The sequence below is a fragment of the Hemitrygon akajei genome, chromosome 1 (genome assembly GCF_048418815.1).
Source record: "Hemitrygon akajei chromosome 1, sHemAka1.3, whole genome shotgun sequence".
Lineage (NCBI taxonomy): Eukaryota > Metazoa > Chordata > Chondrichthyes > Myliobatiformes > Dasyatidae > Hemitrygon > Hemitrygon akajei.
In genome coordinates, this window is record NC_133124.1 from 134845428 (window position 1) to 134967323 (window position 121896).

The 121896-nt window shown below is 44.2% G+C and overlaps 1 protein-coding gene across 1 annotated transcript; it reads left to right on the top strand.

Moving 5' to 3' along the window:
- Positions 1-40235: 40235 nt before the first annotated feature.
- LOC140730902 (frizzled-6-like) lies at positions 40236-121067 on the top strand. The gene is made up of 7 exons (XM_073051935.1): positions 40236-40663; positions 41770-42178; positions 88660-88856; positions 91080-92097; positions 101746-101894; positions 102966-103376; positions 112210-121067. Exons 2-7 carry the CDS (start codon positions 41948-41950, stop codon positions 112379-112381), a joined length of 2178 nt encoding a protein of 725 aa, XP_072908036.1. The 5' UTR covers positions 40236-40663; positions 41770-41947; the 3' UTR covers positions 112382-121067.
- Positions 121068-121896: the final 829 nt, after the last annotated feature.

Below are 121896 nucleotides of genomic sequence, written 5' to 3' on the forward strand. Positions count from 1 at the left end.
GAACCCGGGGGACCTGTCTGACTGAACCCCGGGGACCTGACTGACTGAACCCGGGGACCTGACTGACTGAACCGGGGGACCTGCCTGACTGAACCCGGGGGACCTGCCTGACTGAACCCGGGGACCTGCCTGACTGAACCCCGGGGACCTGACTGAACCCCGGGGACCTGCCTGACTGAACCCGGGGGACCTGACTGACTGAACCCCGGGGACCTGACTGACTGAACCCGGGGGACCTGCCTGACTGAACCCCAGGGACCTGACTGAACCCCGGGGACCTGCCTGACTGAACCCGGGGGACCTGACTGACTGAACCCCGGGGACCTGCCTGACTGAACCCGGGGGACCTGCCTGACTGAACCCCGGGGACCTGACTGAACCCCGGGGACCTGCCTGACTGAACCCGGGGACCTGACTGACTGAACCCTGGGGACCTGCCTGACTGAACCCCGGGGACCTGCCTGACTGAACCCCGGGGACCTGTCAGCCTGAACCCGGGGACCTGCCTGACTGAACCCCGGGGACCTGACTGACTGAACCCGGGGGACCTGTCTGACTGAACCCCGGGGACCTGACTGACTGAACCCGGGGACCTGACTGACTGAACCGGGGGACCTGCCTGACTGAACCCGGGGGACCTGCCTGACTGAACCCGGGGACCTGTCTGACTGAACCCCGAGGACCTGCCTGACTGAACCCCGGGGACCTGACTGACTGAACCCCGGGGACCTGCCTGACTGAACCCGGGGGACCTGCCTGACTGAATCCCGGGGACCTGCCTGACTGAACCCCGGGGACCTGTCAGCCTGAACCCGGGGACCTGCCTGACTGAACCCCGGGGACCTCCCTGACTGAACCCCGGGGACCTGACTGACTGAACCCGGGGGACCTGTCTGACTGAACCCGGGGGACCTGACTGACTGAACCGGGGGACCTGCCTGACTGAACCCGGGGGACCTGCCTGACTGAACCCGGGGACCTGTCTGACTGAACCCCGAGGACCTGCCTGACTGAACCCCGGGGACCTGACTGACTGAACCCGGGGACCTGCCTGACTGAACCCCGAGGACCTGCCTGACTGAACCCGGGGGACCTGCCTGACTGAACCCGGGGACCTGACTGAACCCCGGGGACCTGACTGACTGAACCCCGGGGACCTGCCTGACTGAACCCCGAGGACCTGACTGAACCCCGAGGACCTGACTGACTGAACCCCGGGGACCTGACTGAACCCCGGGGACCTGACTGAACCCCGGGGGACCTGCCTGACTGAACCCCGGGGACCTGCCTGCCTGGACCACGGGAGCCTGCCTGCCTGCCTGAACCCCGGGAGCTCGCTCCACTCTGCCTGCCTGAACTCTATCTACCTGAACCCCAGCTGTACCCTAAAGTGCCATGGCATCCCCATCCTGCCCTCCCCCAGTACTTCAGTGTCTGCGTCCTGCGTTTGGGTCCATCCAGCCCCCCTTGACAGAATGACCACCCCACGCATGGACCCAGCGGCACAGGCACTGGAGGCTAGTTCCCGTTACCCTGTGGTCCTCTCTGTTCTGAATATTCCCCCCCCACCCCCTCGTACCATCCCTGGCCCTCCAGCCCCGCTTTGGTTGCCAGGAGGCTCCCTTTGGGGGGGGGGGGGGGGGGTACTGTCAGGGTCCGGTCCGGAACCGTGTTCCGGGTTTTGATCCGGTCCGAGGGCTCCGGACTCTGGGTCTTGCAGTTGTCCCTCCCGTCACCCGTGATCTAGTTAGGACCCTCCTGGCTCAAGGAGGCACACCTGTGACTGTTTATAACAGTCATACCTGTTTATAAGGGACCTTGGGATTGGGACCAGGCAGGTGGTTGTTTTGTTCTGTTTCCTGTTTCTCTGCCGGCTCCAAACTCTTCTCTGCATTCTGTTATCCTGCCCGGGCTCAGATCTACTCCTCATCATGCTTCTCTGCCCCGTACCAGTACTGCCAGGTTGGTCCGCTCCCACCTTTCTTCCCATGCGCTGGTCCCGCTTCTCCGTTCGGTTTTGTTTTTCGCGCGGTTGCGCTGTTTGCCGGCCGTTTCCGAATTTCCCGTTGTCATGGCTGTTGTGTTGGTCAACCTGGACCTATGCCCGTTCCTACCCCTTGCCCCTGTCGGGTATGTTTGGCTGACCCGCCGTGGCCTGGCGGGGGTTCTGCCCATTCCTATCACTTGCCTCCATCGGGCGGATCCGGCCGACCCGCCGTGGCCCGGCGGGGGTTCTGCCTCCTCCTTCTCTTCCGCCCAAACCCTGGGATAGTGCCCCACACCTGCCTAGGGATCCGCATCATGCCCAGGCCTCCGGTGTTTCCACCTGGGAGGCGCCCCTACCCGGGATACATGCGGCCCACCCAGGGAGGGCTCTCTGCTAGCCTATCGCCACCTAAACCTGTCTACCTGCCTGCCTGAACCTCGAGGACGTGTCTACCTGCCTGCCTGAACCCCGGGAGCCCACTCCGCTCTGCCTGCCTGAACCCCGGGAGCCCGCTCCGCTCTGCCTGCCTGAACCCCGGGAGCCCGCTCCGCTCTGCCGGCCTGAACCCCGGGAGCCCGCTCCGCTCTGCTGGCCTGAACCCCGGGAGCCCGCTCCGCTCTGCTGGCCTGAACCCCGGGAGCCCGCTCCGCTCTGCTGGCCTGAACCCCGGGAGCCCGCTCCGCTCTGCCGGCCTGAACCCCAGGAGCCTGCTCCGACACTCTATCTACCTGAACCCCAGCTCTACCCTTAAATGCCATGGCATCCCCATCCTGTCCTCCCCCTAGTACTTCAGTGTCTGCATCCTGCGTTTGGTTCCATCCAGCCCCCCTTGACATTTTAAAGTGGAAAAACCTTTGCACTGGGGCAGTTCCACTCTCTCAATCTCAGAAACCCTATTCCAGTGGTATGAGTGACTGTCACATCTGGAGACCTCCTTGGTTGCAGGAGATGGCCACAGCATCTTCTGTACCTCACCAAGCCCTTTGCTCTCCACGGAGCACTGCAGAACAGACTTACTGGCCATTGGGTCTTACTGGCGATCTCATTCACCCAGTCCACCAAAACTGACTTTGCTGCTCGGATAGGAATATCCCTAACTCACCGGCATTTGAGGCAAACCCTCTACCCTCACCTAGTTTAGCTTGCCAGTCAAAACAGTGTAACAGTGTACAGTTGCATGCAACCAGCTACTTTAACCACAGGTAAAAGCTGTTTAAATATTAAGATCACTGTAAAATTCTTACAATGTCAAAATCTGGGTAAAAATCCTTGCTTTTTAAATTTCTGTAGCCTTGTTCTAGAGGGAATAAAAATAACCCAGACGTTCATTATACCGGTGCATTAATTCTTCTGTAATTCTCCTCACACAGCAAGTTTGCTGTTTAACCATCAGTCCTGCAGTAGTAAATGCAACCATTTTTCCTAAATGTCTCACTGAAAAGCTGATTTGGCAAGTATTACAGCCCACCCATACTCATGGTCTCAGTTTTGCAAAATGACAACTGATTTCATGACGTATGCCAGTGATTTTAAACCGGATTCTGATTCTGATTCAGGTCACAGTTGCTGTTTGTTACTGCCTGCCAACTGTGTGGCCTCATCTCCACAATGAACTCACCACTCAGAAAGATCCTTGTAACTTGGATTTGATTTGTTTTAAAATGAAACATTAAAATCTTTTCTCAATGTAGCATCTCAATTGTAAATTAATGAAATAAGTCAAATAAACTTCTGTTAGGCTTCCAGCCGTGTACAAGTATCGATTATAACTGACGTTTCAATGACAAACTCTGCCATCTTCATCAGGGATGATACCTGGGTATGTCTAGTCCTGTGGTATTTATACCCCCATAGTCCATCCATCCTGATTGGTTAGTCTTCATCCAATCAGGTTTACTCTCTCCCATCTTGTTTACAATCGAATTCAGTTTCTATTTAGAGCAAGATCTTCGTCTTTATTAAAATTCTTTCCCCCTAATTTTATTTCAATGGCATCCTTTATCAGGCGGTCCCAAAAGCCATTGGCACAGCACAGTAGTTTTGTGCCATTGAAGTCAATCCTAGGGCCATTGTGAATACAATGTTCTGCTACCACCAATTTCTCCAGGTTACTCAAATGGATACACCTCCTGTGCTCCTTGATGCAGGATTACACTGTGCGTCCAATCTGGCTGATATACTCTGCTCCACATTCACAGGGAATCCTGCAAATGCCAGGAACAAAATGTTTTCTAAAGCAGGGGTTCCCTACCTGGAGCCCACAGATCCCTTACTTAATGGTGTTGTTCTCTGGCATAAAGGTTGAGAGCCCCTGTTCTAAAGCATTATTAGTCTGCCAGAGTCAAACTTAAAGTGAATTTATTGTCAATGTGTGTGTATGTTATATATATCACCATATACTACTTCCAGTTTCATTTTCTTGCAGGCTTTCACAGGAAAATAATGAAATGCAATAGAGCTGCAAGAAATACAACAGGTGCAGTAAAACAAAGAATTTGGTTCAGGTTATTTTGTTAGAGCTTTAAAACACATATTCATTGTGTTTGCTGCAAGGAACTTATGGTAATATGCAAAGTCCTTTGTCACATTGTGAAAATTCAAATAGAACTTCCAACACAGAATAATTCATCTCACACAACAGGTCACAGAGTTATAGTCATTCACAGGAAAGCAGGCCACCATATCCATACCAACCAGCAGGTACCTGTACTACAACTTGACAATTCAAGTATTCATCCAGTAACTGTATATCCGCCGTATCATCAACTCAGGCAGTATGTTCCAGATTGCAAGCACCTGCTAGGCACAGCAATTTTTCCTCAGATCCCACAACCCCTTTTACTCCTCATCTTAAATCTATGCCCTCTGGTTTTGGATGCCAGCTTTATGGGGAAAGGTTTCTTACTATTTACCCTCTTTATGACTCTCACATTTGTGTATACCTAAATTAGGTCTAACCCCTCCCCCCCCCCCCCCCGCTCCAGTCCCCAAGCCTCCTCTGCTCCCTCTGGGCTGCACTGGTTCTATGTTCAATGGAGAGCTTCAATAATCGGGAGAACTGGCTTGTGGAAAAGATCTCAGGGCCTTTCGGGACTTTTCAGCAGGCTTCAATCATAATAGTCTATTAGGCACTTGGCAAAGAAGTGAGGCATGAGCGGTTATTGTATGAGTGGGCCCCCATTGAGTGGTCAGGCTTTGCAGAAGAGGCTTACACGAGAAGGGGCAAAGGCTCTAATTAAGTTGCTGGTAAGCTTTCTTTTCTTTGTTTGTCTATTAGAACATTGCCAGTGCAGTGAAAGTGGGTCCAGGGCTAGTGGTATGTTCTTTATGTGATATGTGGGAACTCTGGGAGACATTTTGTCTCCCAGATAACTACATGTGCATGAGGATGCAGTTCTTTAGAAAGCATGTTAGGAACTGAAGCTGCAGCTGGATGACCTTTGGCTTATACAGGAGAATAAGGAGATGGTCAGCCCAAAGTTGCAGAAGGCAGGTACCAGGGTGACTGTGGGGAGAGTGAAAGGAAATAGGCTGCCAATGCAGAGTAGCCCTGTGGCAGTTCTCCTCAATAGTAAGTATATTGCTGAATAGGCCAGCCTAACAAGGAAACGGGTCTCGGGCAAGGAGCCTGGCTCTGTGGCTCAGAAGGTTGTGGGGGGGGGGGGGGGAGAAGGGGTAGAAGAAGAGCGCAGTAGTGATAAGGGATAGTTTGAGGAGCAGACAAAAGACTCTGTGGATGTGAAATAGACACACTGGTGGTATGTTGCCTCCCAGATTCCAGGATCAGGGATGTATCAGATCAGGTTACATCAAGGAGGAGAGTGAACAGTCAGAAGTTGAGGCACATATTGGCACCAACAACATAGATAGGAAAAGGAAGGAAGTCCTGAAGAGAGAATATAGGGAGTTAGACAGAGAGCTGAAAAGCAGGACCTTCTGGGCAGTAATCTCTGGACTGCTGCCTGCGCCACATGCCAGTGAGGGTAAGGATGGGATGATTTGGCAGATGAATGCATGACTGAAGAATTGGTGCAGGGAACAGAGTTTCAGATTTCTGGTTCATTGGGATCTTTTCGGGGAAGGTATGACCTATACAAAAAGGACTCATTACATGTGAACCTGAGGGGAATTAATGTCCTTGCAGGCAGGTTTGTGAGAGCTGTTAGGGAGGGCTTAAACTAATTTGGCAGGGGGATAGGAACTGGAATGATAGGGATGAGGTTGGGACAGTAGGTATACAAGTAGATGCAGTATGTAGTGAGATTGTGAGGATGGACAAGCAGATGACAGGGCAAAATTGCAGTCAGTGGGATGCGTTGAAATGTAACATGGGGGCAAAATCAGAAAGGGTGACGAATACAGAACTGAAGATGTTACATCTGAATGCACACAGTATATGGAATAAGACAGGTGATCTTGTAGCACAGTTAGAGGTTGGCAAGTATGACCTTGTGGGCATCACTGAGTCATGGATGAAAGAAGATCATATTTGGGAGTTGGGAGCTTTACATCCAAAGATATACATTATAGCAAAAGGACAGGCAGGTAGCCGAACAGGGTGGGGTGGCTCTGCTGTAAAAATTGAAGTGAAATCATGAGAAAGAGGATCAGAAGATAGTTCCAGTGTGGGCGGTTCTAAGCCTGGCTGCAAAAGGAGAAGGATTGGGCATTGGGCATGGGGCTAGCAATCCCATCCTGAAAAATCCCAGGGCTACAAAAACACCAACAGAAGCTCCCAAGACCTTATCCATGGGAGAGGAAGGATATGGGCTATACCTGGGGATAACATGGGAGACTGGCCCAGGAGTGAGTACTCTAGTGAGCTGTTGTCAGTGGCCTATGTCCCAGTAGGGCAATGGGCTGAAGAAGAAGATGAAGAAGGATTGGAGGATGTAGAATCCTTGTGAGGAAGAAAATACAAGTGTCAAAAGACACTGATGGGAGTTATACAAGCTTCCTGACAGTAGCCAGGATGTGTGGTACAAATTACAAGGGGAGATAAAAGAGTATGTAAAAAGGAGAATGTTAATGAGAGTCATGGGGGATTTGAATATGCAGGTAGAATGTTGGTGCTAGATTCCAAGAAAGGGAATTTATAGAATGCTTATGAGAAGACTTTTCAGAGCAGCTTGTGGATAATCCCGCTAAGGAAAAGGCAATTCCCAATTGAGCATTGTGTAATGAACAGATTTGAATAGGGATCTTAAGGTAAAGGAACATTTAGGAGAGCTTTGACCAGCGGCCAATCCAGACATCGGAAAACTGGAGAGGAGGGGACTTCAATCAGGTCCACTGCCTGAGGATAATTGGCAGGAGTGGGTCACGGCAGCGTAATAGAGCTTTGACCAGTGGCCAGTTGGCGTTTGAGATTGATTAGTAAGAGCATTTTAAAGGAAGGCATGAGCAAGCACAGCGGCCATCTTCTGAGTGGACATAATCAGAGTAGTGATCTTAAGGCTTCAGCTCTTCAAGGCTTCACACAGAGAAAGCAAAAAAAGAAAAGCTCAAGATTTTTCCTTCTCTTCTTTATTTCTGCTCAGCTAGGACAACAGAGATGTCAGGCAGGATAGTTCAATGCTCCTTTTACAGGATGTGGGAAAGAAGGGAGACATCCAGTATCCCTGACCACTTCTGCTGTGAGAACTACATCCAGCTGCAGCTTCTAACAAACCATGTTAAGGAGTTGGAGCTGGAACTGGATGAAATTCAGATGATTTAAAAGGCTGAAGTGGTGATAGATAAACCATATAGAGAGGTAGTTACACACAAGATAGAGGGCACAGGAAACCGGGTGAGAGGAAGGGGAAAAGAGTTAAGAAGCCAGTGCAGAGTACCTCTGTGGCCATCTCCCTCAACAACAGGTGTATCACTTTGGATACTGTCAGCAGGGGATGACCTAACATTGGAAAATCACAGTGATCGTGTCTCTGGCACTGAGTCTTGCTCTGTGACACAGAAGGGAAGAGGGAAGAAGAGGTGCACTGTGGTGATAGGGGATTTGCTAGTTAGGGAACAGATTGGAGGTTCCATGGGTGAGAATGAGATTCCCGGATAGTATATTGCCTCCTGGGAGCCAGGGTCCAAGAGAATAATTTTACAGTGGTTGAAGAAAAGCATGGGGTGGGGAGGGATATCAGAAATTCATTTTTCTTCAGAGAATTGTGAGTGTGTGGAATGCTCTGTATGCTCTGTGTGTGGCAGTAGAGGCAGATACATTAGGGATATTTAAGAAACTCTTAGAAAAGTACATGGATGATAGAAAAGTAGAGGGTTCTGTAGGAGGGAAGGGTTAGATTGATCTGGACTATGTTATAGGGTCAGCACAAGATCGTGGGCCGAAGTGCTTGTGCTGTACTGCGTTTAATATTTTATGTTCTAATTCCATTTTATTTTCTCCTCATGCCCATCAACCCTGCTCTCCTCGCCAGTTCTGCTACTCATCCACACTCTAGAGGTAACTTGCAGTGTCCTGTTAATTGCCAACCATCAGCTACACATCTTTTGGACATGGCTGGAAGCCCATGCAGTCACAGGGAGAACATGTTAACTCGACGGAGATAGCACTGGAGATCAGGGTTGAGCACAGGTTACTGGAGCTGTGCCTCTATGCCATCCACATTAATGGGCAGACAGTATGTGATAGAATAGACTGCAGGAAGATAAACCGGACAAAGGGACTGATGGGAAAGCTCTGAGTGTTGGCTTAACATCAGTGTGAGCTGTAGTCATATGGAATATGTAACATCCTGCCAGTCTCACTGCTATAGTCATTCTGTACGGTGGGGCAGCCAGCTGGTGGAAATCAAGGTACCATCCTGCTGGCCTTTCTGGCTTGGGCTACCAGGAGTCCCTAAGACTATGAGACATAGGAGCAGAATTAGGCCATTCAGCCCATTGAGTCTGCTCCATCATTCCAGCATGGCTGATCCTGGATCCCACTCAACAAGCCAGCATGGCTTGGATGGTGGGGTCCTTGATGATGGGTGCTGCTTTTTTTGTGACAGCGCTCCTTGCAGGTCTGTTCAATGGTAGGGAGGACTTTTCCTGTAATGGACTGGGCAGTATCCATCACCTTTTGTAGTGTGGATAGCTGGCCACAAGTCAGTATGCATATAAATAAATACAAGTGAAATGGGCCAAAAATGCATATACAGTTGTTGTGACTTACTCAAACCAAGATATCAACAGCCTACTGTTCTGAGCAACAAAATGATTAACCTCTTCATATTCATCCAACATATAGAAGCTGCATTGTAAATGCTACCCAATGTTTAATAAAGGATCATAGATTAAACAAGTATGGTCTAACTCTGGAGAATACCAGTGCGTCATTTAACCTACATTGCAGTGAAGCAACAGACCAGCCACAGGTCCTTCCCAAGACCATGTTCATGAGAACTACCTTCCTGCAAGTTACAGTCATTAATATTCACACAAATAAGATTAGTGAGAGTTGGTTGTAATTATTAATTATTATTCCTGATTAAATCATCCAAGTGAATCCCTCAGGGGGCTACATCATCAGTCACAGGCTGCTTTCGAATTATTCATATCAAGCTCATTCAAGCCTGGCCAAAGATGCATTTATACAAAGCTTTTGTTAACAGATTTTAAATATTAAATGAATATTAAATCAAATATTAAAGACTGAAATTAAATTTAAGTTATTACATCAATGTTGTCGATTAGTTATTGTTCTCAAGATAAGTGTGAAAGATTGGGCCAGCAGGCTTGTGTTGACCTAAGGCATTTGTTTAGCTTTATTACATTTTCACTTTAGTAATCCGTTTGTAATTATTTTCTAGTTAAAGTTAAGGTTGTTGAAAGTAAATTCGTTGCCTGTGATGTAACGCGGCATGCGATGATGTCACACCCGGTTTCGCCGCATCTTGTGGGAAAATACCGGTTTGGAGAAATGGGAAGGAGGGGGCTTGTGTGTGCAGGATCAGCGCGAGAAAAGTTTTCATTCTACACACTAAGAAACATCATAGAAGCAATGCCATAAGTTAATAAGATAATCGATATGTTGAAGTAAAAATGTTAACATTGATTCTGTTAAAAGTAATGACGGTTGATAAAGTTTATTTTCTTGTGCTATTGAAAGAGTTGCTGGATAGTTTGTGTGAAGTGTATTTAAAGCCAGTTGATGGCGTAGGTAGATTCTAACTGTATGTTGTACTATAATGTAATATAGTTTGTTGTAGTTTTACTTTTACAAGTATTTGTGATGTAAATGTGATGCCAAGAAGAAAACAAATACTGTATATATTTTGTATTGTTTTATCAACAGTTTTCATCATCATGTGGAAGAGTGAACAGTAAACTGTTAATCTTACTGTGATCGTGCCCTCATTGACTGTGGTTTACCTCGGTGTTTAGTTCAAAGTTCCTACACCTGTATGAGAACACTACAGTGAAAAGGCGGCATTACCAGGTGTTTCGACAAGTGGTACGATGGCCACGTGATCAAGTGTCAAATCATTGCCATCCAGCACCAGGAGCAGTAGGGCATCAGCAAATAAGGCTGCCCTGCAAGAGCTAAAGCAGAAACCGCCAAGGTGCGAGTGTCGTACGCCGAACAGGAAGCAAAATTGAAAATGGAAAAGGCTGCCAGAGAAGCCAAAAACCAAAGGGAAAAGGCTGCCAGAGAAAGGGAAGAGGCTGCCAGAGAAGCTGAAAACCAGTTGGAAAGGGTAAGGATAGAAGCAGAGTTAGAAGTGCTGATGCTACACTGAGAAGCCAAAGCTGCCAGGGTGGAAGCAGAAATATTAGAAAGTGCTGAAGGAATGCACGTTCTAGATGAAGTAAAATCTACTTCAGAAAGGACCAGATTGGAACGCACTAGCAAATACGTCCAATCTCAAATGGACCTGAAGATTCGTTCTTCCTCTCCATACTTATTTGCTAATGTCCCATTTCATGAGGAGTCAAAGAGAAGCCCAATTGCATTGCATCCATCTGAGGAAGACAATTCACGCTTGCAACTTTGAGATGAAATCGAGAATGAAAGGGCTGACGACAAATACTTCTCAACACCAAACTTACCAGATTTGGCGAGAGAGGAGGCAAAGGCTGAATTCAGAACAGCAAATCTCATAACGAACGTACACCCTCAGTCATGTATCCGCCGACATATTCCGCCAGCCAGTGTGCCACTTGCAGTTGAACCCATGGCACAGTATTTAGCACGACAAGATCTCATCACTTCAGGACTATACCAGTTTGACGATAAGCCTGAACATTACCGTGCATGGTACTCCTCATTCGCCAACGCTACCGGCGGAGTCCAGCTCGAAGCAACCCAAGAGTTGGATCTTTTGACAAAATGGCTGGGAAAAGAATCATGTGAACAGGTGAGACGCATACGTTCAGTGTACACCAACAACCCCAAGCTAGCCTTACGCAAAGCATGGTAGAGACTTCGGGAGTGCTATGCGGCCCCTGAAATTATTGAAACTGCACTATTTCGATGGCTGGAAAATTTTCCTAGGGTGACAGCCAAGGACCACACTAAATTAAGAGAACTCAGAGATTTCCTCATGGAGATTGTAGGCACTAAAGAAGATGGCTATTTAACTGGCCTATTGTATCTAGATACTTCATACAGAATTAGACCAATTGTGGACAAACTTCCATTTGGGATGCAGGAAAGGTGGGTGTCTGTTGGCTCAGAGTACAAAGAAGAGAACGATGGTCGATTTCCTCCCTTTAAGTATTTCACTAGGTTTGTGTGCAAGGAGGCGAAGAAGTGAAATGACCCTAGCTTCATGAGTCAAGGTAGCAGTACAATTTACACCAAGCCAGTCAAATCCACTTTGAACAATTTTAACATCAATAAACCTGTCGCAGTGTGTAAAACTGAAGTCTCTACAACTAACAATGACCCTAGCAAGAATTGTCCATTGCACAACAAACCCCACCCCCTCAAAAAATGCAGAACGTTTAGAAAAAAATCCTTTGACGAGAGAATGGCCCTTCTCAAGGAGAAAAAAATATGTTTTAAATGCTGTTCCTCTACCTCTCACCTTGCTAGAGAGTGTACGATCCCTGTGAAGTGCTCGGAATGTAATAGCACTAATCACGATGGGGCCATGCATCCCGGCCCGTTACCGCAAACCGACAAAGCTCCTTCACCCTCACAAGGGGACGGCGGGGAGGGAGAGGATCAGACCAGAGTTCTTCGACTTGTTCAACATAGAGAGTAATCAGTTCCCATACTACCTTAGAACTTACTTAGGCAACGTAGAAACATATGGCAGGAAAGCAGAAGGCTTCCAGCTCGAGTTGCTGGATGGTAAAGTTGTTATCTGTCTCCCTCCACTCTTAGAGTGCAATGAAATTTCGAATAACCACACTGAGATCCCGACTCCAAGCGTAGTACAACACCAGCCGCATCTCCACCACATCGCCAAGCACATCCCAGAACTGGATCCAAAAGCAGAAATACTCCTGCTACTCGGAAGAGATGTTCTCCAGGTGCACAAGGTTAGGCAGCAGGTCAATGGACCACACGACGCCCCCTTTGCACAACGCCTGGATCTGGGCTGGGTGGTGATAGGAGAGGTGTGTCTTGGCAATGTACACAAACTGACAGATTATATTGAGAAATATACCTGACATAATCACTATATATACCTGAAATTTAACCACTATGTACTGGCTATTTACTATACTATGTAATCACTTCTATGTACTGAATATTACTATGTATTAGTTTACTAGACACATTTTGCTATGTATTGTTTTAACTAGATACCTTGTATTCTCTTAGCTACATACTTAAAGAACACCTGTTTAGCTAGCAGCACTAATTAGCTGAAATGTACTCCATATATTATACTCAGCCTTTGTTTATTAAGAGATAACGGTGGCGGACAGGATGGTATGAGCAGAAGATGTAACGTGAGGGAGGTTAAGGAGGCTGACTGAGAAACAACTGTGGCCAGGAATGAGGCCCAAGATGTGAACCGGAAAGAAATACTGGTGGCGCAATGAGACCTAGGCAAGAGCGATTGATTAGTTAATGTATAGATGATATGCAACTAAAAATTGATTGGGTATGCTGATAAAACCGAAATGTAACTGAGATAAGAAATTACTATAAAGAATGCTGTACACCGGAGCTCGGTGGGCTTTCGGTGACAAGTTCATTGATTGCCTCAGCCTTTGTTTGCAAATAAAGGTTTAAACTTCTTGAAAGAGTCTGCGTCTCCTGGTCATTTCAAGTAACCACGACAAAATTGTCGTCACGAACAGGATCAGAAAGAGACCCGCGAAAAGGATTCGGCGGGTTGAGGCCGCTTCCCGGTCTCTCGGGAGCCCTCACAGAGCTAACAGAATTACGGGTGCACCCAGGAAAAAGGTAAGCGCTTTTTGCGACAACTTGGACTAAAATTCTGTTGGTTTTGGGGGTCTCGGGGACTCAGAAGTGTGTAGCAACTGCCGAAGGGTCTCTCCGATCCAAAGAATCTGGCAGAATTGAGTGTTTGACGGGAGGCTCAGAAGATTGATCGAGAACACTGCAGTGGGGGTAAGTACGAATAAGGTAATAAGAAGTTGAGTAAAGAAAATTCCACGTGGTGTTGGTAAGTCCCTGTGGATACCGCTTTGCACGAAACGAAGGGCTGAATGGGCAGGGAAAGTGAAGAGAAAGTTCTGTGAGTACTGCCCTAGGTTGAGGGCTGCTCGGACAGAACGGAATAGAAGGTAAGAAGAATTTGATAAATTGCTTGAACACTGGTAGAATAAACTGTAGGGCCAGGCGTAGAGATAGGATCAGGGAAGTATTTGAATTGTGAGACTTTTTAAAGAAATAATACCTAAGAGAAGAAGAAAATAATATGGCGGAAGAAAAAGGAACAACAGTAGACATACTGTGCAAGAAATTTCAGGTAAGTAGAGGTGAGATCACTGCAATTTCAGAGAAATGGGAAAAAAGAACCAAAAACCTGCTCACGAAATGGCCAAAAGAAGGGACATTCGATGTAAGCTTGTGTGAAGAGATGGAAGCACTAATTAAAAATCATAAACCAAACGATAAGTCCAAGACAAGGGAGGAAAGGAGAGAGCAGGAGATGGAAGTATTGAAACTTTTTAGGATGGAGGGAGAGAGATTGAGAAAGACAGGCAGGATATGGATAATAAACGAAAAAGGCACAAGGGAACAGGGAAAACAGTCGGGTGGGGGAGAGGAAAAGCCTAACAGGTATCCGGCTTCAGCTCCATACCCAGATCTGAAAGAAGTAGAAAGACCCCCTCCCTATTATGAGCAGGGAACACCCAAGCAGTGCCCCATTATATCAGGAACAGTAATCCTGCAGGGGGAAGTAGAGGTCTGGGACCCTGAGGAGGAAAGAAGGAAATATGAGAGGGTGAGAGAGGTGCTGAGGAACGAGATAGAGGGAGAAAAGATGAGGCTGGAACAGGAAAGAAGAGAGATGGTAAGAGAAGTGGAAAGGCTACAGCAGCTGAGAGAGAAGAGGGATTATGAGGAGTATCAGTTATACTGTAGAGATGGACAGACTAGAAGAGAACAGGAATCGTCTAGACGGCAAGAACGGAGAGAGTTGAGAGGAAGTTGGAGGAAGGTAGGAGACAAGAGTTTGGAGGAAGCACGAGAGAGAACAGAGAGGTAGATATTGGAGATGGAAGAGGGGACTAGAGGAAAGAAGGAGCAAGGGAGAAGGTATACCCCAAGGAGGTATGAGTGGCAGCCAGTAGAAATAGGGTCAGCAATAGATGAAGAATCAGGTGAGGAAGGAAGCTTGATTACATGGAACGGAGAGAAGGAAATGCTGCCACTGCTGGTAAAAGGATCAGGACAAGTACAGTATATCCCTTGGGGATCCCAGGACCTGGAAGGGCTGAAAAATACTCTGCCTAGTCTGCACAAGGGGGCAGGAAAGTGGATTAGAGCCTTCGAGGAGGAAACAATGGGACGATTGTTGGCTATGGGAGATTTGAAGGCACTGCTGATCAGGTTGATGGGAACTTCCAAGCTAAAAGAACTGATGGAAATGGCTGGCTTACAGAATGTGGACAGCCCACAGACTGATGGGACCAATTTTGATCCAGTGAGGCAGAGGGTATGGCAGGCCCTCAGGAAGCTTTATCCACCCAGAGTAGACCCCAAAGCCTTAAAGGGGGATCCACTGGGAGACACTGAAAACCCAGCAGCCTATGTAGAAAACCAGTTGAAAAGGTGGAGACTGGAGACTGAGCAAGAGGTGGAAAATAGCTTGTTTCTGAACTCACTGTTCCGACAAAGCATTCTGGACTCAATGCCTCCGCAAGTCAAAACTAAATTGGAGGAAGTGGTTGGGCTGTCGTCGCTGACCCCACAGGCATTCAGCGATCACGTAGTCCACGCGGTGGAGAAATATCAGAGAGACAAACGAAAGCTGGCTGAGCAGCAAGAAGAGGTGCAGCAAAAGCTATTGCAAATGCAGCTCAAAGAACTGAAAAAGAAGGAAAAAGAGAAAAGCAAAAAGATGCTGCCAGCTACCACCAGTGTGAGTACAGCCATTAAAGTGAATGAAGCACTGCTAGATGGAGGAACCGGTCATTCTGTCAGTCAGGGGCCAGAAAACCCCATGCCAATAATGAATGTCTTCGGCGGAGCATTTCCACAGATGCCCTATTGGGGACAGAGTAGATTTAAGCAACAGCCCAGACAGGACTGGAACTCCCAAGGAGGGGGACAGAGGAGTTATGGGCAGAGAGGATTAGTGAGGAGACAGGGGGAAAGAGAGATAGAAAGATTGTGCTGGGGATGCAGTCAGCCTGGACACATGAAGAAAGACTGCCCATTTAAACCATGGCCCGTCTCGTATCAGCAGGAGCCGATGGCAAGGGAGCCACAGTTTGGCTACATGCCGGCTCCTGGGGGTCCGAGCGGACCTGTAAATCCCTATGCAAGGTATTAGGGGTGGCCCGAGAACTCGAGTGGGAAGGGACATTACCCGATGATAATGAGGGAGGCAGAGGAGGAACCTATGGTTCAGGTTATGTTAGAAGGGCAACTGACACCAGTGATGGTAGATACTGGAGCCACGTACACTTGTGTACAGCCACAGTATGCCCTTCACCTTCCCATGTCAGGAAGGTTTATTAAGACGGTAGGGTTCTCGGGGAAAACACAGTTGACACAGTGCACGGCTCCAGTGCATTTGAGAATGGGAAATAAAGGAATTGTTTTGCCAGTACTAGTATCTAAAGGAACTCCAATTAATTTGTTAGGCAGAGATGCCTTATTGAAACTGGAATTAAAATTAGAATGCACCAGAAATGGGCTGAGTGTGGAAAGAGCAGGGGCTCAATTGATAGTGCGAGAAGATAAGAGAGCCAATGCTTTTTGGATAGGGGACATAGAAGATCAGATCTGGGATACCTGGGAAAAGTGGAAACAGGGTGTGCAGGCCATATTACCTGAGGCTGTAGCGCCCAAATCTGAGTTACATTGTGCTGTAATTTTCGATGAGATTCAGAATAAGGAGGTAGAGAGGAGATGGAACATGAGGACAGATATTCAACAACACCTGAAAGGGGAAGCCATAGTAATTGGGAAGCAGGGGGCGGCCCTGCAAGTCAGGTAGAATACCTTTTTGAAGGAATGGTACAGGATACCGGAAGCTGTACCCCACATATCCCTGCTGGTAAATGAGGGATACCAGTCTAAAGACCTAGGACCCCTAGTAAAGCAGGTAAGCACCGTAACGGTTTGGAGAAAGGTTATGCCTGAGGTATGAATATCTGGAGACAACAACTACATTAAGATAGGGGTAAACATAGATGTGACAGGAACTATGAAGGAGGTCGAAGTAACTCCTCAGCCACACATGCCGTTGTTGGGGCAGGCAGAGGGCCAGCAGAAAGATAAAAGATTGGACAAGTTGCCATCTATTCTGTGGTCGCAACATGACATGGACGTGGGGAAAATAAAAACAGCCAGTCCGGTGGAGGTACGGTTAAAGAAAGGAGCAGTTCCACCTAGGAGACCACAATATCCTTTAAGACCGGAAGCAGAGGAAGGTATAGCGCCGACAATACAGGGACTGTTAGAGGCAGGAGTACTTAAGAGGGTAAACAGCCCCTGCAATACTCCGCTGTTGCCTGTCCCAGAAGCGGACAAGTCTAAGTGGAGACTGGTGCATGACTTACGAGAAGTGAATGAAGTAGTGGAGGATTTGGCAGCAGTGGTCCTGAATCCACACACACTGCTGACTAATATCCCGCCAGAAGCGAGCTACTTTTCAGTGATTGATTTGTGTTCGGCTTTCTTCAGCATTCCCCTAGCCGAACAGTGTCAGTATTTGTTTGCATTTACATACAGAGGCAACCAGTACACCTACACTAGAATGCCACAAGGATTTAAGCATTGGCCACATGTTTTTAACCAAGTATTGAAGGAAGATTTGGATGGCATTCCGCTGGAAAGTACACTGATACAGTATGTGGATGATTTGTTGATTTGCTCTGAAAGTGAGGAGCAGTGTGAACAGGGTACTATGACACTTTTAGAGAAACTGGTGTATGGAGGACATAAAGTATCTAAGAAAAAACTGCAGTTTTGCAAGCAGCAGGTGGAATACTTAGGGAGGATGGTATCTAGAGGTGTGAAGGCAATAGTGCTGAGTCAGATTGAGGCGATAACTAAAGCTGCAAAGCCCCAAACAGTAGGGCAGATGATGACGTTTCTGGGAATGACAGGATATAGCTCAGACTGGATTGGAGAATATGCTGAGATTGTAGCACCACCAAGGAAGATAATGAAGGAAGCAGGCCATACCAATTTGAGAACTAGCCTGCAGTGGAAAGAGGAGGCGGAGATAGCTTTCAACACTATTAAACAGGAATTGCAGTCAGCCCCGGCATTAGCTTTGCCTGACTATGAAAAGGCTTTCCATCTGTATGTATCTAATCAATGGGAAGGCTATGCCGCAGCAGTGCTGACACAAGAAACAGGTACAGGGAAAGCGAAGCAGCCGATAGCGTACTACAGTGCAAAACTGGACGAGGTGGCCCAGGGGTATCCACCTTGTTATCAGGGATTGGCAGCGCTGTACTATGCGTATGAGAAGGCATCATCTGTAACTATGGGTTATCCTGTGATTCTGTACACACACCACAAGGTAGCAGAATTGCTGGATAGAGGGAAATTTGTGCTAACACCAGCGAGGATAGCAGCGTATCAGATGCTGTTGACATTTCCGGATGTAACCATACAAAGATGTACCACCAGCAACGTAGCTGATTATGTCCCTTTGAGCTGCGAAGGAGAACCCCATGATTGTGTAGGGAAAACGATGACATTTGCCAAGCTCAGAGCAGATTTACGGTCAGAGCCACTAGAGGATTCGGATAAAAAGGTTTTGTTTGTAGATGGTTCTTGCCATAGGGATTATGATGGAAATCATGCAGGATTCTCAATAGTACAGCAGGACCAGTCAAGCTTCAAGACCATCAGAGTGGAAGCTTGTCCACAACCATGCTCCACTCATTTAGCAGAACTCAAGGCTTTGACAGCAGCATGTGAGATGATGGAAGGTGAGAAAGTAGACATTTACACTGATTCGGCATATGCCCATGGGGTGTGTCATCTGTTTGGGGCAGTGTGGAAACAGAGAGATTTCAGGAAAAGTAATGGAGACCCCATACAGCATTGTCAGCAAATTTCAGACTTAATAAAAGCACTTATGAAACCCCAAGCACTGGCTATAGTGAAATGCCAGGCACATAAGAAAGGGAATGATGTGATAACCAAAGGAAATCAAGCTGCAGACGAAGCGGCCAGGAAAGCATCTGGGTGTACATCAGCTGTTATTGCACCCCAGGTAAGCCTAGAGCCGGAACCCATGATAGAGGACCTGGTTGAAATGCAAGGTAGGGCAACGTTGGCAGAGCAAACAATGTGGAGGCGACGGGGGCCAAGCAGAACTCAGAAGGCCTGTGGAGCATGGAGGATGGTTTGTGGGTAGCACCTACTCCTTTGTTGACTATCCTAATCTCAGAAGCACATGGAGTGGACCATTGTGCAAGGGGGGAAGTAATAAGGAAAATAAAAAAGGATGGTTTCTGGTCACCTTACTTACAGGCTTCGGTAGACTATGTTTTAGCACAATGCGAGGTTTGTGCACAGAATAATGTTCGAAGGGGGATTGCAACCCCAATAGGTCACATACCCGTGCCTGAAGGACCATTTCAACATCTGGTGATCGACTACATAGATATGATAAAGACGGTAAGAGGGAAAGGATACATTCTGGTGGTAATTGACAGGTTCAGCAGGTGGGTAGAGGCAGTGCCCTCGAAGGATCAAGGGGCAGGAACAGTGGTAAAGTTCCTGACAAATGAAGTGATCCCTAGATTTGGAATACCTATGGAGATTAGTTCGGACAACGGTTCGGCCTTCATCCAAAAGGTGGTCAAATTGGTATTACAGGTACTGAAAATAGAGCAAAGGTTTGGATGTGTGTACCACCCACAGTCACAGGGCATGGTGGAAAGAATCAATTGCACTCTGAAGGCCAAGCTGAACAAAATTTGTGCAGAGACTAGACTGAATTGGGTTGATGCATTACCGTTAGCACTAATGAGTTACCGTATGCAGGCTAATCGAGTAACATGCTTGACACCACATGAAATGCTAACTGGGAGGCCCATGCCAATGCCCCAATGGAGAGGACCATATAGGGGACCCAGTTTAGAGCAATTGGAACTTGAACTAAGACAATACATGTGGCAACTAACTATGATACATAAGTCTATCTATACGCAGGAAAAACAGAAAGAGCCGGAGACCGTCCGAAGGGAAGGACCAATCCGACCAGGAGATCAGGTCTATGTGTGAGCGTTTCGAAGGAAGTGGAACGAACCAAGAAGGGAAGGGCCTTTCACGGTAATCAAGGCATCACCCACTGCGGTTCAGGTGGAAGGGCGTTCCACTTGGTATCATCTCAACCACTGCACTAAGGCAGTTCCGCAGGTACAGTCAGAGGCGGAACCAGAGGTAAGTGGTGAGGAGGAGCAGATTGCAGAGGCCAGCCAGGAGGAACAGGAAGCTGACACTGCAGCACAGGAATTCGACCTGGTGGTAAGGGAAGTCTTTGGTAATTCTGATGACTCTGAGAATGAAATTGTGGATAGTAGTACTCCTTCAGATAGTGGGGACGGTTTGGGTACAACCAGTTCTGCCCCACAGGATGACACACCCACCTACTCTAGCGCAGATTTAGAAACCATCAACGTGGAGGATATGGCATGGGAATGATATAACCCTGGGAAGCTCAGGAGCACGCAGTAAGATAAGTAACACACACACCTTTTTGCCACAACAAGAGAACACATGGTACCAATGGGCAATGTATACAGCAAGCACGATGGAAAGACAGAATTGCTACCTGTGCTCAAGGGCAAACCCTGCGCAGCATGTAGTCCCCTACCTGTGCTCAAGGGCAAACCCTGCGCAGCATGTAGTCCCCATGCCTTATAATTCTTCCACTTGTGCGCAGTGGCGAAGGGAGCACATGGAGCGATGTGAGCAATGATGCCCGCGTGCATTTGAGGCTAGGGTTTGTCACCTAGGGACTTGTGTTACCACGGATCCCTGTTATCGAAACTGTCTGAACAATGCGCCAATGTGCCCCTATTGGTGTATGTTATATCAGGCTTCCTCGCAGTTTGATCAAAGCAAGCTTGCCTCTGAATGCAATTACAGCAGACCATGGGCTATAAATAAAAGATGCCAGACACCTACACTGCAACAGCTTATAATGCAGGACCATCTGAGTTATGAATGTTTCATGTGGGTGGGCACTCACCCGGTTGGCCACTTCCAAGGCAACTGCACTCAGACATGGGATGTAACCCCAAGTAAAAGACACTTAATGGGTACCTCTCCTCCTGAGGGTGCATTGGACACTCAGACCATCCCATTAGCAGACACCTGGTGGCTGTGTGGACAGGAGAGAGGTCTGAGATCTACACTCCCCCTCGACTGGGCAGGAACATGCACGCGTGTCATGCTGCTTCAGGAAGTTATAATGTTCCCTGAATTACAGTCCAACGCTAACTTCCCTGAGCAGCGGACACTGCTACAGCAGAAGAGAAAATATGACCCGGACCCAACAATCCGGATTGACAGTATAGGACAGCCGAGAGGTATACCTAACGAATTCAAGGCACGGAATGAGATTGCTGCGGGCTGGGAAGCACTCATACCTGTGATAGGGGTAATGGATAAATTATATATACTACAATCAACAGAGATTCATCAACTACACCGATGATGCACTGGAGGCCTTAGGGCAACAGCTGGATGCAACTAGCAGGATGGCGTGGCAAAACAGACAGGTACTGGATTGGCTTTTGGCAGAAAAAAGGGGTGTGTGTGTAATGTTTGGAGAACAATGCTGCACTTTCATACCGAACAATACTAGCCCAGAAGGGTCTTTCACCAGAGCAATGAATAAATTAAAGAATCTGTGGACGGAGGTCAAACAGAATGAAGGATTTGGGCATCAGTGGTTTGACTGGTTAGAAAGCAAACTAGGAGGATGGGGTGCCCGGCTGAGTAAATTGGCAATGACTACAGGCATTGTGCTGATAAGTTGTGCACTTATTCTGTGCTGTTTTCTTCCATGTCTCAAGACTTTGATAGTGCGTGCGACAGCAAAACGATTCCCGATGCTCCTGGAAATTGTTGAATCTGACCCCAGACAAGGAGAAAAACCAATGATGTACTGCTACAGTCTGCACAACGCATCAAATGGACTGGAGGGTGTTACTGATGTGGACACTAGTCTGTAAAGATGTCTGAGTCTTTTTCCCTGTCTCAGCTATGGAGGGACAGTTTTTGGCTCAGCACCCTAGGGTAACAGAGAGAGGTCATTTTAAGCTCCGAGTACGGAAATTGTAGTTGACCCAGATTTGGGATTAAATACTGGACTTTATTTTGGCTTTGGTGCACGGCCTCTGAGTGTTCTCTTTCTGTGTGAGACCCTGTGGGTCTCAAAGGGGGGATTATATTGAGAAATATACCTGACATAATCACTATATATACCTGGAATATAACCACTATGTACTGGCTATTTACTATACTATGTAATCACTTCTATGTACTGAATATTACTATGTATTAGTTTACTAGACACATTTTGCTATGTATTGTTTTAACTAGATACCTTGTATTCTCTTAGCTACATACTTAAAGAACACCTGTTTAGCTAGCGGCACTAATTAGCTGAAATGTACTCCATATATTATACTCAGCCTTTGTTTATTAAGAGATAACGGTGGTGGACAGGATGGTATGAGCAGAAGATGTAACGTGAGGGAGGTTAAGGAGGCTGACTGAGAAACAACCGTGGCCAGGAATGAGGCCCAAGATGTGAACCGGAAAGAAATACTGGTGGCGCACCGAGAGCTAGGCAAGAGCGATTGATTAGTTAATGTATAGATGATATGCAACTAAAAATTGATTGGGTATGCTGATAAAACCGAAATGTAACTGAGATAAGAAATTACTATAAAGAATGCTGTACACCGGAGCTCGGGGGGCTTTCGGTGACAAGTTCATTGATTGCCTCAGCCTTTGTTTGCAAATAAAGGTTTAAACTTCTTGAGGAATTGTCTGTGTCTCCTGGTCATTTCAAGTAACCACGACATTAACACACTCAAGACCCAAGACCAATGTGCTAGAGAGTGGCCGCCATTCAATTTTTCAACCCTGCACAAGTTTCATGTGTATCAAGGAAGCACGACAAGGCTTCAACAAGTGTAGTAAAGTAACCAAGAAGACACTGGGACAGTCAGTCTTCACATCAAACTGTCAGGCAGTAATGGAGGCCTTTCCACATGATGACTGTGCTCCGGCAATCAAGGACCTAGATCTAGATGGAGAAACCATACCCACTCAAAGGAGTTTGGGTCTCCTTTGGGAGATTACGACTGACACATTCACGTTCCCCGTGCCGACCGTGATCAAGCCATTCACCCACCGTGGAGTTCTCTCCACTGTCAACAGTGTTTTCGATCCCTTGGATCTACTGGCACCAGTTACAATCCAGGGAAGAGCCCTTCTCAGGGAACTTACCTCTGAGCTCTCTGACTGGGATACTCCCCTACCAGAAGACAAACTAAGCAAATGGGAGGTCTGGAGAGATTCACTTCAAGATCTAAGACAGCTTCATATCCCACGTAGGTACACTGCGACCTCACTCACCGAGGCTGCGCACAGAGAATTGTGCATGTTTTCGGATGTGTCTACCAAGGCCATGGGTGCTGTGGCTTACTTGAAAGTAGTCGGGAAGGATGGTCGAGTTGAAGTAGGATTTGTAACTGGTAAGGCGAAGCTCACTCCTCAGTCCGAGCCGACAATTCCAAGGCTTGAACTGTGTGCAGCTGTCCTGGCCGTGAAAATGGCGGATCTTCTCCAGGACGAGCTAGACCTGGAGCTGGATGACACCAAGTTCTACACGGATAGCAAAGTAGTGCTTGGTTATATTTATAATGAATCAAAACGTTTCTACGTGTATGTTCGTAATAGAGTTCAACATATCCGCCTGTCATCAAAGCCTGAACAATGTCATTATGTACGTACTGAGGATAACCCTGCAGACCACGCATTGAGATCCTTACCTGCATCCCGCCTGGCTCAGACATCCTGGTTCACCGGACTCCACTTCCTGTATCAGCCACCAATGGAAAAACTCAAATGAGCGAGACATTTGAGCTGATCGAACCCGAAAGAGACTTGGAAATTCGGCCGCAAATACAAACAGGAGTCACCTACCTCGAAGAATCAATACGAACCACCGAACGCTTTCAGCAGTTCTCCACTTTGAATTCCTTAGTGAGAGGACTTGCGTTTTTCATTCACATGGCCAGATCCCACAAACACTCATCCCGAAATAGTAAATGCAAGGGATGGCACAAATGTGACTTATCTCGCACTGCAGATGAATTGGCCCAGGCAAAGGACGTCATCCTTAAAGCAACTCAAAGAGCAGCTTTTGCAAGGGAGTTTTCGGCTCTCCAAGCTAATAAACCAATACCAAAGGACAGCCCTTTGAGGAAACTCAACCCGATCCTGAAGAACGATTTCAATTGCATTGGAGGCCAGTTAATACACTCTCGCCTTTCAGATGCAGAAAAGAGCCCAATAATCCTGCCCAAAGACAGCCATGTGTCCTTACTGCTCACGCACCATCACCATGAACAGGTAAGGCATCAGGGCTGTCACCTGACGGAAGGAGCAATCAGGAGAGCGGGACTGTGGATCTTGGGAGGCAAAACACTGATCAATTCAGTACTCCACAGATGTGTAACCTGCCGGAAACAGCGAGGGAAGCTCGAAGCTCAATGTATGGTGGACCTCCCACCAGAACACCTCAATGCCTGCCCTCCATTTACATATGTGGGGCTCGATGTATTTGGTCCCTGGACTATCATCACTAGACATACCAGAGGAGGACAAGCAGAGAGCAAATGGTGGGCCATCATGTTCAGCTCTATGAGTTTGAGAGCGGTACACATTGAAGTCATCAAATCTTTGGATACATCCAGCTGCATTAACACTCTCAGGCACTTCTTTGCACTAAGAAGGCCCTGCAAAACAGTTAAGGTCTGATTGTGGCACGAATTTTGTTGGTGCATCCAAGGAGCTCAAGATGGACAAAACAGTGCAAAGGTACCTCAGTGAGCAGGGATGCAACTGGGAATTCAACACACCACACGCCTCTCACATGGGAGGCTCATGGGAGTGGATGATTGGTATCACCAGAAGGATCCTTGATTCAATGTTTCTGCAGCAACGCACCCGACTGACCCACGAGGTACTGTGCACGCTGATGGCAGACGTCACAGCCATTATAAATGTACGACCACTCCTACCTGTGTCTTCTGACCCGGAAAACCCCTTCATACTCTCGCCATCAATGCTCCTTACGCAGAAGGCAGAAGCTCCCCCTCCACCTAGGGACTTCTCAGACAAGGACTTGTACACAAAGCAATGGAGACAGGTTCAGGCTCTTGCAAATCAGTTCTGGTCCCGTTGGAGAAATGAATATCTACCTTTGTTGCAACATAGACAAAAGTGGACAGAACCTCGCAGGAATCTTCAAGTTGGAGATTTTGTCCTGTTCAGGGACAAGCAGATCGCCTGCAACTGCTGGCCAATGGCCAGACTCACTGCCATATTCCCTAGTAGGGATGGACATGTCAGAAAGGTTGAGTTGAAAACTTCTGACCAAGGTAATGTGAAAACTTACCAAAGGCCAGTTGCAGAAGTCGTTCTACTTCTACCTAAGTACTGATTTAGAGACTAAAGTTTTGTATCAGGTTCATAGTGACATAGTCAGGCGGGGAGTGTGTTGCCCTTAAGGCATTTGTTTAGTTTATTACATTTTCGCTTTAGTAATTCATTTGTAATTATTTTCTAGTTAAAGTTAAGGTTGTTGAAAGTAAATTTGTTGTCTGTGATGTAACACGGCATGCAATGACGTTACACCTGGTTTTGCCGCGTCTTGTGGGAAAATACCGGTTTGGAGAAACGGGAAGGAGGGGGCTTGTGTGTGCAGGATCAGCGCGAGAAAAGTTTTCATTCTACGCACTAAGAAACATCATAGAAGCAACACCGTAAGTTCATAAGATAATGGATATGTTGAAGTAAAAATGTTAATGCTGATTCTGTTAAAAGTAATGACGGTTGATAAAGTTTATTTTCTTGTGCTATTGAAAGCGTTACTGGATAGTTTGTGTGAAGTGTATTTAAAGCTAGTTGATGGCGTAGGTAGATTCTGACTGTATGTTGTACTATAATGTAATATAGTTTGTTGTAGTTTTACTTTTACAAGTATTTATGATGTAAATGTGATGCCAAGGAAACAAATACTGTATATATTTTGTATTGTTTTATCAACAGTTTTCACTATACGTTAATGTGGAAGAGTGAACAGTAAACTGTTAATCTTACTGTGATCATGCCCTCATTGACTACGGTTTACCTCGGTGTTTAGTTCAGAGTTCCTACACCTGTACGAGAACACTACAAGGCTAGTGAGGACGAGGGCTGGTGGCCCCTCCTCCGTCAGCAGGTTCCAGGATTGGTTCCACGTGAGCAGGAGGCACAAAGGCCAGTGACCCTCTAGGTACACAAGTTGGTGAGATGAGAGTTTAAGACCTACTGTTCGGGGTCTCGTCATTGAGGCCTGGTGTGGCAGGCTGTGCCTTACCAACTTGATTGAGTTTTTTGACAAGGTGACAAATACCCAGAGCCTGGACTGACTCCTTACTGCACTATTGTCTTGTTTATTATTTATTGTAATGTCTGTACTGTTTTATGCACTTTATGCAGTCCTGGGTAGGTCTGTAGTCTAATGTAGTTTTTTTCTGTGTTGATTTTTACGTAGTTCAGTCTAGTTTTTGTACTGTGTCATGTAACACCATGGTCCTGAAAAAACATATCATTTTTACTATGTACTGTACCAGCAGTTATGGTCGAAATGACAATAAAAGTGACTTGACTTGACTTGACTTGAAAAGAGATTGATGAGGATAGGGCAGTGGAAGTTGTCAACATGGATTTCAGTAAGGCATTTGACAAAGTCCCTCATGGGAGACTAATTCAGAAGATTAAGACGCGGCAAATTGGCTGTTTGGATTCAGAACTGGCTTGCACAGGGAAGGCAATGGGTAGTGATTGAAGGGGTTTATTCAAACTGGAGCTCTGAAATTAGAGTGCAAGCAGCTGTGCTGGGATCTCTGCTGTTTGTGATGTATCAAAATGACCTGGATGAAAATGTAGATGAGTGGGTTACTAAGTTCGTCAATGATACCAAGATTGGTGGAGATGTGGATAGTGTGGAAGACTGGCAAAGAACACAGCACGATATAGGTCAGTTGTAGATATGGGCAGACAAATGGCAGATGGAGTTTAACCCAGATAAACGTAAGGCATTTATGTTGGGCAAATGCAAGGGATGTTGAAGTCAGTGTTGCTGAGCAGAGAGATCTTGAGATCCAAATTCAGAGCTTCTTGAAAGTGGCTACACAGATCAATTGGGTGGTTAAGAGGGTTAGTGGAATGCTTGCTTTTATTAGTTGAAGCATTGAGTTCAAAAGTCAATGTTGCAATTTTATAAAACTCTGGTTAGGCCACATCTGGAGTATTGCGTACAGTTCTGGCCACCTCATTATAAGAAGGATGTTGAGGCTTTGGAGAGGGTGCAAATAAGGTTTACCAGGATGCTGCCTGGTTTAGAGAGCATGTGTTATTATGAGCGGCTGGGTTAACTTGGGTTGTTTTCTCTGGAGCGCCGGAGGCTGAGGGGAGATCTGTTAGAATTTTACATGATTATGAGAGGCATAGATAGAATGGACAGGGAGTATCTGTTTCCCCGAGTTGAAATGTCTAATACCAGAGGGCATTCATTGAAGGTGAGAGGGGCTAGGTTCACAGGGGATGTGAGGGAGAAGCCGTTTAACTCAGAGAGTCGTGGATGCCTGGAATGCACTGCCTGGTGTGGTGGTAGAGGCAAATACATTGGTGGCTTTTAAGGGACATTTGTATAAGCACATGGACGTGAGGAAGATGGAGGGATATGGACATGGTGTAGGTAGGAGCGATTAGTGTTTGGGAGTTTCTGATTTGTTTTTTTAGCTGGTTTGGCACAACTCTGTGGGCCAGATAGCCTGTCCCTGGGCTGTACTGTTCTATGTTCTATATCTTGTCACCATCAGCGAGTTCTAGGGTTGATGTCGAAGTTTGAAGCCAGAAGATCAATCAGAAATCTGGAAATTGGGTCTGGTGGCCAAATCCCTGAGTTTGCAAGTTGTGGTGAACTACATATACCTGTCTGGACATGCCCCCCGTGCTGACTGCTCCTGTGGCTCCTCCCACAGACCCCGGTATAAAGGCGATGGGAGGCACAGCCCCTTCCTCAGTCTCCAGGATGCAGTGTGGTGGTCAATTGCTGCTTGTTCTTTCTTCCAGCCAATAAAAGCCTACCTTAAGTCATGTCTCCGAGAGTTATTGATGGTGCATCACAAGTCCACTGGGGAAGCCACAGCCTAATGTCTGTGAATCTACAAGATCATTGAAGGCCAGAGAGTGCCTGTCCTGGGTTTGAAATACTGTGCATGTGTGTGGGTTGGTGTGTTGTAGAGAGGAATGGGACTTGTTTCGCTGTTGTTATCTTCGATTCTGTTATGTTCTGTGTTGTTCTGCCGAGCGTTGTGGGCATTCTATGTTGCCAGAAGAACTTATTCCTCTAGCAAGGCACTGCAAAGAAGTTGCAGCAAGACAAGGGTTAAAACGTATAAAAGGGTTAAAAGGGAACTGAGCACAGACACCTTATACAGCCCCTTCTATGTGTGCAAGGCAACAGTCAAGATGATAAGTTGACAGAGACAGTGTGCAAACATGGTGCAGTCACCCAGTCGAACTCTCCTTCGTACAACCTTTATGTTTGAACCCTGGCAACCTGGGAACCAAGGTCACCAGACACATCAAGGAAAGATAAGGATGCAAATGAAGGATTTTAGAGCTACTCTCACTATTGGGACAGTTTCTCAAGTATTATTGGCCTTTAACATAGATTTAATTGGTTATTAACACATAATATGAATTATGTAATATGTAAATGATAAGATTCAAAATTGCACAAAGTTTCTATTGGATCATTATCTGTATCCAGCCAGTCAATTTCTCTCTAAAAACAGTATTTCTTTGTTCAAACTTCAGAGCAGTTTGGTAGCAGGTGTCATGCTGCCCAAGTGCACAAAGTGTGATTAGGAATAAGGCAATCACACTAGTTTCAAAAGAACGGTCACCATCATGGGAATCTGCAGCTTGCCAGCTGTGTTTTCTGAAAGAAAGGCTGTGGTGGAAGGGGATATAGAAGAAAATAAAGTTAATAATGTAAAAGAAAAGCCAATAAGTGCTGTAAAATGGGATTATCAATGGTCTCTCGCACAGAAGCACACGTCACTAACAAAATGGTAATGGTGCTGAGCCAGACTCTTCTATGGTCTTTGCCACCTCCAGGATTTAGTCAGGCAAATCTGGCAATTTGTCAACCATTTCTGTTGCCATTGGCACCAGGTTTCTTGTGCCTGTGTCTGAAGAGTGCAGTGTAGTTTCACCTGACCCTTAAAGTCGATCATAACAGTGTCTAACATTATAGTATTAGATACAGTGGTACTACAGTATGTGCCTTTCTTCATCACTATTCTTTGCCGATTCATCTTGCTACATCTTTCACCCCTCCACGTGCTCCCCTTGTGCTGGTGTTTGAGGTTGTAATGGTATGGAGCCATCTCTCAGAAAATCTTGCGATAAATGTCACAGTAGAGGCGAGAACTAAATTGTATGCCTGGTGCTTTTGGGGAAATGTAGCAGTGCACGTACAAATTGAGGTGATTTATCATGAATTTCAAAGAAGGATTGATCAATAGAGGATGGAACATGAGTCTCACAGGCAGGGTTGTGGTACTCCACTTAGAATTTACAGTCTTCCTTCTATCGCAATATATTTGCTTTGTGCTTTTAAAAATAAACTAATATTGCCATGGTCACATGTAAAAATATTTAGCTGTGCTTTAGTTTATTCACTTTCTTTAAGAGAAAAAAAAGACACTTGGTGACTTTACCACTTGATACCCCTATATCGACCTAACCTTTTAAGTCCTGCCATTGTAATTGTTTGCTATTGAAACAGACCCCAGGTCTGCCGAAAATAGGAAGCACTATTTTCTAATCCCATTGTACTCTTGAGAACCAAATGCTCGTCTAAAATCAACAAGATATTTAGAAGCTCCTGTGGCCTGGCCTCAGTTTGGAGTTGTGTGTGGGGGGGGGGGGGGGCACTGCGCCTTTGAGCAGTACATTTCTCTCCTCAGTCATTCTGAGGTATTGAGCATATGAGGGCTTGTGAGTCGCCTCCCTCTGATCTGCTGATTCCTTGTTCTGAAAGAAAGGGGGAAAACATAAGACCATTAGGCCATGCCACATAGGAGCAGAATTAGGTCATGGGGCCCATTGATTCTGCTCCGCCATTCCATCATGGAATCCCTCTCAACCCCAGGCTCCTGCCTTCTCCCCGTACCCTTTGATGCCCTTACTAATCAAGAACCTATCAATCTCCACTTTAAATATACCCAATGACCAGGCCTCTGCAGCAGCCTGTGGCAATGAGTTCCACAGACTCACCACCCTATGACTAAATAAATTCCTCCTCATCTCTCTATTCTGAGGCTGTGTCCTCAGGTCCTAGAATATTCCCTCTATGGAAAACATCCTCTTCACTGGTCATTGACAAGCTAGATCCTTCATTTAGTGTCTAGATCTATGCAATGTATGGAATAGTGCAAGAAGAAGAGGTGTATATGGTGGTGGGACGGGAATCTGTGTGGGTGAATGAGTCGGATAACTATACTGGGATGTAGGTATATGGAGTGTAGGTGTAATTTAGTGGTGATTATAGATTTATTTATTTTACTTGTTTTATTTAGAGATTCAAAGTGGAATAGATATTTCTAGCTCTTCAAGTTGCGCCACCAGTAACCCCTGATTTAATCTTAGCCTAATCATAGAACAATGACCAATTCACCAACTAACCATTACCTATTAGGTCTACATTCAATTGTGATGCAAAACCAATATGGAAATGGAATTAGATTATGTGTGCTTTAATATTGTGAAAGAATGATACTTTTCAAAAATTTTTCAATGATAAATAATCTGCAGATGTAGATGTAGATAGGGGGTTTAATGGCTATTCTAAGAAACCAATGTCTCTGCTGGTGACCACATGGGTGATTGGTTATCTTGTACACTCAATGAAATTAAGCGATGTAATTAAGCAAAGTTAAGCAGTCAACAAAGGGTATGACACTCCACAGTCCCCAGCTCGAAACTGCCGCGAGCAATGCGTGAATACATAACTAAACCCTTTACTTTTACCATGTTACCACCCGTGCAACTCGTTACCATAATAAATACACAACGAAGAATACAATGCAGATAGAAAGCTGATGCATGGCTCCTGGAGCTACTGATAGGTTGAAATCAAAGTTGAGTGAGCTACTTTAAGAAAGTTAAAATGCATAGTGTAAAATGCTCTTCCGTCAGAATTACAGAATTGAAAGGAATTGAAATTGTATGATCTATGTCCTTAACTCAGGGATAGAATATTGGAAAATGGGCAACAAGCAATCTGCTGGAGGAATTCAGATGGTGTTGCCTCATCTGTGGGGGGGGGGGGGGGGGGTTGTGGCGAAATTGTTAATCATCCAGGCTGAAACCAGCATCGGGATCTCTTGTATATTCAGTAAATCAAGTGACTTTTTAAAAGTACTAATCAGCCTACCACTGTGTTGCAAAGAGAACAGATTTGAATGTCAGATGGGCAAAATCAGCCCGCTTTGAGACATCAGCATTGGGCCAGTGGACTCCAGGATGTCCACACATACATCACTATATTGAGCTCTGTCAGCAGGTTAAATGAGATCTTGGGCTGTGTTGGTTACTGGAATGGCCAGGTTATTTTGTGAGGGAAATTAAACCCCTCAGATGCAATTACAATTTCCACTGTGTATCTCCAACCAACTCCAATTTAATCTGACACAAGTTTCTGAAGACCCAGATTTATCTGTACTAAAAGCTGGCCACTCTTTCTGGTTTGGTAGATTCAGTGTGACGGGACTAAGGTCTCAGTTGTGTCCATTTCAATGCGAGGAGTATTGTAGGTGAGGCAGATGAGGTTGGAGCATAGATCAGCACAAGAAATTATGACACTTTGTAGCTGCCAGTGGGACTCGGTTGCAGGAGGGGCAGAGCTGGCCGCTCTCAGTGTCAGGGTTCCATAGTTTTAGACATGATAGAGGGGGAGGATTGGCATTACTCATCAGGGAAATGTCACAGCAGTGCTCAGAAAGGACAGACCGGAGGGCTTACCTACTGAAGCTATATGGGTGAAACAGAGGAAAAAGAAAGTAGTTACCACATTAATGGGATTATATTATAGAACACCCCTCCCCCTCCGAATAGTTACTGAGATTTAGAGGAGCAAATTTGTAGACAGATACATATGGTTGTGATAGTAGATGATTTTAACTTTCCACATATAGACTGGGACTCACATACTGTAAAAGAACAAGATGGCAGAGTTTGTCAAATGTGTTCAGGAAAGTTTCATAAGGATATTCCAATGAGATAGAGCACATTACTGGATCTCCAATTCCAGAAAGAGTCAGGGCAGGTGACAACTTGGTAAGTAGGAGACCTACAGAAGCGATATATTGAGAGTACAGGGCAGACAAGCCCAATAGGTGGACCGCAGGCCAGGTCTGAAGAGACCGCGAGAAGCAAATGTCTGGACCGTGCTGACCCATTGGCACTTACGTGAACGCACCTGTAAATAAAGCGTGAACTGTTCTAATTTATTTCAACCTCATCCCACACCGTACACTTGACCTACACCCCTGTAGAGCGCGCAACATTCACGGGAGAAAGTTGCACTTTCCACGTCTGTGGGAGCATTGTGAGAAGAACGAAATGCGGGAGAATCCAGTGATGAAGGATGTTGTGACAAGCTTGGCAGAAAACTTCAGGGCACGATTTGAAAGCTCCCCTAAACTCTCAGGTGACATCCTCCTCTTCCTGAGACAGCCGTTCTCCGTTTCGGCTGACGGCTAGTGGACTGCAGAGGCCAAAAGGCTGGTGCCTTCCATAGATGAGACAACCCTTCAGATGGAGATCTTGGAAATGGGAACATCTGATTTGCTCAAAGCACAACACAAGTATGTTGGGGTGAGTGACTTTTGGATCAACATAGTTCGCAAAGCTCAATTCAAAAACACGAGAGCTATTACAATGCTCCTACTCACACTGTTCCCCGCCACGTACATTTGTGAGTCATCGTTTTCTTTAATGAACTCCATCAAGAACCAGGACAGAAACAGACTCTCCAATGCACATCTTAGCCAGTGCCTCAGGATTGCCACAACAGAATACAGGCCCGTCAACAGGATTGCCTCATCCCGTCGCTGTTACTTCTCTCACTGACTGGTGAGTGAATCAATTTATTTTTGCCCATTTGTCAATCTTCTTGCGGTATAATAATATTACAACAATAATAATACTGATAATTTCACTTATAGCTACACTTCATACTTCAAATGCTACATAGCTTAATTAAAAAGAACAAATATATTAAATGAGAAAACGGAAACAGTGGAAAAAGCAGTTCTACTAAAACTCTTTCTGGAAGAGAAGTGGTAAAGACTACCATGTTTTGTGTGTGTGTGTGTGTGTGTGTGTGTGTGTGTGTGTGTGTGTGTGTGTGTGTGTGTGTGTGTGTGTGTGTGTGTGTGTGTGTGTGTGTGTGTGTGTGTGTGTGTGTGTGTGTGTGTGTGTGTGTGTGTGTGTGTGTGTGTGTGTGTGTGTGTGTTTTAAGTCCCAGATGAGTTCTCGATGTGACAGCTGACAGTTGTGATAGCTAGAGTCATAATTGAATAGTTGGTTTTGGACTTATTTTGTTTCAAGAATGCATTTTTTTTTCAACACAGGCTTTGAGGATCCCAGGCCTAAATTATTACTACTACCACTACTACTTCTACTACTACTACTAATAATAATAATAATAATAATAATGGTAAAGCAGCAACAACAACATCTGCCCATAAAACAACTTACTGGCACAATGAAACAAAAAACCCTGGACGTTTTGGCCCTTGGCTTGGCATGCTTGACATAATTTGGCCCTTGTGGAAAACTAATTAGGGAACCCTGGTATAGGGTTTATATGAGCAAACATGAGGAAATCTGCAGATGCTGGAAATTCAAACAACAGCACACACAAAAGCACTGTAAAACTATGCCCCCTCGTGTTAGCCATTTCAGCCCTGGGAAAAAGCCTCTGGCTATCCACACGATCAATGCCTATACTAGGGTATAGTAGGGCACTGAGGAGTCAAGTCAAGTCACTTTTTATTGTCATTTCATCCATAACTGCTGGTACAGTACACAGTAAAACGAGACAAAGTTTTTCAGGACCATGGAACATGAAATAGTACAAAAACTACACTGAACTACGTAAAAACAATACAGAAAAAAAAACTACGCTAGACTACAGACCTACCCAGGACTGCATAAAGTGCACAAAACAGTGCAGTCATTACAATAAATAATAAGCAAGACAATAGGCACAGTAGAGGGCAGTAAGTTGGTGTCAGTCCAGGCTCTGGGTATTGAGGAGTCTGATGGCTTGGGGGAAGAAACTGATACACAGTCTGGTCGTGAGAGCCCAAATGCTTCGGTGCCTTTTCCCAGATGGCAGGAGGGAGAAGAGATTGTATGAGGGGTGCGTGGGGTTCTTCATAATGCTGTTTCCTTTGCGGATGCAGCGTGTAGTGTAAATGTCTGTAATGGCAGGAAGAGAGACCCCGATGATCTTCTCAGCTGACCTCACTACCCGCTGCAGGGTCTTGCGATCCGAGATGGTGCAATTTCCGAACCAGGCAGTGATGCAGCTGCTCAGGATGCTCTCAATACAACCCCTGTAGAATGTGATGAGGATGGGGGGTGGGAGATGGACTTTCCTCAGCCTTCGCAGAAAGTAGAGACGCTGCTGGGCTTTCTTTGCTATGGAGCTGGTGTTGAGGGACCAGGTGAGATTCTCCACCAGGTGAACACCAAGAAATTTGGAGCTCTTAATGATCTCTACTGAGGAACCATCAATGTTCAGTGGAGAGTGGTCACTCTGTGCCCTCCTGAAGTCAGCAACCATCTCTTTTGTTCGCATTCAGAGACAGGTTGTTGGCTCTGCACCAGTCTGTTAACCGCTGCACCTCCTCTCTGTATGCTGACTTGCCGTTCTTGCTGATGAGACCCACCACGATTGTGTCATCGGCGAACTTGATGATGTGGTTCGAGCTGTGTGTTGCAGTACAGTCATGGGTCAGCAGAGTGAACAGCAGTGGACTGAGCACACAGCCTGGGGGGGGGCCCGTGCTCAGTGTGATGGTGTTGGAGATGCTGCTCCCGATCTGGACTGACTGAGGTGTCCTAGTCAGGAAGTCTAGGATCCAGTTGCAGAGGGAGGTGTTCAGGCCCAGTAGGCTCAGCTTTCCAATCAGTTTCTGAGGGATGATTGTGTTGAATGCTGAACTGAAGTCTATGAACAGCATTCGAACGTACGTGTCTTTTTTGTCCAGGTGGGTCAGGGCCAGGTGGAGGGTGATGGCAATGGCGTCGTCTGTTGAGCAGTTGGGACGGTACACGAACTGCAGGGGGTCCAGTGAGGGGGGCAGCACACTGAGCGGTAAAACAAAGGGATCAGAGAATACTGATCAAAATTCCTTGGAAGTAGCATCAGAAGTAGATAGGGATGTAAAGAAAGTTCTTGGAACATTGGCCTTCATAAATCAGAGTTGTGATGTTAAATTGAAGTTTTATAAGATATTGGTGAGGCCAGATTTAGAGTATTGTGTGCAGTTCTGATCACCTGCCTACAGGAACGATATCAATGATATTGAAAGAGTACAGAGAAAATTTATAAGGATGTTGCCAATAGTTAAGGACCTGACTCATACAGAAATATTGGAGAGGTTAGGACATCTTTCTCTTGAGCAGAGGAGAATGAGGGGATATTTGCTGGAGGTATACATAATTATGAGTGATATAGATAGGGTAAATGTAAATAGGCTTTTCCTGAGTGATTGGGCGAAGCTAAGACTCGAAGTCATAGATTAAGGGTGAAAGGTGAAATGCTTAAGGAGAAATTGAGGAGGGAGCTTCACTCAGAGGGTGGTGACAGTGTGTAATGAACTGCCAACGGAAGTGGAGGATGCAGGTTCAATTTGAACACTTAAGAAATGTTTTGGATAAGTACATGGATAGTAGAAATAATGTGGTCACTGGGCCATTTGTGGGACCAGGCAGAATAACTGTGTAGTATGGGCTAAATGGGCCGAAGGACACATTTCTATGCTGCAGTGCTCTATGACCCTGTGCTTGGAAGCTTGAGGCATTCACTCATCAACCCTGTAAGACTGGCACCAGATTTATTATCACTAATTATAGAGACAAAGCTTCTAAACCCATCTGATCTCTTGCCTACAGATATTATATTGAATCCAAAGGATTCAAAAATAACTGTGGTGTTTTAGTTTAAGAACAGAAGATATAGTAACATGTTTAGGCCATTCGGCCAATCGAATCTGGTCCACCATTCAATCGCGACTGATTTACTTTACCTTTCAACTCATTCTCTTGCCTTCTCCCCATAACCTTTGATGCCCTTACTAATGAAAACTTATCAACCCCTTCTTTAAATTTAACCACTGTCTTAATCTCTACAGTTGGCTGTGGCAATGAATTTTTCAGATCCAGCATCATCCAGCTAAAAAAATTTCCTCCTCATCTCTGTTTGAAATGGACATTCTTGTATTTGGAATCTCTGCCCTCTGGTCCTAGACACTCCATCTCCATGCCCATTCTATCCAGGCCTTTCAATATTCAATAAGGTCCAATGAGACACTGCTCATTCTTTTAAACTCCAGTGAGAACAGGTCCAGAGCTATCCTCATATATAATACCAGGAATGAAAGGGTTAATTCTCATCAAACTCCTCTAGACCCTGTCCATGCTAATACATCCTTTCTTAGATATGGGACCCAAAAGTGCTCATGATATTCAAACTGTGTTCTGACCAATGCCTTATAAAGCTTCAGCATTTCATCCTTGCTTTTATGTACTAGTCCTCTTGAAATGAATGTTAACATTGCATTGCCTTCTTTACTACCAACTCAACCAGCAAGTTAACCTTTAGGGAATCCTGCACTGGGACTCCCAAGACTCTTTGCACCTCTGATTTCTGAATTTTCTCTCCATTTAGAAAATAGATTATGCCTTTATTCCTTCTATCAAAGTGCATGACCATACACTTCCCTATACTGTATTTCATCTGAATCTTCTTTGCCCATTCTCCTAATCTGTCCAAGTCCTTCTGCAGACACCCGGATTCCTCAGGACTACCTGCCCCTCCATTTACCTTTGTATTATCTGTAAACTTGGCCTCAGAGCTATCAATACCATCATCCAGATAGTTAAAGTAAAACAGGAAGAGTAGAGGACCCAACACCAACCTCAGCAGAACACCGCATTTCTCTGACAGCCAATCAGAAAAGGCTGCTTTTATTGCCATTCTTTGCATTCTGCCAGTCAGCTATTTTTCTGCCCATACTAATATCTGTAATACCATTGGCTATTATCTTGTTCAGTAGCCTCATGTGCAATATCTTGTCAAAAGACTTCTGACAATCCAAGTAAACAACTTTCACTGACTCTCCTTTTACTATCCAGCCTGTTATGTCATCAAAGAATTCCAACAAATTTGCCAGGTGAGATTTTTCCTTAAGGAAAGCATACTGAATTTGGCCTATTTTATCATGTGTCTTCAAACCTTGTTTATAGTTACCTTCTGTTGGTTTTTCCTCTGTCATTTCCTCTATCATTTGTCATTATTAAGCCACTATGTTGGATGAGACACACCAACTGATCAACAATGTCTTTACCGGAAACAAGTTTAGCAGAGAAGAGGAGAATTTCAAACAAGTCTCTACTGAAAAACAACTCACACAGATCAAATACTGAACTTCCACAGTAACCACCCAGGCGTCTACGAGTAAAGCTGTGTCAGGACATTATTCAAACAGGCCACGACACACTGCAGCCCAGCATTGCTACAGAACAGTGAAGAAGAACATCACTTCAAAGTTTTCAAGAACAATGAATACTCAAGGAATTTTGTTCGGCGCTGTTTGTCCAACCGACAAAATCAAAGAAGCACACAACATCCAACCAATCTGGTCACCCAACCCTACATCAAGAACATATCAGAAACGACCAATAGATTTTAACGACCATTTGACATCACAGTAGCACACAAACCTACAGCCACACAACGCTAATGTCCATCAAAAATAAAAGACCCCCTACCTCCGACGCACAGAACGAACATCATTATCAAAATTCCATGCACCAACTGCAACAAGCATCATATTGGACAGACTGGTAGGAAGTTATCAAGTACATGAATACCAACTGGCTGTAAACTGTCATGATCAACTTTCCCTTATATCTATACATTGTAACAGCGAAGCACATCAATTCAACTGTATCAATGCCGCTATCATAGGCCAAGCTCGTCAACGCCAAACCTGAGAATTCTTAGAGGCTTTGTCCTCCACTCAGAATTCTGTCAACAAGCACATCGAAATGAACCCAGTTTACATCCCACTTCAGCATCAAGTCGTCAGTCAAGAGCCAAGAGCCAATTCATACCTGATTACACATGTCGATCAATGAGGGTGCTGTTAATCCTACATAACGGTCGACTAACACAGCCCAGACAACAATTATCACCTAACTGAATTTTCACGAACCAATCGTGGATTAGATAATTGGCAACCGATAGTAATGGCACATATACCACCCACCCACACAAACAAACTAATCATGGGACACATAAAAGATGATGCTGGCTGGTGGCGTAGTGGCATCAGCACCGGACTTCAGAGTGAAGGCTCCCGAGTTCAAATCCAGCCAGCTCCTTCGCAGCTTTCCATCCATGCTGTGTTGAGCATTGAGCTAGCAACTCGGCCTTGTAAAAACAAGACCTGCTTAATAAAACATTGTCACGACGACGTCCCGATGACTCCACTCAGAGTTAAGGGCTTTCTTCTTCATAAAAGATGAACAATGTAGATCACCAACATTTTACTTGATGTTGCCTAGCTGAGTAATGAAACATCAGCAAGCAAGCCAGCTCAGCGAGCTACTCAACAACATCCTCAACCCAAGCTACAAATCTTTTCCAACATCTTAAATTCCTCCATCTTATGGCTAGTTTTTGTGATATGATATGCCCTTTCTTTGGCTTTTATACTACCTTGTCAACCCTCAACAGCCACGGTGGCCTCATTATCCCTTTAGAATGCTTCCTCTTCTTTGGGATGAACTGTTTCTGTATCTTCCCAGTTACTCCCAGAAACTCCAGCCATTGCTGCTCTACTGTCATCCCTAATCCCAATCCCCTTCTAATCAATTATGGCCAACTCCTCCCTTATGCCTCTGTAATTACCTTTACTCAGCTGTAACTCTGATACATTCAATGTGAGCTCCTCCCTCTCAAACAACAGGTGAATTCTATCATATTACAATCATTGCTCCTAAGGGTTCCTTCACCTTAAACCCCCTGATCAAATCTGCTTCTCTGCACAACACAATTAAGTATAATTGTAGCCTGATGAGTTAAAATGTATGTATAATTACTGTGAGCTTCATGTGAACATTTAATTTTATTGCACCTTTGTGTGTGTGACAACGAGCAACAGTTACATTCATTGCACTATCAAACCAATGCATCAATACACTCATGTTTCTTCTTTCATACAGGTATGAGAGGCTATTACACAGGACTTAGTCCCTCAGAGAATGGAGGTGACTGGACCTTGCACTGTGACCCTTCCCCAAAGAGCCTTTATATTGACTGTACTAAGTCTGCAAGTCAGTTGGGTGAACTACCTCACATTAGACAACTACTACAGAATACCTTTAAGGTGACCACTCTCTCCAGGGTAGACTCCACCAAGATCATTTTTTTTTTACAAGGCTGTACTAGTCACCTGTGTGGTTGTGAAACATGGGACTGCATACAAAAAAGCAACTCAAACTGCTGGAGCGCTTCCTCGTGAGCAGCCTGAGATCCATTGTGGGTATCCGCTGACGGGGCCGTGTCACAAACCTGGAAGTCCACAATAGGGCAGAAGCTAGCCATGACCCTGAAAGCACAGCTTTGTTGGACCGGACACGTTATACGCACGGAGGACTCACACTCCTTAAGCAGATGCTCTGTGGCCAGTTATCACAGGGAAGCAGAAACCGTGATAGAATTTGTAAAGGAAGGAAGACGGTGTGAAACCCAGCATTGTTGGCTTGCTCCCCGGCATATGGATCAGAGGGTACGAGGCAGAACTAGGTGGCGCGCCTCGATTAAACTTGCTCACAGCAACATAGAAGATATGCATCACGGAGACCTGAGACAGCTCTAAAGAGGAAAGCGGCAGCAACGGCCGTGCCCAAGGAACCAGGACAAGTCCATGTCCCCACTGCGAATGTCTGTGTGGTTCAAGAATTGGCCTCTACAGTCACCCTCAAACACACCGCAGATGAGCTGCGCAAACACAATCGTAATCGTCGACATTGACAAGTGGGAGTTAAACACAGAGCAGAGCGCGAGGTAGGATATGATGGACGTAAAAGGGGTTGGCGTTTTATCTCAGTAAGTGAGCACAGATTGTGAGTAGGTGGGTGGAAGTTGGGAGCACACCTGTTGGTTGTGATCTAGTAAGAGTGCCGCGGTCGAGCTTGCTGGAATGCTTCACTGTTGCGGGAAAGGAAGGGAAGGGGAGTGGTTGTGATCCGGACCAGATTCCTTTCTCAGTCCCACTCACAGCAACAGCCGCCTAGGCGCAGGAAGCAAGAAGTGGCGGGGGAGGGCAAGGCTGTAGCTTGCCGTGAAAGATCGGCTGGCGGTCGCGTCGCCGGAGCCCCGCGGCAGGCCCTCCCAGAGCCGGGACTCTTCTCACGGAGGATTCCGTCCGCTGCGATACAAGGTGAGCGCGACGCCGAGCCGAGCGAGTGCGGAGTCGGGTGAAGTGGGCCCGGGGTGGGCCGGTGGTGCTGGTCTAACCCCGGCGCGGGGTGCAGTGCCGGGGACGCGGCTGCTCCCGGGGGGTGGGGAGTACCGGGTGCTCGGTGTGTCCACTGTGGGCTAAAGTAGGGACGAGGTATACTCCCGCAACCCATTCCTCCCAGTCACCCTGTGGGCAGTGGGTTAACTCTCTCATCATCCAGAACGTGAAAACTCTTTAGAAATTAAAGTACAACTTCCTCTAGTCGGTGGAGCAAGAATTCACGTTCAACTTGTGGCCAACGCCAGTCGTTTCTTTCAAGTATCTGGGGAAATATTTGAGTTTTGTTGAATGCTGCAGGTGCTCGCTAAGGATTTTTTTTTACCTTTTAACGAAAAGACGACATCAGATACGTTTTTTTAAAGATATGAACCGTTTAAAAATAGCTTCTGTTTAATGAATATGTGTGAAAATAGTTAGCAGTAAGAAGCTGTTTGCCTCACTGAAGCTCATGCCCTGACCTCCCACACGTTGTGTTTTCCGCGCCCGTGGTAATTGCCACCCCCTCCCATCTGTCAATTGATTCCAAGCGTTTTATGAAAATATGATTAACAAGTACCTTTAAATATATAATTTATATTAATGTTTCGTTCTAGTTTGAATTCCTAGATTCTAATTCTGTGTTTGAGATCTGGGAAAATTTCCTTCGTAAAGACCTTTGGAAGTAGTGTATGTATTGTAATTTTTAAAATGTATATCAAAATTACCTTTATTCATAATAAGTTGTTTACACGAATAATCTGCAATATTCATTATAAATTATTTACGCGAATAGACTGCAGTGCTTTTTCATTTTTACATTTATAGACATTGCAATAAATAGTTTTCTATTACACTTCCTAAAGCCAAAGGCATTGTTGCCACTCATGTGCCCCCCCCCCACCCCCGTGGTTCACTACTACAATAATGGAGGGGCTTCCTCACCCAAACCGGCTCCTCCCTGTCCAATAGTGGAAAAACCAGCTGTGGTGTAGATGTGCACAGTTAAAATGTTTTCAGTGTTCTAACTTAAGGTGTTTTATTTCCAGGCTTGAAAGGAGGATGAACATTTGGCATTTCATCACCTCATGGACTATTTCTTAAAGCAAAGTAATTTGCATTGATCAGTACAGTTAGTACGTTCAATCAGCAGAGCGAAGGATGCAGTTCATTATCAAAAGTGGATGAAAACTATAACTGTTTCTCGACATTAAGTTGGATCAAATTATGCTTGATTCTGGAGACGAAGTTCTTCGTTGCTTCCTCATGATGAGAAGTTCATCGCTGATCCTCGATTGTCTTTTAATCCTGCTGGTGATACCTTGGAGCCAGGGTCACAGTCTATTCACATGTGAGCCTATAACCATCCATCGATGTGAAGGTCTCTCATATAATATGACATTTTTCCCCAATAAATTGGAACACTATGATCAGCACATTGCAGCAGGTGCAATGGAGGTAGGTTGTGTTTATAGGTATGCACTTCTACATCAGTATTTTAACATAAAAGGTGAATAATTAGGGGAAAAATGCTGATATGTCCATCTATTTTCCTAATTACCAAAAGTACAATGAAATATATTAGCCTTTACCTACAATCCATATTTGTATCACCAGATACTTGCTACTTGGTAGCAAGTCCCTCCTCCTGAAGTTGCTTTTGGTGTTATCAGTGAAGTTATGTAAGGATTTTTATCTTTCTTTTCACACATCTTTTCTGATGAAAACATCTTGTGAAGAAAACAAATTTATTCCTCTAAAATTAATGATCAGCAAAGTTTATATTTTAAAGAAGTATTAAAATGGAAAAGAATTTAAAAAAAAAAGGTTTCAACATGAACTGCAGATCATGCTTGATCAATTTAATTGAGTTTTGTGAAAAATTAACCAAGTTGAAAGAAGTTATCAATTTGGATGTGGAATGTGGCCAATAATTTCATAGATGGCTTAGCAGAAGAATTTTCTGCCAGATGAATTTTAATACTGATGGTTAGCTACCACCTTAAGTATCTGGTGTTTCACCTACAGTATAGAACATAGAAATTTACAGCACATTACAGGCCCTTCGGCCCACGATGTTGTGCTGACCATGTAACCTACTCTAGAAACTGCCTAGAATTTCCCTAACACATAGCCCTCTATTTTTCTTGGCTCCGTGTACCTATCTAAGAGGCTCTTAAAATACCCTATTGTATCCACCAATATCAAGTATTTTCCTATATCTACAGTTCGGGACTTTGATCCAGATAGTACAGGAATAGTGATTCATTTCTGAGCCAGAACACATCTTGGAGATAAGCTTGAGAGAGAGAGAATATTACCATCTGTTTTTGACTTGTGCCATCTTAGTGGTAAAAATTAAGTTTCAGTAAGGTGGCGTGGTGTACTGTGTAGATAGTATACATATCCATGATGGAGAAAATTGCCGTTTCCTGCTGGTGCCTGTCAAGCAGTTTGATATGTCCCAAATGGTGTCGATATTCTTGGAAGGGGCTTGTGGAGTTAGGAGTCAAATCACTTACTGGAGGATTATCTGATCTGCCATTATAATCTCTGTGTTTAATTGGCTGCTTCAGCTGCATTCCTGATCAGTTATGAACTCCAAAGCTGACAAGGTCATGAGGAGATTGAATTAAGGGGGAATACTATTGAACATGAAGAGAAGTGGCTAGAATTCCTTCACCTGAGGAGCGTTGATGTATGCAGTGATGGTCATTGTGTGGTAAGCATTATTTGTTAATTAACAGCTGAAGCCTGGAAGTTCTCCATAACTGGTTTGCAAGGAGTCCACTATGAGGAGTTGAGAATAATGAATATCATGCAAATGTAAGCAAATGTTCCCACTTTGTCTTAATGGAAGGAACCCACTGACTTATCTGGTGGGAGCTGGGCTCTTGCAGCAAGGAACTATGGCAAAGGTGGTTTATCTCTTTCAGCCACAGTCATTTTTTTTGCATGGAATAACACTTCCAGCTAGCACATTTTCTCTTCCAGTCCAATTGATGTCAATTTTACTTGGATTCCTTGATGTCAAATTCAAAGGCTGATATTGTCACCTGGCTTGCATTGTTGTGTTTATTTCAAACCTGTCCAATTCAGCACAAAGATTAGGAAATGCAGCATTATGGAGTGTGCTTTTAAAATGAAGACTGGAGTTTGAATTAGAAAATTGTTCTCAATCGCTTGTGGAAAAATTGCGTGGGTAAAATTGTAGTCACATGTATCACTTGAAAAGTTCGGTCCTGTTAACTTCTTGACAATGCTCTGTCAAATGCTGTCTGAGTGGTTTATATTCAACATATATAAATAAAAGAAAATGCATCAAAGTAATTTTGACTGTACAAATTGGGAGCTGGAGCAGTTCATACTGTTACTCCTGAGACTGCTCCACTGCATCTGATTGTGACTTCCATCTCCACCTTTCTCTCTACCTGTTGTAAAAATTCACCCCTTGTCATGTATGTATGTAATTCTGCCTTAAAAATAGTCTGCTTCTAAAGCCCTGTGAAAAAGGCTCATGACCCTATAATAGGAAATGTTTTCACCTTAACTATTTTAATTAGGCAATTTTTAAAGAATACCTTTAGTTCGAGACAATGGCATCAGGAAATATCCTGTCCATGCCTATCCTGTCCCGGACTCTTCAGGATCTTATCTTTCAACCAACTCACTGCTTTTAAACCCCTGCAGATGTAATCCTATGTAGTGCAAACCTGTACCTTCTCTGTATTCCTCAAGATAAAAGGACCACACTTGGCTTATGGAGTCTGTGCCAGCTTTTAGCAGTTCCATCACTCCCTTTCCTGTCCTTTTTACTCCCAGCCTTGAGTTGGACAAACCAGGTTTGTTTTCTCTGGAGCAGTGGAGGCTGAGGGGAGATCTGCTGAGGGTTTATAAGATCATGAGCGGCATAGACAGATCTTTATTGCCCAGGTTGAAACATCTAATACCAGAGGGCATGCGTTTAAGGTGAGAAGAGGTCATTTCAAAGGAGGTGTGAGGAGCAAGTTTTTTGATTCAGAGTGGTGCATGCCTGGAACGTACTGCCTGTGGTGGTGGTAGAGACAGACGTATTGGGGACATTTAAGAGGTTTAGATAGGCGCGTGAATGTGAGGAAAATGGAAGGATATGGATTTAAGGGATTCGTTTATTTGGCCATTTCATTTGGCAAAACATTGTGGGCCATAGGGCCTGTTCCTGTGCTGTACTGTCTTATGTTCTATATTCTAACTTCCTGTATCTTGCATGTCACCAAACTCCTTCATCACCTACCTGCACTGGATGCAAGTTGCAGTAACCAGTTAATTTGCCAGCCCACATGTCTTTGGGATGTGGGAGGGCACCGAAGCACACTGTTGTAACTAATGCAGGTACAGGGAGAATGTAAAACTTCCACACATTTGGAGGTCAGGATTGAACCCAGGTCACTGTAACTGCAAGACAACAGCACCACCTGCTCTCCATCTCATCTGCCTTTGTTGTTTTGCAAAATGGAGCTTTCCCAAATCTGCTGTATTTTGGAAAATTACGATCAATACATCAATTAACTCATCGGCCACTTCTTTTGCTATCATTGGATACAATCCATTGGGACTTGAGTACAGTCAGCTCTGTCTGCCTTTAACTTGTGTGAAATCATTTAAACTGCTTTCGTTTTGGAGTTTGGAAATCACCCCTGACTCTCAAATTCTGATGCATCTGTTACCTGTTATCACGTTGACTAATTCTGTTAGGAATATTGAAATGATGAAGAATTTGCTTAATTTTCATGTTGAGTGTGTCAGCTGTACTCTTGGGCAAATTAGCTGTGTGGGAAGAATGAAGCAAAAAAGAAAATGTTTATTCATGAGCACTTTTTTGACAGTGTTTTTAGTAAATGGCCTCTTTTTAAGGTTATCATAGAAATAATTTTGATTTTTTTTCTTAACTGAATGTACATTCCTAATTGCCTTTGAAAGGATAGCAGAGAATTGCCATCTTAAACTATTAATATTACAGCCGTTGTGGTTATGGCCCTTTGGTGCTGTTGGTCAGCTATTTCCAGGATCATACAAAGATCAAATGAGGTTCATATGGATCTGGAAGTCGAGACCTGAAGGTCAAACCCTGGCGTCAATACCCAATTGTCAGCGAGGTCAGGAGGGCAAAACCAAAGGTCGAAGGCCAAAGCAGGGCAAGACTGAAGGTGAAGGCCCAAAGGAGTCACAAGATCCCAGGTCACTGGGATCGGAGGTCTGGAAGTTGTGGCCTGAAGGTCAGACCTGTAATAGGCAGGTCTTGGAAGCCTGATATCTGCGAGCCTGTGAGAACAGGAAAAGGACTAGAAGTGTGTGTGTGAGAGATGGGGGGCAGTGGGGTATGGAAGAACAATCTGTTTTGCTGTAGGTTGTCTTGTTTTGTTACTGTTGTTCTGTTGAACACTGTGGCGTGCTATGTTGGTCCCAGAATGCGTGGCTACACTTGACGGTTACCCCAGCACATCTTTAAGTGTGTTGGTTGTTAAACAAACAATGCTTTTCATTGTATGTTTTGAAGTAGGCATGATAAATAAATCTAAATCTGATTTACATCAGTAAAGTTGAAAGAAAAATTATCACAGGCCATGGTCCACCAGGAATGTTGATTCAAGAATAAATATTGGCCACAGCACTGGGGATAAGAGTTAACAGGATAATCTTTTACCTTCAAAATGCGCATGAAAGAGTCAAGCCTTTAGTTTGATGTCTGTTGAAAGACGTGCCTGTAAAACTGCAGTATTCCCTCAAAACTATGACAAAAGGGGGGCCTTTTCTGATTGGCTGCTTGTGACTAGTGGTATTCCGCAGGGGTCAGTGTTAGGGTTGCTTCTTTTCACATTGTAGTCAATGATTTGGATGATGGAATTGATGAATTTGTGGCCAAGTTTGTAGAAGATATGAAGATAGTTGGAGGTGCAGGTAGTGTTGAGAAAGCAGGGAGTCTGCAGAAAAACTTGGACAACGCCAACTTCTCGAAAGCAAGAGCCGCTTTTACATTCATGGGGATAAGTCTGGTAAATTCCTAGCCAATCAGCTGAGGCGTTCTAAAGCCAAACAACATATTACAAAGATCCGGAAGGAGAACGGAGACTTTACATCGGATCATTTAGAAATTAATGACGCATTTAAAATTTTTTATTCTCGGCTTTATTCCTCTGAATCCCTGAATGACAATATCTCTGTGGATCAATTTTTACAGAATCTGAATATCCCCTCACTTTCATCTGATTTCAAAGCCAAACTTAATGCGCCTATATCACTAGAAGAAATGTCTTTTGCAATTTCTGCACTGTCCTCAGGGAAATCTCCTGGACCTGATGGGTTCCCTGTGGAATTTTATAAATCATTCTCCTCACTTCTTTCTCCTCAGTTACTTTCAGTATTATCTGATTCGTTTAACTACGGCAGATTGCCACCCTCTTTCAATGAGGCATCTATTATTCTTCTTTTAAAAAAGGGCAAAGACCCAACAGAGTGTTCCTCGTACAGGCCGATCTCTCTGCTCAATGTTGATGTAAAGATCTTAGCTAAAGTGTTGGCTCATAGATTAGAAACCGTTATTCCCTCCATTATCTCTGATGACCAAACAGGCTTTATTAAAAACAGTCTCCCTTTTTTTAACATTCGGCGTCTATTTAATATTTTATACTCAGTTCCAACTGGGACTCCAGAATGTGTTATCTCCCTTGATGCGGAGAAAGCATTTGATCGTATAGAGTGGAACTACCTTTTTGCAGTCTGAGAAAAATTTGACCTCGGCCAAATTTTCATCTCTTGGATCCAATTGCTGTACCTGTGTCCTACTGCTTCTGTTCTAACTAACTTTCAGAAATCCCAAGTATTCAATCTCAAACGTGGCACCCGTCAGGGATGCCCCTTAAGTCCCTTTCTCTTTGATTTGGCTATAGAACCTCTGGCGATAGCATTTCGAAAATGTCCTGAACTGACCGGGATTTGGAGAGGGGGTGTTGAACATAAAGTCTCTCTCTATGCTGATGACTTACTACTCTTTCTCTCATATCCGTCTACATCCTTACCTCTAATGTTTTCACTTCTTGACCAGTTTAGCCAGATCTCTGGCTATAAACTCAACTTACATAAGAGTGAACTTTTCCCAATTAATAAAGAAGCACAAGAACTAATATTTCGAGATCTCCCTTTTAAAGTAGTCCATAATCAATGTACTTATCTTGGAATTACAGTCACAAGGAAGTTTAAAGATCTCTTTCATGAAAACTTTGTCAACCTTTCATATGCTACAAAACAGAGTCTGGTACAATGGTCACCTCTATCTATGTCCTTGGTAGGTCGTATCAATGTTGTCAAAATGTATGTTCTCCCCAAATTCTTATACTTATTTCAATCTATCCCAATTTTTATTCCTAAATCTTTTTTTGATTCCTTAGACTCTATTATTTTGTCATATCTGTGGCAGAATAAGCGCTCTAGAATTAATAAAATCCACCTCCAAAAATCTAAAAAAGAGGGTGGCATGGCTTTACCTAACTTTCGCTTATATTACTGGGCAGCTAATATACGTTGTGCTGCCTTCTGGTCTTTCTTCCACGGTCAACCTGAGTGCCCTAACTGGGTGGCAATGGAGTTGAGCTCCACTAAAGAATTATCTATATCTGCACTTCTTGGCTCTGCACTCCCTAGCAGTCTGCCCAGATCAATAGCTAATCCTCTGGTTAGACACACTTTGCGTATATGGGCTCAGTTCAGGAAATGCTATGGTTTCCAGGGGTTTTCCATTTCTAGCCCTGTCGCACATAATCACCTTTTTTTACCTACCACGCTCGATTCAGCATTCCATGTTTGGTACAGGAAGGGCATTAGACATTTTGAAGATCTCTTCATTGATAACCGCTTCGCTTCTTTTCAACAGCTCTCTGTTAAGTTTAACCTGCCTAACGCTCACTTTTTCAGATATCTCCAAATCCGACACTTTACTGCTCCTTTAATTCCTAACTTTCCTGAAATGCCTGCGAAAAATGCTATGGACCTATTTCTCTCCATTAATCCACTAGGTAAAGGTTTAATTTCAATTATCCAAGATAAACTAGCAGCCTTACGACGGGCCCCTGTGGATAAAATTAAAATGGCCTGGGAGCAGGATTTAAATATCTCCTTATCCAAGGAGAGCTGGGACTCAGTTCTCAAATCGGTTAACTCAACCTCTCTTTGTGCTCGCCATTGTCTCTTACAGTTTAAGATTGTTCATAGAGCCCATATGTCTAAATCTAAACTATCTCGATTCTACCCTGGCATTAGTCCGCTCTGTGATAAATGCAAGAGGGGCGTGGCCTCTCTCATCCATATGTACTGGCTCTGTCCTAGCTTGGAGAAATTCTGGAAAGATGTCTTCACTACACTATCGGGTATTCTGAATCAGCACCTAGAACCTAACCCCTTAATTGCTCTGTTCGGTTTTTGGGGCGAGACAGATTTATGTCTGGTCCGACCAAATGCCGAATACTATCCTTTGCCTCTCTCCTGGCGAGACGCTTGATCCTCCTTAGATGGAGAGATGTTGCCCCGCCCACTCATGCGCAATGGCTTAACGACATTATGACCTGCTTGGACCTCGAAAAAATTCATTATTCAGTTCTCAATTCGGATTTAGAGTTCCATAAGATCTGGGGGCCTTTTATCGAGTACTTTCATAACCTTCCTCTTGACTAGGGTTTTTTTTTCTTTTCAGTCCCTTGCTTTCAGCTCCCTTTTTTTTCTGGTAGTAGGCATTATTATCCTCTGTTGCTAAGTGTATTTACAGTCTGGGAGTTTGACTGTCCGGACTTATACTCTCTATATTGTGTGGTGGTTGGTCTGGAATTGTTTTTTTTTCTTGTGTTGGGTTTGGGGAGGACACTAACCTCACTTGTCTTTAATTTAGGTGCTTTTTTGTTAAATTCTCTTCCTGTGTAGCATATTGTTATTGTATGCTTAACCTTGCTCTGTATTAATGCTCCTCATTGGGATTTGGGGTTTTTAATTTTGTAAAATGTTTTGAAAAACTAATAAAAAAATTTTTTTAAAAAAAAGAAAGAAAGAAAGACTTGGACAGATTAAGAGAATATGCAGAGAAGTGACCAATTAGTGTATGGTCGTGCCCTTTGATAGGAGGAATAAAGGTGTAGATTATTTACTATACAGGAGTAAATTCAGAAATCAGAAGTGCAAAGGGGCTTAGGAGTCTTGGTGTAGAATTTCCTGAAGCTTAACATGCAAGTTGAGTCGGTGGTAAAGAAGTCAAACAGGATTCTGGCATTCATTTTGAGAAGACTAGGTTATAAAAGCAAGGATGTAACACTGAGGCTTTATAAGGTATGATCAGACTGCAGTTTTGGCCACTTATCCTAAAAGGCTTTACTGGCATTGGAGGGGGTACAGAAGAGGTTCAGGAGACTGATTCTGGGAATGAAAGGGTTAAGGCATGAGGATCATTTGACGGCTCTGGGCTTTAGAAAAATGGTGGGGGTGGGGGGGGGAATCTCATCAAACCTCTCTGAATACTAAAATACCTTTTGAAGATATCCTCAGTGCTGGGGAGGCTTGCGTCCATGATCGAACTGGATGATTTTACAGCTTTGTGCAGCTTTTTCTGAACCTGTGTAATGGTCCCTCCATAGCAGAGAGTGATGCAACCAATTTCAATGCTTTTCATGGTACATCAGTAGAAATATGTTAGAGTCTTTGGTGACATACCAAGTCTCCTCAAATTCCTAATGAAATATAGCCACTCTTGTGCCGCCTTCATAATTGCATCAATATGTTGGATCCAGGACAGAACTTTAGAGGTATTGACACCCAGGAGCTTGAAACTTCTCACCCTTTCCACTGCTGATCCCTTGATGAGAACTGGTGTGCGTTCCCTCGACTTGCCCTTCCTGAAGTCCACAATCAGTTACTGACACTCATTTGTTGTTGCGAGACCACTCAATTAGCTGATCTATCTCGCTTTTGTATTCCTCCTTGTCACCATCTGATATTCTGCCAACAATAGCTGCGCCATTGGCAAATTTATAGATGACGTTTGAGCTATACGTTCATGGGTGTATAGATACACCCAAGGTCTAAGCTTGCATTCTTGAGGTGCACCGGTGTTGATTATCAGTGAGGGGAGATGTTATTCCAGATCTGCACTGACTATGGTTTCCCAATGAGGAAGTCGAGGATCTGTTTGCCGAAGGAGTACAGAGGCCTGGGTTTTGGACCTTACCAAATAATAGCAGCCTGATGGAGGTATTTGTTGTCAGGTTATCTATGCCAAGTGGAGAGCCAATGAGATAGCATCTGCTGTAGACCTATTGTGGCGATAGGCAAATTGCAGTGGGTCCAGGTCCTTGCTCAGGCAGGAGTTGTTGCCCTTTTGAAGCAGGTGGGAACCTCTGACTGCAGCAGTTAGAGATTGAAGACGTCCTTGAATATTTCCACACAGGTTTTGAGTGTCCTACCAGGTACACTGTCAGGGCCTGACATCTTGCAAGAGTCTTGAAGGATGTCCTGACATTGGCCTTTGAGACAGGGATCGCAGGGTCACCAGCTGCTGCTGGGATTTACACAGGTGTAGTTTTATTCTCCCTTTCAAAGCATGCATAAAGGCATTGAGCTCTTCTGGGAATGAAGCACCACAGTCATTCATGATGGTGGTTTTCACCTTGTAGAGCTGATGTGCATCTAATTCCATTTCTAACTTAAATTGGTATTGTTTTCTCACTCTTAAAATAACCTCTGTAGCTCATACTTGAACTTCTTGTATAGTTCTGGATCACCGGTCTTGAATACCACAGATCTTGCCCGCAGCAGACTAGGAATCTCCTGGTTCATCCATGGCTTTTAGTTTGGGTATGTACGGTATGTTGTCAAAGGCACACACATCATCCACATAGGTCTTGATGAAGTCAGTGACAACTGTGGCATAGTCCTTCAGATTAAAAGATGAATACCTGAATGTTGTTCAGTCCACCAACTCAAAGTGCTTGTAAGTGCTTTTCCATCTCCCTTGGCCATACCTTATTAGACCTCACCAATGGTACTTCAGTCTTTAGTCTCTGCCTTTATGCCACAAGTAGAAGTACAGCCAGGTGATCAGACTTTCCAATGTGTTGGTGTGTAATGGCACAGTATCAGACTTTCCAAACTTGGGCTGAATTACCTAATTATGCTCCAATGTCTTATGGTGTTTAAGTGTACAAGGTTTGAAATCTTTGAAATTCTGGGCTGGTACATCTACTGTAAATATATGATGTGGATGATTGTGGTGCCACTGAGCCATCAGTGAGACTAAATTATCATTATTGGTTTTTGCTTTAGTTGGGAATGCAAACTGATCAAAATTAAATGAAAAATCTGCGGAACTGAACACCAATTTGAGCATAGAAGTGTCAAAATATAAAGACGATAAGATATGCTATATTTTCTATTTGGATGATAGAAATTATGCCAGCAGATTAGGGCTGAACCTAATTCTGGGACCTGCTCCCAAGTGCACAGAAGTTGTCAGCAGCTCTGCCTGCACCTCACCTCTCTGTGGTCTTACCTTTCCTCTTCTCCCTGTCTGTCCATTGCTATGTTTGCTCCATTCACTTGAGTTAGCTTTTGTCGTTTCCCTTGATTGTGGACTTGGGTTTGCATCTGAGTCTACACCCAAGCTGTGCAATTTGCCCAGATAGTATGCATTTTTAATGTATCTGGGTAGTCTGATGTAATACGCAACATGGTGAAGGAAATCAGCAGGTCAGCCACATCTAATGAGAGGAATAAACACTCAACATTTTGGACCGATTATTCCACTCTAGATGCTGCCTGGTCTGGTGAGTTTCGCCAGTGTTTTTTGTGTGTGTGTGCGTGCGCACGTGTGCGTCTCTATCTCTCCAGCATCTGCAGAATCTCCTGTGTTTCTGTCTGGTCTGAATGAGTGGAAAGCCCAGGTCAAAGATTTCAGCACAAACATCTAGGGTGTTTGGGGGAACCCTTGGACAAATTTCTTCAATAAGACTTCAACTGTAACTAAGAAAACTCCATCTAGTAGAGGATGTATCCAGTGAAAATCAAGCAATTAGAAGGGCAGATGATGTATTCTCTTTAATACAAGGTAGTTTTTACTTCAGGAGGAAGCAATTGTATTGGGGCTTGGTCAGACTGCATCTGGAGTGTTATGTACATTTTTGGTCTTAAATGGTTTTCTTGACAGAGTACAGTAAAGATTCATGAGACTGGTGTCAGAGACGTTGGGTTTGCTATTGGGAAGTGATTGAGTAGACTGGGATTTTATTCTCTTTGATTTGTGAGGGGTGAGATGCCATCAGAATTTACAAAATTCTTGGAGGTTTTGACTGGCTAGTTATAGAGAATATATTGCCCCTAGTTGACAATAAGGCGAAGGTCTCTATGACTTGGAGGATAAGAAAGTGTTCACTTTGAGGGTTGTGAATCTTTGGTGTTGCCTTTCCAGTTGGCTGTGGAAACTGATCCATTATATTCAGACAAAAGAGGCTGATAGATTTCAGGACATTAAGGAAATTGAGGGTTTCTAGAAGATGACACTGAGGTAGAAGACCAACCAAGATCTTAACCGCACGGTCATATGACCCATGCTTGCATTTATTTCTTGAACACATGCTCATGTTGAATGTGGTGCTGTTTGAGAAACTGTATGTACTAATAAATCGAGGGATTTAAAAGCTTAGCAGACAGAAAATAATTGTTTTAAATGAGATACATCCTCAGAGTCCTATCGTAATGAAATTGGAAATAGCAAGTTGTTTCCCCAAATCCTCAGTCTTAAAGGTGGCACACTGCTACAGGACCAGCGTTAAATGAAGGATTGCAAACATACATCCCTGACCTCCCTCAGCTCATGTCAGTGAGGAAGCTTTTAAAGATAGTGAGTGATCCAAGACAAAATAATTTTTTTTCTGGAAAAAGACAGATAAATTGATGATGAATTAACGACGTAGTGCCACATTAACAAAATTAAAGCTTGAGAGTTTAAGGGACAGCTGTCATATAATTGAAAGTAATGGGGAAGAATTGTTTTCAGATTTCATTATTTATACTGGTCTCAAAAGTTGTAGCCCATACTTTTTTATATTTACTAATGAACTGAAATGATATACATGTAGCCCCCGGTAAGCCTCAGGCTCGCTCAACACTAGCTTACAAACCCACAAGAAAGAATAACCTCTATCCCAATTGGTTAACAAACGAATACAATTCTCATTATCAGTAATTATAACCCAAACAAGCTGCGAGAGAAAGCACTCTCTCACCAGTTACCACAACAAAGAAGCATTCTTACTTTTAACAAACAAAGAAGCCACTTTGATTAACATACACAGTAACATAAAGAAAGAAGAAATCCCCTTACACTCTTCTCCCACCAAATTTAGTCATGTCCTTATGACTGCTAAATAACTCGCCAACCCTTCCTGCAGACACAAAACCTAATCCAGGCACAAACAGTAACATTACTCCCCAAACAGTAGACCTCGCGCCCTGTTCCTCAGGCGCTACATAGGTCAACCTATCTGTGAGTTTCCTAACACTCCGAGACCTCCGACCCCTCTCACCTAAACCCTTCAGGCTCGGACACAACTGGAGATACCTCGGGTCTGCTTGCCAACTCCTCTCTCAAACTCTGACTCATGACCCCACCGCAACCTGGAGCCCCCTGTCCAGGGCCCCGCTATAACCCAGGCTGCCCACAGCTAGCTCTCCCCACTACACCTGACTCAGTGGGAGAAGGGCCAAAGGTCTCTTCCTCAATCAAGGGAAAGTTAGGAAAAGGCAGCATGTACCACACATCCAGCACTTCATCCTTCGAATCCGTATTCTTCCTCATTTCTGCGATCGGTAGCTGCTGTTTGTTTCTCTCTACGCTGGAACACTTGGCCTGGACTGCTCCTGCAGCCTCTTCAGCCTCCTGCGATCGAGAAGTCTGCTTCTCCTCTGCCTCCTCCAACTCTCACCACACTCTCAGCAGTTCTGACTCGCGCTTCATGTTCACCTCCATTTGGGACGCAGTTACTCCACCAGCTTCTTGCACCCTGACCTGAAAAGCAGCCATTAAAGATAGGTCAGCCTCCAGTTTAGTGTTCACTGAACTTATCTCCAGCTTGTTCTTCCTAATGACTTCTTGCAGGTCAACTTTCAGGTTTTCCACTTCCTTAATTCTTTGCTGCTCGGGCTCCAGCACTCACCTCGCATCATAGTCCCCCAAGGCGAATCCAAACCGTAGACGATCATCCACATACGCCAAAACTCCAAACAATTCCACATCCCCCACCGTCTTCCTCATGCCCCGCTGGAAAGTTGCAAGGGCTTCGGATATGCCCTAAGGCATCTTCAGACTGGAAGAATCCCAGGGGAATTATAACGGCCGTCTTCTCCTTGTTGGCCTCACTCATTGAGATCTGGCAACATCCACTCCTCGGATCCAGCACATTAAACGGCTTCGCACCACTCAGACAGGCCATTGCCTCTTTGGCCCTCAGGACCGTATTCTGGTCAATGACAGTGCGCCTCCTCAGAGTCCGATAATCCATACACACGCTGCCTACGTCTTCCATGGCTGCAGGGGTCAGTCACTGCGACCTCTCTCTCACTGAGGTGTTTTCAGCGGTCAACTCCCCTCCCTTGTGGTATTTCGGAGCGTCCACTAAGTGGGTCTCACTCTCAGATATTCCCCCAAGGCCGTACCACCACCGGCTCGTTTGAATTCGGTACTGGCCCAATGCTGCTACACTTGTCCGCACAAACAGCTCAAAACACTGGGTGCATAGACAATGCCTCCAAACAGCGCTCACCCGCCTCCTCCTGGCAGACCCCCCATGTGCCTCCTCACTAGCGGGGTGTTGGTCCCCTCCAGAATCGAAACGCTGCCCGTCTCAACAGTGTCTGGACACGTCAGCATTAACAATTCACGAACCTCAGTCACCCCCACATTGGCCTCCAAGAACTCCAGTTTCACTGACCAATAACCGTCGTCTGGATAATCACTGGCACTGGTACCCCAAATCTCCAGTGCCCTTAATGTTGTCAAGGGTAAATGCTTCAAATACCGGTTGTAAAACGAACTGTACAGCAACTTGACCTGTGCCCCGGTGTCCAGGATGGCTTTAGCGTGGCTTCCATCCATTCGTAACAACACCCGAGTGCGTGGTCCCTCTAAGCCTTCAGGAATAGGGTCTGTTCCTTGGTACATTGCTGGGAACGTGCTCCCCCAGAGACCCCAAACCATTCCCCACCGGGCCTCCTCTAAGTTTGCTGACACCTCTCTGGTCAGCTAAACAACTGAGGGAGGAGCTGATCCCCCTGGCACCGCAAACAATTTATCTGCCCCCCTAGCCAAAGAAGATACCCTGAAAACTTACCATCAATCTCCTGCCACAGATATGGTAAACCCCCCAGCTGCAGTATTTGACTTCCAGTCGAACCGAACGCATTTTCTCCTGCTTTCCGATAACCGGCAGCTGTCACTTCAAGGTAATTGGACCAGACAGTTCAAACAATGTCACCAGCCCGCCTACTCAAACTTCCAACCAATCCCTGTCGCTCTCCCTCAGCCAAGCACTGCCACTCACCCGACAACTGAGAGGTCCGTTCCGTCCACGCCACCGCGCCTTAGGGCTGGACATTATTCCAACAACTGTAGCTGGAACATTCCGACCAGTCTTTCCTAACAGTATGGACAGCCCATGGTCCCACCACCATTTCGTCAGCGCTAGTCTGAACTCGAACAACGACCTCCGGGGTACCAACCGCCACCCTACCCAACACACACGCAGTGATAACAAATCGCACAGAGACACACCAGCTTTCCGCCCCCACAGCATGCATAGTTTAAAGAGGGCGATCACACAGCTTCCACTAAAATTCAATCAGGGACGAGCACCCCACAATGTTGCCCCCTGGTAAGCCTCAGACTCGCTCAACACTAGCTTACAAACCCACAAGAAAGAATAACCTCTATCCCAATTGGTTAACAAACGAATACAATTCTCGTTATCAGTAATTATAACCCAAACAAGCTGCGAGAGAAAGCACTCTCACAATTGGCATAACAAAGAAGCATTTTTACTTTTAACAAAGAAGCCATTTTGATTAACACACGCAGTAACATAAAGAAAGAAGAAACCCCGTTACATACAGAAAATGGGGTGCCTTGAGTTCAAATTTGCAGATGATGGGTATATTGAAAATGTTGTAAGCAGGGCCAGGATAGAAATGGATATCTTTATGCATTTTAATAGGAAGGATGGAATGGAAGTAATGCGCTGTGGGCAGCACAGTAGCGTAGTGATTAGCACAACACTTTACAATACAGCCAACCTGGGTTCAATTTCCTCTGTAAGGAGTTTGTGCGTTCTCCCGTTGATCGCACGAGTTTCCTCTGGGTGGTCCAGTTTCCTCCCACAGTCTAAAGAGGCAACTGGTTGGAAGGTTGATTTAGTCATTGTAAATTGTCCGGTGATTAGACTAGGTTTAAATTGGGGGATTGCTGGATGGTGTAGCTGCTAGGGCTGGAAGGGTCTACTCCATGCTCTATCTCAGTAAATAAATAAACGTGTTATAGGAACAGAGGAATCTGTGCGTATATGGGTTTGGATCTCCGGCTGGTGGCTGCTGCGAAGGCTGTAGGAAAAGTGAGTTGGATGCTTGGCTTTGTCTGTAGGCGTAGAGTACAAAATCATTGAATAGTTTTTATCATTTGGAATATTGTCCAATTCTAGGGGACTACACTTCAGGAGAATAATACAGTCTGGAAAGAAGGTTTACCAGAATGGTACCGGGGATTCCAAGTTCAGTTTAAAAATGAAGACACCAAATGTTGATGATGTTCTTGCTAAATAGGAAGATTAAAGAGCTGTTCATAGGGGGCTTTGAAAGAACCAACTGGGGTAAAAATAGCTACTTCTTAGACTGGTGGACCTTGGGATACCATAAAAATGGTCAGATAAATTTCCAAAAGAAAAGTTTGAATGGTTTAAAAACAAAAATTTACTTATTTTTATCTTTGATAAAACAACCCAAAAGCATCTTTCAAAATGTTTAGTGAATGATTAGGTTTGACAGAAAGGTCATTTGTAATATGTTAATAGCATTTGCATTGTTCACTAACAATGGAATCTATAATTGATTTGTCCAGATCACTGTCTCAGTGACATTCAGCTGTAAGATTAAGCCAACATGTAACAGGTAACATTTCTCTCTGTATAGAAAATCAGAAGTTTGCTCTCTTTTGTGATAAACCTACACTATTTGAAGTCTGTGCAAATATGTCACTTTATTGATTAGAAAGTGACACAACTCCTGTAAGTTCAAAGTACATTTATCATCAAAGTTTGTTTACATTATACAACCTTGAGATTCATCTCCTAACAGGCAACCACAAATCAGAGACCCTAAGGAACCCATATATTTAAAAAAAAGGATTGCCAAGCAGCCAATTTGCAGAGGAAAAAAGCCAAATCATGCAAATAGTAAACACAAGCTAGTAGCGTACTGACTCTGAAGTCCACAGAGAGTCCATCCCCAGACCCTTAGTTCAACGCAGAGCTGAGTAAACCTCGTGGAGCAACGAGTTGAACTGGCTGGTCCCTTGCCTCGGGACACCGACACCCCGAGCTTTCCAGTTTGGCCCAGCGCTTAAATTGTCGTCCAAACGTTGGGTTTAGTCGTCTCGATACACTCTGGAGCCTGGACCCCATAGCCTCGATTCGAACTGTGCCCAACCTTTCCAATTCAGCCCCATGCTGTTCAATCTATTACTGCAAATACCCATTTTGTTTGTTGAAGTTGACCTCTCTTTGCTCCTCAAGTTCCCTGACTCAGATCTTAGCAGCTCTGGGTGCCATTATTGCCCGCTGTTGCATTCACTGGCCTGGAGCTGCAGGTTTCTATGTGGTGCAGCCATACAGATGGGCAAATGTATTTCCAATCTGAATCGTACACTGCAGCGGGAAGCACAGATGCTTATCGTGGCTTTCTCATCTACTGAATGAGACATGTTGAAACAAATGTGAGGATGGCTCAGAGTTAATCACAGCCCTTTCATTTGTATCTGTCCGTCATATGTAATTGAATCTCCATTTAATTGGAACCTGGTTTGCTGGAATGAACTGAAAGCATTGCTATAGCAACCAATGCAAGGCTGCCAGAATGCTGTCTGCTGTAACGTTTTCTCAGTTAGATTGTTGGGAACCAAGGGAAAATAGTCAGTTGGGTATGTGTCAGGAAATGGTAATGATTGATGGGAAATTTGATAAAAGGAAATTTGTATGTATTTGGTTTTCCATACTGATCACTACTATGTTTCTTGAATGTTGTGCATATAAATGCTTGGAACAAACGTGGGGTTTGCAATTTAAAGGCTTTGTCAATAATGCTAAAATTGTTACTGTGATTGATATCAAGGCGATCTCATTGGACTGATTTTGTGTTCTTAGTAGTGGCAAGTGAAAATCACATAGGGAAGAATGTATAGAAGGGTGTAACAATGGAAGGATTACAAGTGCAGAGGAACAGAGGGATGTACATCACAGAACCACACTGGCTGCAGCAGGGGAAGAGGCGATTTGGCCCCTCAAGTGCGTATTAACTTCACAAGAGCAATTGTTGTCCCATTCCTCTAACCTCTTCCCACAAATCTATAATTTCTGAAATGCTTATTCAACTCCCTTTAAACCACCACAATTGAATCTACTTCAACTACTTCCCGTGTGTCTGACGTGGTTTTAAAGAATCCTGTTCAGTTTTAGCTTTTCAGGCAATTTTATTCTAGTTCTTGATACTCTCTTCCTGCCAAATAGAACAGATTCTATCTGTTGTCTATATTTGAAATACATCAGATCTTCTCTCAACTCCTCTGTTCCAAGAAGAAGAATAACAACCTCTTCTTTATATGCACAAAGCTAAGCTCCATCATCCATACAGTCATTCTAGATATTTTTTGCCTGTGCCCGTTTAAAGTTCTCAAATCTTTCTTCAAGAATGGTGTTCAAACTGGATGCAATGCTCCACTCACGATCGAGCCAGTGTTTTACAAAGATTCATCATGAATTCCTTGCATTTGATTTCTTTGCCTTTTTTTTTCTTTTTGAACCACATTCTTAATGAACATGTCACTTTCAATGAACAAATTGCACACATTCCAAAATCTCGCTCCCTTTTAAAAATGTTTGGAAGATCTCTTCCCATTCTTGCTATTAAAATGAAAGTATTCATATTTCAATTGCTATCCCTCAGCCTGTGACAAGTCTACCTAGAGTCTTAGTACAGCACAGACACAGGCCCTTCAGCCCATCAGTCCATGCCAAGCCATTCAACCTGCCTACTCCCATCAACCTGAATCAGGACAATAGTCCTCCATACCCCTACCATCCAGGTACTTATACAACCTTCTCTTAAATGTTGAAACATTGAAATCAAGCTCAGAATGCACCACTTGTGCTGGTTATTTGTTCTGTTTCTGTTTTTCAGTTTTTTTAATGCTTCTAAGGGTCTGCAAATCACTGTCTAGTATGACCAATGAATGGACTGATTTTAGAATGCAGATGGGATACTTGAACAATATCTCACACCTCTTGCACAAGATTAGAGAGATCCTTCTTACACTGTACTGAGCATTAATTAGACTATAGCCAAATAACACAGACTGTTTTTGGCCCTCTTTACAGGAAGGATATGAAGTACAAGACAAAATGCAGAGGAGAAGATTCATATGCTTGTTGCTAAGGCTAGAAAATCAGAATTTTGAAAAGAGAGGCTGTCTGGACTGGGAATGTTATCTTTTAAACAAAGGAGATTTAATTTGGTGTGGAAGACTGAGAGGTCTGACTAGGATAAATAGAACAGATTATGGCAGGTGAGTGTAGTGGTTGGCACAATGCTTTACAGTATAGCCTTCAATTCCCACTGCTGCCAGTAAGGAGTTTGTATGTTCTCCCCGTGACACTGTGGGTTTCCTCTGGGTGCTCCGGTTTCCTCCCACAGTCCAGAGACATGCCGGTTGGTGGGTTAATTAGTCATTGTAAATTGTCTCGTGATTAGGCTACGATTAAATCGGGGATTGCTTTGTGGTTTGGCTCAAAGGGCTGGAAGGACATATTCTCTGCTTAATAATTAAATACATTTATTTCTCATTAAATAATACATTTTTCTAATTTATTGAGGTGCAGCACAGAATAGGCCCTTCTGGCCCATTGAGCTGAGCCCATCAGCAACCCCCTATTGAACCCAAGCCTACTCTTGGGACAATTTAGAATGACCAATTAACCTACCAACGGGTCTGTCTTTGGACTGAGGGAGGAATCTGGAGCACCTGGAGCAAACCCACGGGGTCGCGGTGAGAACGTACAAACTCCTTACAGACAGCGGCAAGAATTGAATCATCTAGTGCCCTTGCCAAAGTGATCAGTAACTCTGAGGCATTGAATTTGTTGAAGGATTCGAGGAGAGAGGAAATTCTCCATTCAGTGAGTAGTGTGGGTCTGGAACTCGCTGTCTGGAAGGGCAGCCGAGGCAGAAACTCACTGTTTTAAAGACCTGAGAACCCTTAGAAAATAAATGTGCAATTGAGAAGAATACAATAGAATGCAGGAGAGTTGTGAATTGATGGTACAGGTCCCTGTAATTTTCTGCAGCTTTTATTGTCCAGTTTTATTCTGGTCTAGTGGATAGTTGGGTCTAGTTGTGATGAGGCAATGAGAAAGTACAAAGGCCTTGATATAAGCTCTGTCCCGCTAAAAGTAAAGAACAGTGTAGAATATTGTTGAAATCAGGCAAATGAGGGGAACCATGATTGCTTGAAATTATGTTGATCACACCCCTAGCCCCCGACCCCTCCCACATCTCCTACCAACTAGCTTAGTTCTGCGACAGATTTGATTGTGACTTGTACACAGGAAACAATTAAATCTGCTTCAGTGAAGCAGCACTGCATCATCTGGAAAGATCATTTGATCTTGTTGCAAAACTCATATAGTTTTCTGGATACACAGGTCTCAATGAATAGAAGTATTATGAAGTGTCAAAATACTTCTCCCTGTTTCCATTTGAGTGGTATGCACAGCTGTGTTTATGGGTACTGGGTATTTGGCATGCAACTGAACACTTATTGACAGATTTGCCTTTGGGGCAACCTTTATATGCAAGTTGTTGTGTCAGCGCTTTGTGTTTTCAGTGAAGTGAGGGTGCTGGTTCCTGTCTATGTGTGCATGTGCTTGCCCTGTTACATGAAAGCTGTGCATAAATTCCATCCTTTAAAGTCAGCAAGTTTAAAAAGTTCAAATTGAATTTATTATCAAAGTACGTACATGTCACCAAATACTACCCTGAGATTCATTTTCTTTCGGGCATTCACATTAGAACAAAGAGGTACAATAGAATCAATGAAAAACTACACACAAAGACTGACAAACAACCAATGTGCAAAAGAAGACATACTGCAAATACAAAAAAAAACAAATAATAAATAACTAATATTGCAAACATGAGTTGTAGGGACCATAAGTGAGTCCATAGACTGTGTTCAATGATAAGTTGAGTGGTGTATTGAGGAAAGGTGTCCACGATGGTTCAGGAGCCCGATGGTTGAAGGGTAATAACGGTCCTTGAACCTGCTGGTGTGGGACCTGTGGCTCCTGTGCCTAGTTCCTGATGGTTACAGCAAGAAAAAAACATGTCCTGGATGGTGGGTGTTTTGACGATGGATATTGTTTTATTGTGGTAGTGCCCTTTGTAGATGAGCTCAGTGGTGGGGAGGGTTTTCCCTGTAATGAACTGGGCAGTCGCCTCCGCTTTCTGAAGGCTTTCCTGTTCTTGGGCATGGGTGTTCCTTACCAAGCCAAGATGCAGGCAGTCAGGATACTCTCCGCAGTCCATCTATAGAGATTGTCAAAGTTTTAGATGACTTGCCACAAATTCTTGAACATCCATTGCTGTTGTGTAGCTGAGTGGCCCATGAATTTTTAACACGAGGTCTGCAGGTACTGGAAACCTAGAATAAGAAACATAAAATGCTGGAGAAACTTGGGTCAGGCAACATCTACGGAAAGGAATGAACAGTTGATGTTTAAGGCTGAGACCCTTCATTAAGACTGGAAAGGAAGGGGAAAGAAGCCAGAATAACATAGTGGGAAGTGGAAGAAATACAAACAACATGTTGATAGGTGCATCCAGATGATGGGGGAGGGAGGATGAACTGAGAAGCTGGGGGATGATAGGAGGGAAAGATAAAGGACTGAAGAAGAAGATGTCTGATAGGAGAGGAGAGTGGACCATGGGAGAAGAGGAAGGGGAAGGTGTCTGATAGGAGATGAGAGTGGACCATGGGAGAAAGAGAAGGAGAAGGGGACCCAGAGGGATAGTGGTCCATGAACACTATTTTTTTCCATTTTCTGTACTATTTATTCACCTTTCACTTATAGGTTTTTATGCCCTTGCATTGTACTGCTGCCACAAAAATCTTTCACATTATACGTCAGTGGTAATATTTCTAATTCTGCTTCCATATTTTTAAAAAAACAGGAAAATTCAGTTTTAAGTTGCTCTCTTGAAGGGAGCCTTGCCTTTTTCAAATTGTACCATGCTTAAATTGATAGAGATGACATAAATATTATTCATAATATCTAACTTCAGCATGGGATTCCTGTACGAAATGCAACTTCACATGGCGTTAAATGTTTTGATCCTTTGGAATCCATTCATTATTTCTGCTTCAGAAGACTGTAAGTCATCGGTTTTGCAAAGCATCAAGCATATCCTTTTCAGAAGTAAGATATTAGAGCTTCAGATTATCAGTGGAACAGATATTTAGATGCTTGTATGTATTTTACAACATGATCTCTCACTAACAGAGAAGAAGCCAATGGGATTTATGTTTTTTAATTTCAGTCTCACAATCAGTTTGTTGTTTTGGTGAAATATCCACTCTTCAAGAATATCTTGCCCATATTTGAAATTCCTCTGCATTTCCTTTAAATTTGGACTATTCTATTGATATTGGCTCTCCTCTTGCTTCCTACCAGAATTATTCATTTCACATTTCACTTAAATTTTTATCAGTAATGACTTGGGTTGGGTGGGGTGTAGTATGTCTCTAACCAAAGGAGGTGTAAAGTGCTTCTTCCCTCTGCAAGCCTGCAGGTCCACCTTGGGCAAGGTGTTGCACCTGCTTAACATCTGCCCCCCGCCCCCCCGATCAGGGTCCCTTGAGGCCATGGGGGCAGGTGGTGGATGGTCGTTTGAGCAGCTGGCACAGATCACAGGTCCTGGTTGTGTCACCACTGACGCCAGGCATGCAGTCTCTGAAGAGTATTGATAATGGCTGGGGTCACTCGTCTTGTAAGGGCAATGTCAAACTACTTCTGTAGAAAAATTTGCTAAGAACAATCCTAGTCATGGATCAGAAGGGGAAAGATGAGCAATTTCAAGTTTCTTGGTGTCACTATCTCTGAGGATCTGTCCTGGGCCCAACATATTGCTGTAGCTTCAAAAAAAGGCATGACAGCAGCTATATTTCCTTAAAGGTTTAAGGAGATTTGGTATGTCACCAAAGACAGTAGCAGATTTCTACAGATGTAACTTGGAGAGCATTCTAACTGGTTATATTACCATCTCATGTGGGGCTGCTGCACAGGATTGAAATAAGCTGCAGAGAGTTGTCAACTTGGCTCCATCATGTGCATTAATCTTTATAGTATCCAGGAGATCTTCAAGGTGCAAAGATCTCAAAAAGTTGGCATCCATCATTAGGGACCCCTATCACCCAGATCATGCCTTTTCTCATTGCTGCCAGCAAGAAGGTTGTACAGGAGCCTAAAGAGACACACTTAGCAATTCAGGAACAGCTTCTTCCCCTCTGCCATCCGACTTCTGAATGGACATCAAACCCGTGAAGACTATTTCACTACTTTATTTTTATTTTTGTACTACTTATTTAATTTAACTACTTGCATATATATATATATATACACACTATAATTCAGATTTTTTCTTTATTATTATGTATTGCATTGTCCAGCTGCTGCAAAGACAATAAATTTTATGATGTAGGTTGGTGATATTAAACTGGATTCTGATTCATAGAACACTATGGCACAGAAACAGGTCCTGCAGCCCATCTACTCTGTACCGAATTATTATTCTGCATGTCCCATTCACCTGCATTCTACACCTTCTTATACTTGTTACTTTGTGTTAATGCTATACTTCAGAATTGTGTTTTATCCATGCAGGTGATTGATATATAAACAAAAAATATAATGTTTCCAACTCTGCTTCCAACTTTGACCCCACAGAACACTTCACATTAGCTCAGAACGCAACAATTAGAATAACAGTGCAGAAGGGAACCAGTCAATGCATTTGTGCACCAGTTACTTGTGAACCTGAAAGGTTGTCTATTTCTTTCAACTGATGCTGTCTCACCTGCTAGATGTTTCCAGCATTTTCTGTGTTTTTCTTAATTTCAAATTTCCAGTATCTCCAATTTTTGTGACTTTTATTTACTTTTGAGTACCCTATCCGGTTGATCCATTTTCCCTATCATTTACAAAAATACTGCAGGTAAATAAGATATTTTGTTTTCTCTTCAGAGGATGATCTCAAGTTCCAAATCACTGCATTATTTAAAATAACATCTTACTCTCTGTTTCTGTCATCACTCCAAAATATAAAAACTCATAATCTTTTATATTTATAATCTTGAAGAACTTTATTAAGCAAGGCCCACAATATTCTGTTTTATAAAAAGACTAGAATAAATTTCTAGTAGCCTCCAACCTGGTGGCATGAATATCAATTTCTCCTGGTGGGGGAAAAATAATTCACTCCCCTTTCCCTCTTCTAATCTCCACTCTGGCCTTTTACCTCATCTCACCTGCCTATCACTTTCCCTGAGTCCCCTCCTCCTTCCCTTTCTCCTATGGTCCATTCTCCCCTCCTATCAGGTTCCTTCTTCTCCAGCCCTTGACCTGACTCCGCCTATCACCTTCCAGCTCGCCTCCTTTCCCCCCCCCCCCCACCTTTTTATTTTGGTGTTTTTTTTTCCCCCTTCCTTCTCAGTCCTGAAGAAGAGTCTTGGCCCAAAGCATCAAATGTTTATTTATTTCCACAGGTGCTACCTGACCGGCTGAGTTCATACAATGGTTCTGTGACACATTTACTGTGAATTCTGCCTTTTGAATGAGTCTCATCATTCTTAATCTGAACAACAGGGAAGTTTCTAAATTCCAAATTTCACTGTTTACCACGAGCTTGCACTTTGGCCCTCGGCAGCTGATACCTTACTCAAGCTGGGCTAAATGTAGCTGTTTTTGAAAAGAGTTCAATAATGAAGAGGAAACACGAGGAAATCTGCAGATGCTGGAAATTCAAACAACAACACACAAAATGCTGGTGGAACACAGCAGGCCAGGCAGCATCTATAGGGAGAAGGACTGTCGATGTTTCAGGCCGAGACCCTTCGTCAGGGTCAGCCCAAAACGTCGACAGTGCTTCTCTCTATAGATGCTGCCTGACCTGCTGTGTTCCACCAGCATTTTCTGTCAGTAATGAAGAGGATTTGCTCAAGATTGTCTTCAAGGCAAGATTCTCTTGCCTAGCCACGCAGTCATGGATGTCGAGAGAGTAGAACAGTGGACTAGGCACACATCCTTGAGGTGGTCCGCTATTGATCCTCAGCGAGGAGGAGATGTTATTCTTGCACTGTCTGTGGCCACTGGTGTGGAAGTCAAGGATCCAGCTGTGAAGTTAGGAGGAGGATGTAGAGGCTCAGGTTTTGAAGCTTGTTGATCTGTACTGAGCATACTCCTAGTATTTGGCACCATCCTGAATAGAAAGCTGTTAGATAATGTACAGGATCAGCTTTTCAATAATGGGAATATGTGGATGGATGTGTATAAATGGAGTACCTTTCACACTCTTTCAGAATGCCTCGAGGTTCTGAGCAGCCAATGAAGAACATTTTTCAAGTGTAGTTGCTATGGTAATACAGGAAATATAGCAATCAAGTTACCTGCAGCACACCTGCATGACCACTCGTTTAAAAATATCATGACTAGTCATGTGCTAATAACCCTTTCTGATCTCTGTCTCTTTCTTTGTAGATAGCTTATCTACTGATGTCTATTACAAGCCACTGACTCTCACGGCAACCTGAACTATGCCTCCTCCCACCGTATTACTTATAAAATCCCCTTCTCTCAATTGTTCCGTCTCCACCTCATCTGCTGTGAGGATGAGGCTTTTCACTCCAAAACGAAGGAGATGTCCTCCTCCTTCAAAGAAAGGGGCTTCCCTTCCTCCACCATTAACACTACACTCAACCACATCTGGGCTCACCCCGTTCTCCTGCCAGGGATAGGGTTTCTTTTATCCTCACCTACCACCTCATCTGCCTCCACGTCCTACACATAATTCATCGCAACTTCCGCCATCTCCAATGGAATCCCACCACTAAGTATATCTTTCCCTCCCCTTCACTTTCTACTTTTTGCAGGGATCGCTCCATACACCACTCCCTTGTCCACTCATCCCTCCTGGCACTTAACCCTGCAAGCGGATCAAGTGCTACACCTGCCTTACACTTCCTCCCTCAACACCATTCAGGGCCCTAAACAGACCAGGTGAGGCAACACTTCACCTGAGAGTCTGTTGGGGTCACGTGCTGTTTCCGGTGCTCCTGGTGTGGCCTGTTGTACATCGGTGAGACCCAGTGTAGACTGGGAGACCTCTATACTCCAGCCACCGGTGGACGTGTGACAGATGAATGAAAGTCAGACATCTTAATACCATTATTAAAGGAGTGGGAGACTCGTGTAATGTGTCAGAGCTCGGGGGTGGTCACAGAGAAAGGGAACAACAAGGCTATGCAGAGCTTCCAAAACAAAGCTGAGATTTTTGAAATCAAGGTACTACTTGCTCTGAGTTTAAAGGGCGCTTGAGGAACAAAGGTTCAATGAGTTTAAACAAGCATTTGGTTTACACAAAAAGCTGGGGAAATCAAAAAATTCCTTCAGGCCAAAAAAGAACAGGAAGTAATCCTATAGTATAGTAATAGTTGTAAATGCAGTTTTTCTGTGAAATAGAAGCAGAGCAGAGTGCATTGCACCCATGGAGTGCATACCTTGTACCGTGTCTGAACTCCACGACACTTGCCGTGTTCTGGACAGGAATGGACGCAGAAAGCTTGAGCAACAGCTGCCCATCCAGTGTGTTTACTGAGTAGTTCATTTCAGTGGCTGGTTAACACACAACTCCGTTGAAAAATAAAACAATACCAGACCCATAACACATAGGAACAGAATTCGGCCTTTCGGCCCATTGAGTCTGCTCCGCCATTCCATTATTGCTGATTTATTATCCCTTACAACCCCATTCTCCCTGTAACCTTCAATACGCTTCCTAAATAAGAAGCTGTCAACCTCTGCTTTAAATATACTTAATGACTTGATGTCCACAACTGTATGTGGCAATGAATTCCACAGATTCACCACCCTCAGCTAAAGAAATTCCTCCTCATCTCTGTTTTAACTGGATGTCCTTTTCTGAGCCTGTGCTCTCTGGTACTACTCTATAGGAAATATCCTCTCCACATAAACTCTGTCTTGGCTTTCAATATTCAATAGGTTTCAATAATATCCCCATTATTCTTTGAAACTCCAGTGGATACAGGCTCAGAGCCATCAAATGCTCCTCATATATTAAGCCTTTTAATTACAGATTCATTCTTGTGAACCTCCTCTGAAACCTCTCCAATACCAGCACATCTTTTCTTAGGTAAGGGGTCTAAAACTGCTCACAATATCCCAAATGCAGTCAGACCTATGCCTTACAAAGCCTCAGCAATACAACCTTGCTGTAATATTCTCGTCCTCTCGAAATGAATGCTAACATCTCATATGTCTTCCTTACCACTGACTCAACTTGCAAGTTAACCTTTATGAAGTCCTGCACAAGGACTCCCAAGCTTCTTTGCATCTCTGAATTTTTTTTATTCTCCCCCCCCCATTTACAAATAGTCTATGCCTTTATTTCTGCTACCAAAGTACATGACTCACTGCTTCCTCAACATTTCCTGCCCCTCTACCTACTCAATCCGCCAATCTTTTCTCCATGCTAGTATCCTTCCTGTAATACCTTGGGCTCTTATTTATCAGCCTCTTGCAGCACCCTGCCAAAGGCCTTCTGAAAACCTAAGTAGACAACATCCACTGATTCTCCTTTGTCTACCCTGCTTGTTATATCTTCAAAGAATTCCAACAGATTTGTCAGGCAAGATTTCCCCTTAAGGAAACCAGGCCTATTTTATCATGTGCCTCCAAATACCCCAAAACTCCATCTTTAATAATGAACTCCAACATCTTCTCAACCACTGAAGTAACTGGCCTATAATTGCTGGGGTTTTTTTTTTGCCTCCCTCACTTCATAAAGAGTAGAGTAACAATTGGAAGTTTCCAGTCCTCCGGAACCATTCCAGAATCTCATGATTCTTGAAAGGTTACTACCATTGCCTTTACGATATGTTCAGCTACCTCTTTCAGAACCCTGTGATGTAGTCCATCTGGTCCAGGTGACTTACCTACCTTCAGACCTTTCAATTTCCCAAGTACCTTCTCCTTGGTAATAACAACCACACTCACTTTGGCCCCTTGAGGCTCCTGAATTTCTAGCATATGGCTGGTGTCCCCCACAGTGAAGACTGATGCAAAATACATTATGTTCGTTTGTAATTTATTTGTTCCCCATTTTATCATCTCCAGCATCCTTTTCCAGTCGTCCGATATCCGCTTTCACCTCTCTTTTACTCTTCAAGTATCTAAAAAATTCTGGTATCCTCTTTCATATTACTTACCTTCATTAAGTTGGCTCTTCTCTCAACCCTGGAACATCTGGACTGAGAAGATACAGGATGCTCTTCATTGATTACAGCTCTGCATTCAATACTATCATCCACTCAAAGTAGATCAATAAGTTCCAAAACCTGGGCCTTGATACCTCCTTTTGCAATTGGATCCTTGATTTCCTCACTTTCAGACCCCAGTCAATTTGGACTGGCAACAGCATCTCCATAATCACCATCAGCACAGCTGCATCACAAGACTGTATGCTTAGCAACCTCCTCCACTTGCTTTATACTTCTGACTGTGAGGCTAAGTACATCTCCAATAACATTTAATTTTGCTGACAACACCACTGTTGTTGGCCGAATGAAAAGTGGCGACAAATCAGTACATGAGGGGTGGGTAGATCGGAAATTTGACTGGATTGTGCAACAACAACCACCTTTCACTCAACATCAGCTCTAAAGAGCTCATTATTGACCACAGTAGGAGGAAACTGGAGGTCTGTGAGCCAATCCTCATCAGAGGTGGAGAGGGTCAGTAACTTTAAAGTCCTTGGCTTCATAATTTCAGAGAATCTTTTCAGGGTCCAGCTTACAAGTGCCATTACAAAGAAGGCATGGCAGAACATCTACTTCCTTAGATGTTTGCAAAGATTCGGCATGTCATCTGAAACTTTGTCCAACTTCTATAAGTGGAAGGGTACTGACCAGTGGCCTCACCCACTGGTATGGAAACCAATGTCCAAAAGCCTACAAAAAGTAGGTACAGCCCAGTCCATTACAGCTAAAGCCCTTTCCACCATTGAGCAGATCTATAAGGAAAGCAGCATCTATCATCAAGAAACTCCACGACCCAAGCTGCTGTTTGGACATTTTAAATGCCAACCGAGATTGGAATTGAGAGCCGATTTCTCTCGCTCTCCGCTATGTTCACTCCTCTCTCCCAGGCACCAGAGTCTTTTGCAGTTCATTTGCTTGGTCAATTTAAACGCCAGGGTGTCGTGATCTGAGGGGAGAGCTGATTTTGCACACTCTCTGTGAAGGTCACTCCTCTCTCCATGGCCCTGAGGTTATGAAGACTGCCCTGGCTGTTGCACTCTGAGCCCATTAATATGATGACCTGAAAAACTAAGGGTTTGGGACTGCTCCGGGTTTGAATCTGAGATCTCAATTTGGTTCGGAATGTTATTTGCTTCAGCTGTTTCTGTGCTTTGTGGTTTTTTTTTTCTCTTTTCTCGTGCACATCAGGTATTAGTCTTTTTATTTTTTTCTTTAATTGTGTCCTTTCCGGTTTCATGCTTTGTGGCTACCTGTAAGCAAGCAAATCTCAAGGTTGTATAATTTATACATTTTTTGATAATGTATTTTGAATCTTTGAATGTTCTCTCTTCACTGCTGCCACCAGGAAGAAGGTACAAGAGCCTTATGCCCCACACCACACCAGGTTCAGGAACAGTTATTACCCCTTAACCATTAGGCTCATGAACCGGAGTAGATAACTTCAACTTACCTAACACTGAACTGATTCCACAACCTCTGGATATTCACTTTCAAGGACTCTATAACCCATGTACTCATTATTTATTTGTCTTTCTTTTTTTGTATTTGCACAATTTCTTGTCATTTGTATATTGGTTGCTTGTCTGTCTTTGTGGTGTACAGTTCTCATAGATTCTAGTGAGTTTCTTTGTATTTGTTGTGAATGCCTGCAAGAAAATCCATCTCAGGGTAGTATATGGTGATTCAGTATGTACTTTGATAATAAACTTAAAAGCCAATCTCCTAACGTCCTGGTAATGTTATACCGTATGCTGTATTATATTATATGGTATATTATATTATACTCTGTTTTGTTTCTGTGCTGACTTTGAGTTCCCTTGTCAGTCACAGTTGTCTCATCTCCCTTTAGAATACTTCTTTGGGATGTATCTTTCCATTGCCTTCTGAATTTCCCTCAGAAACACCAGCCATTGATGTTCTGCCGTCATTTCTCATGCCTCTATAAATCACTTTAGTCCACTGTAATACTGATATATCTGATTTTAGCTTCTCGCTCTCACACTGCAGGGTGAACTCTATCATGTTATGATCACTGTCTCCTATGGGTTCCTTTACCTTAAACTCTGCAATCAAATCTGGTTCATTACACCTACCCAGTCTAGAATTGTCTACCTTGGTGGACACAAGCTGTTCTAAAAAGTGTTTTGTAGACATTCTACAAATTCCCTCTCTTGGAAGGTAGAGGGCATGGGTAAGATACTAAATGAGTATCTTGCATCAATCTTCATCAAAAAGGCTGAAGTTGGAATCTCATCAAAGTTTATAATTAAGATTCTAGTTAATTGGATGAGTACATGTATGGGAGGGCAATGGAGGGCTATGAGTCACGTGCAGGTTGATGGGAATAAGCAGAATAATAGTTTAGCACAGACTAGATTAGGCTGTCTAGTGGTGTAGTGGCAGACTTCAAGATGAATGGTCCCGAGTTCGAATCCGGCCGGCTCCTTGCACGCTTTCTATCTTTCCAAGAAGGAAGTCAAAATGCTACGGAAATGGCAAAAAAAATACAACCCAATGCACCACCTGCATTGAGGACTAGACCTCAAGCCATGGACTTGCCTGCTGCTGCAGTCCAGGAGAGGAGACACTAGAGGCGGTGAAAGGCGGCCTCCGTACCTGGTTGGGGGCTGGCACCCTTCCAGTGCGGCCCTCAAGTGTTCGATTGGTGGAATAACAAACTGGGTTGCGTGCGTGCGTGTGCGCGTATATATGCATGTTCATTCATCTGTGGATTGCCAGGAACCATACTAACAATTTGAGGGATGTGTCGCTCAGGGACTTGGGCTATATATATACATTCTTTTTTTGAGTGTGACTATGTTTCCTTGCTATCTGGAATGTGCTGTCTATGTTTTGCACTTTGTCCTGGAAGAATGCTGTTTCATTCGGCTGCATTCAGTATGGTTAAATGATAATTAAACTTGAAATTGACCAAGAGATTCTGCAAGTATTGAAAATCCAGAGCAACACACACAAAATACTGGAGGAACTCAGCACGTCGGGCAGCATCGATGGAAATGACTAAACAGTGGGCATTTCAGGCCGAGACCCTTCGTTGCGACTGGAAAGGAAGGGGAAAAAAACAGAATAAGAAGGTAGGGGGAGGGGAAGAGGTACAAGCTAGAAGGTGACAGGTGAAACCAGGTTGGTGGGGGAGGGGGATGAGGTAAAAAGCTAAGAGGTGTGACAGTGTACAAGGGAAAGTGCAGGAGAAGAAGGAATGTGATAGGTGAGGAGAGTTGAACCTTGAAGTGGACGGGCCATAGCAGCAGCAGACCATGACACACACCAAGTGGCCACTTTATTGGGTACAGGAGGCACCAAGTCCCCTCACCTGTTTCACTGTTTTAAATAACTGAGGCCTGAGCACTGACCTTTGTGAACCCCGTGTGCTGAAGGTGAACTCTTGATTTCCCAACCCACATCAACTAGGACCCTTGCACTTCACTGCACCTTCTCTGCAACAGTAATTTAACTTCTCTGCATTTTAATTTCCATTATACTACCTTGGCGTACTTGTGTATGGAATTGGAGATCGACGTCAGAACATTTGTCATGAGGTGTACCTTCACAAAAGCGTCAGGCCCTTTTGTTAATATATATAATTTCCATTGTAACTTATACTTTTTATTATTTATTGCATTGTACTGCTGCCACAAAACAACAAATTTCACAACACATGTCAGTGAAATTAGGCTTGGTTCTGATTCTGACAAGGTTTTCGCATTATTTTGGTACCTGTGTTGATTACAAACTAATTGCCATTCTAATTGTGGTACTCTGTTGATTTAATTGCTTTTCTGTGGCACTTAATCGTTTCTGGAAAGTATAAACTTATCTGTTCTTTACCCCAAGCTGTAAGCCACTTTTAAATCTGATGTCCATAATTTCTCAAGCTGGCCATGGCTGAAGCATTTCTCAACCAGTTTTATTATCACTGTCTTACATGAGGTGAAATGTGTTGTTTTTGCAGCAGCAGACATCAAACTACCATAAATCACAAAATAAATAATAGTGCCAAAAAATAATGAAATGGTCATGACAAGTATACCCCTCTGGATACTGCTGGAGGGTGGGGGAAATGACCTGTTAGGCACTGCAGAGAAGCCAGGCCAGTGCCACTTTGGCCAGTTCTGAGGGATGACCTATCAGGGCACAGCGGCAGAAACCAGGCCAGTGGCTCTGTGGCCAGTTCTGAGGGATGACCTATCAGGGCACAGCGGCAGAAACCAGGCCAGTGGCTCTGTGGCCAGTTCTGAGGGATGACCTATCAGGGCACAGTGGCAGAAACCAGGCCAGTGGCTCTATGGCCAGTTCTGAGGGATGACCTATCAGGGCACAGCGGCAGAAACCAGGCCAGTGGCTCTGTGGCCAGTTCTGAGGGATGACCTATCAGGGCACAGCGGCAGAAACCAGGCCAGTGGCTCTATGGCCAGTTCTGAGGGATGACCTTTTAGGGCACAGCGGCAGAAACCAGGCCAGTGGCTCTATGGCCAGTTCTGAGGGATGACCTATCAGGGCACAGCGGCAGAAACCAGGCCAGTGGCTCTATGGCCAGTTCTGAGGGATGACCTTTTAGGGCACAGCGGCAGAAACCAGGCCAGTGGCTCTGTGGCCAGTTCTGAGGGATGACCTATCAGGGCACAGCGGCAGAAACCAGGCCAGTGGCTCTATGGCCAGTTCTGAGGGATGACCTATTAGGGCACAGCGGCAGAAACCAGGCCAGTGGCTCTGTGGCCAGTGGCTCTATGGCCAGTTCTGAGGGATGACCTATTAGGGCACACCGGCAGAAACCAGGCCAGTGGCTCTGTGGCCAGTGGCTCTATGGCCAGTTCTGAGGGATGACCTATTAGGGCACAGCGGCAGAAACCAGGCCAGTGGCTCTATGGCCAGTTCTGAGGGATGATCTATCAGGGCACAGCGGCAGAAACCAGGCCAGTGGCACTTCGGCCAGTTCTGAGGGATGACCTATTAGGGCACAGCGGCAGAAACCAGGCCAGTGGCTCTATGGCCAGTTCTGAGGGATGACCTATTAGGGCACAGCAGCAGAAACCAGGCCGATGGCACTGAGGCTCAGCGGGGAAGGGTAAAGTCAGGTCAAGCAATAGTGATAGGGGAACTGGCAGGAGATTCTGAGTCCACAAAACAGTCATCAGGATGTTGTGTTGCTGGGGTATACTTGTTTCCGGATTCCTCCAGCATTTTGTGTGTTATTCTGGATTTCAAGCATCTGCAGAATCTCTTGTGTTAACCTCATTTTAGGGACAGCTTCTTCCACTGTGCCATCAGATTTCTGAATGGACAATGAACCCATGTACGTTACCTCACAATTGTTTTTCTTTTTTGCACTACTTTCTGGTATCCATTCTAGAATTATAAGCTTATCTATTCTGACGGTGAAGGGGAAGAAGCTGTTCCTAAATCATTGAGCCTTCAAGCCCCTGTGCCTCCTCCCTGCTGGCAGTAATGGGAAGGAGGCATGTTCTGGATGGTGAGGGTCCATAATGATGGATGTTGCCTACTTGAAACAGAACCAGTAAGTGTTACATATTAAACACGAGAATCTGCAGATGCTGAAAAATCAGAGCTACGCACACAAAATGCTGGAGGAACTCAGCAGGTCTGGCTGCATCTATAGAAATAAATAAACAGTTGCCGTTTTAGGCCGAGACCTTTCATCAGGACTGGAGAGGAAAGTGGGGGGAGGGGAAGGAAGACATGCTAGAAGGTGATAGGTGAAGCCAGGTAGGTTGGAAAGGTAAAGGGCTGGAGAAGAAGGAATCTGATAGGAAAGGAGAGTAGAATTTGGGTGAAAGGGGAAAAAAGTGTGTGTATATTCACTTTTTTTTCTTAGTGGGGTGAAAGTATCATTTCAAATATACAATCAGAAGCAGCTTTAGAAATCGTGCCGAGGTTTGTTAGGGCACGTCCTGGTAATAAGACACCACATCACCAGCTGTAAATTGGAGAGGGAGAAAAAAAAAGACCCATTTAATCAACACTATTTAAAAGGGACAGGCAATATTTCTGCTGAGAGTGAAAACAAATCATTTAATTGAGTATACAGTTTGAAAGTTTTTTTTTTAGTAGTCATGTACTACAAGATTCAAAAGTTGGGAGTGGCAGATTGGTCATTGTGAACAATACATCTTTTCCTCTGAGCAGAACAGGAAGGATGTATGGAATGCCAACTCTGCTGCTCGTGGTGTACAATTGGTTATCAAATCTCCAACTACATGATGCTGGAGTTAATATTTCACCTTTCAAAAGAATGCTAGTAAGAAAATGGCACCAAGCCTCACAGATCACCGGCTTTAGAGAAAGGATTTGGACGAATATCAGCAGTTAAAATTATTTGAGGTTTTATATCTGGCATGAGAATTTAAACTGGAGTTGTGTGATTGATTAGTGTTACACATACTCAAGATTACGGATTAGCATTTTTAAGGTAATGCATCAAGAATAGAAATTATAAAACAACTGATGCTTGTTGATGAGATTCTGAATTTTAATTTTAGCAAAAACTGCAGATTAGGGAGGTTTTTGTTAGTCAGGTTATGAATATGGACAGTGAGAGGGAAAAAAACTTGAAAGGTATACATATCATTCACAAAGCAGCCTATTTTTCACAGATGAATAGCTAGAATATGATCTCTAAAGCACTCGGTAAAAGCGTACAGTCCCATAGTAATAAAAGATGTGTCCTGTGCCTCTCAGCAGAGATTAAAATGTTTTTAAACTTGCTCACGTCTTTGTGTTACATCTGTATGAACTCAGTAATTACCTGGGGACCTCAATTACTATGTTAAAGGAGCTCATGCCAAGAGCAAGTTATTCCTGTTGCAGTGTTTCACTCACAATGCTATGGTATCTTTTTTTCATTTGAAATTTTGATCAAGCTGCCTTTATAATTGCTCTGTAATTAACCCCTGCAGACAGTAACACAGGAGATTCTGCAGATGCTTGAAATCCAGAGTCACACACACAGTGCTGGAGGGACTCAGCAACAAGTCTACCCCTCTGGATACTGCTGGGGGTGGACGTCCATTCAGGGCTCAGACCAGTGGCACTGTGGCTGGCTCTGAGGCTCAGCGGGGAAGGATAAGTTCAGGTAGAGTGATAGTGATAGGAGACTCAGTAGTTGGAGTAAAGGACAGGAGGCTCTGAGTCCTCGAAAGAGACGCCTGGATGGTGTTTTGCCTCCTAGACGCTAGGGTCAAGGATGCCTCAGAGTGGCTATACTCTCAAGGGGGAGGGTGTGCAACCAGAGGTTGCGGTGCATATTGGCACCAATGACAGAGGGAGAAAGGGGTGCACAGTGAGAATAGGGAGTTGGGGAAGAGGTAGTAATAGCTGAATTACTTCCAGTGCCATGTGCTTATCAGAGCAGAAATAGGATGCTAGTCTGAATGATTGAATAACTGAGAAACTGTTGCAACGGGTAGGGTTTCAGATTTCTTGAACATTGGGATCTCTTCTGCAGAAGGTATGACCTGTACAAAAAAAGATGAATTACACCTGAACCTTGTGGGGGACCAATATCCTTGTGGTCCAATATCCTTGTGGTCAGGTTTGCTAGAACTGTCGGGGAGGGTCTGAACTAAGTTGGCAAGGGGATGGAAACTGGAGTGATTGGGCTAAGGATGAGGCTGTTGGTAGACATGCAGATGCAGTAAGGAAGAACAGGCAGATGACGGCAAAACTGCAGCCAATGGGATGAGTTGAAGTGAAGCACAAGGGCAAAATCAAAGAGGGCAATAAATTCAGGTCTGAAGGTGTCGTATTTGAATGCATGCAACATACAGAATAAGATAGGTAACCTTGTAGCGCATTTAGAGATTGGCTGACATGACAATGTGAGAATTACTGAGTTGTGGCTGATGGATCTTAATTGGGAACTGAACACCCAAGGATGCATATTGTATCGAAAGGACAGGCAGGAAGCCAGATTTGGGGGGGGGGGGGGTGGGGGGTGGTTCTGTTGGTTAAAAAAAAAGAAATCCAATCCTTAGAGAAAGGTGACATAGGATTGGAAGATGTAGAATCCTTGTGGGTAGAGTTAAGCAATTGTAAGAGTTAAAAGACCCTGAAGGGAGTTATATATAGGCCTCCGAACAGTAGCCAGTATGTGGGATATAAATTACAATGGGAAACAGAAAAAGGTATGTAAAAAAGGACGTGCTGTGATAATCATGGGGGAATTTCAATATGCAGGTAGATTTGGAAATTAAGGTTGGTACTTGATCCCAAGAGAGGGAGTTTGTAGAATGTCTATGAGATGACCTTTTAGAGCAGTTTGTGGTTGAGCCCACTTGGGGAAAGGCAATTCTGGATTGGGTGCTGTGTAATGGGCTAAATTTGATCACGGAGCTTAAGATAAAGGAAACCTTGGGAGACAGTGTTTATAATATGATGGAGTTCACCCTGCATTTTGAGAGGAAGAAGATAAAGTCCGATGTATCAGCATTACAGTTGGATAAAGGGAATTACAGAGGCATGAGAGAGGAGCTGGTCAAGGTTAATTGGAAGGGAGAGTAGGAAAGATGATGACAGAACAGGAAAGGAAGGAATTTCTGTGAGCAATTTGGAAGGGAAGCACAAAAGGAAAGGAGAGGGCATGTAATTGTGCAAAAATTAGTGGGAAGTTAGAGGATTGGGAAGCTTATAAAAGCCAACAGAAGGCATCTAAAAAGCCATAAGGAGAGACTAGATAAAGTATGAAGGTAAGCTAGCCAAAATATAAAAGAGAATGCCAAAAGCTTTTTCAGATATATAAAGAGTAAAAGAGAGGATATCAGGCCCCTGGAAAATGTTACTGGAGAAGTAGAAATGGGGGACAAAGAAATGGCGGAGGATCTAAGTAAGTACTTTACGTCAGTCTTCACTAGCAATAGGTCAGAAATTCAAGACTGTTGGATTAGAAGGGAGTGAAGTCGCTATTACTAAGGGGAAGGTCCTGGGGAAGCTGAAAGGTCTGAAGATATATAGGTATCTTGGACCAGATGCAAAGTTAGCATTCATTTTGAGAGGACTAGAATATAAGAGCAAGAATGTAATGTCAGACCACACTTGGAGTGTAGTGAGCAGTTTTACACTCCTTACTTAATAAAAGATGTGCTGAAATTGGACAGGGTCCAGAGGAAATTAACAAGAATGATGCTGGGAATGAAAGGGTTAATATATGAGGAGCATTTGATGGCTCTGAGTCTGTATTTGTTGGAGTTCAAAAGAATAGGGTGGGGGGTGAGATCTCATTGAAACCTATCAAATATTGAAAGGCTCCGATAGAGTGGATGTGGAGAGGATGGAACCAGAGGGAGAGCCTCGGAACAGAGGACATCCATTTAGAACAGATGAGGAGGAATTTCTTTAGGCGGAAGGTTGTGAATCTGTGGAATTAATTTCTGCAGACAGCTGTGAAGTCCAAGTCATTGAGTATATTTAAAGCGGAGATTGATAGGTTCTTGATTGGTAAGGGTGCCAAATGTTATGGGGAGAAGGCAGGAGAATAGGATTAATAAGTAATAGTAAACCAGCCATGTTGGAAAGGCGGAACAGACGCGTTAGGCCATTTGGTCTAATTCTGCTCCTTTGTCTAATGGTCTTGCAATCTGAATGGTGGCTGTCCAAAAGTATATATTAGGAGACTTGCTGACTAGTGGCATGAAATTATTGATATAACAAATCAGAAAATCATCCCTATCTGAGCAAAAATGGTCAAGTCAGTTTCTGTGATTGTTGCTTAAGGAAGTTCACCCTGTGTTAAGTACTTCGGTGTTCGAGACAATCACTATACTTGAACTTCAATATTGATAGTGAAATGTTGCCTCAGTCTTGTTAAGAAAGGGTTATGTACCATTTCCATGGAGGACCCTAATTGGTATATACCGTTAAACAAGGGTTCTTGTGTCCTTCAGGAGATGTTGGCTGAGCTCTTAAGTGAATGAGTATTCACAGCTGACCTCAGGCTGGCTCAGTGGGTTAATTTTGCTTGTCCCAATGTGTCTGATGCCATCAGTACCCTTCCAGGTATCCTCAAGCAGAAATGAAAGGCATGGATTATAATGAAAATCTTCATGGATTTGCAGACAGGATAATAAAGACTGAGGTGTACACAGAGGACACTGAAGTTTAATTTTTTAAAACTTTAAAAAAATTTTTTTTGTGGATTCTTTGTGGATTGTCCCACAGCCAAGGAGTTTGTGAATCAATATTTGTGGCTGTACAACTTAATAGTTAAAGAGAGGCCTCCAGTTCCAGGTCACCCCAGGCCTCCAGCCCTTAGCCCCAGATTCTCCAACTCACAGATGTCAGGCTTCCAACTTCGGACTTTGCCCCAGGACTTGCCGATCAAGTGTTTGAACTTTGAGCATCTATTTCTGGAATTGCACAGATCTTTGACCCCGTGGCCTGTGCCTTTGGGACTCGTTCCATCATCAATCTTCAGGCTGCTATCTCCAGACCTTCTATCCTCTGCACCTTGATCTTCAGCTTTGCTGTTCGGACTTCGCCGGGCTTGACCTTCCAGTCTCAACTTACTGCTCATGTGGGCCTTTGATCCTGGTGACTGGGAGTGGGGGGGGGGGTACGGGGTCACCGGTCCTCGAGTCTCCCCCCATATGGACCACCAACATGGGACTCGCTGACTTATTGGTCTCCACAGTGCCCGTCAACACAATTTCTGGGATCACTGATGTTCAGACGCGGAACACTTTGACCTGGACTCAAACTCCTGCCCAGACTCTTAATTTACTGGCCCTGACCTTTAACTCCCCTCATCCCTATCCCTATCCCTAAACCCTAATCTGACCCCAAACTCCCTGTGCTGACTCCAAAACCATCCCTACAAACCTAAAAATGCAACAACTAATTCTGAGCCATGACAACAAGGGACATCGTAGCTCTGCGCTATCTTGACCCAGAAGTGATACTGAGCAATTTGGTGGAGCTGCAGGCTGACAAATCTCCAGATCCACCCTGACTTTGTCACGGGTGCCAAAACAAAAAACATGGTTATTGAGACAGTTGACGTAATGTTTTTAATTTTCCAACATACCCTACATTCAAAGAAAGTTCTATCATTGGAAAGTGAAAAATCAACCTCCTTTATTTCAAACAGGGTGGTAGACAGAAAGCAGGAAACCACGGGACAATCAGCTTAACATCTGTTACAGGGAAAATTTTAGAAACTATTATTAATAGTGCTAGCAGGGAACTTAGAAAAAAAGTCAAGATAATCACCCAAAGTCAACATGAGTTTGTAAAAGGGAAATTATCATTGTCCAATTTCTTGTTATTAGTTAAGATAACATTTGCTGTGCATAAAGGGGAACAATGAACATATTTTCAGACCTTTATTTCCTTGCTTTATAAACCTATGGTCCACAGACTGCTTTCCATGGTTCTTAGTAGCTTCTGTACTAAACTACTTTTTGAAGACCTCTGAAACAAGTTTAGATATGGTTCTGGGGGAAAGCAATTTACTTCACCTGTAACAAACCCTACTTTTCTGATGTGTTTGTACAATATGAGTGTGCAAAACTGAAGTGATAATTGGTTTCTGTTTCTTGTTTTTTTAAAAATAGTTCCTAATTATGAGAAGCAGAACCTGGTTTATTATCACTGTTTTATGTGAAATGAAATTTGTTGTTTTGTGGCACCAGGACAGTGCAAAGACATAAAATTACTTTATAACCCAGCACGTAAGTGCAATTGCGAAGAAAACATGGCAGTGCTTCTACTTCCTTAGGAGTTTATGGAGATTTGGCATGACATCTAAAACTTTGACAAACTTCTATAGATGTGTAGTGGAAAGTGTATTCACTGGCTGCATCATGGCTTGGCATGGAAATATCAGTACTTTTGAATGGAAAATCCGCCAAAAGGCTGTGGATTCGGCCCAGTCCATAATGGGTAAAGCCCTCCCAACCATTGAATACATCTACAAAAAACGCTGTTGTAGGAAAGCAGCATCCATCATCAGCGATCCCCACCACCCAGACCACACTCTCTTCTTGCTGCTGCCATCAGGTAGAAGGTACAAGAACCTCAGGACTCACACCACCAAGTTCAACAACAGTTGCTACCACTCAACCATCAGGCCCCTGAATAAAAGGCAGTAACTACACTCACTTGCCCATCCATTGAGATGTCCCAACAACCAATGATCTCACTTTAAGGACTCTTTATCTCATGTTCTCATTATTTATTGCTATTTATTTATATTTGCATTTGCACAGTTTATTGTCTCCTCTCTGGATAATCTTTCATTGTTCCTGTTATTGTTACTATATAGATTTGCTGAGTATGCCTGCAGGAAAATGAATCTCAGGGCTGTATATAGTGACATATACTGTATGTACTTTGCTCACAAATTTACTTTGAACTTGCAAGTGATTAAAAACTGTAATAATGGGGGTGTCCACGGACCATTCAGAAATCTGACGATGGAGGGGGAGAAGCTGTATGTGAATCATTGAGTGTGGGCGTTCAAGCTCCTGAACCACCACCCTGATGGTTATAATGAAAAGATGGCATGTCCCAAATTGTGAGGGTCCTTAGTGATAGATGCTGCTTTCTTGAGCTTTGAGCTGTGCTGAAATGCATGATCATGAGTGTAGCGAGAGGAAAGCAGTGGGCTCAGCATGCACCTGTATGGATTGTTAGTGAGGAAGAGAGGTTATCGCCAATGCACACTGATTGGGGTCTCCCGACGAGGAAGACCAGGATCCAGTTACAGAGGGAAGTACAGAGGCCCGGGTTTAGAAGCTTGATGATTAATACCAAGGAGGTGATGGTATTGAACGCTGATCTGTAATTAATAACCAGCAGCCCGGCATAGATACTGCTGTTGTCTAGGTGCTCCAAAGTAGAGTGGAAAGCCAATGAGATTGTGTCAACTGTCGACCTGTTTGGGTGGTGGGCAAATTGCAGTGCATCTAGGTCTTTGCTCAGGTGGGAGTTAATTCTAGCTATGACCGACCTCTCGAAGCACTTCATTATGGTGGATAAGAGTCCTATTGATCAATAAGTCATTGAGGCAGCTCAACCTGCTCTTCTTGGGCACTGGATCGATTGCTGTCCTTTTAAAATGAGCAAGAACCTCAGCCTGCAGCAGTGAGAGATTGAATATGTCCTTGAACACTCTAGCCAGTTGGTTGGCACAGGTTTTCTGTACCCAGCCAGGCAAACCATCAGGACCAGATGCCTTGAGGGGTCACCCTTTAGAAGACTATTCTGTCAATGGTCTCCGAGATGGAGATCACAGGATCGCTTGCTGCTGTGAGGATTGATACAGCTGTAGTATTGGTCTCTCTTTCAAAGCATGCACAAAAAGCATTTAGCTCATCAGGGAGTTAAGTACCATTGTTAGGTTTCACCTTGTAGGAAGTAATGGCGTGCGAACCCTGCCACAGCTGTCATACATCTGTTTGTGGGAGGCCATTGGACTCTGGAGTACCAATCTTGAAAGCCACAGATCTCAGCCCTCAGCAGACTGTGAAACTCCTGATTCAATCCTGTTCATATAGTGTTTATAGGCTCATATCTGAGCTGGAACTCTTTGAATTGTTTGGCCCACACCCTCTAAACCTTTTCTCTGCATTTATCCATCCAAATGTCTTTTAAGCATTGTAACAACACCTGCCTCTACCTCACCCTCTGGAAGCTCATTCCAAACATCTGGCAGCCTCTGGGTGAAAACAATGCTATCAGGTCACCTTTATAAATCTATCCCCTCTAGCTTTAAGCTGCTCTACCCTGGAAAAAGTTTGTGATCATTTGCATCATCTACACCTCTCGGGATTTTATAATATCTCTATAAGGTCACCCCCCTCCTTCCTTTCCAAAAGACCATTATACAATAAGATATAGGAGCAGAATTTGGCCCATTGTGTCTACTCTGCCATTTCATCATGGCTGATCCAATTTTTCCTTTCAGCCCCAGTCTCCTGCCTTCTCCCAGTATCCCTTCATGCTCTGACCAATCAAGAATCCATCAAGCTCTGCCTTAAATAAAGACTTGGCCTCCACAGCTTCCTGTGGCAATGAATTCCACAGGTTCACCACTCTCTGGCTAAATAAATTCCTCCTCATCTCCATTCTAAAAGGATGACCCTCTATTCTGAGACTGTGTCCTCTGGTCTTGGACTCTCCCACCACTGGAAACATCCTCTCCACATCCACTCTATCAAGGCCTTTCACCATATGATAAGTTTCAATTAGGTCACCCCTCATTCTTTAGAATTCTAGTGAATACAGGCCCAGAGCCATCAAACGCTTTTCATAAGACAAGCCGTTCAATCCTGGATTCATTTTCATGAACTCGCTTGAACCCTGTCCAATTTCAGAATGTCCTTTCTCAGATAGGGGGCCCAGACTTGCTCACAATACAAGTAAGCCCTCACCAGCCCTTTATAAAGTCTCAACATTACATCTTTGCTTTTATATTCTAGTCCTCAGGATATGAATGCAAACATTGTATTTGCCTTCCTCTCCACAGACTTAACCTTCAGGGAATCCTGTACAAAGTCTCCCAAGTCCTTTTGTGCCTCAATTTCTTCTACCAAAGTACATGAGCATACACTTCCCAACACAGTGTTCAATCTGCCACTTCTTTGCTCATTGTCCTAATCTAAGTCTTTCTGTAACCTCTCTACTTCCTCAAATCTACCTGCCATTCCACCTATCTTCATCTCATCTACAAAGCCATCAATTCTGTAATCCAGATCATTGACATACAACGTAAAAAGAATCGGTCCCAACACAGACCCCTGTGAAACGCCACTAGTCACTGGCAGCCAACCAGAAAAGGCTTCCTTTATTTCCACTATTTTCCTCCTGCCACTGATTTATCTATGCTGGTATCTGTCCTGTAATACCATGAGCTCTTTACTTGTTAAGCACCTCATGTGTGGCACCTTGTCAAGGGCCTTCTGAAAATCCAAGTACACAACATCAGTTGATTCTCATTCGTCTATCCTGCTAGTTATTTCTTCAAAGAATTCCAACAAATTTGTTGGGGAAGATTTTTCCTTGAGGAAACTATGCTGACTATGGCCTATTTTATCATGTGCCTCCAAGTACTCTGACTTCACATCCTTAACAATCAACTCCAACATCTTTTCAACCACTGAAGTCAGACTAACTGGCCTAATTTCTTTCCTCTGCCTTTCTTCTTTCTTGAAGAATGGAGTGACATTGGCAATTTTCCAGTCTTCCAGAACCATTACAGAATCTAGTGATTTTTGAAGGATCATGACTAATGCCTCCATGATCTTGTCATCCATGTCTTTCAGAACCCTGCGGTGTACACCATTTGGTCCGGGTGACTTATCTAGCTTCAAGCCATTCAGTTTCCCAAGAACCTTCTCTCTAGTAATGGTAACTTCACACACTTCATGACCCCTGTCACCTAGAACTTCCACCATACAGCTAGTTTTTCTTCCATAGTGAAGACTGATGCAAAATACTTAATTCAGTTCATCTGCCATTTCCTTGTCCCCCATTACTACCTCTCCAGCATTGTTTTTCAATGGTCCGAAATCCATTCTCACCCCTCTTTTACATTTTGTGTATCAGAAGGATCTTCTGGTATCCCCTTTAATATAATTGATCAGCTTACTTTTATATTCCATCTTTACCTGCTTATTGACTTTTTAGTTGCCTTCTGTTGCTTTTTAAAAGGTTTCCAATCCTCTAACTTCTCACTATTTTTTGCTCTATAATATGCCCTCTCTTTGGCTTTTATGTTGGCTTTGACTTGTTAGCCACGGTTGTGCCATCTTGCCTTTAGAGTACTTCTTCCTCTTTAGGATGTCCTGTGCCTTTTGAATTACTTCCAGAAATTCCAGCCATTGCTACTTCGTTGTCATCCCAGCCAGTGTTCTTTTTCAATCAATTCCGGCCAACTCCACTCTCAGCCTCTGCAATTCCCTTTACTCCTCTGTATTACTGATACATCTGATTTTTAACTTCTCCTTCTCAAATTGCAGGATGAATTTGATCATATTATGATCACTTGTCCCTACGGGTTCTTTTACCCTAAGCTCTCTAACCAATTCTAGTTCATTGCACAACACTCAATCCAGAATTGCTGATCTCCTAGTGGGTTCAACCATGAGCTGCTCTAAAAAGCCGTTTCATAGGCATTCTAGAAACTCCCCTTCTTGGGATCCAGCACCAACCTGATTTTCCCAATCTATTGCATATTGAAATCCCCCATGAACATTGTAACATTGCCCTTTTGCCATGCATTTTATATCTCCCATTGTAATTTGTAGATAACATCCTTATTACTGTTTGGGGTTCTGTATACAATTCCCATCAGGGTCTTTTTACCCTTGGAGTTCCTTAGCACTACCATCAATGATTCAACACCTTCTAACCCTATGTCACTTCTATCTAATGATATGATTTCTTTTTTTTACCCACAGAGTTATGCCACCACCTCTGCCTTCCTGCCTGTCCTTTTGATACAATGTGTATCCTTGGACATTATCTCACAGCTGTAATCTTCTTTCAGCACTGATTCAGTGATGCCTCATCATACATGCCAATCTGTGACTGCTACAAGTTCATCTTCCTTATTTTGTATACTGTACGCATTCAAATAAAATACCTTCAGTCCTGTATTCTTCCTTTTTGATTTGGTCCACTTTTTCCATTGCAACTCATCCTGTTGACTGCAATTTTGCCCTATCATCAACCTCTCCTTGCTAAGAGTCTCACTACAGACTGTACTGCCTTTGTTTGTAAACCAGCTTCCTCATCCTCAGCACTATCCATCCCCCTGCCAAATTAGTTTAAGCTGTCCCAAACAACTCTAGCTGACCTGCCCACAAGAATAATGGACCCCCTCGGGTTCAAGTGTAATTGGTTCCTTTTGTACAGTTTGTACCTTCCCCAGAAGAGATCCCAATTATCCCTGAACCCCTGGCCCCTGCACCAGTTCCTCAGCCACACCTGCCAAATTATCCTATTTTTACCCTCATTGGTACATGGCACAGGCAGCAATCCAGAGATTACTACACTGGAGGTCCTGTTTTTCAGCTACCTACCTACCTCCCTAAAATCGCTCTTCAGGACCTCCTCACCTTGTGTACCTATGTCACTGGTGCCAATGTGTACTAAGACAACTGGCTGCTCACCCTCGCCCTGAGAATGCCTTGGACACGATCCGAGACACACCTGATGCTGGCACCAGGGAGGCAACATACCATACGGGTATCTCTATTGCACTCACAGAATCTCGTTTCTGTTCCTCTGACTATGGAATCTCTATCAACACTGCAGTTGTCTTCACCTCTCTGCTCTTCCGAGCCACAGCACCAGACTCAGTGCCAGAGACCCGGTCACTGTGGCTCACCCCGGTAGGTCATCCCCCTCAATAGTATCTATTGTATATGTGTTATTGAGGGGACCAGCCACAGGTGTACTCTGCACTGGCTGTGCATTTCCCCTTCTTCGCCTGACAGTCACCCAGTTACCTGTTTCCTACAATCTAGGGGTGACTACCTCCCTGTAGCTTTTGTCTTTCCCCTCCTCATTCTCCCATATGAGTCAATGGTCATTGAGCTGGTGCAGATGTGTTTATCTGAGAGACTGGAGTTCTCCCAGACTTCCCACATCCCACACACAGTACAAAACACTGCCCCTGGAGCCACTCTCACTACACTGCTCTGCCCTAAAAGATGAGCAATGAGCAAATAAGAACAGAAAGAGAAGAACTCACCAAATACTTTACCTGATGAGCCAAAAGCCACTTTAAACACTGACCCACTCACAAGAATGGCTGCTCTAGTTGTACTTGAGTTTCTTCTGTTGGCCCATTCCAATGAATCCCTCTTACTGATTGGCTGCTCCTCAACTCACAGAAACTGCTGCGAAGCTCGGCCTTTTAAATCTCAGTCACCATCCTGATTGAAAAGTAACTCTTTTCACACACGCTGATGTTCCAAAGAGATCATTCCTGTTGCAATTCCTTGAGCCACTCTTCCATCTCCATTAACTACTAGAGAAAAAAAAAAGACCCAGCCCATCCAGTCCCTCCTTGTAAGTCCTCCAGTCCAGGCAATATCCACGTGAGTCTTTTCTGTACCCATTCCTGCATGATGACAGGTTTCCTATAGCGATGTGACCATCCTGCTTACAACACTTTGGACGTGCCTCCCCAACATCTTGTACTGTTGTAACGTGACATTTCAACTTGTTCTCAATGCCCTGACCAATGAAAGCAAGCATACCAAACACCATCCTGTCTACCAGTGTCGCAGGTGGATAACGTGACTGATCAGCAGTTCTCTTTTTACAAAACCAGAGCAAAATGGGATGTCATGATCAGAAAGGGTAAGACGAGGGAATAATCACCAGTCCTTATAGCAGAATCAGAAGTGGAAAGAGTGAACAATTTCAAGTTCCTGGGTGTCAGTATCTCTGAGGATCCTTCCTGAGCTCAACATAAGGATGCCTCAAAAAGGCGGCATCCATCGTTAAGGACCCCCATCAAGCAGGTCATGCCTCGTTCTCATTGCTACCATCAGGGAGGAGGTACAGAGGCCTGAAGGCACACACTCAACAATTCAGGAACAGCTTCTTCCCCTGTGCCATGCAATTTCTGAATGGACATTGAACCCATGAACAGCATCTCACTATTTTTGAGCTACTAATTTAATTTAACTATTTAATATATATTTATACTTGTTGTAATTCACATTTCTCTATTATGTATTGCATTGTGCTGCTGCCACAAAGACAACAAATTTCACGACATGCCGGTGATATTAAACCTGATTCTGATGAAGGGTCTCACCCCGAGATGTTGACTCTTTATTCCTCTCCGTCGACATTGCCTGACCTGCTGAGTTCCTCCATCATTTTGTGTGTGTTGCCATACTTTCTAATTCTAGTTTGAGAAAGCATGGTATGTCAATGTAAAGGTTGTGATGCTGTCCAGTGGGAATTGTGTCATCATTAATGCATTAATTTTGCATTCTCCTCTCTCATTCTGCAGCCCTTCCTGCCTCTTATGAAACTGGTTTGTTCACCGGATGTGAAAATGTTTCTATGCAGTGCGTTTGTGCCAGCCTGCACAGAAGAACGTCAGATTGTCCCACCCTGTCGAGAGCTTTGTGAGAAAGTTCTTAAGGACTGTGAAAAACTGATCGAGACATTTGGGATCTTGTGGCCAGAGGAGCTGCAATGTGATCGGTATGAAGAATTGCATTGGTGTCTGACCCAAGTTATGTGATAAATATCTCTCTCAGTTTGGCAGGGAGGGTGGGGGGTGGTGTGGAGTGTGATAGGTATCTCTCTAACTCTGGGAGGAGAGTGGGAAGATGGATATCTCTCATTGTAGGGTTGAGGAATGAGATCGAGAAACAAGTTTGAGCAAAAACAAAGCATTGAATTTACAAAATGCAATGAAATGTTTCTCTTCTTTTTGGCCTGGAGGTACATTTTCTCTCTAAATTTACATGTTGGATTTTAATTTTGTAGTGCTTAATGCTCTGCTTGACTCTCAGCTGGGCATCAAACCTCGTAACAGTTCATTCCCAAAATGCCTGTTGAGATATTCACCCCTGCTGCTGGAGAAACCATTGTAAATGTACTAAACCTTCTCAGTCGCCTTCAGGCTGGCCAGTCCAAACTCTCTCACTCAAAACCCAGCATTAACACTTGGCACACCTTGTGCTCTTTGACAATCTCCACTACTGCTTATCTGAAGGATAACAATAAATTAGGTTTGGGAGACAATAATTGTCATTGATTTAGAGCATGGTATTTAGGTGATACTTTCAAGTCCAGAGCCCCCTTTTTTCTCAACCTCCAATGAGTTTTTCTTTTTCCAATGAACCTTGAAGTCATGATCCAGCACTCTAGAACTTCCTTCCACACCTCAGGTTTTCCATAAATCTGTAAGATATAGGAACAGAGTTAGGCCAGTTGGCATTCTGAGTCTGCTCTGCCATTGAAACATGGCTGATAGTGTATGGCATAGTAGGGCAATGGTTAGAATAATGCTACTATAGCGCCAGGTTCAATAGCCCTGTTGTCTGTGAGGAGAGTGTACATTCTCCCCATGTCCAATGGATGTTCCACTTTCCTTGCACCTTGCAAAGGTGTACGGGTTAAATTATTAGAACATTAATCAATTACATAAGATGTAATTGGGCAGCACAACCTCATTGGGTTGGAAGGGCTTGTTACCATGCTGTGTCACTAAATGAAACAAAATACAAATAATTTTTTTCAACTCCATTCTTTTGCCTTCTCCCCATAATCATTAGTTCCCTTACCAATCAAAAACTTGATCAGTCTCTCTTTATGCTCCAAAGTTCTCCTTCAATTTTTGCCATCAACGTGCATTTTGTAAACATAAAAGCCTGCATTTTTCAGTGCTGAGGGGATAAAAATCAATGTTCTTCCCCCTCTGGTGTGGAGCAGTTGTAGCTATTTCCATATTACCACGCATTGCCCTAGAAATTTATCCAGCTAGTTTTGATTGTGAGTCATGTCTTTGAACAACAAAGCGATTTCTATATTGAGGAGAATGGAATGACATCACTCCTTGTGCAAAGCTTTTTGGACAGTGTAATAGGTGGCAGATTGAGGCTTTGGGACTGACATTTGCATAGAAAAGTGAGGGGGAGCTCAATGCTACGTTCACTTGACACACCTTTTTGGGGGCAAATTAATTTTTAAGCCAAAAACACATGCTCTATCCATGTTTATTGAGGCAATATTGTGATGGGACAGAACTTACCCTTGTGCTCGCATTATAGACTTGAAACCATTGTTTTTTTTAGGGTTTGCTGTGGTAGTGACTAACAAGTGTTTTGTTCCACAAAAGGTGGCTTCATCCCTTTTTTGTTCTGTTATCAGCATTTCTGACTGGGGAGACATTAAACAAAGAAGACTCAGTTGAATTACGGAAGATAAAATTTATCCATTTGGGCACTAGCTAAGTGTAGAAACTAGATGTAAAATTTGGGTAGCAACTTGGATTTTTCTCAGCAGGAATTCTGAATATAATGTAATAAATACAAAGGTGGAAACTACACTCGTCTATTGAGATGTGCCCACTACAATGATCTCACTTTGAGGACTTTTTATCTTGGTATTTCATGCCCTTGTTATTTATTGCTATTTATTTATTTTGCTTTTACACAGTTCATTGTCTTCCATGTTCTACTTGCTCCTTCATTGACCCTGTTTATAGTTTCTCATTCTACAGATTTGCTGAGTTATGGCAGCAGGAAAAAAAATCTCAGGGTTGTATGTGGTGGCATGTGTGTACTCTGATAATAAAATTTACTTTGAACTTTGAAAAGGTGGAAGTGCTTAAATATCATGCTGATGTTTGATAAGTTCAGCATAATTTGAATTTTTAACTAATTTTTAAGAGAAGTTTGTTTTTTTTTTAATTTCAAGGTTAGAATATTGCAATGGTGGCCAACACACTTCAGCTATAGCTTCAACTCCAAGATCGGTCACAGAGAAGACTTCACAAATGGTAGTGAAAGATTATGGATTTTGGTGTCCACGACCCCTCAAGAACCCAACTGGGCATGGTAGTTCGTTTCTTGGTGTGGGTGACTGTTTGCCACCATGTCCCAACATGTACTTCAGAGAAAATGAACTGAACTTTGCCAAGTATTTCATTGGAATTGTTTCCATCATTTGTCTCTGTTCAACTCTCTTTACATTCTTGACTTTTCTCATCGATGTTCGAAGATTCCGTTACCCTGAGCGACCTATTATTTTTTATGCAGTATGTTATAGCATGGTATCTCTGATCTACTTTGTTGGTTTCATTGCTGGTAATAACATAGTTTGCAACAAAGCAAATGAGAAATTGGGTACCGTGGAAACAGTTGTCATAGGTGCACAGAACAAAGGATGCACAATCCTTTTTATGCTCTTATATTTCTTTACCATGTCAGGAACTGTTTGGTGGGTAATTCTGACCATCACCTGGTTCCTAGCAGCAGGTTTGAAGTGGAGTTGTGAAGCTATTGAACAGAAGGCATTGTGGTACCATTCTTTTGCCTGGGGAATGCCTGGGATATTCACAATAATGCTGCTTGCCTTAAACAAAGTTGAAGGTGACAATATTAGTGGTGTATGCTTTGTCGGTCTGTATGACTTGAATGCTTTGCGTTATTTTATCCTGACACCATTGTGCCTCTGTGTGGTGGTGGGATTGTCCCTCCTTTTGGCAGGAATTATTTCCTTGAATCACGTACGGCAGGTAATCCAACATGACGAAAGAAATCAGGAGAAACTAAAGAAGTTTATGATTCGAATTGGAGTTTTCAGCGGCCTATACTTGGTGCCATTGGTAGCACTCCTGGGATGTTATATTTATGAGCAAGCTCTTCGGACGACTTGGGAAACTACGTGGGTTCACGACTACTGTCAAGATTATCCCATTCCGTGTCCCAATCAGGTACTTTCAAAAGCCTTTGTCAATGTCATTATATGTCACTGTGAACAATTACGACTCTAAAATTATATACTGTTCATCATGAGCAGAGAGAATTGGGGTTTCCGCTTCTAGGTAGCTGTTCTAAGGTGGTAATGTAATAGGAAGTAATCAATAGGATAGTCCTAGTTGTGATATTTTATGACTATTTATTTAAACAGAACCATAAGCATTTTACTGGTCTTTTATTTTTGAATAAATGAGCAGGAGAAGGTTAGGTTACATGGTAATACACAAAATACTGGAGGAGCTCAGCAGGTCAGGCAGTATCCACCGAGAGGAATAAAGAGTCAACATTTCAGGGTGAGACTTGATGAAGTGTCTTGGTCTGAAAAACGACTATTTATTCCTCTCCGTAGAGGCTGCCTGACCTGCTGAGTTCCTCCAGCATTTTGTGTATACTCTGGATTTCCAGTATTTGCAGAAACTCTTGTGTTTTAGAGAATACAGATGAGGTTAGACTCAGCACCACTATATTGTAGTGTTGTAGCGATGTACTACATACAGAGCTAGAGACAACGACACGCAGTCGGTAAGTCGTTTCCAGACTAGTTTATTCAAACTTCGCGGCGCTGGCATTTAATCCCTAGCGCCCGCCCTCTCCAGGTGGAAATGACGTCAGAGGTGCATTACCAAAATCTCTCCCCGCGCGCTGGCTATTTGTGAGCCAGTTCGCCTGCGCAGAAAGTGGATCGCCACATAAACCCCCCCCCCCCCCCCCCCCAGAACCGGCAATACACCCCCCAATGTCCACAGTCTGGATCAGCCTCTGTTTGGGAGGTCGGCCTCTGCGCCGCGGTGCCTGAATCTCAACCGGCTGCACCAAGTCCACATGGGCTGGTTTGAGTCGGTCCACCGTGAAAACCTCCTCTTTCCCCCCAATGTCCAGAACATATGTGGACCCGTTGTTGTTGATCACCTTGAACGGACCCTCGTACGGCCGCTGTAGCGGTGCCCGGTGTCCGCCCCTTCGTACAAACGCAAACTTACAGTCCCGCAGGTCTTTGGGTACATGGGTCGGGGCCCATCTGTACTGTGAAGTCGACACGGGGGCCAGATTGCCGAGACTTTCGCATAGTCTGTCCAAGACTGCTGCGGGTTCTTCCTCTTGCCCCCTTGGGGCTGGTATGAACTCTCCTGGGACGGCCGGGGGTGCGCCGTACACCAACTCGGCTGACGAGGTGTGCAGATCCTCTTTGGGCGCTGTGCGAATTCCAAGTAGGACCCAGGGAAGCTCGTCCACCCAGTTAGGTCCTCTCAGGCGGGCCATGAGAGCCGACTTCAAGTGACAGTGGAAACGCTCCACTAGTCCATTTGACTGTGGGTGGTAGGCAGTAGTGCAGTGTGGCTGCGTTCCCAACAGGCTGGCCACAGCTGACCACAGGCTGGAGGTGAACTGGGCGCCTCTGTCGGAGGTAATGTGGGCCGGTACCCCGAAGCGTGCTACCCAGGTTGCGATCAGTGCTCGGGCGCAGGAATCGGCAGATGTGTCGGTGAGCGGGACCGCCTCTGGCCACCTCGTGAACCGGTCTACCATAGTTAGGAGATACCGCGCTCCTTGGGACACTGGTAGGGGGCCCACGATATCCACATGAATGTGGTCGAACCTCCGGTGGGTGGGTTCGAACTGCTGCGGCGGGGCTTTAGTGTGCCGCTGCACCTTGGCTGTTTGGCACTGCGCGCACGTTCTGGCCCATTCACTGACCTGCTTGTGAAGTCTGTGCCATGTGAACTTGCTGGAGACCAGCCGGACGGTTGTCCTGATCGATGGGTGCACCAAATCGTGTATGGAGTTGAAAACTCGCAGCCTCCAGGCTGCCGGGACAATGGGGCGAGGTTGGCCGGTAGCCATGTCGCACAGGAGGGTCCTCTCACCTGGGCCTACGAGAAAGTCCTGCAGCTGCAAACCCGAGACTGCGGTCCTGTAGCTGGGCATCTCATCATCTGCCTGCTGCGCCTCCGCCAGTGCTGCATAGTCCACCCCCAGGGACAGGGCAGTGACAGCTGGTCTGGAGAGTGCGTCCGCCACGACGTTGTCCTTTCCCGAGACATGCTGGATGTCCGTCGTGTACTCGGAGATGTAGGACAGATGTCGCTGCTGGCGAGCCGACCAGGGATCGGACACCTTTGTGAATGCAAAGGTCAACGGTTTGTGGTCTGTGAACGCGACGAACGGCCAGCCTTCCAAGAAGTACCTGAAATGCCGGATTGCCAGATACAGTGCCAACAGCTCCCGGTCGAAAGCACTGTACTTGAGTTCGGGTGGTCGTAGGTGCTTGCTGAAGAACGCCAAGGGTTGCCAGCGCCCCTCGATGAGCTGCCCCAGCACCCCACCGACTGCTGTGTCGGATGTGTCCACCGTGAGGGTGGTCAGAACGTCCGTTCTGGGGTGCACCAGCATCGCGGCATCTGCCAAGGCTTCTTTGGCTTTGACGAAAGCGGCCGCAGCCTCCTCGTCCCAAGTAATGTCCTTGCCTTTACCCTACATCAGGGTGTACAAAGGGCGCATGATACGGGCTGCTGAGGGGAGGAAACGGTGGTAGAAGTTCACCGTACCAACAAACTCCTGTAGGCCTTTGACTGTGTTGGGCTGGGCAAAGTGACAGATTGCGTCTACCTTGGCGGGCAGAGGTGTTGCCCCGTCTTTGGTAATCCTGTGGCCCAGGAAGTCAATGGTATCGAGACCGAACTGGCATTTGGCCGGGTTGATCGTGAGGCCGAAATCACTCAGGTGGGAGTAGAGCTGGCGGAGGTGGGACAGATGCTCCTAGCGACTACTGCTGGCTATAAGGATGTCGTCCAAATAGATGAACGCTAAGTCCAGGTCGCGTCCCACTGCGTCCATTAGCCGCTGGAACGTCTGTGCAGCATTTTTCAGGCCGAACAGCATTCGGAGGAACTCGAACAGGCCGAACGGGGTGATAAGTGCTGTTTTGGGGATGTCTTCAGGGTGCACCGGGATTTGATGGTATCCCTGGACGAGGTCTACTTTGGAAAATATTCTTGCCCCGTGCAGGTTTGCTGCAAAGTTCTGTGTGTGCGGCACGGGGTAGCGGTCTGGAGTGGTAGCCTCGTTCAGTCTGCGGTAGTCGCCGCATGGTCTCCAACCCCCGGCTGCTTTGGGCACCATGTGCACAGGGGAGGCCCATGGGCTGTCGGACCTCCATACGATCCCCAATTCCTCCATCCTCTTGAACTCCTCCTTCGCCAGGCGGAGCTTTTCCGGGGGGAGCCTTCGTGCGCGGGAGTAGAGGGGTGGTCCCTTTGTTGGGATGTGGTGCTGAACCCCATGTTTGGGCATGGCTGCCGTGAACTGCGGTGCCAGAATCGATGGAAAGTCCGCCAGGATTCTGGTGAATTTGTTGTCCAGCAGTGTGATGGAATCCAGGTGTGGGGCCAGCAACTTGGCTTCACCCAGGGAGAATGTCTGGAAAGTCTCGGCATATACCAGTCTTTTCCCTTGCAAGTCGACCAGCAGGCTGTGTGCTCGCAAGAAGTCTGCCCCCAGGAGTGGTTGGGCCACAGCGGCCAGTGTGAAATCCCACGTGAACCGGCTGGCGCCGAACTGCAGCTGCACTGTGCGGGTGCCGTAGGTCCGTATCGTGCTGCCGTTTGCGGCCTTCAGGGTGGGTCCTGGCTTCCTGTTGCGGGTGTTGTATCCCGTCGGGGGCAAGACGCTGATTTTTGCTCTGGTGTCGACCAAGAAGCGGCGTCCTGACTGTTTGTCCCAGACATACATGAGGCTGTCCTGGTAGCCAGCCGCCATAGTCATTAGCGGCAGCTGGCCCTGGCCCTTGCAGGGCGGGCGACAACGGCGGGCTTCTGTGCCCCACCGCTGGTGGTAGCAACACCACTCTTCACTGTCCTCCTCACTCCTGCCTCTGTGTTGTGTGCACCCCCCTGCCGGGCCTGGTCTGGTCTGCTGTTGGGCGCGTGGCCTGGTAATCTGACCGACGGATGCCATGCTCTCCCTCTTGGCTTTCCACAGCACGTCTGCCCGGGCCACCACCTTCCGGGAGTCGCTGAAATCTGCGTCGACCAGCAGCAGATGTATGTCCTTGGGCAGTCGCTCTAGGAAGCTTGCTCGAACATGAGGCAGGGCTTGTGTCCGTCGGCCAGGGACAGCATCTCGTTCATCAATGCTGATGGCAGTCTGTCTCCCAAACCATCCAGGTGAAGCAGTCGGGCACCCCGCTCACACCGTGAGAGGCCAAAGGTCCCAATGAGCAGCGCCTTGAATGCTTCATATTTGCCTTCATCCGGGGGCGACTGTATGAAATCCGCAACCTGGGCAGCCGTCTCCTGGTCAAGAGCGCTCACCACGTGGTAGTAACGCGTGGAATCAGAGGATACCTGCCGAATCTGGAACTGGGCTTCTGCTTGGCTAAACCACACGCGTGGTCGCAGCGTCCAGAAAGTCGGCAGTTTTAACGAAACTGTGTGAACAGATGAAGAGTCAGTCATCTTTGGTCCAAATCCCATTTGGACCGTCGGGGTCACCAATGTAGCAATGTACTACATACAGAGCTAGAGACAATGACACGCAGTCGGTAAGTCGATTCGAGACTAGTTTATTCAAACTTCGGCGCTGACATTTAATCCCTAGCGCCCGCCCTCTCCGGGCGGAAATGACATCAGAGGTGCATTACCAAAGTCTCCCCCCGCGCGCTGGCTATTTGTGAGCTGGTTTGCCTGCGCAGAAAGTGGGTCGCCACAGTGTTGTTTATAAAGTGTGCTGCATGCAGAACTATGCAGTTATTTTGTGTTATGGATGTTTTGGATCAAAAACATCTTGTGATTAACTCTGATGACTTTTTGTGCAAATAAGCTCTTATCAAATCATTGATGAGAAATAGTCAGATTCAGGAGATCAATATTGCAGAGAGCTTTGAACTTTGTTTGCTTCCAGCGACTGTGATATAAAGTAGACTAAGAATGGCTACAGTCAAATTGCCATTTGTCATCTTTAATTAGCTCCTGATCTCCTGAATGCAATCTCATCAACACTTCATTAAATCCCTATAGTGTTTTAGATAATAAAGTATCTTTCTTTTACTTTACAAACACGAGAATGTCTGCAGAAGCTGGAAACCCAAAGCAACACATACAAAATGCTGGAAGAACTCAGCAGGTCAGGCAGCACCTGTGGAAAAGAGTAAACAATTCAGCCAAGTTCAGACCAAGACCCTTCTTCAGGACTGAGGAGAAAGGGGGAGGATGCCAGAATATAAAGGTGGGGGGAGGGGAAAGAGGCTAGGTGAAACCAGGCGGGTGGGAAAGGTCAAGGCTGAAGAAAGAAAGAATCTGATTGGAAAGGAGAGTGGACAATAGACAGAAGGGAAGGAGGAAGAAACCAAGGGGGAAGTGATAGGCAGGTGAGAAGATGTAAAAGGTCAGGGTGGAGAATTGAGGTGGTGGGGGTGGTGGAATTTTTTTTTACTGCAAGTAGAAATTAATATTCGTGTCATCAGCTTGGAGGGTACCCTGAGAGAATACAAGGTGTTGCTTCTCTGAGGGTGGCTTCGTCTTGGCAGAAGAGGAGGCCATGGATCAGCACATCAGAACAAGGGTGGGAATGGGAATTGGAATTAAAAATGAATGGCCACTGGGTAGTCCTACTTGTGGATGGTGCTGAGGTGCTCAATGAAGCGTTCCCTGAATTTATGACGGGCTTCACCAATGTAGAGGAGGTCACATTGGGAGCACCAAAAACACCTTTTTATTCTGGCATTCTCCCCCTTCCTGTCAGTGCTGATTAAGGGTCTCAGCCTGAAATGTTGACTTTTCCGTCAATGCTGTCTGATCTGCTGAATTCCTCCAGCGTTCTGTGGGTGTTCTTTTCTCTATCTTCAACTGTTTTAAAACTGTTGCTGAAGACATCCCTAGCTTACAATTTTGTATAATTGTACAATATGGATATATACAAAAAAAAGATAAATTATATTCAGCATAATTTATTAAATTCAATTTTTCTTTATTTTCCTGTGAACATCTGCAAGAAAATGAATCTCACGAAAGTGACATCTATATGCTTTGATATTAAATTTACTTTGAACTAAAGAGGGAAAGTATCATGATGAATATTATGTTAAAGTAATTGCAATAAGCTGTAGTCTACAAGTTGATCCTGTTTAATTACAAAGAATTCCACTTTTTAATCTGCTTTTGAAGCAGTGGATGCACATTTAGCATTTGCAAGCCTTTTAATTATACCATTGTTATAATTGTTGTACAAATTCAAGAATTATCTTCCCCCTTAAGCTTTTTTTCAATTCAAAACATGAAGGTATAACGTCCTGACAAAGTTTTACGACAGAAGCACCATGTGATGTAATAATAATAATAATAATATGTAATCCAATAATATCAGAAAATTCTTAACTTGAGCATGGTCAATCTGAGTTAATGAGTTAGAGTTGGAACATAGGGTGTGTTAAAATTAGCCTCAGAGTTCTTGGGGAAGGAAGGGGAGACAACAGGGCAGAAGAAGAAATGATCAGCACCAGGCTGGAGTCAGGAAGTGAAAGGGCTGCAAAGGTTGCTGACAGGTTGACACTGAACAAATCATGTTGGAGCCTGTATCCCGCTGCGGCCTCCTCTACATCAGTGGGACCTGATGTAGACTGGGGGACCGTTCTGTTAAGCACCTTCACTCCATCCATGACAGGCAGGATTTCCCAGTGGCCAGCTATTCTAATTTCACTCTGCATGACCATTCTCACATGTCAGTCCATGGCCTCTTCTACTTGCCACGATGAAGCCACTCTCAGGTTGGAGGAGCAACTTTCCTTTCCAGTGCTGAAGAAGGGTCTCAGCCCAAAGGGCCAACTGTTTATTTCCCTCCATAGATGACGCCTGACCTGCTGTGTTCAAGATTATATTCAAGTTTAAGCTTAATGGTCATTCAACCATACACATGATTATGGCCAATGAAACAGCATTCCTCTGGGGTCAAGATGCAAAACACAGTACCCACAGTAACACATATAACTATGATAGCAGAAAAACATACTGTTACATAAAAAATATGGCCCAAGACCCTGAGTGTCATAGCTGTAGATTGATGGTACACAGATGTTGTCCTGGAGCTATGTTTCTGCAAGAACAAGCCATAGCAGTCCCTCATTTCTTGCAAGTGCAGCTTCGGATTAAGGTAGTACAGCTTGTCTTCTTGGGAGCAAACACTGGAGGGCAGCAGAAATGGGAAGGGCCAGCCGCCAATTCAGCACAGAATCCAGCAGCAGACAGCTAACTTCAGCATCTCCTTCACCGACGACCAGAACAGGCGATCCCGAGGCATAAGGGCCATGTCCGTGCAATGCAGCACCCCCGCCATCGGTCTCGCTGATGAACGAATGAATCAGACTCGCAGCATTTTACATTGCCTGTGTCCAACAGGGTCTTGCAATCCCAATAAACACGTCTGTTAGGGGATTTCCTTTTCCTTCTCGTTAGGAGACTCTTTATTTGTATGACACTGAGAGCAATGACCACTTCATGATCAGTACATGCACCCTGTTTATGGTGGATTCTACCGGGTAGGATTTGTACAACATTTCCATATTTGGTATTGTCCTAAGCAAGCTTGGGGGAAAACACCGACGTCAAGTAGCCTCAGCTTGTACAGCTGCAAGCTAGAGAGCAACACCATGTAGTCTCATGTCTACAGCAGAAGCTAAAAGGCAACACCATGTAACGTTGTGCCTACAGCAATAGGGCAGAGGGCAGCTCCATGATTTTCTGCTGATTCAGGCCTTAAGTAATACAGACACACAATTCTATAGTCTCACAAAAGTATTTATCCAACCTTAGTTGGCCAAAATCCTCCACAACTCCCAAGCCAATCATTTGTTGAGTCATGCACTGCCTAGATGGCTGAAGCAGGCTTGAACATGGTGCACAACATCTTTAGCTCCATTGCTATCTAGCACATCACTGATGGTGTAGATCTATCGTACTTGATGTTCTTAATATCCAGCAATGCCTTGTAATCATAAAAAAGACAAAGTATGAACAATTGGCACTTTGATTGGACCCAGAGAGGCCACTGTGCCTGAGCATGCCGCCATCTTACTGGAAGACATTTTTTCTGTGTTACTTAAGTTCTAGCCAGCTTGTAACCCACATTTACCTGGTGAGATGCAGTCAAGCTGATATGCAATTATTAGGAAGCTAGGGGTAGGAGGTTTGCTTCTTATCAAAACCTGTGAGGCTACATCAGTTTTTAAATGTCACTCTTATTCAGAAGATCAAAAATAATGAAGTCACTGCAAACCAATTTTAACATTTTTTTGAAAAGTTAAAATATAATTAAAACTCTTAGAAATCAGTAATGAAACAAGTGTATGTATAAACTTTTCTCCAAATTTCCCAGCTCAGAGTATGGGGACTCGCAGTCTACATCAGTTCTTACTGTTGGTGTGGGATGAAGAACTGGATTCCCAAGAATAATGCTGGGGAATCTCTGTAGACAGGAATCCACTGTGGGACTCCGTGTAGAGGCCTGACTGGATTTAGATGCTTGGAAACCTTTGAACACCAGCTTTGGAAAAGCCAGCACACAATTAGGACTACTAGGCCAAAACACTCAAATAACCCATTTTTAAAAAAAATTGGCTAAACTCAGCATGCAGGACAGCTGTAAGACAATTACGTTTGTACACTGTATCCAGTTCCACTGGCCCTTGTCCAGCACACTATAAAATATCCGCTAGATAAGGGATTCCCAACCTGGGCTCCATGGCCCCCCTGCTTAATGGCATTGGTCCAAGGTTGGGAACTTCTGTGCTAGATCATCTACACCTGTTTGAGTTGATTGTATCAGGAAGGAGAGGGGTGAGAAAAAAAACTAAGAGTGCATGAGCTCACTCCTATGAGTGTCATTTCAAAACTGTAATTGGGTGAGTTATAGTTTCTGCAGTTCCTGCATTCAGGTGTTTAACATTTTGGCAAAATTTTTGTTTGACTCTTGTCACAATATCCAGGAGGAGAAGTGGAGCATTCATCAATTACATTGTCGTGGATAGTGGCAACAGCAATTGAAAATGGTAACAAAGTGTTATCACTGAGACAGGACTCCATCAGCTGGTTATGTCATTTCTCTGAGGCTTCTGTCAAAGTTAGAGATGAGATGGGCAGGACCTTAGCGACAATTTTAACTGTGGTTATCTGCAGGTGATATAAGAAGCCTAATGTGTCATGATAACATTGCAACACTTGACACAATGCTGGAAAAACTCAGCAGGTAAGGCAGCATCTATGGAGGTGAATAGTCGATGTAATGGACCGAGACCCTTCATCAGTGTCCTGATGAAGATCTCTGGCCCAGGACATTGACTGTTTATTTGTCTCTAGAGATGCTGTCTGCCCTGAGTTCCTCCAGCATTTTGAGTGTGTTGCTCTGTATTTCCAGCATCTGCAGAGTCTCTTGTGGTTATGATAACATTGCTCAAGTTGATTCTTCTTGCTAATGAACTGTAGTCTTCCACCCTGGTTAAAACCTAGCCAATTTTGTAATGTATGCTGTGGTGGCATAAAACTTTATTAAACTGTGAATGCTTACTCAGTTTTCTGTGGTGTATTTTGATCTTTTTTTTGTCTGCTTTTATTCAGGTAGAAGCTCTCACTAGACCTGACTTGTCTCTTTTTATGATGAAATACCTGATGACTCTAATTGTCGGTATACCAGCAGTTTTCTGGGTTGGCAGTAGGAAGACCTGTTCTGAATGGGCCAATTTCTTTCAGAGCGCTCGCAAGCGAGAGTAAGACCACTTGTCAATCTTTTGGTAACTGTGCTTACAATAGGTGTGGAAGGTAGTAGCATAACAGATTAGCTTTATTTTCACTTATTCATCAAAACGTACAGTGAAATGCGTAGTTTGCATCCAGGATATGCTGGGCAGCCGGCAAGTGTCGCCATGCTTACGGCGCCAACATAAAATGCCCACAACTTACTAGCCCTAACTCATTGGAAAGTGCGAGGAAACCCACAGGGTCACAGCGAGAACACACACACTCCTTACGGACAGCAGCACAAATTGAACCCCAATCCTACAGCAGGCGCTGTGCTCCCGCAGCATAGACGTGCTGTTGTGGGGGTTGGGATGATTGCTTTGTGGAAATATGATGATGGCCTTATAGAGTGGCATTGAAAGGGGGTCAGTTCACGCTCCCATGTAGTGTGTTCACCCACTGGAGCTATTGAGGAGGACGAAACCTCCAGATTGCTTTTCAATTTCAAATCTCCAGTTATTTTGCAATACTTGGGTTTATGAACTTAATTTTGTAACAATTAAAGAGTTAAATTACATCTTTTCATTCTGCCACGTGGCCACATTCCTTTGTCATTGTCTCTGTGAAGACACAGATATATTCATTTTGTCATTTTTTTCCCATTCCCCATTTTGTCTCCTCTCTCATCCCTTCTTATCTGCCCATCATCTTCCTCTGGTACCCCTATTCCTTCCTTTCTCCCATAGTTTGCTGCCCTCTCCTATCAGATTCTTTCTTCTTCAGATCTTTGCCTCTTTAACTTATCACTGCCCAGCTTCTTTCTTCAACACCAACTCGCCTTTTCCCTCAACTAGTTTCCAATGCCACCTGCCAGCTTGTACTCCCTCCCCTCCCCCAGCCTCTTATTCTGGCTTCTTCCCCCTTTTCAGTCCTGATGAAGAGTCTCAGCCCAAAATCTGCTGAGCTCCTCCAGCTTTTTGTCTGTGTTGCTCTGGATTCCCAGCATCCACAAAATCTCTTGTGTTTATGACGTTTGAGGTTTGCATTGTGACTTGACTGGTGCTTATTTTCTGAACGTTCTCGTCTTTCTTTCTCCCCAGCCCAATAACGGAAAGCCGCAGAGTGCTGCAGGAGTCCTGTGAATTTTTCCTAAAGCACAATTCCAAAGTCCAGCACAAAAAGAAGCACAAGTCGGGTTTCCATAAACTCAGGGTCATCTCTAAATCCATGGGGACATGCACCACAGGTGGGGCAAGTCATGGGACGTCCCTGCCTGCCGCCAGCCCAGGGACGCTTTCAGAAGCTAAACATTTTCTTGAAATCAATGAGCATCATGCTCTGCTGCCTGAAATGCCATCCACGTTGAACGTCTCCACCGGGGAACGAGCTTCTATCAGTTTATTGGGCCAGGCAATGTCTGCTGACTTGACAGAGAAAGGAAGTGACGAGGACATCAACTCTGTTGGACCAAGAGTTCAGTCTGAAGGCGTGCAACGTGTCCCAGATGGAAGGTGAGGGGCAGCTGCTTTGCTGTGTAATTTAATAATTGCATCTAAAGTTAACAAATGCAGTGGAATTCCATTCTCTTCAACATTATTGTAAGCATTCAAGTTTGGGGATCAGATCCTAACCTTCCAATATTAAAATGATTGGTTAGTAGTTTGATGTAGAAATAAGGAATAAGGTAGAGTAATTGTAGCGCAGTTAAAGATTGGCAAGTATGACTTTGTGGGCATCACTGAATCGTAGCTGGGAGCTTAACATCCAAGGATACACATTGTATTGAAAGGGCAGGCAGATAGGCAGAGGGGCTGGAGTGACTCTTTTGGTTAAAAATAAAATCAAATCCTTAGAAAGAGGTGAAATAGGATTGGAAAATGTAAAGTCCTTGTGGGTAGAGTTAAGAAACTGCAAGAGTGAAAAGACCCTGTGGGAGTTACATTTAGACCTTTGAACAGCAGCTGGAATGTGGGATATAGATTATAATGGGAGATAGAAAAGGTATGTTAAGAGGACAATGCTACAAAGTCATGCAGTTAAACTGGGAAAAACAGGTTGGTGCTGGATCCCAAGAGAAAGAATTTGTAGAATGCCTACAAGATGGCTTTTCAGAGCAGCTTGTGGTGGAGCCCACTAGAGAAAGGGCAGTACTACTAAGGGATCAGCTATTCTGGATTGGGTATTGTGTAATGAGCCAGTTTTGATTCGGGAACCTAAAGTAAAGCAGTAATCATAATGTGACAGAATTCACTCTGCAGTTTGAGAGGGAGAAGCTGAAACCAGGTCTACCAGTATTACAGCGGAGTAAAGTGAACTACAGGAGCATGAGAGGAGATGGCCAAAGTTGATTGGAAGAGGTCACTAACAGAGATGATGGCAGAACAGCAATGGCTGGAGTTTCTGGGAGCAATTCGGAAGACACAGGAAAGATGCATCCTAAAGTTGAAGCAATCTAAAGGAGGATAATGCATCCATGACCGACGAGGAAAGTCAAAGGCAGCATTGAAAGCAAATGAGAGGGCATACAATATAGCAAGAATTAATGAGAAGCGAGAGGATTGGGAAGCTTTTTAAAAACCAACAGAAGGCAACTAAAGTAGCAATAAAGAGAGAAAAGACAAAATGTGATAGAAAGCTAGCCAGTAATATAGAAGAGGATACAAATTTATTTTTCCGATATATAAAGTGTAAAAGAGAGGGATATAGGACTACTGGAAAATGATACTGGAGAGAGGTAATGGGGGACAGTGAAACAAGATAAGCAGCCACGGCATTACAGAAAGATACTAGCATGGGTAGATTGGCTGAGTGACACTGGCAAAAGGCAGAGTGGGAATAAAGGGGGCCTTTTCTGGGAGGCTTTTGGTGACTAGTTGAGTACCACAGGCGTCATTATTGAGACCATTTCTTTTCACCTTGTATGCCAATGATTTAGATGATGGATTTGATGGCTTTGTGGCCAAGTTTGCAGATTATATAAAGATAGGTGGATTGGCAGGTAGTATTAAGGAAGCAGGGATTCTTAGAAAGACTTGGACATATTAGGAGAATGGGCAAAGATGTGGCAGCTGGAATGTAGTATGGCCATGTATTTTGGTAGAAGGCGTAGAATATTTTCTAAATGGGCAGAATGCTCAAAACTCCGAGGTGCATAGGGACTTGGGGCCCTCATGTAGGATTCCCTAAAGGTTAACTTGTAGGTTGAGTCAGTAGTAAGGAAGTCAAATGCAATGTTTACATTAATATTAAGGGGACTAGAATATAAAAGCAAGAATGTAATGCTGAAGCTTTATAAGTGTAACCCTCAGGTTCAACCAGCATTGTTAGTCTAGGGAAGACGGTCTCTGGCTCCACCAAATGTGAAATCTGAGGAGCTTGTCTGTGAGGATGCAGCATGACGTGTTCCCCTGTTACAAATCAGTACCACAAAATAACAGACAGCACACCATATGCAATTAAATGATTTAACTTTATAATTCTTAATTTGACAAGAGGGTTAGTTAAAAAAAAAGGGCTCATTTTACTGAAACAATCTAATGTGCACGTTGGAGTTCACAGTTTCCCGTCCGTTAGTCCTCCATCAATTTCCCCTGCGTTTCATCAACGTCGGTCCCCACTCCTTTCAGACATCTTCTCCTTTCATATTCCCCTGAACAAAAGACTTAGAACAACTCACTCTCAGGCACACAGCAAGAAAAAAGCACTCCCTTCATTGGACGGCGCACATTCCAAACCCCCAGTTATCTCTTAGCCATAACCCAAACACTGCTGCTACAGAATAACCATTAGATTAGTAGTGAAGCCTTTCCCAGGGCATTACACCAAACTTAGTCATGTCCTCATAACTTTGAGAGAATTTGCCAACCCTTCCTGCAATACACAAAGTCCAACCCAGGTTTAAAAAGCAGTGACATAGCTCCCCAAAGCAGAAGGGGCCACACTCTGTTCCTCCATCATATATTGGGGGGTGGGGGGTGTCACACCCACTGATAACTGGGACATCCCAGTTCTCAACTCTGCCACAATCTCCTCTACTACTCCCCGGGGCAAGCTATCTGTGGTCACTTCACTGCAGGGGACCACTACCGAGGACTATACCCTGCTGGCGGAGGCCTCCTGCGCTGCCAATGCATTTTCCTCCTCTCGTACTTCTCTGATCGGCTCACAAGGGAGGGGGGCACAGCTTACGAGACATTCAGAGCGCCCAAGTGATCAGGTCCTGGGATTCTGCTCCGTTCTTAATTGATCCACCTCAGCCACCTGAATGACCCCCCTGCACTGCAAGCAATTTAGCTGCCTCTCTAGCTGAAAAATATAAGCAGAAAGCTTCTCCCCCTTCTCCTGATGCATGTTCTGAAACCCCAGCATGAGCTCCATTACGCTTACTGTTATGCCAAATGCGTTTTCCAGTGCTCACATGTAAGCGGCAGTAGTGGCAAGGGGGTTCTGGGACTTTATGACTCTCACAACGTCAGCAGCCCGCCCCCTCAAACTTTCAACCAATCATCATCAGATCACTGCCACTCATCTAACAACTGAGAGGTCTGCTCCGCTCAAGTCTCATACTCCTCCTCCCCTTTAGGGGTGGGCTTTGTTCCTGAGAATAGGCGGAACCTACCATAGCTGGGATTTCGGACCCGAGCATTTTTCCATTTATTTTCCAAAGGGGTAAGGGCGGTTACTAACTCAGATTTCTCACTCTTCCCTGGGGGACGGGGACTCATTAGACATTTCAAATTAGACTGCTTCTTCTGCTCGCGAAGCAGAAACGAGAGAATCCTGTCTTTGAAGTCTTCACCTCCAGCTACAGGAGACCGGACTTGCGATTCGGCCTGCTACACTACACTCTTCTCCTCCCAGAAAGCATGGACAGTTCACAGCCCCCCTCACCCAGGGCCCCAGTAGTACCAGACAGTTCCACTGCCGTTACGTTAGCACTAGTCTGAAACAAAACAAGGTCTGTGCCCACTATTTTATCAAATCTCCACTCGACAGTCATAACTTTGCCGACAGCTTTAACAGTACTTAAAAGGAAAATTAACAATTCATCCGGAGTACAAATGTCTACTCCACTCAACACACGCGTGTTAGTTACCGGTAACGCCGTGGATGCATCCAACAAAATCATTCCCGGACGAACCCTCACAACTGTATCCCTCAGGTTTGGCCGGTGATGTTAGTCTAGGGAAGACAGTCTCTGGCAAATGTGAAATCTGAGGTGCAGAACATCTTGTTTGCATGGATGCTGCGTGATGTGTTACTCTGTTACAAATCAGTACCACAAAATAACATACAGTACACCATATGCAATTAAACGGTTAAGCTTTATAATTAATTTGAAGAGAGGGTTAGTAAAGAAAAACTAAAAGAAAAGGGCCCATTTTAATGAAACATGTTGGAGTTCACAGTTTCCCTTCCGGCAGTCCTCCATCAATTTCGCCCGGGTTTCATCAACGTCTGTCCCAACTCCAAGTCCGCTCCTTTCAGACGTCTTCTCTCTTCATCTTCCGCTGAACAAAAGTCCTAGAACAACTCGCTCTCAGGCACACAAGAAAAAAACACGCCCATCACTGGACGGCGCACATTCCAAAGCCCCCGATATCTCTGGCCATAACCCAAACACTGCTGCTACAGAATAACCATTACATTAACAGTGAAACCTTTCCCAGGGTGTTACATAGGCGTTGTTCAGACCCCACTTTGAATATTTTGCACAGTTTTGGGCCCCTTATTTAAGAAAGGATTTGCTGGCATTGAAGAGATTCCAGAAGAGGCACACTAGAATGATCCTGGGATCAAAAGGGTTAACATATGAGAAGCATTTGATGGTTGTGGGCCTGTACTCACTGGAGTTTAGAGGAATGAGGGGGATTTCATTGAAACCTATTGAATATTGAAAGGCCTTGATAGAGTGATTGTGGAGAGGATGTTTCCTGTAGTGAGGGAGTCTATGACCGGAGGGCACAGCCTCAGAATAGGACATCTCTTTAGAATAGAGATGTGGAATTTCTTTAGCCAGAAGGTGATGAATCTGAGAAATTCATTGGCACAGACAGCTGTGGAAGCCAAGTCACTGGGTATATTTAAAGCAGAGGTTGATAGGTTCTTGATCATTAAGGGCAACATTTAGGGGAATAAGGCAGGAGAATGAAGTTAAGAAGGATAATAAATTAGCTATGATGGAATTGCGGGGCAGACTCGATGGGCTGAATGGTCTAATTCTGCTCCCATGTCTAATGTTTAAATTAATGATATTTCAGACTGAGCTCTCTCGCTGCAGTCTGAATCCCCCTGCTTCCAGACAGGACTATCACTACTGGGCTGAACTTTTCAATCAGCAAAACACAGAGTCAAGCAGTCCTGATGCATGGCGGTGTGATTATATTGTAACTGGCAAAAATGATGCAGAGGCAGGTGGGGTGAAAGGTCAGGACTGAGGGAACTTCATCCCCATTCTATTTTTTCAAAGGGGAAGCAGGTGGCAGCAGAAGTACAGGAAGTGGAAGAGATGTTGACAAAAGCTTAATCTGCCCCCACTCGGTGGATGGTGGGGGTGGGGGGGGGGAGTGAATTGCTCTGTTTCCTGAAAAAGGAGAACATCTTAAATATCCTGTAGTGCACAGCCTCAGCACAAGAGGTAGAGAAACTGTGAGGAAAGAATGGCAACCTTCCAAGTGGCAGGGTGGGAAGCCAGCTGTGGGAGTAAGTGCATTATTGATAAGTGTCAATAAGTAGTTTGTTTCTTGAGGTGGAGACAGAGATATCAAGGAAGAGGAGAGGGGTACAGGAGTCAGTGCCAATGCAGTCGTCAATGTAGTGAAGGAAGACTTGAAGAGTGCCGTTAGAGTAGGCTTGGATTGCTTCACGTGGCCAACAAAAAGGAAGCCATTGCTGGGCCCCATGTGAGTGCACATAGCTTCACCTTGGGTTTGGAGAAAGTGGGGTGAATCAAAAGAGAAGTTGCTGAGGGAAGGTGAAAGTACTACCAGGTGGAGAAGGGCGCTACCAGAGAAGAACTGGTTTGATCGATGTTCCAGAATGAATAAAGATTTTTGATGAGTGCAACTGGACATCCACGGTGAAGATGAGGCTAGTGGAGGCCAAGGAACTGGACGTTCTGAAAATAGTGGAGAATATGCAAAGTGTCCCAGATGTAGATAGGAATGGATTGGCAAGGGGAAGGGAGGTAACAAAATAGAGCGAAGGGATAAGTTTGTGGTGATGGGGGAGGGGTTGGGATGAGGCAGAACCCATGAGCCTTCCAGGTAGCAGAAGCATTGGCATGTTGATCTTGGTGGGGTCATAGGTATGAGGATGTGTTTGAGAACTGCCACCTAGCCCTCTGCAAGGTAGCATGCAGTCTGCCTCACCATCACGGTCACTGATGAACTGGACAATCTCATTGCTGGACTGGACTTCCCTGTTGCCCTACTTAACAGCCTCGGCGCTGGGCCGAGCTGCATCTGTGTCTTAGTTTATCTGTGTTTGCTGTTTCTCTGGATCACTTCCACTTCTCAGTCATAGCAGTGCAATGCAAGGACCTTGTGACTTGTTATGCACTGGCCAGAGGGGGACACGCTGAACATCTATCATGAAGTCCTTTGACAGTTTGAAGCAGCTTTTGTTTTGGCCTACATTGGATTTAAATTCTCACCCTATCATCAACAGAGCAAAATCAGAATGTTTTTTTAAATTGAAGCAGATTGGATTGTACAGGTGAGAAGTTTGTTGCTGGAATCGGCCTACTTTAGTTTCAAAATGGATGCTAGTTATTTTGTATGGGTGCATGAAATTTACCTTAAAGCTGTGGTGCAAGCCCATGATCAACTATATTTATCGCCAATCTTGCCGAGTAAAGCGTTGAAAATTGAGATTGAGGCGAGTGAGCGCTCAGTGCCGCTTGCTGCTACCAGAGGAAGACGTCTCCGTGTGAAGGTCTCTCACTTGCTGGTCCTGAAGGAAGGCCCCTGCATTCAAATGGTCTCTTTCCCTCAATGCTGTTGGAGGGTGCTGCCAAAGTTCTGGGTCTGCAGTATATGCGTTGGACTGTAGTTCACTTGGACTCTTTCAGTTTTATGTTTTTGTGTTCTGTGTTTTCGCTCAATCTTGGTAGAATATAGTATTAATGGTAAGACTCTTGGCAGTGTGGAGAATCAGAGGGATCTTGGGGTCCGAGTCCATAGGACACTCAAAGCTGCTGTGCAGGTTTACTCTGGTTAAGAAAGCACATGGTGCATTGGCCTTCATCAATTGTGGGATTGAGTTTAGGAGCTCAGAGGGAATGTGCAGCTAGCATGAGAGGGCACAGTTTTAAGGTGCTTGGAAGTAGGTACAGAGGAGACGTCGGGGTGAGTTTTTTGCGCAGAGTGGTGAGTGCGTGGAATGGGCTGCCAGTGACAGTGGTGGAGGTGGATATGATAGGGTCTTTTAAGAGATTCTTGGATAGGTACATGGAGCTTAGAAAAATAGAGGGCTATGGGTAACCCTAGGTAATTTCTAAGGTAAGGACATGTTCAGCACAGTTTTGTGGGTCGAAAGGCCTGTATTGTGCATTCCTGTTTCTTTCCTGTTGCCGTTTGCATGATTTGTTTGGGTTTTTTTTGCACATGGGGGGTGGTTGATGTTCCTGTTGCCATTTGCACAATTCTCTTTTTGCATAGTTGGGGATTGATGTTCTTCTCGTTGTTTGCACAACTTGTATTTTGTGCATGTGGGTGTTAATGTTTTTGTTTGAACAGCTTCCATGGTTTTCTTTGTTTCGTGGCTATCTGGAAAGATGAATCTCAGAGTTGTACATTCCATTCATACTCTGATAGTAAATGCACCTTGAATCTTGAACCCTCCATTGATGCCTAGAAATTAACCATAACACAGTGTTGACAAATAACTTGATAGGCTTTAGAAAGGACAACACACAAAAGGCTGGAGGAGCTCATTTGCTCAGACAGCTTCTATGGCAGCAAATGTTTCAAATTGAGATCCATCATTTGGACCCACTGAGTTCGTCCGGCATTTTGAGTATTCATCCAGATTCCAGCATCTCTAGTCCCTTGTGTCTTCAAAATGGACTATATTGGTCAATAGATGGAACAGTCTGATACAGTAAATCTAGCCAGTAGATGGATGAATCCTAATCCTTGTTGTACCTGAAGCAAATCTCCAGTTTTCTGATGGTGCTGAACCCCGTGTAAACGTGGACCGTGTTTCTTCAACTGTTCTTTTGTGGAGAGCAAAACAGAGATTTTGAGACCAATCGAGTAACAAGTAGCAGAAACGGTAAAGAACAAATTTCCCATTTGGCCATTGTGGGTGAGGATGGGACACTACATTGATTATACAGAATGTATTAAATATCTTGTGACGGAACACACATTTAGTTTATAGATGCTATTGGTGGTCAAGTTTGGGTGACACTTTTTAAATAAGCTTCTTCACATTTACAGCAAAGGCTATCTACCACGTGTTTTAATTTAACCTCCCTGTCAATGGTTGTGCTATAGCCTCACAGTTCCTACATTCTCCTGTACTGTGGAGAAACTTGTATGTTCCAGCCGACTCTATTCATTTTGCTAAATGTAAAATCTAAGCATTTCAAAATAATAGTGATTCAAAGGCAAAGTTAAAATAAATTTATTATCAAAGGTTGTCACCATGTACAATCTTGAGCTTTATTTTCTTCCAGGCATTTGCAGGAAAAATAAAGCAATACAGTAGAATTTATGAAAAAAATACGAATAACTAGGGCTGACAAAGAACCATTGTGCAAAAGAATAAAAATCATGCAAATAATAAAAAAAAAGTAAAAGATTAATATCGAGAACATGAGTTGTAGAGTCCTTGAAAGTGTATCCGTAGGTTGTGGAGTCACTTCAGCATTCTGGTGAGAAGTTCAGGTTGTGGGGTAATAACTGTTCCTGAACCTGTTGGTGAGGGTCCCGAGGCTCCTGTACCTTCAGCCCCATGACAGTAGTGAGAAGAGAGCATGAGTAGGCTGGTGGGGCTCCTGATGGATGGCCGTTTTCTTGTGGCAGCATGCCCTGTAAATGTGCTCAAAGGTGGGGAGGACCTTGTCTGTGATAAACTGGGCTGTAACCACCACTTTTTGTAGTCTTTTTCATTCCGTACTAGCCGTGATGCAACCAGTCCACTGTGCGTCTAGAAGTTTGCGGAAGTTTTAGACGACATGCCGAATCTAAGAAAGGGAGATACTAAATAATGTCTATATATTTATACTTTGCTGGTATTTCTGATTTCTTTAAAGCCACACGTGGTGTCAACAGGTTAACTGTGAATCTTAAAAGACTGATTGCTTTGTGTTCACTTGTGATTTATCCTTGATTGCAGATTAACACCAAGTGGCAACTTTGCTGAGGAATCTACACTGCAAAGTAGCTACGCACTTGTGCCACACTATCCATGTCCTACAAGCAGCAAGGGCTGTGCTTCTCTTGTTGTACATGCATTGCCGGAATTCAGCAAAGTGGAAGACCCTGGGAATGATGACGCAAATGCCTGAGGATGCCTGCTCCGAACCATTTGGCTTTATATGTCGTTGTAAGATATTTTGGCCGGAGCATATTATTTGTGAATTTCCCCTCTATGCTTTATTTTGTAAGCTACTTGCTGTCTTCTATCAAGAACAGTAATTTAAATGCATTACATCTTAAGTAGATTGAACATAAGTAAATCTAAAGTTTAATATAAATGAGGAAAACACTATAAAAAGCATGATTTTAACCATTTTTATGCTTCCAGGCAAAGTTTTTTTTTGATATGGTGACCTTCATTTTATACTTAAATTCTAGCTTTGTGTTGAGGGCAGAAAATGAGTTTAGTGAATATTATGCAATTTTTTTGTGTTGTGTCAAGTATTCTTAGGTGGTATACATTTCTGTTCAATCAGTTGGTGATATTGTTAAATTCAAATGTTATTTCATCTTGTGTACTTGATTACATAGTGAGAGATTTACATGACATGCTTTGAAATATTATTAGTGGAGAATAACACTAAGCAACTGCAGTCACTGTAGAGACTGATCTGGAACAAAACCAATTTCCATTAGTAGGCTGGGTCATATTTATTCTGTACATTGATGTGGGTGGTACAAAATAGAAGATGAGCAGTCTTGTTTAAAGTATTCAGGGAAAATAAGTTGGAGCTTTATATGGTCAAACTCACTGGAAGAAGATAACAAAGTTGATATAGATTTATTTTAGTTTATGAATATGAATCACAGCAAAATTAGCTGATAGATTAAATCTGTATATTTTGGTCAGGATATGAAAATAAATATGTGGTCTGGAGCATGTAGGGTGGAATTTTAAACTGGGGTGTGAGGAACTCAGCGGGTGGAACAGCATCTGTGGGAGGAAAGGAATTTTCAACGTTTCCAGACAAAATTTCAGGTTCTGATGTAGAGACAATTCCTTTCCTCCTACAGATGTTGCCTCCCCACTCAAGCACCTCCAGCAGATTATTTGTTACAGTAAGCAACTGCTGCTGCCTGGAATAGATGTTCACAGCTACATTTCCATCATGAACTGTTACAAACAGTTTTCAGGAACAGATTCTGGGGACAATCTGGAATCTGTGGTGGAGGTAAATAATGGCTTTGGTTTTCTTCACATTTAAATGCCGTCAGTTTAATGTTTACATTAAAGCTTCCCTGATGGTAATACCTTGGTTGGTTTCATTCAAGACAACTTAGTCCCTCAGTCCTAGTAAAATCAGCATGATTTCCTTAAGGGGAAATCTTGCTTGACAAATTTGTTGGAACTCTTTGAGGAAATAACAGGCAGGATAGACAAAGGAGAGTCAGTGGATATTGTTTATTTAGATTTATAAAAGGCCTTTGACAAGGTGCCACAAATGTTAGGCTACTTAACGAGATAAGAACCCATGGTATTACAGGATAAAAGAATGGCTGACTAGCAGGAAGCAAGGAGTGGGAATGAAGGGGGCCTTTTCTAGTTGGCTACTGGTGACATGTGGAGTGTTGGAGGGACCATTTCTTTTCACGTTATATGTCAGCAGTTTGGATGATGGCTTTGTGGTCAAGTTTGTGGATGATACAATGATTGGTGGAGGTGTAAGTAGTTTTGAGGAAGCAGGACTTAAACGAATTAGGAGAATGGGAAAAGAAGTGGCGGATGGAATATAGTGTATGGAAATGTATGGTCATGCATTTTGTGAGAAGGAACAAAGGCATAGACTATTTTCAAAATAGGACCAAATTCAGAAATTAAAAATGCTTCGGGACTTGAAAGTCGTCGTGCAGGATTCCCTAAAAGTTGACTTGCAGGTTGTGTTGGTGGTGAGGAAGGCAAATGCAATGTTAATGTTGATTTTGAGAGCACTAGAATATAAAAGTGAGGATGTAATGGTAAGGCTTTCTAAAGCACTGGTCAGTCTGCACTTGGAGCATTGTGAGCAGTTTTGGCTTCTTATCAAAGAAAGGATGTGCTGGCATTGGCGAGGTTCCAGAGGAAGTTCACGAGAATAATCCCGTGAATGAAAGGGTTAACATATGAGGAATACTTGTTGGCTTTGAGCTTGTACTTGCTCGAGTTTAGAAGAATGAGCGGGAGCTATCATTAAACCTGTCGAATTTTGAAAGGCCTAGACAGAGTGGATGTGGAGAGGGTGTTTCCTATAGTGGAGGATTCTACAGTAGGTCCAGAGGGCACAGCCTCAGAATAAAAGGACGTCCCTTTAGGACAAAGATAAGGAGGAATTGCTTTAGCCAGAGGGTAGTGAATCTGTTAAAATTCATTGCCACGTACGGCTGTACAGCATTATGTAATTCTGTGCTGTGCCATCCTCTGGCACAGAGTACGTAGATGTAAGTCACCTTGATTTTTATCACTCAAACCCTTAGTAAGCCATAGATTGTTCAGCTTTTATAGTGACTGAAAGAGGCCAAGGAGTAGAATTAATTGAATAGCTCTACAAAAGAGTTGACAGGTAAAATTGAGCCAAATGGCTACCTCCTTTGCTGCATCTTTCTATGCTGAGACTGATCCATTTTAATGATTAAAACTTTCTCATGAAAGTACCATTCCTTGATTCAGTTTGATTGAAAGAGCTGCATCAAAGCACAATCCAGTAGGTAGTGGAATGAGCTGCCAGACAGAGAGGCTGAGGCAGGTACAATAACAACTCAGAAGGCAGTTGGACAGGTACATGGAGAAATCAGAATATCGTTTTATAATGTATTGAAGGACAATTGAATGTTCAGCCAAGGTGGTCTCCTACATGATTCCCCCATATTACTCTCCTTCTAACATTCTTCTTTTAACACAATCATTCTATTTTAGTCTCCATCAGGTAAATACCCATGGTTTCATCCCTCCCCTTACTTCCATCTGTGTGACTTAGACCATAAGATATAGCAGCAGATTTAAGCCATTTTGGCCCATCGACTCTGCTCCACCATTCCTTCATGGCTGATCCATTTTACCTTTCAACCCCGTTCTCCTGCCTTCTCTCCGTAACCTACCACGCCCCGACTAATCAAGAGCCTATCAACCTCTGCCTTAAATACACCCAATGACTTGGTTTCCAAAGCCACCTATGGCAATGAATTCCACAGATTCAGCACCCTCTGGCTAAAGAACTTCTGCCTCATTTCCATTCTAAATGGACATCCCCCATTTCCACTCTAAATGGCTGTGTCCTCTTGTCCTAGGCTCCTCACCACAGGAAACATCCTCTCCACATCCACTCTATCTAGGCCTTTCAGCATTCAATAGCTTTCAATGGGATCCCTCCCTCATTCTAAATTCCAGAGAGTACAGGCCCAGAGTCATCAATCGCTCCTCATATGATGACCCTTTCATTCCTGGAGTCATTCTCGTGAACATCCTTTGAACTCTTCAATATCAGCACATCCTTTCTTAAATAAGAGTCCTAAAACTGCTCACAATACTCCGAGAGGCCTCAATAGTGCTTTATAAAGCCCTTCAATTACTCCTTACAGTAACAAGTTCCACATTCTAGCCATGCATTAACAAAGTAGCTCCAGCTGAATTTACTCCCAGTGTCACTTGTGACCATCTTATATTGTCATGACTTTCTCTTGTTTGTGTGATAGCATGAACATCAATTTCTCAAACATCCAGTAATGTTTCCATCCCCCACCCCTTCACCATTTCCCATCCCCTTGCCTCTCTCATGTTATCTCCTTGCCCGCCCATCGCCTCCCTCTCGTTCTCCTTGCCCCCCTCCCCTCTTCTTTCTTCCATGGTCTTTTGTCTATTTCATCAATCAACTTCCTAGCTCTTTGCTTCATCCCTCCCCATCCAAGTTTCACCCATCACCTGGCATTTCTCTCCCCCCCCCCTCCCCCCACCTTTCAAGTCTACTCCTCAGCTGTTTTCCTCCAGTCCTGCCGAAGGGTCTCGGCCCAAAACATCAACTGTACTTTTTTTCCATAGATGCTGCCTGGCCTGCTGAGTTCCTCCAGCATTTTGTGTGTGCTGCTCAGATTTCCAGCATCTTACAGATTTCCTCGTGTTTGTTATATTGTCATGAACTTTGGTTTGTCCAAAAAGTGGCTTTTTCCTCATATCTGCACTCTTATGCCCTTTAAAGATCATTGTCTGGTCATATCTCAATCTTTTTTCAAGAGGATAAAGCTACAAGCAGTTCAACATTTTTCAGTAGATATAACCTCACAACTCTGGCTTCACTCCAGTAAATATGCTTTCATCCGTGAAAATTCCACATTGTTTAAAATAACTTTATAACTTTAAAGTAACTTCTGCTTAAATTTTATGCCTCTGAAATGAATCTGTTTACTTTTTAATCACTACTATTTTGTGAAAACTCAGTTGATTCCTGCTGTTCTTTGCCCACTTCTGCATTATCTTCCCTTCTATTAATTCATGAAGATTAAAGATTTAATTTAACACATATACATCGAAGCATACAGTGATATACATTCTTTACATGTAATCAAATCTGCGAGGGTTGTTCTAGGGGCAGCCTGCAAGTTGTGCCACGCTCCTGGAGCCAACAAAGCATTCTTGCAAAATCACTAACTCTAACCCTTCCGTCTTTGCAATGTGAGAGGTAACTGGAGGGAACCCACGCGGTCATGGAGAGAATGTACAAACTTTCTACAGGCAGTGGAAGGAATCGAACACTGGTCGATGGTTTCTGATGCGGTAAAGCAGCTGTGCTGACCGCTGCACGATCGTGCCAACTGCTATATGCTGAATCTTGCTGTTTTCTGAAGGTTTCTGTGGCTTTCTCTTGGTGGGTTGAAGGCCTCTTCAAGTCCTTGCACATTTTCTTATTTTATAAGAAAAGTATAAATGTTCTCAAGGTGTTACCTACTTTTCCCCTTTAACTAAAGAATATTATTTTGAGGTTTTTTTTTACTATTACCTATTTGTGGTTAGGGATTAATAAACAATTTTGCAAAGGACATTGATTAAGAAAAGCAAGTAAATCTAATACAGATTGGCAGTGCTTGTAGACTGTTTATTTATCTTTGCTTTTGCCAATAATGGCAGTAAATCAATATTCCTATCCATGTCTAGCGAAGTCTGACTAGTGGTTTGTTTAATACGAGCTTTTTCAATTCAAGCTTCTTCATAATGAATCAGTGACCTCTGCCTTAGTATAAAATGGCAGGTAATGACGCCTTGAGGATATGTGGTAGGGAAAATGGTAAAAGGTATTCTAACTGGAAATCTACTCCAGTATTATTTAGTGTTGCCACTAGATGGACTAATGGAAAAAGTTCAACTCTTTATCACTTGCATCCTCAAAGCAGTAAAAATCAGCAGAAATTCATTTTGCTGCGTTTTGTACTGTTTTGAACCAAATTAAGCTTATTACTTCCTACTAACTTCTAAACTTCTATCTACAGGGTGGAAGTTAGTAGGAATCAATTTATTTAAGATAGAAATGAATAAATATTTGAAGGATCCAGGAAACTGGCACAGAAGAGGAGTTGATCAGTATAGATCGGCCACTGTCACCTTGAATAATGGGGCAGACTTGAGAGGTGCTTGAGTTCCAGGAACATTAAGAGCGAGGCAGCAAAATGTACAATATGGCTGCAGTTGGATTGTGTTCATATTTTTGAGAATGGGAGACATATAATGAGTATTTTTAACTTAAGAATCTATTTTTATTTACTAAACATTGCATCTTTACGAGGTGTATGAAGTCAATATTGCTGACTTATATTTTTAAATGCAGTCTGCCACAATTATGGATTGAATTCATCGAAGACAGTTTTTCATCCAAGTGAACTACTTGAATAAAATGTGTGCTTCTATACTAAAAAAATACATCTTAGTAATTGGAACAAATTTTTGTCCTTGCATTCCAAAATAAGCTCCCTTTGATCATCCTGGAGATGAATGTTACTGTGATGTTTAGCAGTGTGTTGCAATTAAAATGTGCTTGGGACAAAATTTAGTGCGATATAATTAAAAATTATTTACTCTGGATTTCAAACTCATGTCTGCTAACGTAAAAGAAAACTGTAACGATGAATTGGTATGTGTGTCTTAGTTACTGAAATATGAATGAACTTGATAAGATCCAAGGTTTTTCCTTTCAAAGTAATTGGAAAAGGATCAGCTAAATGTTACATGTGACTAGACTGCTATATTTCTAATATACAGGTTCAGAAGCCACTTTATTAGGTACAGAAGTAGAACCTTGTGTGGTCTTCTGCTGTTGTAGCCATTCATGTCAAGGTTCAATGTGTTGTTCAAAGGTACATTTAGTATCAGAGTATGCATACAGTCCGGGGCAGACTACAGAAAATCGCCGAAAGGGTATACCCCAAATCTCAGTGCGGTTTTAGGTCAGAACGTTCCACAATCGACATGATCTTCTCTCTTTGACAGCTGCAAGAGAAATGCCAAGAGCAAAGACAACCACTCTAGATAGATAGATAGATAGATAGATACTTTATTCATCCCCATGGGGAAATTCAACTTTTTTTCCAATGTCCCATACACTTGTTGTAGCAAAACTAATTACATACAATACTTAACTCAGTAAAAAACATGATATGCATCTAAATCACTATCTCAAAAGCATTAATAATAGCTATGTCGCTTTCATCGACCTCACAAAGGCATTCGACCTTGTTAGTCGAGACAGCTTGTTTAAAATCCTCGCCAGGATTGGTTGTCCTCCGAGGCTCCTCAAGGTAGTCCAGTCGTTTCATGCGGATATGAAAGGTGTCGTTCAATTTGATGGCTCTTCTTCAGAGGCTTTCAACACCTGCAGCGGTGTGAAGCAGGGCTGTGTGCTTGCTCCCACCCTATTCGGCATCTTCTTCGCAGTCATGCTGAAACACGCGTTTGGAACTTCAACCGATGGAGTTTACCTTCATACCGGATCGGACGGAAGGCTGTTCAGTCTGTCCCGGCTGAGGGCAAAACCCAAGGTCCGTGAAGTACTCATCAGAGACATGCTGTTTGCAGATGACGCAGCGTTGGCGACACACTCTGAAGAGCAACTGCAGTGACTTATGGACAACCTCTCAAGAGCCTGCCAGGAATTCAGCCTAACTATTAGTCTGAAGAAGACCAACGTGATGGGCCAAGGCGTTGAACAACCCCCCGTCATCAACATCAACAATTACGAGCTGGAGGTAGTCCACGAATTCACATACCTCGGCTCCACCATCATGGACAGCCTCTCCCTGGACTCCGAGATCAACAGGCGGATCGGACAAGCAGCCACCACATTCGCCAGGCTGACCAAGAGAGTCTGGGAGAACAGAAAGCTGATTACGAACACCAAAATTGCAGTCTACAGGGCATACATCCTCAGCACACTGCTGTACCGCAGCGAGACCTGGAGCCTCTACTCAACGCCTTCCACCTTCACAGCCTGAGACCCGTTCTGGGCATCAAATGGACCGACCGAGTCACCAACACTGAAGTCCTTACCCGCGCCCAGTTACCCAGCCTCTTCACCCTTCTCCAACAACGCCGACTCTGCTGGCTGGGACACGTACATCGCATGCCGGACGGGAGGATTCCGAAAGACCTACTGTACGGGGAACTGACCACCGGCAAGAGAGCACGAGGACGTCCTCACCTTCGTTTCAAAGACGTCTGCAAAAGGGACATGAAGACAATGGACCTGGACGTCAAAAGATGGGAAGTCGTCGTGAACGATCGCTCACGCTGGAGACGAGAACTACACAGAGGGCCGGAGCGCGGAGGAGAGAAACTGAGGCTTTCCGCCGAGGAAAAGTGCGCTCGCCGAAAAGACAACAACACGGCAACATTGGAGGAGAGAGCGTCTTCAAATGCAATCGCTGCAGCCGAGACTGTCACTCCCCTGTGGGCCTGTACAGCCACAACAGACACTGCTCCACCATCAGCAGCTGAATCAAAACTCTCCAGGCGCAGATCCATGGTCTCTCGAGACCGACGGATGCCACACACATGCATACAGTATACAATCTGAAATACATACTCTTCACAGACATCAACAAGAGAAAGAAACCCCATAGAATTAATGATAGAAACATTGAAACCCCTTCTCCCCCTCCCTTCGTACAAGCTGCAGCAAAAGCATAGACTCCGCCCACCCGAACTAGATGCTCTTCTGCACACCTATGTTGTAATGCATGGTCATTTGAGTCAGCTTGAACCAGTCTGGCCACACTCCTCTGGCCTCATAAACAAGAGGCTTTTGCCACAGAATGGCTGCTCATTTGATGGGTTTTTTTCTGTTTTGCACACCATTCTCTGTAAACTCTAGAGTTCTTCGTGAAAATCCCAGGAGATCTGCAGTTTCTGACTCAAACCACACTGCGGGGCACCAACAATCATTTCTTCCCTGTGCTGATGTTTGGTCTGAACAACATTTGAACCTCTTGGCCATGTCTGCATGCATTGAGCTGCTGCCACATGATTGGCTGATTAGATACATCAATGAGCAGGTGTACCTAACAAAGTGGCCACTGAGTGTATATAGTTTACTTCAATATCTTTGTACTTTGCTGCTATTTTTATAGATCTATTTAAAATGTTTTCTTAATGGGAGTGGCCTGTGATTCAACTGCTTCTGCACAAAAGTGTATTTCTGTAACCCAATTACTAGTGATGTTCTATTTGATTACAATAAGTACTTTAACATGTCCTTATTTTATAAGAGTTATTGCTAATTCAAAGTGCAGGATTTTACATTTAATTAAAATGCTGTACCTGCATATTTGGAAGTGTGCATTCGTGGATTGCTTTGTGTCACTTCTATTTCCATATTTATTTATGATGGTTTGAATTGTCGGAGTTCAATGACAGTAAATAGTAGTGCCATCACTCCGGTTGAGTATGATGTTCTCCTAAGAGGCTGTGTGTTGGTGGGTCCTCGGGTGCACTGTACAGACTGAGCCAAGATCTACAAATTCTGGGGCAGTGTGGCTAAAAGTAAGAGGTGGTTGTGGTTAGTGGTGGTTTTATTTTGGTTTCGCATTCTCTCCTTTCGCAGCTGCCGCTTGTTCTCAGCGCAGGGGAGGTCATTCTCATGCAGCACTGCCCCCTCCTGAACAGATTTCCTCCAGATATCTCTGTTGAGAGCAACGTCTTCCCAGTTTTGAGATGTAATGCTGAATTCTGTCCATCTGTGTCCTATCAGCTATGTACCTGCAGCACAAACCACTGTTGAGTAGCTGAATACCCTAGATTGTGCATTAGTACAGGCTGTTCAGATGCATAGCAAGCATGCACAGTAAGAGCTCTGCAAGTATAATACAGCATCGTATTTTTCTGAGGGTATTAATTGAAAACAGTGTGGCCTTTACTGATCTGCAAACTCTACCGACAGGTTAAGAGTCAGACTGCAGGTCATTTAGCAGCTGTGTGGAGATTAAATGGTTAAAATCTTGGGTGTAACTGTTCCGCGGAACTGGAAAACAGTGTGGGAAATTAAACTATTAAATGTGCAGAAGTGGATAGAGTAGAAAAGGAATAAGCACATAAAATGAACTGGAAAATGGTTACACTCCTGAGGCATTTACAACATCTGTTCCCCTACTCAAA

Excerpts from the sequence above, each read along its gene's own strand:
- LOC140730902 (XM_073051935.1), top strand. The coding sequence starts at position 41,948 with ATGCTTGATTCTGGAGACGAAGTTCTTCGTTGCTTCCTCATGATGAGA. Across the intron at positions 42,179-88,659 it reads TTGCAGCAGGTGCAATGGAG|CCCTTCCTGCCTCTTATGAA; the intron begins GTAGGTTGTGTT and ends CTCATTCTGCAG. Across the intron at positions 103,377-112,209 it reads CAACGTGTCCCAGATGGAAG|ATTAACACCAAGTGGCAACT; the intron begins GTGAGGGGCAGC and ends CCTTGATTGCAG.